This window comes from Schistocerca serialis, chromosome 10 (genome assembly GCF_023864345.2).
Source record: "Schistocerca serialis cubense isolate TAMUIC-IGC-003099 chromosome 10, iqSchSeri2.2, whole genome shotgun sequence".
Classification (NCBI taxonomy): domain Eukaryota; kingdom Metazoa; phylum Arthropoda; class Insecta; order Orthoptera; family Acrididae; genus Schistocerca; species Schistocerca serialis.
In genome coordinates this window covers 48,118,409-48,262,587 of record NC_064647.1, presented here as the reverse complement: position 1 = coordinate 48,262,587, position 144,179 = coordinate 48,118,409, and the positions used below count along the sequence as shown (strand labels likewise).

Genomic DNA, 144,179 nt, shown 5'->3' with positions numbered 1-144,179 from the left:
CAGATCCGGAGATCTTGCTGGCCAGGGTAGTTGACTTACACCTTCTAGAGCACGTTGGGTGGCACGGGATACATGCGGACGTGCATTGTCCTGTTGGAACAGCACGTTCCCTTGCCGGTCTAGGAATGGTAGAACGATGGGTTCGATGACGGTTTGGATGTACCGTGCACTATTCAGTGTCCCCTCGACGATCACCAGTGGTGTACGGCCAGTGTAGGAGATCGCTCCCCACACCATGATGCCGGGTGTTGGCCCTGTGTGCCTCGGTCGTATGCAGTCCTGATTGTGGCCCTCACCTGCACGGCGCCAAACACGCATACGACCATCATTGGCACCAAGGCAGAAGCGACTCTCATCGCTGAAGACGACACGTCTCCATTCGTCCCTCCATTCACGCCTGTCGCGACACCACTGGAGGCGGGCTGCACGATGTTGGGGCGTGAGCGGAAGACGGCCTAACGGTGTGCGGGACCGTAGCCCAGCTTCATGGAGACGGTTGCGAATGGTCCTCGCCGATACCCCAGGAGCAACAGTGTCCCTAATTTGCTGGGAAGTGGCGGTGCGGTCCCATACGGCACTGCGTAGGATCCTACGGTCTTGGCGTGCATCCGTGCGTCGCTGCGGTCCGGTCCCAGGTCGACGGGCACGTGCACCTTCCGCCGACCACTGGCGAAAACATCGATGTACTGTGGAGACCTCACGCCCCACGTGTTGAGCAATTCGGCGGTACGTCCATCCGGCCTCCCGCATGCTCACTATACGCCCTCGCTCAAAGTCCGTCAACTGCACATACGGTTCACATTCACGCTGTCGCGGCATGCTACCAGTGTTAAAGACTGCGATGGAGCTCCGTATGCCACGGCAAACTGGCTGACACTGACGGCGGCGGTGCACAAATGCTGCGCAGCTAGCGCCATTCGACGGCCAACACCGCGGTTCCTGGTGTGTCCGCTGTGCCGTGCGTGTGATCATTGCTTGTACAGCCCTCTCGCAGTGTCCGGAGCAAGTATGGTGGGTCTGACACACCGGTGTCAATGTGTTCTTTTTTCCATTTCCAGGAGTGTATTTTCTGCAAATCCTCATTGATTTGTTCACAACTTTCGTGTGATACTACTTTCCTGTAGACTACAGAATCATCGGCAAACAGTCTAAGGGCGCTGTCAATACCACCAACCGTAAATCGTAAAAAGCGGAGGTCCTATTACGCTGCCCTGGGGCACACCTGAAGTTACTCTTGTTTCTGCTGAAGTTACCCCGTTCAGGACGACATACTGCTCTCTGTCTGTTAGAAAACTTTCTCTCCAACCGCGTATGTCATTGGACAGACCGTAAGCGCGCATTTTTTGTAGCAAGCGACAGTGCGGAAGTGAGTCGAACGTCTTTCGAAAGTCGCGAAATATGACATCAACCTGGGAGCCGGTATCTAGAGACTGTTGTATATCATGCACAAAGAGGGCCAGTTGTGTCTCGCATGACCGGTTTCCTAAAATCGTGCTTGTTTCTGCAGATGAGCTTGAGTCTAGAAAGGTCATTATGTCAGAACACAAAATATGATTCATGATTCTACAACAAATCGATGTCAGTGAATATGGCCGGTAATTACGTGCATTCGATTTTCTCCCCTTTTTATAGATTGCTATGACCTGGGCCTTCTTCCAGTCCCGTGGAACTTTCCGCCGTTCCAGTGATCTCTGATAGATGACGGATAAGAATGGTGCTGTATTTGTAGCATAGTCAACATAAAATCTTACAGGGATACCGTCTGGGCCAGATGCCTTTCTGGCGTCTAAGGATCTTAACTGTTTTACAATCCCAGATACACTAAACACTATGTCAGACATCCTTTCGTTTGTTCGATAATTGAAAGGGGGAATGGTGCAGCAATCCTCTATCGTACACGAGTTTTTGAAACCTAGGTTTAGAATTTCGGCCTTCTGTTCATCATCATCGGTTACATTACCCGTACTGTCAGCAAGAGAAGGTATTGAACTATTTGTAGCGTTCATAGATTTTACGTACGAACAAAAATTTTTGGGGTTATTTTTAGAATCTGAAGATACAATATTGCTTTCAAATACGTTAAAAGAGTCTCTCATTTTCCTTCTGGTAGCTGCTTTCATTTCGCATAATTTCTGTTTGTCAGCGGGGCAGTGACTACATTCAAAACGACTGTGCAAAATTTTCTGCTTCCTCAGCAACTTCCTAATATTTGTTGTACCAAGTTGGATCCTTTCACTCCCCTTTTGCTAGGCACATACTTCCTAGCATGTGGTGAACAATACCTTTAAATTCCGACCAAAGATGCTCAATATCTTTGTCTCCCGCGGTGATTTTTTTTTTTTTTTTTTTTTTTTTTTGCAAATTCCACTGACATAGAAGCCACAACGACATTATGGTCGCTAATACCTTCTTCTTGATTAACTTCCTCAATAAGATCTGGTCTGTTTGTCGTCAAGATATCCAGTATGTTCCCATCTCGAGTTGGTTTTCTAACCAATTGCTCAAGATTGTACGTTGAGAGCGTTCCTAGAATAATTTCACACGACTCTTTGCTTCTGCCCCCTGTGATAAACGTGTAATTTTCCCAGTCAAATGGTTCAAATGGCTCTGAGCACTATGCGACTTAACTTCTGAGGTCATCAGTTGCCTAGAACTTAAAAATACTTAAACCTAACTAACCTAAGAACATCACACACGTCCATGCCCGAGGCAGGATTCGAAGCTGCGACCGTAGCAGCAGCGCGGTTCCGGACTGAGGCGCCTAAACACACGGATGCTGTATCTAGATCCACACTGGAGAGTGCACAAACATGACCTTTGAAGCCCAAAACATTAACACAAGAAACTGATATGAAAGCAATTGCAATAAGTAATGTTTATTCTGAGAACCCAGTTGACGAACTATGCAACAAAATTTAGGCCAACCGCACTAATGGAAGCAATAGAGGAGTAACAACTAACACAACACTTACCTTCACGAGCATTGTCTGTTCAGGCATAGAATCACAAAAAACTTCCAAGTTATTCGGAAACAGCAGTATTAAAATACCCTCTCCACAGACAACAAACATGGCGACCGCTTATCTCACGCAGAAAACACAAATACCCCACTAACGGAATGCAGTAGAATATATAAATAACAATCCAACAGTTGCCCTGTATTTTACATTGACAAAACAAGGAGAACTTCCCCTACACATTACATGCTTTGCATACACGTTACACGCTTTTAAACTGCACCACAAATCCATAATATCTAACTGCGTACACCTTAATGGACACAGAGTAAGTGACATCCACATTAACCAAAGTGTATTCCACACATAAAAAACATGGTAAAAACTGCATTACTAGCACAATTTGAAGTAATGTTGCACAAAGAAAAATATTCTGAATACACACTAACGAACAAATGCTGTGTAGCAGGAACAGCTTTATCAGAAGTTTCAAAAGTTCATTTTTTCTTAAATAAACAAATACTTCACAGCCACATTAGACAGATACACAAATATTAGTTTTGTAAATTATATCTATGTATGAAATTTCCTGGCAGATTAAAACTGTGTGCCAGACCGAGACTCGAATTCGGGACCTATGTATATATCTATGTATAATTATAACAGCTTTATATCCACTTTGAAACGCAGCATCTTTACAAATGGAATTCTTTGACTTGTACAGTATTTAAAAATCTACAAATGAGCTTTGTAGTGGAAACTATTTACATGTACATAAACAATCTACTCTTGTTGTTGTTGTTGTGGTCTTCAGTGCAGAGACTGGTTTGATGCAGTTCTTCGTGCTACTCTATCCTGTGCCACCCCCTTCACTTCCGAGGAACTACTGCAACCTTCATCCTTCTGAATCTGCTTAGCGTGGTCATCTCTTGGCCACCCTCCATGATTTTTACACTCCATGCTTCCCTCTAGTACTAAATTGGTTATCCCTTGATGCCTCAGAATGTGTCCTACCAACGATCCCTTCATCTAGTCAAGTTACGCCACAAATTCATCATCTCCCCAATTCTACTCAGTACCTCCTCATTAGTTACGTGATCTACCCATCTAATCTTCAGCATTCTGCTGTAGCACTACATTTCAAAAGCTTATATTCTCTTCTTGTCTAACTTATTTACCGCCCATATTTCACTTCCATACATGGCTACACTCCATAAAAATACTTTCAGAAACGACTTCCTGACACTTAAATCTACACTCGATGTTAATAAATTTCTCTTCTTTAGAAACGCATTCCTTGCCATTGCCAGTTTATATTTTACATCCTCTCTGCTTCAACCCTCATCAGTTATTTTGCTTTCCAAATAGCAGATCTTATTTACTACTTTAAGCGTATCACTTCCTAATCTAATTCGCTCAGCATCACCTGATTTAATTTGACTTCATTCAATTATCATTTTGCTTTTGCTGATATTCATCGTATATCCTCCTTTCAGGACACTGGCCATTCCATTCAACTGCTCTTCCAAGTCCTTTGCTGTCTCTGACGGAATTACAGTGTTGCTGGCAAGCCTCAAAGCTTTTCTTCCTTCTCCATGGATTTTAATTTCTACTCCATATTTCTTTTCTTTTGTTTCCTTTACTGCTTGCTCAATATACAGAGTGAACAACACTGGGAATAGGCTAAAACACTGTCTCACTCCCTTCCCGACCACTGCTTCTCTTTAATGCCCTTCGACTCGTTTAACTGACATCAGGTTTCTGTACAAATTGTAAATAGCCTTTCGCTCCATGTATTTGACTCCTGCCACCTTCAGAATTTGTAGGAGAGCTTTCTCTAAGTCTACAAATGCTAGAAATGTAAGTGTGTCTTTCCTTAATCCATCTTTTAAGATAAGTCGTAAGGTCTGTATTGCCTCACCTGTTCCAACGTCTCTACGGAATCCAAACTAATCTTCCCCAAGGTAGTCTTCTACCAGTTTTTCCATTCGTCTGTAAAAAATTCGTGTTAGTATTTTGCAGACGTGACTTATTAAAATGATAGTTCGGTAATTTCCACACCTGTCGACACTTGCTGTCTTTGGGATTGGAATTATTATATTCTTTTTAAAGTCTGAGGGTATTTCGCCTGTCTGATGCAGCTTGCTCACCAGATGATAGAGATTTGTCAGGACTTGCTTTCCCAAGGCTGTCCGTAGTTCTAATGGAATGATGTCTAATCCCGGGACCTTGTTTCGACTTAGGTTTTTCAGTGCTCTGTCAAACTCTTCACGCAGTATCATATCTCCCATTTCAACTTCCTCTACGTCCTCTTCCATTTTCATTATACTGTCCTCAAATACATCGCTCTTGTATAGACTCTCTATATACTCCTTCCACCTTTCTGCTTTCCCTTCTATGCTTAGAACTGGTTTACCATCTGAGCTCTTGATATTCATACAAGTGGTTTTCTTTTCTCCAAAGGTCTCTTTAATTTTCCTGTAGGCAGTATCTATCTTCCCCCTAGTGATATAGACCTCTACATTCTTACATTAGTCCTCTAGCCATCCCTTCTTAGCCATTTTGCACTTTCTGTCTATCTCATTTTTGAGACGTTTGTATTCCTTTTTGCTGCTTCATTTACTGCATTTTTATATTTTCTCCTTTCATCTATTAAATTCAATATCTCTTCTGTTACTCAAGTATTTCTACCTACCTTCGTCTTTTTACCTACTTGATCCTCTGCTGCCTACACTATTTCACCTCTCGAAACTACCCATCTCCGTAAATTACCACCTTTTTGCAGTTTCTTCAGTCTTAATCTACAGTTCATAACCAATAGATTGTGGTCACAGTCCACATATGCCCCTGGACATGTCTTACGACTTAAAACCTGGTACCTAAATCTCTGTCTTACCATTATATAATGTATCTGACCCCCCCTCCCCTTAAACCATGGACCTTGCCGTTGTGGGGAGCTTGCATGCCTGAACGACACAGATAGCCGTACTGTAGGTGCAACCACAATGGAGGGGTATCTCTTGAGAGGCCAGACAAACATGTGATTCCTGAAGAGGGGCAGCAGCCTTTTCAGTAGTTGCAGGGGCAACAGTCTGGATGATTGACTGATCTGGTCTCGTAGCACTAACCAAAACGGCCTTGCTGTTAACGGCTGAAAGCCGTAATTTTTCCCGAGAGCATGCCGCTTTACCGTGTGGTTAAATGATGATGGCGTCCTGTTGGGTAAAACATTCCGGAGGTAAAATAGTCCCCCATTCGGATCTCCAGGGGGGGACTACCCAGGAGGACGTCGTTATCAGGAGAAAGAAAACTGGCGTTCTACGGATCGGAGCGTGGAATGTCAGATCCCTTAATTGGGCAGGTAGGTTAGAAAATTTAAAAAAGGAAATGGGTAAGTTAAGGTTAGATATAGTGGGAATTAGTGAAGTTCAGTGGAAGGAGGAACAAGACTTTTGGTCATGCGAACACAGGGTTATAAATACAAAATCAAATAGGGGTAATGCAGGCGTAGGTTTAGTAATGAATAAAAAAATAGGAGTGCGGTTAAGCTACTACAAACAGAATAGTGAACGCCTTATTGTGGCCAAGATAGACACGTAGCCCACGCCTACTACAGTAGTACAAGTTTAGATACCAACTAGCTCTGCAGATGATGAAGAAATTGATGAAATGTATGATGAGATAAAAGAAATTATTCAGGTAGTGAGGGGAGACGAAAATTTAATAGTCATGGGTGACTGGAATTCGACAGTAGGAAGGAAGAGAAGGAAACATAGCAGGTGAAAATGGATTAGGGCTAAGAAATGAAAGAGGACGCCGCCTGGTAGAATTTTGCACAGAGCATAACTTAATCAAGAATCATGAAAGAAGGTTGTATACATGGAAGAACCCTGGTGATACTGGAAGGTTTCAGATAGATTATATAATGGTAAGACAGACATTTAGGAACCAGGTATTAAATTGTAAGACATTTCCAGGGGCAGATGTGGACTCTGACCACAATTATTGGTTATGAACTGTAGATTAAAAGTGAAGAAACTGCAAAAAAGCGGGAATTTAAGGAGATCGGACGTGGATAAACTGAAAGAACCAGAGGTTGTACAGAGTTTCAGGGAGAGCATACGGGAACGATTGACAGGAATGGGGGAAAGAAATACAGTAGAAGAAGAATGGGTAGCTTTGAGGTATGAAATAGTGAAGGCAGCAGAGAATCAAGTAGGTAAAAAGATGAGGACTAGTAGAAATCCTTGGGTAATAGAAGAGATACTGAATTTAATTGATGAAAGAAGAAAATATAAAAATGCAGTAGGTGAAGCAGGCAAAAATACAAACGTTTCAATAATGAGATCGACATGAAGTGCAAAATGGCTAATCAGGGATGACTAGAGGACAAATGTAAGGATCTCACGATGGGTAAGATAGATACTGCCTACAGGAAAATTAAAGAGACCTATGGAGGAAAGAGAAGCAGTTGCATGAATATAAAGAGCTCAGATGGAAATCCAGTTCTAAGCAAAGAGGGGAAAGAAGAAAGGTGGAAGGAGTATATAGAAGGTCTATACAAGGGCGATGCACTTGAGGACAATATTATGGAAATGGAAGAGGATGTAGATGAAGATGAAATGGGAGATATGATACTGCGTGAAGAGTTTGACAGAGCACTGAAAGACCTGAGTCGAAACAAGGCCCCGGGAGTAGTCAACATTCCATTAGAACTACTGACAGCCTTGGGGGAGCAAGTCCTGACAAAACTCTACCATCTGGTGAGCAAGATGTATGAGACATGGGAAATACCCTCAGACTTCAAGAAGAATATAATAATTCCAATCCCAATGCAAGCAGGTGTTGACAGGTGTGAAAATTACCGAACTATCAGATTAATAACTCACAGCTGCAAAATACTAACGCGAATTCTTTACAGACGATTGGAAAAACTGAGAGAAGCTAACCTCGGGGAAGAACAGTTTGGATTCTGTAGCAATGTTGGAACACGTGAGGCAATACTCACCCTACCACTTATCTTAGAACAATGATTAAGGCAAGGCAAACTTGCGTTTATAGCATTTGTAGACTTAGAGAAAGCTTTTGACAATGTTGACTGGAATACTCTCTTTCAAATTCTGAAGGTGGCAGGGGTAACATACAAGGAGCGAAAGGCTGTTTATAATTTGTACAGAAACCAAATGGCAGTTATAAGAGTCGAGGGACATGAAAGGGAAGCAGTGGTCGGGAAGAGAGTGAGTCAGGGTTGTAGCCTGTCCCCGATGTTATTCAATCTGTATATTGAGCAAGCAGTAAAGGAAACAAAAGAAAAATTCGGAGTAGGTATTAAAATCCATGGAGAAGAAATAAAAACTTTGAGGTTCGCCGATGACATTGTAATTCAGTCAGAGACAGCAAAGGACTTGGAAGAGCAGTTGAATGGAATGTATAGCGTCTTGAAATGAGGGTATAAGAGGAACATCAACAAAAGCAAAACGAGGATAATGGAATGTAGTCGAATTAAGTTGGGTGATGCTGAGGGAATTAGATTAGGAAATGAGACACTTAAAGTAGTAAAGGTCTTTTGCTATTTGGGGAGTAAAATAACTGATGATGGTCGAAGTAGAGAAAACATAAAATGTAGACTGGCATGCCAAGGAAAGCGGTTCTGAAGAAGAGAAATTTGTTAACATTGAATATTGAATTAAGTGTAAGGAAGTCGTTTCTGAAACTGATTGTATGGAGTGTAGCCATGTATGGAAGTGAAACATGGACGATAAATAGTTTAGACAAGAAGAGAATAGAAGTTTTTTAAATGTGGTGCTACAGAAGAATGCTGAAGATTAGATGGGTATATCACATAAATAATGAGAAGGTATTGAATTGGGGAGAAGAGGAGTTTGTGGCAGAACTTGAGTAGAAGAAGGGATCGGTTGGTAGGACATGTTTTGAGGCATCAAGGGATCACCAATTTAGTACTGGAGGGCAGCGTGGAGGGTAAAAATCGTAGAGGGAGACCAAGAGATGAATACACTAAGCAGATTCAGAAGGATGTAGGCTGCAGTAGGTAGTGGGAGATGACGCAGCTTGCACAGGATAGAGTAGCATGGAAAGCTGCATCAAACCAGTCTGAGGACTGCAGACCACAACAATAACAACAATGTACCTGAAACCTTCCAGTGCCGTAGCCGCCTAGAGAGCTGCTGGGACAACTGTGGGGCATTGTCACAAAGGTTCCCAAATTACTCCTCTTTCCCAATGAGCTGAAATTTGTGAGTGCTATCAAGCACAATGTTGTTTAGAGTGATGAGGCAACATACACATTAAATGATTCAATTAATCTTCACAACTGCACTTACTTGGCACCTGAGAATCGTCACCTTACAGTGGAACACATGTGAACCTACCGGGAGTTACATGTGGTGTGGGTTATCAGTATTTGGTTAGACTGGACCTTTCGTCTCTGAGCATGCAATGACTGCTGAAAATTAGCTGAACTTTCTATGTCATACCACGCATAGAAGACATGTTTCGGGGTGGGGAATAATTTTTCCCAGCGGAATGTGTAACATACCATGTGGTATTTTCTTTAAATATTTGAATCTTTTATTTTTTCTTAATTTTATAAATTTTTAAATTTCTTATTTTTTGTTCTTAAAAGTTTTATTCTTGCTTGTTTATTCATTTTTTCTTTGTATTATATGTAAGTTTTGTTAAACTCAATGTTCTTTTTGCAGTAATTTGATTTAATTATCAAGTGATTTTGGATTTAGGAATTGATTTAGTATCAGCATAATTCATGCCAGCAGCCGTGGTTATACGTTTCATACAAGTGAATATTATTGGTTAAAACAGTTGTTTATATTATTAGGGTTAAAATATAAATTCATAAGGTGAAATGTTAAAATTTATTTGTAGCTCTTTTTATGAATCTGTGAAATTTAAATAATAAACTAGGATTAGATACCCTATTATTTTAAATGTTAATTATATTTACCAGGGTACTATTAGCTAAGGTCTTTAAACCCAAAGAATTTGGCGGTATCTCATTCCATTCAGAGGAACCTACTCCATGATTGATAATACACGATTTACTCTACTTAATTTATTTTTTTGTATACCTCCATTATCAGAGAATCTTTTTAGAGTTATAATTCTCAAGATTTATAATTATAAAATATTTCAGGTCAAGGTGCAGCTTATAGTTAAGAGGAGGTGGGTTACAATAGATTTTTGTTTATAATGTATTTGATGGTGAAATACTGTTTATGAAGGTGGATTTGATAGTAATTTAATTTATTTAATTTAACTGATATTGGCTCTGGGTGTGTACACATCGCCCGTCGCTCTAATTATTGATTATTCTATTTTTATTATTTTAAGGTAGCTTCAATTTAGATGAGATAAGTCGTAACATAGTAGATGTACTGGAAAGTGTATCTAGGAAGAGGTTCATGATATAACTTATTAGTAAAGTGTTTCACTTACACTGAAAATTTTTCTGTGCAAATCAGGATATCTTGGTTATTTATTTTATTATATTTATTTTTTTTTATTTAATTATTTAATATAAATAATTTTGTTGAATTTTGTATTAGTATATTTTATAGAATTGATTTTTTAAATTATAGTTTATTGGTAATGTAAGTGTTTTATGAAATATTATTTTAAATTTTTTAAAGTAGATTTTATTTATTGTACCTTTTGTATCAGGGTTTATCAAGATTTTAGTATTTATCTTACTTGTCTAGATTTGGGTTGATTTATAAATAATTTATAGTTAATGTATCATAATTATTATTGAATTATTTATAGAAATGAGATGTTAATCGTTTCCTAAAATATCTAGTTTCTTAAGAAAAAATTTAATTTATTGAAGTTAATCGGTTTTATTTAATTTTTTAAGTATAAATATTAACTTATTTATTCTTTAAGGGATAAGCTTTGAAGTTAATAACCTATAATTTGTTTTATAAAAATATAATAGTAAGCTTTAAACCAGCTATCTTTAAGATTAAGTTTTAGTTCATTATTTTTTATTTTGATTTTATAAGTATATTAGGTTTTTTATTAAGATTATTAATTTAATATTTTTACTTTTTGTAATAATGATAGAATTAGTATATTTATGTGTATAAAATTTTTACCTTGTAAACTTATTATAAGGAACTGGGCAAAATTTATTTCCGTCTGTTTATCAAAAACGAGTCCTCTTGAAAATACCTTGAGGTCTGGCATGCTCACTGAGCCGATTTTTAAAGAGCCACAGTATTTTGACCGTGCAAAGGTAGCATAATCATTAGTCTCTTAATTAGTGGCTGGAATGAATGGCTTGATGAGAAATCAATTGTCTCTTAATAAATTTTTGAATTTAACTTTTGAGTCAAAAGTCTTTAATTCTTCTTTAGGTCGAGAAGACCCTATAGAGCTTAACATTTTACTTTTATATAATTTTTTTGTTTGTCTTTCTATATTTAATGATGATGTTTTGTTGGGGTGTCATGAAGAATAAATAAACTCTTCATTATTATATCATTCATTTATGTTTGTTGTTTTGATCCATAATTTATGATCATAAGATTAAGTTACCTTAGGGATAACAGCGTAATTGTTTTTGAGAGCTCATATCGACAAAGCAGATTGCAACGTCGACGGTGGATTAAGAAATATTTGGGTGCAGGAACCCAGTAATTAGGTCTGTTCGACCTTTAAATTCTTACATGATCTGAGTTCAGACCGGCGTAAGCCAGGTCGGTTTCTATCCTAAGATTATTAATCCATATTAGTACGAAAGGACCATATGGTTGAAATATTTTTTATTATATTGATTAATATTAATTAATTTACTACACTCCTGGAAATTGAAATAAGAACACCATGAATTCATTGTCCTAGGAAGGGGAAACTTTATTGACACATTCCTGGGGTCAGATACATCACATGATCACACTGACAGAACCACAGGCACATAGACACAGGCAACAGAGCATGCACAATGTCGGCACTAGTACAGTGTATATCCACCTTTCGCAGCAATGCAGGCTGCTATTCTCCCATGGAGACGATCGTAGAGATGCTGGATGTAGTCCTGTGGAACGGCTTGCCATGCCATTTCCACCTGGCGCCTCAGTTGGACCAGCGTTCGTGCTGGACGTGCAGACCACGTGAGACGACGCTTCATCCAGTCCCAAACATGCTCAATGGGGGACAGATCCAGAGATCTTGCTGGCCAGGGTAGTTGACTTACACCTTCTAGAGCACGTTGGGTGGCACGGGATACATGCGGACGTGCATTGTCCTGTTGGAACAGCACGTTCCCTTGCCGGTCTAGGAATGGTAGAACGATGGGTTCGATGACGGTTTGCATGTACCATGCACTATTCAGTGTCCCCTCGACGATCACCAGTGGTGTACGGCCAGTGTAGGAGATCGCTCCCCACACCATGATGCCGGGTGTTGGCCCTGTGTGCCTCGGTCGTATGCAGTCCTGATTGTGGCGCTCACCTGCACGGCACCAAACACGCATACGACCATCATTGGCACCAAGGCAGAAGCGACTCTCATCGCTGAAGACGAAACGTCTCCATTCGTCCCTCCATTCACGCCTGTCGCGACACCACTGGAGGCGGGCTGCACGATGTTGGGGCGTGAGCAGAAGACGGCCTAACGGTGTGCGGGACCGTAGCCCAGCTTCATGGAGACGGTTGCGAATGGTCCTCGCCGATACCCCAGGAGCAACAGTGTCCCTAATTTGCTGGGAAGTGGCGGTGCGGTCCCATACGGCACTGCGTAGGATCCTACGGTCTTGGCGTGCATCCGTGCGTCGCTGCGGTCCGGTCCCAGGTCGACGGGCACGTGCACCTTCCGCCGACCACTGGCGAAAACATCGATGTACTGTGGAGACCTCACGCCCCACGTGTTGAGCAATTCGGCGGAACGTCCACCCGGCCTCCCGCATGCCCACTATACGCCCTCGCCCAAAGTCCGTCAACTGCACATACGGTTCACGTCCACGCTGTCGCGGCATGCTACCAGTGTTAAAGACTGCGATGGAGCTCCGTATGCCACGGCAAACAGGCTGACACTGACGGCGGCGGTGCACAAATGCTGCGCAGCTAGCGCCATTCGACGGCCAACACCGCGGTTCCTGGTGTGTCCGCTGTGCCGTGCGTGTGATCATTGCTTGTACAGCCCTCTCGCAGTGTCCGGAGCAAGTATGGTGGGTCTGACACACCGGTGTCAATGTGTTCTTTTTTCCATTTCCAGGAGTGTATTTTGAGAGATTAATGTGTTGAATTTAGAATTCATTTATGTAGATTTTTTCTACAAATAGTATTCATACTTTATGATTTATTTATGTTTATTTTAAATTTTCTTTTATTAGTTATTTGTGTTTTAATTAGTGTTGCTTTTCTTACTTTATTGGAGCATAACGTTTTAGGTTATATTCAGATTCGTAGGGGTCCAAATAAGGTAGGATTTGTAGGAATCCCACAACCCTTTAGTGATGCTATTAAGTTGATTTGTAAGGAGCAGCCAATTCCTATTATATCTAATTATTTACTTTATTATTTTTCTCGTGTTTTTAATTTAATAATTTCTTTGGCTGTTTGAGTAATTTTCCCTTACTTAACTTATATATGTACTTTTTCTTATGGGTTTTTGTTTTTTTATGTTGCACTAGATTAGGTGTTTATACAGTTATGATTGCTGGTTGATCTTCTAATTCAAATTATTCTTTATTAGGTTCTCTTCGTTGTGTTGCTCAAACAATTTCATATGAAGTTAATTTTGCTTTAATGTTATTATCTTTAATTATTTTAATTGGTAGTTTTAACGTGCTTGATTTTATAAATTATCAGCTTTATTGTTGATTTGTTATTATTTCTTTTCCTTTAGCTTTAGCTTGATTTGCTTCTTGTTTAGCCGAAACTAATCATACTCCTTTTGACTTTGCCGAAGGCGAGTCTGAATTAGTTTCAGGTTTTAATATTGAATGTGGTGCAGGTGGTTTTACTTTAATTTTTTTAGCTGAGTATACTAGAATTGTTTTTATAAGAATACTATTAGCTTCAATTTTTTTAGGAGGTGATTTTTATTCTTTTATATTTTTTATTAAGCTTGCTATTATATTGAGTTTGGGGTACATTACCACGGTTCCATTATGATAAGCTAATATACTTAGCTTGAAAAAGTTTTTTACCTTTATCTTTAAATTTTTTTATTTTCTTTGTTGGTTTAAAGATTTTATTTATCTCATTTATTTAGTGAAATTTTTTAAAAAAAGGTAATAGAAGAGTTAAACTTCTAGTTTCATGTTTTCAAGACATATGCTTTTCCTAAGCTAATTAACTTATTATTCCTTAATTAGCTTATCTCATGCGTTTGCAACATGGACATTAATTAAGAAGTATGTAAAGTAGATAATTGTTAAGATTTGCCCTGTTATAATGTAAGGTTCTTCAACAGGTCGTTTACCAATTCATGTTAATAAGCATACAACAACTACTATGATTCAGAATAAAATCTGATTAATAGGATAGAATTGGATACCTGTGAACGGTGTTTTATTATAAAATGGTAAAATTTTTAAGATTGTAATTGATAAGAATAATGCAATAACACCTCCTAACTTAATAGGAATTGATCGTAGAATTGCATATGCAAATAAGAAATATCATTCTGGTTGAATATGAACCGGTGTTACTAATGGATTAGCAGGTACAAAATTATCTGTATCTCCTAGGAGGTAAGGATTAATTAAGCATAACGTAATTAATAATGATGTTATTAATACCAATGTAATAGAATCCTTGAAAGTAAAGTATGGGTGAAATGGAATTTTTTCAATATCTCCGTTTAGTCCTAAGGGGTTATTAGACCCTGTTTGGTGAAGAAAGAATAAGTGAATTGCAGCTATAGCTACAATAATAAATGGTAACACAAAATGGAATGTGAAAAATCGATTTAATGTTGCGTTATCAACGGCAAATCCCCCTCATACCCATTGAACTAAATCTGCTCCTAAATACGGAATTGCTGATAATAAATTAGTAATTACTGTTGCACCTCAAAATGATATTTGACCTCAAGGTAAATCATATGCTATAAATGCAGTTGCTATAACTAAGAATAGAATTACTGTACCAATTATTCAGGTGTGTATGTATATATAAGATCCATAGTAAATTCCTCGTCCTACATGCAAATAAATACCAATAAAAAATATAGATGCTCCATTTGCATGTAAAGTTCGAATAATTCAACCATTATTTACATCTCGGGAGATGTGTACTACACTACTAAATGCTATTTCAATATTTGATGTATAATGTATAGCTAAAAATAGTCCAGTTATTATTTGAATTAGCAAGCAGGAACCCAAAATTTCATCAAAATGAAATATTTGTTGGTGCAGGTAAATCAACTAAAGAGTTATTAATAATTTTAATTAAAGGATGTTTTAATTGTAAGGGTTTATTCATTAGTAAATTATCTTATTTTACGAATAGGCCCCTGTTTAATATTAGTGATTTTAACTACTGGTAATAGTTCTAAAAATAAATAAATTATTATTATTATTGTAATAATAAATGTTGGACTATTATATAATTTTTCCAAAGATATTGTTATTTCTTGATAATTAATTGAATTATCAATATTTATAGTTTCAGTGTTATTGAAAAAGTCTATAAATATTGTTATATCTAGGATAATTAATGTTGATATAATAAATACTTATATTGTTAAGGTAATAATTATGGTAATTGATTTAGGTTGAAAAATTTCGTTTGACGCAATTCTCGTAATATAAATAAATAGAACTAATATACCACCAAGAAACGTTAAAAATAAAATATATGATAATCAATATCTTTCCATTATTGTTCTTGTTATTAATCCAACTAAAAAAGTTTGTAGGATAATGAAAAGCATTATTGATATTTGGTGTCTTAATTCAATAAAATTAATATTCGTTACGTTTGATAGTGATATAATTATTATTTTAATCCTTTCAGGGGTTAGTTTATTTAAAATATCGGTTTTGGGTACCGAAGATGGAAGCTTTTCCACCTCTGAAGTTTTAAAAGTGGGGGCTAGACTTAATTTCGGTTTACAAGACCGGCGTTTTTTTAAACTATTGAAACTAATGTTTATATTCTCCGTTTTTACTTCTTTGTTGGTTTATTTTGCTGGTGTTTTGTAAGTAGGCTGTTTAGGTTTTTTTATTGGTAACGCCACCTCTGTATGAAAATCACTGGCTGTGCTGTGTGCAGTCTGTGTCTGCTTTGCATTGTTGTAATACTCGCCATTGTAGTGTTAGGCAGCTGGTTGTGAACAGCGCGTAGCGTTGCGCAGTTGGAGGTGACCCGCCAGCAGTGGTGGATGTGGGGAGAGAGATGGCGGAGTTTTGAAATTTGTCATGAACTGCTATTTTTATATATGATGATATCAAGGTAAATACATTGTTTGTTCTCTATTAATATCTTTCATTTGCTAACTATCCCTATCAGTAGTTAGTGCCTTCCATAGTTTGAATCTTTTATTTAGCTGGCAATAGTGGCGCTTGCTGTATTGCAGTAGCTTGAGCAGCGAAGATTTTTGTGAGGTAAGTGATTTGTGAAAGGTATAGTTTAATGTTAGTCAGGGCCATTCTTTTGTAGGGAATTTTGAAGGTCAGATTGCGTTGCGCTAACAAAATATTGTGTGTCAGTTTAAGCACAGTCATGTATAATTGTTCAAAGGGGAAGTTTCATATGTCGACCCTTAGCCGAGGATACCTCACTGGAATCTTCTGATTTTTTCTTGTAGTTTGTGTAATTATTGTAGATTTTGTTTATTGCTAGCGCGTAATTATAGAGAGAATTTCCATTGTAGTTGTAGTTTCTCATTGTTGTACAGTAAAACAGGTGTGGCATGCATGTAGATTGCACCAAGTATTTCACAGCTGCGCTTTAAATTAAGTAGACATTATATCCATTGCTATGTTATTTTATTTCTCTCTTCAAATTGTGCTTTTCTGTGTTATCGTGTGAAATATTGTGACAATTATGGCGTGTGAAAAACGTAATACTAGGCTCCAAAGTAAACTGAGAAATGACAGTGAAGACGAAAGCAGTGTGTTAGCGCCGCAGAGTAATGAATTAAGTAATGTTCAAAGCAGTAATTTGGTAATTGCGCATAGTGAGATGGAGCGGGTTGCAAATAATGGTGTACACAGTGGAACAATTAGTGAACAGGGAAGCATTATCGATCGATCGGTCGGCAACAGCTCGCCTCAGGAATCCGAAATGACAGGAAACAATCTCGCAAATACTGTAGATTCAGGTTTTGGGTCCTCACCGTTTTCTCAAATGAGTCAAGACACATTTTCTGCTTGTCAAAATGTGAATGTTGCCGGTGAAAATACACTGCCAAAATGCATAGAGAAACAGATTCCAGACACTAATACATTATTATTGCAATTAATGCAACAAATGGAACAAAATCAGAGACAAATGGGACAAAGGCTTCAAAAGTTAGACAAAATGGAACAACACCAGAGACAAACACAGCAACAGTTACACACAGTGGAACAAAATCTTAAAAAGTTAGACACAATGGAAAAAAATCTTCACACCACACTTGAACAAACACGTGAAGATTTAACTACTGAGTTACATAAAATAGATTCGAAATGTCAAAAAGTCTGTAATGACGTAAAAACACAAATTTGTGAGCATATTCAACCTATTTTTTCGCGTCATGAAAATGCATTACAGAATCACGAAGCAGCCATAAAAGAACTGCAAACTATTGTTCATGAAAATCATGAGACCCTGCAAGCTAAAATTGACTCAGTTGCATCTACCGATTCGGTTATGCAACTTGCAAAAACTCAGGAAAACTTAAAGGACACAGTAGATACTCTGAAAATTGGTTCAGAAAGACACATGGAGGAAATTAATTCATTATTGGAGAAAGTAGCCGAACTTTCTGATCAGTTCACTAATTTTTCTACAAAGGTAGATGATGATCTGAATGACACAAGACCCATAGCCTTCACTGACACAGAAGAGTATGAACAAATAAGAAAATTCAAACAAAATCAAAATCAAATCAATATACAGTACAAAAGAGAAATCTGGGAAGTACAAGATCAGTTGACGCAGGTGATACAAGAATTACATATTTCAGAGGACACTCGCGCTCCAACACGGGAAGAGGAACTTAGAAATACGGAAAAGCCACAAAATAATAACACAGGGCATTTCGGTAATTATGAAAGGAATTGGCAAGGTGGACCGAATTTTGAGATGGAACCGCCGACACGACGTAACAATGACCGATATGCTACTCGCCGACACGATGACTTTGACTATAAGCTGTTCATTACTACACGTAAATTCAAAACATTTAAGAATTCTGCCAACGACATTCATCCACAATCGTGGCTCCATCAATTCTCTCATTGTTTTCCTCCCAACTGGTCATTAGAACACAGATTAGAATTTATGTGTGGCTACTTGGAGAATGAACCAGCTGTAAGAATGCGATCGGTCATTCACGATTGCCACAGTGAAGGAGAGTTTTACCATGCCTTCCTCTCAGCATATTGGTCTCAAGCCACACAAGACCGAGTAAAACATGGCATCATAATGATGAAACATTTCGAACAATCTGAATTCTCCAGTCTTGTGAAATATTATGAAGACATGTTGCACAAGAATCAGTACCTGTCAAACCCATACAGCCCCTCAGAACTCATCCGCATTTGCTTAATCAAATTACCTGAACATTTACGACATATTATTTTAGCAGGACGTTGCAAAGAAGACATTGAGGCTTTTCAGGGACTGTTACAAGAACTGGAAATTGACACAGACAGTTGCGGGATGCGAAAACAGGAAAAGAATCACTACAGGTCACATCCGTCACAATTCCGTGATGACAGAAACAATAACTGGACGCGACAAGCCTATTCTTACAACGTAAATCGTGACCAAAACAGACACCACCCGTATGACAACCACTGGCAGAGTAATAGTTACAGAGAAAGATCGTATTTCCGTAGTAATGAATATGACAGAGATAACCATAGAAACAGACAATATGGTAACCAGAACTATTATTATGAAGGGAGACAGAATAATTTCAGACGCAACAGTTCAGTGCGCAGTTACGATTCAGGGAGAAATTCTCCACCACGTGACCGACAAGAAAGAAACTATGTAAACTACCGACAAAACGACAGACGTGAATTCCATCAGAACTGGCGAGCTTCAAACAGGGCAGGGCCTTCTCGTCAGAGTGAATTTGTAGAAGTTAGGTCTCCTAATCCCAATAATGGCGCGCGCCAACAAAGAGACAGACTCGCACAGCAGGCAGCCGTGTGCGCCCGCTGGCTCCGAGAAAAATAACATAAAACGCTAGCCTTGAGAAAAATTTTAGCATTCTTTACCGATGTATACAACATGATAATTGCTTTGAAGTTGAAAGTCTGTGCACTAGGAAGAGTAAAGGTTTACACCACATTTCACATGTAAAACCGTTTATTGAAAGATAATCTGCTTTTTAACTTTGTCTTTGCCATATAACTTTTCACTTTACATTACCAGTATGCTTTGTCAGACATAGAATCTGTTAACATGCAACAATGTTTGAAGTTAAATATCCAGTCAAGAACCAAGAGAACTTATTTAAACAGAAATTACGAATGCATTGCTATTGTGAACAGACGACACAGTGTAATTGTGTGTGTACATTCTTGCTTGTTAGTTGCACGATTAGAACATTTACCAGTACTACTAATGAGATTTTAATGCAACATTTTGGTTTACTTGAAAATACATTTGGGATTTAAAGTACTTTCTGTGAGATTAAAGATGACTTAGTATTTGGTTTCTTTGACAGCTACACGGTTATATTACGACACTACTAATGTGTGACATAATTTACATTGTTGCTTTTGCAGTGTATCTGTTTTATATCTGCACAGTTTTTCTGAATTCTTCTGGAAAGCAAAACATGTTTTATTAGTAACTTTTGTGGTATAGCTACAAGGAGACAGCCTTTTCCATAGCACAACAATACGTTACAGCACAGTACTTTCATCATCACAACAATAAGCGTAATAACTAAGATATCTCTACGCAAAGCATTTCACTTTTGTTTATCGTGAGGTAAGTACATTGGTTTCTGCAGAACTTAGCTTTCGGAGGAAAATAACTACGACACTTCCACAGAGATTATCTTACAACAAGATGCACATTTAGCGCTACAGGACACGCATTTCAGTGATTAATTTTGTACTTAAAACATTTATTTTTTAAGATTTTTGAATTACAAAGAAAGTTTTCTGTGATACATTTCAATCCATTGCTGTAATCTGTAACACCTGAGGGTATAATTACATTAATCCTCAGGGGGGTACATGCTTACTTTGTGTATCATGTGTTTGGCAAGCACAAGGAACCCTAGCTAATATGGTATTTGCTTATACAACTTTACACATCGGTACCATATTTCTCTGAAACATAAATTACACAGCTATCTGATCATTTAACTGAGAGATAAACTTTTTTTTACTACATCAGTGACACATGTTTACGCAATTACACGACCTGTGAAATTTTTATATGAGACTGTCACTGTAGCGGAAACTGCTGTCGCAAATATTTCCGTAAGAAAGTTAAGTGACCACCTGCACATGCGTCGTCGGCACACCGCTGTGTCAGACACCTGGGGAACAAGCCATTAGGGTGTGCCTTTCCGGAAGCACAGGTAGAAAAAAAAAAAGGGGGAGGCCATTATCCTCGCTATTGAAAGCATACTGTGGAGCTCTTAATTTATGATATTTACAGAAATGCCTAATGAAATGACGAGAAATATTTTTACATCTGCACACCTGATTATGACAAGCGTCTTTCTACGAGAGTTGAGAGAATTTCTACTAACTTATGAAATGTCACATGACTATTGAATGATATTTTTATGCTTTGGTTTGCGTAATTGCTTATTTCATTTGATGTCGGGTTTCCAGCTGTCTTGCAGCATTGGTTTCATAAAATAAAATTAAATGCATTTGCTAATGTGAACACTTTCTGTCAACAGATCTATTAAATAATTACTTTATGATCCACGTTCTTCGAAAAAGGAGCTCTTGGAATGGAAAGAACAATAAGAAGGGACTAATAACAGTAACTGCATATATAATTTTCTTTTCAAGTACTTGGTAATTTTTATGGTAGAGTAAGTTGTGGTGCACCACTTTAATTACATAGACATTAAGATGTGAATATACATTTCCCTTATCTGCATTGTTGTTTTTACTGTAATATTTTTTCTGCTTGAGCTATGTCATGTTTAGGTATAAGTTGCTGCCGTTTGCCGGGCATAGTGTTATTGAATTTGACTTTACATTATTCTGTTAAGCCAGTTTTACTAATGATTTATTTTTATTGTTTGCTGCACATTGCCTTAGATTAGTTGTAATATTACAATTGCTTTGCTAATTTCTTAATGCTGCTTGCTTCGCAAATCTGCGTTTTTTTTCATTGCTGTTTATATTAATTGTTTTATGTGATGCTGCATTGCCTCGTCCCTTAGTTTAGCATCTGAGCTCAGTAGATTTAAGTTAGCTTAAGAGGGGGTAGACTATATAAGAAACTAACTATGATGAATTGGAAGAAATGCATTGAGAAGATATAAGAAAATGGTTTGGCCAAAAAAAAAAAAAAAAGTAGTGTACAGTGGAGAAAAACTATTTTGAAAGAGGATGTGAACAGAATACAGAAAGCAGGCTTAGATAGTACTTTTGGGAATAATGATGAACAAAGGGAGATCTCCATGCAAAATACTGCAGTAAAACAAACCCTGTCCTTTCCTTTTGTGTCATCCCTCTATATGTTTGTGTACCCTTGTGTATTTGTGTTTTTCCTGTCTTTATGTGTTTAGCTGATGAGAGCTATGTTGTAGAATTTTTCTAATACTATGTTATTTGCTTTGTAAAGATGTTGAGACATTATTTATTCTGTTTTGTTGCTCATGTGTGAAGTTGATGTTTCAAAACTTATTCTGATCTTTTATGTATGTACTTATGTCATAATTCCTGTAACACTGATGTATGTTTATTTCTATTCTTTTGTAAAGCCTGTGTTACTGCAAATGTTATCTGTATTGTTATGTTCTTTAATGATGTATTTTGTACCTTTGTAATTGTATTTTCATGTTGTAAATTTATAATTGTATAGACACCAGTTCTTCAAATTAAGTTACATTTCTCTGCACACGTTTCTGTTGGTCATAGTATATGGACAATATGTGAGAAGTAGGGCTGTTAGTGTTTACGCGTGTGTTAATAATTCAGCAAGGGACTGGATAACAGCATTGCTGGTTCTAAGGACATTTCAAACAAATTTTTTGTGAATGGACAAGTGGTGGTTTATGGACTTGCTATATTCTCCACAAGACTCTTTGATGGTCATTGTGCACCTGCACAGTCACAACAGGTGGCTGTTGGCCATCTCTACCAGGACTACAGTGGGTCTGCATCTTTGATGGCCTACCAATTTCTACAAGGACTGCAGTGGGTCTGCACCTTTGATGACCCACCAATACCATTATTTCTACAAGGACTGCAGTAGGTCTGCACCTCTGGGGGCCCACCAATACCGTAATCTCTACCAAGACTACAGTGGGTCTGCTCTGTGATGACCTACCCACCAATACTCTTCAAAACTTCGACTGACTCTGCTGTGGGTTTGCTCTGTTGTGGACCAATACCTGTCTGCATCTCAAGGGTTAGCACTGTCTTTCCATTGGAAGGACAACACTACTTCTTCAAGATTGCATGGAAATCCACTAATTCCGTGTGCATTTTCTTTTACTGCTCAGACTTTCAGAAAAACACTGCAACGTTACTGTGATGAATGATCAGGACTGTCTTTATGGACTGTGAGAAAATTTTAGCTTTTGACAAACATTGTATCAATAAGTGTGTGCATTTGATATCTTTGTTATTGTAATTATGAAAATTTTTTTTTCAAATCTGTATTGGCCACTGCCCAATCCAATTTGTAAAATTTTTTGTGGGGTGCATGGGGGCAATGTAAGTAGGCTGTTTAGGTTTTTTTATTGGTAACGCCACCTCTGTATGAAAATCACTGGCTGTGCTGTGTGCAGTCTGTGTCTGCTTTGCATTGTTGTAATACTCGCCATTGTAGTGTTAGGCAGCTGGTTGTGAACAGCGCGTAGCGTTGCGCAGTTGGAGGTGAGCCGCCAGCAGTGGTGGATGTGGGGAGAGAGATGGCAGAGTTTTGAAATTTGTCATGAACTGCTATATTTATATATGATGATATCAAGGTAAATACATTGTTTGTTCTCTATTAATATCTTTCATTTGCTAACTATCCCTATCAGTAGTTAGTGCCTTCCATAGTTTGAATCTTTTATTTAGCTGGCATTAGTGGCGCTTGCTGTATTGCAGTAGCTTGAGCAGCGAAGATTTTTGTGAGGTAAGTGATTTGTGAAAGGTATAGTTTAATGTTAGTCAGGGAAATTCTTTTGTAGGGAATTTTGAAAGTCAGATTGCGTTGGGCTAACAAAATATTGTGTGTCAGTTTAAGCACAGTCATGTACAATTGTTCAAAGGGGAAGTTTCAGTTTATATTTTCTCTTCTAAACGTAAACATTTATTGATTGTTCTTCTGAGATTAGAGTGTATTGTTCTTTCTTTGTTTATATTAATTATTGTTTTTCTTATTGAGTTTGTTTATGATTCTATCTTTCCTGTTATTTTTTTAGTTTTTTCTGTTTGTGAAGGTGCTTTATGTCTATCTATTTTAGTTTCAATAATTCGATCTCATGGTAATGACTTTTTTTAATTCTTTTGGACTATCTTTATGTTAAAGTATCTATTTATAACTATTTTTTGATCCCTCTTTGTTTGCTGAAAAATTGTTGATGGTTGGTTCATTCTTTAATGTTTCTCTCGAGTTTTGTTTTCATAATTTGTGTCTATTCAAATGCAGATTTGAATTTAATTACATATTATTTTGGTATTGATTATTTTTCTTTTAGTTTGATTTTGTTGAGTTTTTGAATTTGTTCTTTAATAATTACTGCTAGAGGTTCAGTTTACTTAAGTTCTTATCATTCTAATTTTTTTGTCTTTATGGTTTTAATTTTAATGATTATGCTTTATTGTTCATTTGCTAGATTAAGTCTTCTTTCTTTTTATACTTTTTTTGAGGCTAGATTGGTTGCTACTTTACTTTTGATTTTGGGTTGGGGTTATCAAGCTGAACGTTTACAGGCTGGTGTTTATTTAATTTTTTATACTTTGGTTGCTAGATTGCCTTTATTACTGGTTTTATTTAAGATTTATGATTTTTCTAACACCTCATATTTTCCATTATTGGTTGATTTTCGTTCTTATTATTTTATATTTTATGTGTTTATAATTTTGGCTTTTTTAGTTAAGATGCCAATATTTTTGGTTCATTTATGGCTTCCTAAGGCTCATGTAGAGGCCCCTATTTCAGTTAGAATAATTCTTGCTGGTGTTTTATTGAAGTTAGGTGGTTATGGTATTTTTCGTGTTATAAAGGTTATTTCTTATTTGAGTTTAAAATTTAATTATTTTTGATTATCTTTAGGTTTGTCTGGTGGGGTTACTGTTAGATTTATTTGTTTTCGTCAGGTTGATTTAAAGTCATTAATTGTATATTCTTCTGTTGCTCATATAAGAATGGTTATTGGTGGATTGATAACTATAAATTGGTGAGGTTGTATAGGTTCTCTTTCCTTAATGGTTGGTCATGGTTTATGTTCTTCTGGATTGTTTTGTTTATCTAATATTATTTATGAACGTTTAGGTAGACAAAGATTGTTAATTAACAAGGGTATAATTAATTTAATACCTAGAATGGTTTTATGGTGATTCCTTTTGAGATCTTCAATATATAGCTGCTCTTCCCTCATTAAATTTGGTAGGTGAACTTAGATTATTAAATAGAATTATGTCTTGATCTTCTTTTAAATTTTTTGCTTTAACTTTTTTATCTTTTTTTAGAGCTGTGTATACTTTATATATATATTCTTATTCTCAGCAGGGTAATTATTATTCTGGGGTTTATATTTGTTCTCTTGGTTATTTTCGTGAATATCATCTTTTACTTTTACATTGATTGCCTTTAAATAGTCTTTGTTTAAAGGGTGCATATTTCTTTGTTTAATTTGCTTAAGTATTTTAATTAAAAATATTGTTTTGTGGAATCAATGATATAAAGTTTTTCATCTTAGGCCATGAGTTTATTTTCTATTGTTCTTTGAGTTTTTTTCTTTATTCTTTTCTAGAACTATAATTTTTATTTTAGGTATTTATTATTTAATAATTGATTATAGAGTTTTTGTTGAGTGGGAACTTTTTAATTTATATGGTTCTATGGTTGTTATAACTTTAATCCTGGATTGAATGTCTCTTATTTTTATATCTTTGATTATATATATTTCTTCTTTGGTTATTTATTATAGAGAGGATTATATATCAGGTGAAAAGAATATAAATCGTTTTATTATTATTGTTTTAATATTTATTCTTTCTATTGGGTTTTTAATTATTAGTCCTAATTTGATTAGAATTTTGTTAGGATAAGATGGTTTAGGTTTGGTTTCTTATTGTTTAGTTATTTGTTAACAAAATGTGAAACGTTATAGTGGTGGCATACTAACTGCACTTTCTAATCGTATTGGTGATGTTGCTATTTTAATTTCTATTGCTTGAATATTAAATTTTGGTGGTTGGAATTATATTTATTATTATGATTTTATTTCTAACTCTTTTGAAATAGAGCATATTACTATATTAATTGTTTTGGCAGCTATGACTAAGAGAGCTCAAATTCCCTTTTCTTCTTGATTTCCTGCTGCTATGGCTACCCCTGCTCCTGTTTCTGCTTTGGTTCATTGTTCTACTCTTGTTACTGCTGGAGTTTATTTATTAATTTGTTTCAGACCAATATTAGATACTTATAATTGTGGTTGATTTTTACTTTTGATTGGTTGTATAACTATATTTATGGCTGCATTGGAGGCTAACTTTGAATTTGATTTGAAGAAGATTATTGCTCTTTCTGCTTTAATACAACATGGTTTAATAATATGAATTTTAGCTATAGGTTATCCAAACCTTGCATTTTTTTCATTTATTAGCTCATGCTTTATTTAAGGCGTTATTATTTATGTGTGCAGGCTCAATAATTCATAATTTAAAGGATTCTCAGGATATTCGTTTTATGGGCTCAATTGTTAATTTTATACCTTTAACTTCTGTTTGTTTTAATGTTTCTAGTTTGTCTCTGTGTGGTATACCTTTCTTGGCAGGTTTTTATTCAAAGGACTTAATTCTTGAGATGGTTTGTTTAAGATGAATTAATTGTTTAATTTTTTCTTTATTTTTTCTACTGGTTTAACTGCTTCTTATTCTTTGCGTTTATTTAATTATTCAATATCTGGGGATAATAATTTTTATTCTAGATTTTCTTTTGATGATAAGGGTTATTATATTTCGTTTGGTATAATTGGTTTATTGTTTGTTGCTGTTTCTGGTATTAGTATTTGTGTTGGTTAATTTTTCCTATTCCTCATGTGATTGCTTTGCCCTATTATTTTAAGTTTTTAACTATTAGAGTAGTTGTTTTAGGTGCTTATTTGGATTACCTTATTTCTAAGTTTGATTTTTATATGACTTATTGTCTTTAGGTATGCTTTCTTTTGTTAGATTTGCTGGTTCTATATGGTTTATACCTTTTCTTTCAACTAAGTTTGTTAGATATATTCCTTTAAAGCTAGGTTATTATTCATCTAAATCATTTGATTATGGTTGTGGTGAATTATTTGGTGGGCAAGGTTTACATAGACAATTTATTTATTTAATTAGATATATTCAGGGTTGATATGACTGTAATTTTAAGATTTATCTTTTAACTCTTATTTTTTGAATATTTATTTTAGTGATATTATTTTTCGTTTACTTAAATAGCTTATAATTAGAGTGTGACACTGAAGATGTTAAGGAAGTATTTTTACTTTTAGGTATTTATAAATATAGATATATTATTTTTACAGTGAAAATGTAATGTTTTATTTAAACTATATAAATTTTAGAAATGTTAACGGAGTTTAACCGCTAATATCAAAAGTTAGCAGCTTTCATATTGGCTTTACATTTCCGTAATTGGAACTTTATAGTTCAATTATATTATTAACAGTGTACACCTCTTTTTGCCTTCAATTAATGAGAATAAGTGTATTTTATTTACCAATCTTCCAGGTTGAAACTGACTGCAATATTTCGCTTCTTATTCTATTTAAGGTTGATTGATTATATCAATATTTTTTGAATGCAACCCAAATGTTACAGTTAACTACAACCCTTTATTCTGCTCATTGTAAGGCTCCTTGATTTCATTCATGGTATAGTCCTCCTAATAGAACTAGAATGAAAAATATTGTTGATAATGTTCAGATTATAATGTATGAGGTTTTGAAAATAATTACAATTGGAAGAATTAGTGCTATTTCTACATCGAAAATTAAAAAAATTACTGCAATTAGGAAAAATCGTAGGGACAATGGTATTCGTGCTGATCTTTTTGAATCAAAACCACATTCAAATGGGGATCTTTTTTCTCGATCATTGATTAATTTCTTTGATAACGTTGTTGCAAGGATTATAAGAATTATTGGAATAATAAATCTAATAAAAACTCTTGTAGATAGAATTAGGATTATTTTTCTTGATTTATATCAAGCTTTCTGATTGGAAGTCAAATGTACTATTTATACTAGAAAAACAATTACCTACCTCATCAATAAATAGAGATGTATAAGAATAATCATACTACGTCTACGAAGTGCCAGTATCATGCTGCTGCTTCAAATCCAAAGTGGTGTCTTGGCGAGAATGGATTTATTGAGTGTCAAAGTAGACATGTTGTGAAGAAGATTGTTCCAATAATTATGTGGAGACCATGGAACCCTGTTGCAACAAAGAATGTTTTGATCCATAAACTGCGTCTGCAATAGTAAAAGGTGCTTCTCAATATTCGTATGCTTGAAGTATTGTGAGATATAGTCCTAATAATACTGTAAAAATAGTCCTTGTAATGCTTGAGTATAGTTAGATTCTATTAAACTATGATGTGCTTATGTTACGGTTACTCCTGAGGCTAAAAGAATAGCTGTATTAAGTAATGGAATTTGTATAGGATTAAAAGGTTGAATTCCTATTGGAGGTCATAATATTCCTAATTCAATTGTTGGTGTTAGTCTTCTTCTGAAGAAGGCTCAGAAGAAAGAAACGAAGAATAATACTTCTGATGCAATAAATAGGATTATTCCTCATCATAATCCAATTGATACAAACCCCGTATGTAGTTCTTGATATGTTCCTTCTCGAACTACATCTCGTCATCATTGAATTATAGTTAGTAAGGTAATTCCGAATCCAATTATAAATAAGTTGATGTTGAATAGGTGGAATCATTTTGGTAATCCTGATACTAGGACTATTCCTCTAATTGCTCCTGTTAGTGGTCAAGGTCTATAGTCTACTAAGTGGAATGGGTGATTTGAGTGAGTTGTTAACATAGGTTAGTATACATCTCTAGAATATAAAGTTCTTAGAATTGAGAAAACATACGCTTGAATTATTGCCACTGCTGATTCTAGAATTAATAGAAGTATTTGTCCAATAATTAGTAGTGAGATTAGGTTTATTGCTATAGATGGTCCTGTATTTCCTAGTAAGGTTAATAGTAAATGTCCTGCAGTTATATTTGCTGCTAGTCGTACTGCTAGTGTACCAGGTCGAATGACATTTCTAATTGTTTCAATTAATACTATAAATGATATTAATGCAGGTGGTGTTCCTTGTGGAACAAGATGTGTAAATATATGACTAGGACGATTAATTCATCCAAATAATATGAATCTCAATCATATAGGTAGGGCGATTGCAAATTTTAATGCTAAATGTCTTGTTCTAGTAAAGATGTAAGGAAAAGAATCCTAAGAAATTATTAAATAGTATTATAATAAAAATTGAGATAAAGATGAATGTTGTCCCATTATCCTGTTGTGCTTTTGTTCACATCCTCCGAATTTTTATTTTTTATTTCTTCTTTTTTTCATGGAGATATCTTCAATACGATCATTTACACGGAATGTGCACAGCAATTAAAGATTTCGAATATTGATTCAGGGCTTATGCAAATTACGTCTGTTATTTATTACATTCTCTGGTTCACTAGAATCCATTAGTGTGTCTAGGTTACCTAAAAACTGTGCGAATTACAAATACAAGTAATACGAAACATCCTTCTCATCATTCTTATGTAAACATACTCATAAGATAAAGTAGATAAAAAAATCAAGAAAAGGACTGTAGCAATTACACAGCTAATATTGAACATATGTTAGCAACTTTTGCATTCATTTAATTCCAGATTAAAAAAATGGTTCAAATGGCTCTGAGCAATATGGGACTTAACTTCTGAGGTCATCAGTCCCCTAGAACTTAGAACTACTTAAACCTAAATAACCTAAGGACATTACACACATCCATGTCCGAGGCAGGATTCGAACCTGCGACTGTAGTGGTCGCGCGGTTCCAGACTGTGCCTGGGGGCTTAATTATTAAATTTGAAAATCATTTTTATTTTTGGTAGCTGTATGTCCGATTACGCTGTGTCTCGTAAACGGTTGGCTCTGACTAGTTTTTTTACATAATCTGACTGCATAAAACAACAACAAAGAATGAAATGAAAACTTCCGTTAATACAATGAACCATGGACCTTGCCGTTGGTGTGGAGGCTTGCGTGCCTCAGCGATACAGATAGCCGTACCGTAGGTGCAACCACAACGGAGGGGTATCTGTTGAGAGGCCAGACAAACGTGTGGTTCCTGAAGAGGGGCAGCAGCATTTTCAGTAGTTGCAAGGACAACAGTCTGGATGATTGACTGATCTGGCCTTGTAATATTAACCAAAACGGCCTTGCTGTGCTGGTACTGCGAACGGCTGAAAGCAAGGGCAAACTACAGTCGTAATTTTTCCCGAGGGCATGCAGCTTTACTGTATGATTACATGATGATGGCGTCCTCTTGGGTAAAATATTCCGGAGGTAAAATAGTCCCCCATTCGGATCTCCGGGCGGGGACTACTCAAGAGGATGTCGTTATCAGGAGAAAGAAAACTGGCGTTCTACGGATCGGAGCGTGGAATGTCAGATCCCTTAATCGGGCAGGTAGGTTAGAAAATTTAAAAAGGGAAATGGATAGGTTGAAGTTAGATATAGTGGGAATTAGTGAAGTTCGGTGGCAGGAGGAACAAGACTTCTGGTCAGGTGACTACAGGGTTATAAATACAAAATCAAATAGGGGTAATGCAGGGGCAGGTTTAATAATGAATAGGAAAATAGGAATGCGAGTAAGCTACTACAAACAGCATAGTGAACGCATTATTGTGGCCAAGATAGATACGAAGCCCACACCTACTACAGTAGTACAAGTTTATATGCCAACTAGCTCTGCAGATGACGAAGAAGTTGAAGAAATGTATGATGAAATAAAAGAAATTATTCAGATTGTGAAGGGAGAAGAAAATTTAATAGTCATGGGTGACTGGAATTCGAGTGTAGGAAAAGGGAGAGAAGGAAACATAGTAGGTGAATATGGATTGGGGGACAGAAATGAAAGAGGAAGCCGCCTGGTAGAATTTTGCACAGAGCACAAATTAATCGCAGCTAACACTTGGTTTAAGAATCATGAAAGAAGGTTGTATACATGGAAGAACCCTGGAGATACTAAAAGGTATCAGATTACATAATGGTAAGACAGAGATTTCGGAACCAGGTTTTAAATTGTAAGACATTTCCAGGGGCAGATGTGGACTCTGACCACAATCTGTTGGTTATGACCTGTTGATTAAAACTGAAGAAACTGCAAAAAGGTGGGAATTTAAGGAGATGGGACCTGGATAAACTAAAAGAACCAGAGGTTGTACAGAGATTCAGGGAGAGCATAAGGGAGCAATTGACAGGAATGGGGGAAATAAATACAGTAGAAGAAGAATGGGTAGCTGTGAGGTATGAAGTAGTGAAGGCAGCAGTGGATCAAGTAGGTAAAAACACGAGGGCTAGTAGAAATCCTTTGGTAACAGAAGAAATATTGAATTTAATTGATGAAAGGAGAAAATATAAAAATGCAGTAAGTGAAACAGGCAAAAAGGAATACAAACGTCTCAAAAATGAGATCGACAGGAAGTGCAAAATGGCTAAGCAGGGATGGCTAGAGGACAAATGTAAGGATGTAGAGGCCTATCTCACTAGGGGTAAGATAGATACCGCCTACAGGAAAATTAATGAGACCTTTGGAGATCAGAGAACGACTTGTATGAATCTCAAGAGCTCGGATGGAAATCCAATTCTAAGCAAAGAAGGGAGTATATGGAGGGTCTATACAAGGGCGATGTACTTGAGGACAATATTATGGAAATGGAAGAGGATGTAGATGAAGATGAAATGGGAGATATGATACTGCATGAAGAGTTTGACAGAGCACTGAAAGACCTGAGTCGAAACAAGGCCCCCGGAGTAGACAATATTCCGTTGGAACTACTGACGGCCGTGGGAGAGCCAGTCCTGACAAAACTCTACCATCTGGTGAGCAAGATGTATGAAACAGGCGAAATACCCACAGACTTCAAGAAGAATATAATAATTCCAATCCCAAAGAAAGCAGGTGTTGACAGATGTGAAAATTACCGAACTATCAGCTTAATAAGTCACAGCTGCAAAATACTAACACGAATTCTTTACAGACGAATGGAAAAACTAGTAGAAGCCAACCTCAGGGAAGATCAATTTGGATTCCGTAGAAACACTGGAACACGTGAGGCAATACTGACCTTACGACTTATCTTAGAAGAAAGATTAAGGAAAGGCAAACCTACGTTTCTAGCATTTGTAGACTTAGAGAAAGCTTTTGACAATGTTGACTGGAATACTCTCTTTCAAATTCTAAAGGTGGCAGGGGTAAAATACAGGGAGCGAAAGGCTATTTACAATTTGAACAGAAACCAGATGGCAGTTATAAGAGTCGAGGGACATGAAAGGGAAGCAGTGGTTGGGAAGGGAGTAAGACAGGGTTGTAGCCTCTCCCCGATGTTGTTCAATCTGTATATTGAGCAAGCAGTAAAGGAAACAAAAGAAAAATTCGGAGTAGGTATTAAAATTCATGGAGTAGAAATAAAAACTTTGAGGTTCGCTGATGACATTGTAATTCTGTCAGAGACAGCAAAGGACTTGGAAGGGCAGTTGAATGGAATGGACAGTGTCTTGAAAGGAGGATATAAGATGAACATCAACAAAAGCAAAACGAGGATAATGGAATGTAGTCTAATTAAGGAGGGAATTAGATTAGGAAATGAGGCACTTAAAGTAGTAAAGGAGTTTTGCTATTTGGGGAGCAAAATAACTGATGATGGTCGAAGTAGAGAGGATATAAAATGTAGGCTGGCAATGGCAAGGAAAGCGTTTCTGAAGAAGAGAGATTTGTTAACATGCAGTATTGATTTAAGTGTCAGGAAGTCATTTCTGAAAGTATTCGTATGGAGTGTAGCCATGTATGGAAGTGAAACATGGACGATATATAGTTTGGACAAGAAGAGAATAGAAGCTTTCGAAATGTGGTGCTACAGAAGAATGCTGAAGATAAGGTGGGTAGATCACATAACTAATGAGGAGGTACTGAATAGGATTGGGGAGAAGAGAAGTTTGTGGCACAACTTGACTAGAAGAAGGGATCGGTTGGTAGGACATGTTTTGAGGCATCAAGGGATCACCAATTTAGTATTGGAGGGAAGCGTGGAGGGTAAAAATCGTAGAGGGAGACCAAGAGATGAATACACTAAGCAGATTCAGAAGGATGTAGGTTGCAGTAGGTACTGGGAGATGAAAAAGCTTGCACAGGATAGAGTAGCATGGAGAGCTGCATCAAACCAGTCTCAGGACTGAAGACCACAACAACAACAATACAATTAATTAATTAAGTCCCCAGCAACTATAAAACCTACGAAGCCAACAAAGCACAAGTGTAGCTGTTCTGTGTGTGGAAGTGTGATTCAACGTACACATCTGGCACGGTTCTTCTTCAATAAGACAAGAAATTTTAAATATCATTTATACTGAAGTAATTAAAAAATAGAAATACTATGATTGCGTAAGGAAAGCAGAATTACACTCTAATACAAGAACACAAGCCAGATGCTTTGTTGACTGAACCTGTAATGACGCATTATTTAAGACATTGAGATAATAAAAAGAAAAGGAAATTTTTTTTTCTTTTACCTTCATATATTGACGAAAAGCACACTAATCATTACAATATCTCCACACCGGCTCGCTACTACCACATCTCAACAAGAACTCCGTACTACGACCTCTCGACAAGACTCTTCACTACTACATCTCAGCAAGCACTCTCTACTACGAGTTCTCAACAAGCACTGCTCTCCGCTACTTCTCAATAATCACTGTCAGTGGAGGCGGCCGAACAAAACTCTCTGGCGCGATCTCTGGCGCTGTGGCTCAGTGTAGCCACCTTTCATATGCCCTTCCTCCACGGGCTAGAATTTGATGGTATTTTTGCCAGCATTGGTGGTGAAAATACCACCAAATTCGTCCACAAAAATACAGACAAAAATAAAAGATAATATTAATACGTAAATATCACATAATTAGATAAAATTTTGGCTTTGCACTGACCTTTCAATAACCTAATATATAAAATACAGTCGGCAATACAAATTCTTTCATACATGTGGCTTTACACAATAGTTTACACAATACACAAAAAATCAGTTTATACAAATGTTCACATAAAATACTTTTAATTATTCAAAAAAAAAGAACAAGTAGTTGATAGTTCCAGCAGCAGCACCCAGCAATGGTCAACAGGTGCAAATACCAACAAGTGACATCATTTTAGTAGAAGCAGTTCATCAGTGGCATCCAGCAATGTTGAACAGGTACAGACACCAACAAGTGACATTATGTCATTAGAAGCAGTCCATCAGTGGCACCCAGCAATGTTGAACAGGTGTAGACACCAACAAGTGACATTGTGTCAGTAGAAGCAGTCCATCAGTGGCACCCAGCAATGTTGAACAGGTGCAGACACCAACAAGTGACAATATGTCAGTAGAAACAGTCCATCAGTGGCACCCAGTAATGTTGAGCAGGTGCAGACACCAACAAGTGACATTATCTCAGTAGAAGCAGTCCATCAGTGGCACCCAGTAATGTTGAACAGGTACACACAGCAACAAGTCACATTTGTCAGCAGAAGCAGTTCCATTAGTGGCACCCAGCAATGTTGAACAGGTGCAGACACCAACAAGTGACATCATTTCAGTACAAGCAGTCCATCAGTAGCACCCAGCAATGTTGAGCAGGTCCAGAGAGCAGTCCATAATATTCACTATCACTGATCACACTGTTCATCAGAGTTTATAAGCAGAAATTAAACATGTCCCAGTGACACCAATCATGTAGAAAAAGTACAAGTAACAGTCCATAATATTCACTATCCTAATCACACAGTTCATCAGCAGAAATTAATCATTTCTAAGTGGCACCCATTATGTTGAAAAAGTGCAGGTAACAGTCCATAATATTCACCATCACTAATCACACAGTTCATCAGCAGAAATTAAACATTTCTAAGAGTCACACATCAATGTTGAACAAGTGCAGGTAACAGTTCATAATATTCACTATCACTAATCAGACAGTTCAGGCATGAACAATAGTTTGAATGCACATACAAATGCTTTTACAAAATTGTTCTCAATGCTCTTACACTAAACATACCAATTCTAATAAACACACAAATGATATCAGATAATTGTCATATTAACTATTACAAATACTCAAATATCAGTAAACCTATAATATTTATAGGTGTCAGTGCAAGCCACTACAAACAAATAAAATAATATTTAGGAGATAGGTGGGTAGGATTAGGAAAGGAAAACACACTCACTCTTCTTTCATCCACATTAAGTACTACTGTGTAATTGAATAGTATTAACTGTGTAAATGCAATTCTGTCAAAATTTGATGTTCATCATGTGTATCAAGTAGTAGTGGCAGCAATGTATAACAGTCAATAATAGTTAAGTCAATGTCTTAGTCACCATGTCAAGACCAATGTTTGCCAGCCAGATCAAAATGTACGGTTGCTGAACAACTGTCAGTGAGCCAAGATATGCAATTACTTCCTCTCTCAAAAAAAAAGTATATACTGCTTAGTGATTTAACAAAGTGTGTGTGTAGACAATCTTCCTTCTACTTGAGTGTTCTAGTCTGCCAACTTCATCTTCCTTGTTCCATATAGACCAACAAAAAAAAATATGCACCTTACTTACTTTACCTCTTATCCACCAGAACTCCAATAATCATCAGCATCACATAATCTCAATACTTCAATAATACCTCTTACGTCGATACATATAAATCTTATCATCAATATCATTTACCTTACCTCTTGTTCACAAAAACTCCAATAATCATCAACTTCATATAATCTCAATACCTCAATAATACCTCTTCAATACGTTGACACACATAAACCTTATTACCAATATCATTTCACTTTCATAACAACTCTTTCCTCTAGTCAGTCTCCTCGAACAAGTACAGATAAAATCCTAATGCAAACATCATCATCCCATACAATCCTAAGACACACTGTCAACACACAACCTCTGTGTAATCCATCTGACCCAAATCTTCTGTCCATCCTTATATAAAAGAAATGCATACATGACCTCTAACAGACTTTAGTTCGAATAACTCTCAGTAATTAAGTACGATGACGGAGTGTGAATGATCATAATATTTCACAGTGTGTACACCACTTCAAGAATTATGGCAAACAGAAGCAAACATGTGGAGTATTTCTTGTGTCAAGTGACACTTCCTATTTCAATTGCTCACGAAAAATGCAGTGTAATAACTGTCAATGGTCTAAACCTAGTAATGGTATGTCATGTCGTTAGCTTCCTTCCCATTAGCATAAATTTCTACAGCTTCCATAAAACCTCCAGCTCATGTGGCTTCTATAAAGTTTCTTGTACTAATGTCGTTTGTCGAATTATAGCAGTTCATTTTCTTATCTTTAAAAATATCAGGCACTGAGCGTAAGCAAAACATGCAATAGCGAGTAAATATACCAGTAGAGAACAGAATGTCAACAAGTGGATGCAGCACAATTCCTACAACGAGGCTCTGCCTAGCAAACAATCTATAATTAATACCATAGTGTAACCTAAACTCTATGTTCATACACAGTATATCAGCATTTCTATATACCAAATTAAAGAGTAGTTATGACAACAAACAGAAATGTATAAATATGCAATCCATGCGCATAGCAGCAAACATATATCTTACGTAATAAACAGGTCATTAGCATCATATCAGCATAAGCAAATTAAATGTTCATATGTCATCTTAATAAGTAAACATGAAGGCGCAAGCAAATAAATCACAAAGTATAACTTACGTACATAACCATATCAGCACAATTAATCAGGTGACAATTATAATTTAAATAAATAAGCACAGCAGGCACGTAAAAAAAATGTGACATCAGTGAAAAAGCATAGCAGCCAAGCGATGCATAATATACATAATTAACAACCCTGTTCATTAATCAATCATTGTCAAAATCAGTTAATGTACGCAAGACGTCGCTTCACACGTAAATTCATAGAACATGAAATTTAGCACAAAGTCTGAATCACGTAATCGCGAGCAGCAAATTACGTCTAAAGTACGTACCTAAGTGGAAATATGTTACCTGAAAAATAAACTCAATTAATAGTTACCTTTTTAGTTTATTAGTTTCTTCTTGGAAATTACATTCTTTCTGAAATTTTCTCGATAGCAAGTCCTCTTAACGTCGGAGACACACAGAATTTACCTGAAGTTCTTAAATATTTTATACAACCGTATCCTGAAAAATACTGAACGTTAATAACATAATTCATCAAGTCACTATAGCTTTATACTGAATTTAGTCGGAGAAATTAGACTGTGTATTTGTTTACGGCTGTCAGTGCACTCGCACTGAGCGCTCGATCAGCTGTAGGCGCGTGACGTAGGAAGCAATTGTTTGCGGTCAACGACCCTTGTGCGGCGCGCAGACTTGACTGTTGCTTTGAGTATATGCCGCCACCAAAACACAACGCGGTATCCTTGTATTCTCTGCATGTTTACGTAAACTGTTGGTTTCTCGAAAGTATGTCATTCCACAAAAATTTTAACGTTTGATATATGATGTATTCCCTTAGAGCGTCGTGATTTAAGAGTTTCTACTTCAACAGTGTTATCATGAATAATTTTGCGAACTCTATATGGACCGTTATAAAGCAGAAAAAATTTGCGACACAAGCCTTTTCCTTTGTGAGACAAACAATGAAACTTAATTAACACCTTTTGACCAACTGAAAAAGTTTTTAACGACCAGGACGCTTAGCTGATTTCTCTCTTCTAGCAGCCGCAGATGCAATATTTTGCAGAGCCATGTTCACAACTTCAGAATGCCGCAGTTTCCGTGAAGGCGGAAAAGGAACGATTTCAGAAATGCGATTTGTCGGTGCTTTGTTTTTTAATATCAGTATAGGCGTAAAGAAGTTGAGTCATTAGGAAGTTCATTCAGAATGTTTTGAAAAATGTGAAGATACTGATCCCACGTTCTGTGATTCTGGTGACAATAAAGTCGACACAATTTATTGATTTCCTTCATCCATCTCTCTGAAGCGTTAGATTGAGGGTGAAAAAGTGAAATGAAAATTGGTTTAATCTTACGACGCCGTAGAGTACGAAGCCAAATTTTAGAACGAAACTGTGATCCATTATCTGATATAACCTTATCAACATGACCAACTTCTTTAAGAAAATTGTTAATGAAAGCATTAGATACTGAACGAGCTGTTGCTTTGCGTAACGGTGTAAAACACACATATTTTGATGTCAACTCCACTGCTACGAAAATGTACGCAAAACCATTAGTAGAACGAACCATTGGACCGAACAAATCGACTGCAGCCATCTCCTTTAATTTCGCTGGAATGATAGGAAACAATGGTGCTCTATGAGAAATAGTTGGCGGCTTAGCCTTTTGACATAATTTGCATTTGGCAAGAACAGATCGATTACGTTTTTCCATATTACTGGAGTAGCAATTTTCCCGTAATTTATGAAAGCATTTTCTGGGACCAAAGTGTGCATAACTGAAATGCGTATACCAAATCAGCTTATTAACCCACTCATCAGGAATACAAACTAACCAAACAGAGTTGTCGACCGATTTTCGTTTAAAAAGAGTGTCATTGCGAACTAAATAATGCTGTCTAATCGCCACGCTTTCCTTTCTCCTCCACTTCTCCTTAATGCCCTTCCAGATTGGATCCTTATTTTGCTCCTTAGCGATGTCCTGGAGCGAAGACGAAATAAAGTTCTCAAACGCAACACCTTGAATATACATCAAACAATAATTGTTTTCCTTGCAGTCCTCTTCAGCACTTTGTTTCAAACCCATAGGTGCACGTGATAAAGCATCAGCAACAATATTTGAAGAACCCTGTATGTAAACAATACTAAAATCAAATTCCTGTAGGTACAACGCCCATCGTGACAGTCTGCCATGAGTTAATTTTGTCGTCATAAGAAATTCCAGAGCTCGATGATCGGTGTAAACCTTAGTATGTCTGCCATACAAAAATATGCGAAATTTTGTGAAAGCCCATACAACAGCCAAAGCTTCAAGTTCCGTAATCGAATAATTCTTTTCTGATTTAGAGAGAACACGACTTCCAAATGCAATAGTCTTCTGTACTACAACGCCGTTTTCTTCTATCTCTTGAAATAAATGTGCACCTAGGCCTTTGTATGATGAGTCCATCACCAAACAAAAATCTTTAGATAAGTCCGGATGTGAAAGAAGTGGAGCAGCAACTAAAGCATCACGAAGTTGTTCAAATTCTGATTGAGCTTCCTCATCCCAACGCCAATTAGGTTTCTTTCCAGATAGTTGACATAAACGAAGTGTGGCCAAATCGTCCAATTTAACAAAGCGTCTAAGAAAATTACAGACACCAAGGAAACTACGAACCTCACGTTTTGTGGTAGGAACAGCATAATTACGAATAGCGTCTAATTTTTCTGGATCAGGAAGAATACCTTCTGTAGAAATAATGTCACCGAGAAATTTCACCTGTGAATGTCCAAATTCAGTTTTTTCTAAGTTCACTGTAATGCCAACTCTTGCAAAAATACGTAATAATGAATCCAAAATTTTGTTATGCTCACTCCAAGAACGTTTAGCAATAAGAATGTCGTCAACATATGAAGTAATATTGTCACGAAGATAAACAGGTAAAATTTCGTTTAAGCTACGAATGAATGCTGCTGAAGATACAGTAAGTCCAAACGGTAATTTCCGAAACTGGTAACAGTTACCAAAGGTTAAAAAGGCAATGTATTTTCTACAATCAGGGTGGAGTTCTATTTGCCAAAAACTTGCGCGCATATCAATCGTGGATAAAACTTTAATTCCATGGAAATGTTGAAGAAGTTCATCTAAATTTTGTGGACGGTCAGTTTCAGGAATGATTATATTATTTATCTGTCTGGAATCCAGAACCAAACGAATTGACCCATCCTTTTTAAGAACGACGTGTAATGGGCTGGTATAAGGACTGACTGCTGGCTCAATAATGCCCTGATCTAACATGTATTGAAGTTCATTCTTAACCTTGTCTCAGTAAGCCAAAGGAATAGCGTACGTTTTCCCCCGAAATGGTGTGTGTTCTTTTACTTTAAATAAATATTGTAAGCCTTGTATAGTTCCTGTGTGATGACTAAATACTGTAGCATGTGAAGTCAAAATGTGGTACAGCTCTTCTCGTGCAACGTCATCTGGCACTTCAGCTTTCTTAACCTTTTCATTAATTAATTCCTCACTATTAATTATATCATCCATCGCGTCTCTGTATCTATTGTCATTGTCATGAATAAACACACTGTCGTCATAATGCTCAACGAGAACATCAGAAGTAAGAAACCTTAAACATTTTGCATCTGATTCAGATCTTGCTAAACACTCGAAAAATTTCAAACATATCGGCATTCCGGCAACAGTCAAATTCACACTTCCTTCTTTAAAGTTCAAAATTGCCTTATGTGCGTTAAGAAACTCCATACCTAATATAATTTGTGTGTTGAGTAATGGAACAATAATAAAATTAGCAGAAAATTCGTATCCTTGACAAATGAAATTTAAGTTGGTCTGTTGTTTGACTTCCAGACTTTTTCCAGAAATCGCTCCTCGAATTGTAGTTTTAGAAGTAGGTAACACAGGACAAGCAATAGTTCTTAGGCATATACGAAAAACTGATTCAATAATGACATTCAGTGGGCTCCCAGAATCTAAAACTGCAGTGAACTTATTCTTACCGACACATACTTCAATAACAGGATGTAAAAATGCGTCTACATTATTTTCCTTTTCGTCTAGCAAAATGTCTCTCATGTCTTCCAGACGTACGTAGTGTAAAGTCGTAGTGTCATTACTTTCTGAACCGTCTATATTGCTGCCAGAAGCCGAAGCTGCAAGTCATTGTCGATTGTTTGCGTCACGTCTTTGATTATTCGCGTCATTCCGCGGATCAATTTCTACGATTTGCACTTGTCTCTCTGAAGTTCTGTCACGTGGAGGATGCCAGTTAGGTCCTTCCTGCCTGTTAGATGCAAATTCTTGGTTGTGTCTATTATTAAAATTTCTGTTTACCTGTCTGTCTGCATAACTACTTCTTGTGTAATTTCGACTGTCACTTCTGAAATTATTGTTGTATCTACTACCCTGGTTATTTCTGAAGTAAGAATTTCTATTACTGTATGAATATTTTCTGTCTTGATGATACCGATTACTGTTTCCGTATGATTGATCATTCCGGTACGAATTACCGTTATTATCTGTGTAATTTCTGTTAGAACGTCTGTTATTGTCATAAGGCTGGTATCTATTGTCCTGTCTGTTACGTCTGTCATTCTCAAAATTACCCATATAACGCCCGTTCCGATCACTATCCCTTTTCTCTGAAAATCTATTGTAATTACTGTTACTGAAAAAATTACAGGGAGTCTTAAAAGTCTTAATGTCGTCTTTACATCTTCCAGCTAAAGCAATTTGTCTTATGGATTGTGGCAGCTTAGTTAAACAAATGCGAATTAGTTCAGACGGGCACTAAGGGTTGGACAGGAACTGATTCTTTCGAATCATGTCTTCAAAGTATTCTGCCGGCGTGCGGAACTCAGACTGTTTAAAATTACGCTGCATAATCAGACTATGTTTGACTCTGTCTTGCGTGTTTTCGGACCAATATGCCGATAAAAATGCATGATAAAAATCATTTAGATTATTACAGTCTCTAATAAGTGCACGCATGCGCGTCGCCGGTTCGTTTTCTAAATATCCATACATAAATTCCAGTTTGTGACTTAGTGGCCAATTTGGTGGAAGTGCGTACATAAATTGATCTAACCATGAACATGGATGTATGTCATTCTTAGAATTGCGAAAGATCTTAAATTTCCGAACAGTCAAAAAATGTTTATAGTCAAAGTTTTCGCCTCGTGGCGACAAAGACCTACCGCGTCTGTCCCAGTCCCAATGTCGATTATTGTCAAGTTCGCGCGCCTGGCGCTGTCTTGTTGCATCCCGTAAATGAAACAAATTATTTTCTTCAAACCCCTCTGCTATCTGTGATTCCAAATTTCTTTTCCTGTCTTTCCCTACAATTTCGCCTTCAATTTGCTTGACTTGATTTCGTAATGCCTCGACTTCCCTTTTAACGCGTTCATTAAATTTTCCCTGAGTTTCAACATGCTTATTTATGTTCCGGTACTCTTCGGTTTCTGCAAATGGTAATGGAGCTGTATCATCTGAATCTCTATCCCCATTTAAACTAAGACTTGTCAATTTATCTGAAATCTCCTCAACTCTTTCCGATAAGTCACCTATTTTTTCTTTCTGTTTATTTACGTCTTCCGTAAGTGTCGCGACTCGGGTTTCAGTATTGACACATTTGGTAGTTAACTGTTCATATTGTTGTGTTAGGTTATTTAATCTGTCATTTGGTACGGATTCCTCGATTCTCTCAAATATTTCCTCCTTATCGTGTGCACGTTGTAAATTTAACTCTGAAAATTTTTGTACTATCACGCGATCTCTTTCTTCCTGTTCTCTATCCTGTTCCTTTTGTCTAATCTCTACTGCAATTAATCTATTATTGTGAGCATTCAAAATCGGTTGTACTTCTTCTCTGATTTCTTTCTTTAATTCATCTTTCATATTTTTGAAACATGTCCCTATTCGTGAGTCTAACCGTGTTTCCATTGTTTCCATCTCTGTTTTAATTGTTCCTATTTGTGTTTTTAATTCAGATCCTAACTGTGATCCAAGTGAGTCTAACCGTGTTTTCATTTGTGAGTCTAACCGAGATCCCAAATTTAATATTGCACTCATCAACTGCTCTATATTAAATGGTTCAAGATTCTTTTCGCCCCTAACATTTCCCGCAAAACTAACTTCCTTCTGCATAGCCATAAAGCTATCCGTGTTCGATACTATTCCAGAATCTTCTATTGTCAATCTCGTATTCTGTGAATTTTCTGATTGAGAAAAATTTTGAAATGGTTCCGGACTATTTTCCCGACTTATTACATTGTTTTCCACTTCATTATTCATCACACTGTTCTCCTGTGTTGGCGAGTTCGCCATGTCAACAATTTCGTCATTCTGACTGTCCATCATTTTTGCCTTTTTCATCGATCGCGTAATCATTTACAAAACATACAAAACTCGTCACTGTACGAAAATTACACACAATGATTCTTTACCTCCAACAATACCATTTACACGAAATGTTTCCCTCAAACACGATTAACGAACAATTGAAATAATTGCACTAAATTGTCAAACCCGTAGACAAGACAACAAATTTAAATTTTGAAAAATACCATTAGAAGAATGCCAATTACCAAATCTACACATGCAATATAAACTACAAATTACTACAACAATACTACTGTCTACTATTTTTACAATCAGAAGATTCCAAGGGACGATCCGAAGCAGTTGTCGCCACGTGCATGGGGGCTTAATTATTAAATTTGAAAATCATTTTTATTTTTGGTAGCTGTATGTCCGATTACGCTGTGTCTCGTAAACGGTTGGCCCTGACTAGTTTTTGTACGCAATCTGACTGCATAGAACAACAACAAAGAATGAAATGAAAACTTCCGTTAATACAATTAATTAATTAAGTCCCCAGCAACTATAAAACCTACGAAGCCAACAAAGCACAAGTGTAGCTGTTCTGTGTGTGGAAGTGTGATTCAACGTACACATCTGGCACGGTTCTTCTTCAATAAGACAAGAAATTTTAAATATCATTTATACTGAAGAAATTAAAAAATAGAAATACTATGATTGCGTAAGGAAAGCAGAATTACACTCTAATACAAGAACACAAGCCAGATGCTTTGTTGACTGAACCTGTAATGACGCATTATTTAAGACATTGAGATAATAAAAAGAAAAGAAAAATTTTTTTTTTCTTTTACCTTCATATATTGACGAAAAGCACACTAATCATTACAATATCTCCACACCGGCTCGCTACTACCACATCTCAACAAGAACTCCGTACTACGACCTCTCGACAAGACTCTTCACTACGACATCTCAGCAAGCACTCTCTACTACGAGTTCTCAACAAGCACTGCTCTCCGCTACTTCTCAATAATCACTGTCAGTGGAGGCGGCCGAACAAAACTCTCTGGCGCGATCTCTGGCGCTGTGGCTCGTTGTAGCCACCTTTCAACTGTAGCGCCTAGAACTTCTCGGTCATACCGGCCGGTTAATTCCAGAGTAATTAGAATTCATAACTAAAACCTTGTTACTGGAATAAAATCCTATATTGAGGCAAACTAGTAGGAATAATTCAATAGAATTTATTGTTGTATCTTAAAGTCCTTTTTAAAACGAATCTCCCTGTACTGTTAATGTACTCAGAAATATGGATTTTTAATTGTAGCTTAATGAAATACAGCAAACAACAGAAGCTAACTTTAGTTTTATAATTGCGATCTTATAAAAGAGGTTCCTTGGAAGCTGTAGGAAGTCGTCTATGGAAGGTTTTGATGCGAGTATTTTCTGTGCCCAAAATTACTGAAAAATGTATGCAGACGTGTTAATCCAAATTACAAGTTGTAAAACGTGCCGAGATTCATCTAAATTTCGCATTCTGGAGATCGTTCCGTAATTTAACGACTATTCTGAGTGATTAATTGGAGATTGAAAGTGTGATTATTATTATGGTTTTTGCCAGACTTCAGTTCCCCGCACTGTGGCAACAGAACTGGACTGTGAACTGCGTTGTTTCCAAATTATACTTGCTGTGCACAGCGTGTTTGTTATGATGTGACTGTCTACTTGCAAGGACAGTGACTTGAGAAGTTGAATCAGTGCCTTTGTTAGTTATACCAAGTGTAGGAGTGTGAAACCGGAAGTTGCCTGTAGATGGTGCTGGCCGTTAGCATAGAGCCCGTGAGACCGCGTCTGCAGCGCCATCTGCTTCCTGTAACGGCTGACGACGAATGCCAACACACAGTAACCCAAGTTCCACACATCGGTATCTGCTTCAAACCCGTAAACATGACGAGTTTCTAGCATACGAACTACGATTTGCGGACAGCATTGGTTTTCTGTTGTCATTTGGAGGAAACTGCTGCTGAATCGCATCGAACGCTTGTCGAAGCTTTCGGTGAAGTGCTGTTGGGAAAACACAGTGTTTCGAGTCGTTCAAAAAATTCAGAAGTGGTGACTTCGACATGAGAAACGACGTGTGCGGGAAACCACCGAGGAAGTTCGAAGACTACAAATTGCCGGCCTTATGTGGTGAAGACGATACTCAGACTCAACTGGAACTCGCGGAACAATTGACTGTGACGCAGGAAGCTGTTTCACTTCCGTTGAAAGCTATGGCAAAGAAGACAGCAAGCAAATCGGAAGACTGCTTGTGAAATGCTCGCCAGATTCAAAAGAAACTCGTTTCTCCATCGAATAGTGACAGGTAATGCAAAATGGATATATTTTGAGAATCCTAAGCGTCGTAAATCATGGTTGAATCCAGGCAGACCTTCAACATCGACTGGAAGACAAAATCGCTTTGGGAAGAAGTCAATACTTTGTGATTTGGTGGCATCTGAAGGGTGTCATATGTTACGAGCTGCTAAAACCTGATGGAACCGTTAACAATGATTGGTATTAACAGCAAATGATCGATTTAAACCGAGTGTTACGTGAAAATCGACCGGAGTATGAAAAAGGCGAGACGAAGTCACGTTGCTCCACGACAACGCTCCGTCTCACACAGCAAAATGGCTCAGAGGAACAGTCGAGGCGTTCAGTTGGGAAATACTAGGGCGTGCGGCTTATTCTCCAGAGGTGGCTCCGTCCGATTATCATCTGTTTGCATCACTGGGATGCGCTGTCGCTGAACAACGCTTCAGTTCGTATGAAAATGTACGAAAATGGCTCGCAGAGTGATTGGCTTGAAAAAAAAAAAAAAGTGTTTTTTTGGCGTGGCATTCATAGCCTGCCGGAGAGGTGGGAGATATATATATAAATAACAATGGATATTATTTTGGATAAAATGAGTTTCAAACTATAGACGTGTAATTATTGCAACCAAATTCCGGTTTGATACTTCTGCACTTGGTATGTTCGCCACACATCAACTTTGGTGTCACTTCTGTAAAAGGTTAATGCACTGGAACAATCATATTATAAGAGATGTAGTATATTCTTAGCTGTTTATAAAGAATAATAAACGAGACTCGATCTGACCATAAACTGTAAGCGACTCGACATCAAAGTGCAGTTACAGTGTTTCAACCACAAACGTGGTATAGGCATCATTTGAAATAGCCTACTTTCGAGAATCACTTTTCAGCCAGATTTGCAGGAGGCGTAGAACTGGAGGCATATTAGCACAGGTGAATACGGTTACGTTACGTACGGAGCACCTCCCAACTCCGATGGCGACTTAAGGGCCTAACTTGACGAACGCGTGCCAGTCAGATCGTTAGGCGATGCCGAGCACCCTCCACGCTCACCACACTTCACCCTTGTGGAGTTTTTGTCTATGAGGACATGTGGTTACAGCACAGGACCAGCTACAGTCAATGAGATGAAAGCAGTCATTGAAAACGAATACGCCAAAATACCGATTGCGTTATCAGCTGCGTGTGGCTCACAGTGGCCAACAATTTGAACACTTTCGATAAATGGATGGTTTCTGCATTTGTTGACATCTTTCTGAATTTTGAAATTTTTCCGTGTTTTAATAAATGTTAGTGCTACAGTGATAAAAAGAGTCTCTTTTTTTGGAGACACACCGTATGTAAGGAAACTGGCCGAGTGCGAATAGGGCTGGTGCACTTAGGGTTCTGAACTACCTTAATCACGTATACACGCGTTCCGTCCAGTCGGGGATCCGAGCACCTCGACGATGTTTGCCTGTTATCGACACTGATACTGGCGAGACATGAGTCCCAGCGATTCCGAGAATTGCGACAATGTTCTAGTTTCAAGTTTGATGTTGGATAACAAATAACAACAGAAATAATTTTTGTCGTGTGATGTAATTATAAGGTAACAAGTCTCCGATTTGTCTCCTTCACTTGTACTGTGAAACTTTTCTTCTTGCCCAATTTCGTGATTTCTACGTCAATCGTAAGTGCCTATAGGATTTAACGAGTGAGTTTATTAGTTCTTGAGGGTATTTTTGGTCTGTCGTTGCAACTACAAAAATGCGTGATTTTTTCGTCAGAGGCGTTTCGTTTCATTGAGGTAAAGCATAATCAGTGGTGGTGATTTTTCGGCTGATTTATCGCTTACATCGGGAAATGCGGTATGCTAGCACATCGAAGTTTTTCTGTTTTTGGCGCCAATAATTTTCGTCCAGTTTTTAGATGCAGTGGTGTGCATAAAAGTGTGGTGTGAGAAACGCGTCTGATGAAAAAATGACGCATTTTTGTAGTTTCAGCGACAGACCAAAAATGGCCTCAAGAATTATAAAGCAACTGCGGACACTATGGACACACAAATGAAGAGTTTGTTAGTATCGAAATAGCTCAAAATGGCTCGGAGCACTATGGGACTTAACATCTGTGGTCATCAGTCCCCTAGAACTTAGAACTACTTAAACCTAACTAACCTAAGGACATCACACACATCCATGCCCGAGGCAGGATTCGAACCTGCGACCGTAGCAGTTGCGCGGTTCCGGACTGAGCGCCTAGAACCGCTAGACCACCGTGGCCGGCGGTATCGAAATATGTGACTTAAATGGCCGTATCTTTCGGTTATACTGACTTAGATGTCAGCGCCAGGTGACTGTCTACCTCGGTATGTGACGTAGATTTCAAAGCGATACGTCTACCCGTTCCCAGGAAAGGTGGGGTTAACTTAAGGACAGACAGATAGAAACGGCAGGGAAGATTTTATTTCGTGTGATGTAATAAAAAATTCACAATTTTCAGATTTTATCCTTTCGTTATAGCGTGAAACCTAGCTTCTTGCCAAATTTCACGGTTCTAGGTAAACGGGAATTATCCTGTAGGTTCTGGTGAGAGTTGACGAGAGCAAAGTACGTGACGTACTAAAGTCGTGGGATACGCGTATGCACATGCACGGATTCTGGTAGTACCACGCACAGAAGCTACAAAAGGGCGGTGCAGTGGCGGAGCAGTCACTTGTCGTCAGCTCATTCGTGGGAGAAAGTTCTGGACGCGGCTGACACTGCATTACGGGAATTAACGGACGTCCAACGCGGAATGGTAATTGAAACTAGACGCATGGGGCACTCCATTTCGGAAATCGTTACGGAGTGCAGTATCCCGGTATGGACAGTGTGAACAGTGTGCTGAGAATGCGACATTTCGAGCCCTGCCTCGCACCACTGACAAAGCAGCGCCCGACAGCCGTCAAGCGGCCGCCGGGAGCAGCGGTGTCTGCTGACAGACGAGCAGCACTGCGCAGAGTAACCGCAGAAGTTGATGTGAAACCTACGACTGACGCATCCGCCAGAACAGTGCGGCGAAAATGGTGTTAATAGGCTACGGCAGGAGACGGCCGACTCGTGTGCCTTTGCTGACAGCACGACACCTCCTGGGCTCGAGACCACATCGTTTGCACGCTGGACGTTATCCGGTCAGATGAGTGCCGGTTTCAGTTGGTGAGAGCTGATGGCAGGGTTCGAGTGTCGCACAGACCGACAAAGCCGTGGTCCTAAGCTGTGAACAATGCACTGTGCGAGTTGGTGGCGTCTCGGTAATGGTGTGGGCTGTGGGACTGCGTCCTACGGTCAACTGAACGGATCATTGACTGGAAGGTTATGTTCAGCTACTTGGAGACCATTTGCATTCATCCATTGACTCGGTGATCGCAAAGTGCCACGTCACTGGGCCACAATCGTTCCCTGATGGTTTCGAGAACATTCCGGACAAATCGAGCGAATGATTTGACCACCCAGATAGCCGGACGTGAAGCTCATCGAATATTTAGGGGACGTAATGGAGAGGTCAGTAGGTGCACGAGACCCTGCACCGGCAACACTCCCGCAGTTACGGGCGACTATAGAGGCAGCAGGGCTGAGCATTTCTGCAGCGCGCTTCCGACAACTTGGCGAGCCCGTGCTACATCGAGTTGGTGTTCTACGCCGGGCAAGAGGCGGTCCGACAACATATTAGGCGCTGTCTTAGCACTTTTGTCACCTCAGCGTAAACGTCCATATCTTTTCATTTTATTGACTTTGCTTCACTTTTTTACATCAACGAGGGACCGCAGACGTTAATATGTGACTTAGATGACAATACGTTATGTCTAGCCGTTCGTAAGAGGAAGGGTCGTGAACAGTCGGACACACAGGCAGACAGACAAGGAAGTTCTGGGGATGGAGTTACGGAGCCGTACAGAAGGCCTTATTTGAAGCCTCGAGACGTGAACCACGCGACTGGGGGGGAGGTGCGGGCGGCGGCGAGGCGCCAGCCACCATCACGCCGCCCAGGTAGCGGGGCGCGTGGAGCGCCGGCGGACCGCGGTCCAGCCGACGAGTGGTAACTGAGTGAGGCGGGGCGCGCCGCGGCCGCCGCCGACCTTCGGCCGCGCTGATAGCGGAGGGCAGCGCCGGATCTGCCGGCAGATGGCGGAGGATCAGCGCGCCGTGGCGGCCGCGTGACGTCGCCCAGACATATAAGCGGCCGCCGCGGGCGCGCGCCGGCAGTCACCAGCCAAGGAGCCGCAACAGCCATGGACTACTTGCTCAACAGGGTGAGTCGCGGGGCCGCAACGCGCAGCGCGAAGCCGAGTCACCGCTGTGGCGTGGCGTCTGCAAGGGAGAGGGAGAATGCTCGGTGGTCATCGGGCTCTCGGAATAACGTCTCTGCGTCGTAAATTGGAGGTCGCAGGTTGGCGTCCAGATTTGGTCGTTGGTGTCGCTTTGGAATGTGCCATTACTTCGTGTGTGTGTGTGTTCCCCCTAAATAAACGTACCGGACGAAAAGATTAGTCTGCCCCAGCAACCACGCTTACGCCAGTTAACACTGCCCCTCACCTAGGGGAGAGTTGCCATACCTGTACCACTTTTTAGATTTTATTTGTGGCTGTCTCCACTCGGACACGTCTTGCAGTGACTGTGTCTGGTTACACGATAAAGGAGCAAAAGAGATAGCAGACGTTTCTAATGTGTATAGGAACTGTATATGCGTCCTAATTTCCGTCTCTCCCGTGTTCCTGCCCACCCTCTACTCCCCTTCTGTTTGGGAGAATAAACATCGCATCTCACTGACAGTATTCCACCCATTACCGAGTCCATCAGCACGTGTATGAAATACACTAACAGACGACTTACAACGTGCAAATACACAAGGACCAGAAAGGAGAGGGGTTTGTGCAGTCCCTTTCACTGCTTTATTATTAATTCTCGCAGGGCCCGGCGTCCAATCGAGGCTCTTGATCCACTCGAACACAGTACCGAGAATGGTCAGCGTGACGGATTGTCAATCGTCTGGGCCCGGGTTCGATTCCCTGCTGAGTCGCGGAATTTTCTCCGCCCTGGGACTGGGTGTTGTGTCATCCCATCATCCTCATCAACTGCAGGTCGCCGAAGTGACGTCAAATTAAAAGACCGGCACCCGGCGAACGGCCTGCCCGACGGGGGCCCCTACCCTTACGATTAAATAAGTAAAATTTTGTCACTAGCTCTACCTCGCCACGTCTTGCTCTGGCTCAGTCTGGTTAAACTGAAAAGAGAGAACTCAGGGAGCTCGCGTATCTAATACGTGTGGAAACTGGACACACGCTGTGACCTCCTTCTGCCCTCTGCACGTTCCTCCCCCTCTCCCTTCGTCCATCCCCCCTTCCTCCTCTGTCTCTCTCCATCTTCTCCTGCTCCCCACTCCATCTTCTTCTGCCCCCCCCCTCCACCCCTCCTTTCAGTCCTGGATTTTATTTTATAAATTAAGATTCTGTACAAGTAGTCTATTGTTAACTAAATCTGTCAACAACAATTCGAGACTTTTGGTAATGGTGCTCCAGAAGATATAAAAAAAACAGCCCGTGACCCGCGTATTTGAATGCAACGTTGTGTCAACGTTTCAAAGCAATCAATGAAGATCTTCCTGAAACTTAAAATTTTGAACAAACGAACATTTACGTTTTTGTTTACATACATACAAAATCGTTTAAGCAAGTCCATCCTCAACTGCAGGACGTTGTTATTGGTATCTGATACAAAGAATGGCTTTGTATAAGCTACTTGTCACCGAACATCATCTCATCACATATATAAATATGATCTTCCGATTCGTTTCAACTCCGTTCAGGAACACTTTGTTCAAATGTGTGTGAATTCCTAAGGGACCAAACGGCTGACGTAATCGGTGCCTAGACTTACACAGTACTTAAACTTATGCTGAGAACAACACACATACACACACACACACACACACACACAGACACGAGGGAGGACTCGAATTTCCGGGGGGAGGGGCCGTGACATGGTGCCTCCGACCGCGCGGCCACTGCGGGCGGCAGGAACACTTCACAGCGCCCAAAAATTTTAAATACCCATTTGCATTTTTCTTTTCAGTATGCCCCTGAACTGTTGACTTAGATACATTTCATATGCGTGCACATTCATTTAATCCGTGGTCCCGATTGAGATATAGTGTTATAGGTAAATGCTCCACTTTCAATAACACCTTTCTGTGGCCATACCGTGAAAAAAAATTGTTTAATGTATAACTCATGATAACTAACGCATTAAAAAATTTCACCACATCCTTCTTTAACATTATCTCGGACTAATAATGCTAAACGCGTTTTTAAAGCTCACTATACAAACAAGTTTCTTAAATTATACCGGTACAATATCGCAAAGTTGCAGCAGTACATCATAGACAACATCGCCATTTTCTCTTTGTTAGTTCCCTCCGAAGAAATCACAACTACAGATTCGAGACTGTAAATTAACGTTATTTCACGTCTGTTGATCCACAAATGAAATCTTATAACAAGAAACGCGGCCTTTACGCGGCCTGTTGCTCAGTGTACAGAACTCATGACTGACACCGTGGCTCCAAGAAGCGTGTGGTTCACGCTGACTTCACTGGATGTCGGTGTACAGGAAACTGATGATCTGTTCATCGAAACTAGTTGTTCAATAAAGAAATTTTATCAGCAACTCTTGGCGGAAAATTATGGCGTTCTTCAAATATTTACGAACTGTGGGGGTGCCACCTACTTAAAGTATATTAAATCGTTCATCAACAAGTTCCGCAGCAGTTTTTGTTGCCGGCTGTCTGGATTTCAGTGTGTCAGACATAGCAGACGGGAAACTCGGGATTGTAAAGCTGAGGCCAGGTGGAGAGGCGCAGGCTGAAGTTGTGCGCCAGTAGAGTGGCGTAACCTGTACTCAGCCCCTGACGGCACACACCGAGTTGGCTGTAGAGCTTCTACGCGTGTGTCTACACTATTAATCAGCAGTTCACACTTACGCGTTTGTCAGAAAATGCGTAGAAACGTTCCGCTCTCGGGCAGCATGTGGTAAAAAAAGGAGCACGCAAGTCTTCCACTGCGAGCTCTGAAAATGTTCAAATGTGTGTGAAATCTTATGGGACTTAACTGCTAAGGTCATCGGTCCCTAAGCTTACACACTACTTAATCTAAATTATCGTAAGGACAAACACACACACACCCATGCCCGAGGGAGGACTCGAACCTCCGCCGGGACCAGTCGCACAGTCCAAGACTGCAGCGCCTCGGCTAATCCCGCGCGGCTGCGAGCTCTGATTTCACACATTACAATGGTCAGTTTATTACGATGATCATTTCTCCCCAGTTTTGTGGTGCTCAACAAAATGTTTTTTGCAATTGGAGGAGAAATTTGGTTATTGATATTCAGTAACAAAGATCTCGTCGCAACGAATAACTTCTTTATTTTATTGAGTACCATTCCAACTGCCTTATCATATACCTATTTTGTGATAACAGGAAATGACGTTCCTTTTTTTTTAACTTTTTCAATGTCCTCCGTTAGTCATATGTGATACGGATCCCATACCGCACAGCAAAACTCCAGAAGACTAATAAGTTTAGTGTAGGCAGTTTCTTTTATATATTTGTAGCATCCCCTAAGTATTCTGCCAATAATATTCAATCTTGTGTGTGTATTGTATTGTGTATTAAATCGGGAACCTAGAAACGATGGAGAGACTTCGTCTCGCCGTGGCCCTCAGTGGTTTACAACCCCACAACAGGCCAGAGCCGTCCACCCACCCCACCTCCGCCCCACACCGAACCCAGGGTTATTGTGCGGTTTTGCCCCCCGTGGACGTCTCATACCAGACGAGTGTAATCCCAAATGTTTGCGTGGTACAGTAACTTACGGTGTACGCGTACGTGGAGACAGTGTTTGCGGAGCAATCGCCGACATAGTGTAACTGAGGCGGAATAAGGGGAACCAGCCCGCATCGTCGAGGTAGATGGAAAGCAGCCTTAAAAACCATCCACAGGACCTCGACACTAATCCGCCGGGAGGATTCGTGCCGGGGACCGGCACGCCTTCCCGCTCGGGAAGCGGCGCGCTAGACCGCACGGGTAGCCGGGCTGGCTCTAACTCAGTCTTTAATTCGCATTCTCTACAAAGTATTACAAATGATGGTTCCAGTTTAAGTTGTTCATAACTGTAATCCCTAGGTATTTAGCTGACTCGACAGCCTTTAACTTTGTATCATTTGGCGTTTAGCCGACCACACATTTTTTATTGTTTAGGATCAGCTGCCACTTTTCACACTGTAAAGATATCTTGTCTAAGTCATTTTGTAATTCGTTTCAATCTTCTGATGAAAAGACGGTAAATGGTAGAATAATCTGGAAACAAACTAACGTGGCTGCTGATTCTCCTAAATCGTTTATATAGATTACAGAAAACAGTGGGCGCTTAACGTTTCATTGGGGATCCCCAACTAAAACTTCAGTTGCAGTAGAGGGCTTCCCATCAGGCACGATGAACTATGACTTCTCTGACAGCAAATGACGAAAACCCAGTCGCGCAACTGAGACGATACTCCATTGAGCCACAATTTTATTAGATACGGTTTGTAGAAGGTTGTCAGATCACTTCTCAAAATCTCGAAATATGCAATCAAGTTAAGATCCTCTGTCTATAGCTTGTTCGCGTGGTATGTGTTTAGCTATACAGGAGCACAATGCACTGCTGAATTACACACCAGCCCCAATGGAAAGCGGCTGCTGATGCTCTTATGATAACGCAGACCTTTTGGAGGACATTATTCCTGGTGCGAACTTTCGGTGTATCATTTGCCAATTGAGCCCGATAGGTAAAGGGTTTGTCAAATGTGACACACAAACACAATGGGTTCGGTTTTGTGTGGATTATGTGTTCCATAAGACTTCAATCAAATATAGATCTGCTGTTGACAGTAAGCCTGTCTGTTATTGATACGCATGCACGAACATTATGTTCTTGGCTCTTGTTTGCTACTACGATAGTACTGCCGCAACACTGAAACGCCATGTGTCAATGTCCTTTCATTTTCGTGTCTTGGTTACTAGTGAGTAGGTCATCTGTGTAAGCGAATTTCATACGTGACCGTGAAGAGTGAAAGCAATATATTGGTTTAAAATAATGGACGTTAGTACAGAGTTCTGGGAGTGGATTCGTTGAAGTTCCTTCTTTATTGATTTCCTTAGGAACGATAGCTTGGAAATATCAAACTATGAAGATGTCGTTCAGGAGCTGACCTATATTTCTAGAGGGTACGAGTAACTTTAGAAACAGTTCTTGTCGTGAAGCGCTATCGTAAGCAGCAGTTGAATCAAGAAATACTACTAATGTTTTCTGATCTTCTTGAAAGCCTGCTTCAGTGAGAATGGTGAGGTCAGACGTGAGTCTCAAAACTTTTGTTGAAGGAGGCGTTGAAAAAACATCTGCAAAGATCTGTAGTGTTTCTCTATCCCGTTACAGGTCGCGATACCGTTTGCAGAGAAGAGACAGAGTTATGAGAGCAAACTTTTTTTGGAGAAGACTTTCAAAAATATTCCAAAACATCCGTAGTATTTCTCGATTCAACTGTACCTTACGATACCGTTTGGAGACAGAGACAGTTTTCTGTGTCTGGGATAATTGCCTCAATAAAAGCTGTATGACTGAAGACTTGATCTCAGAACTTTCACTGAAGCAGGCTTGCAAGAAGGCTTGAAAACATCCGTGGTACTTGTTGATCCAACTACGGCTTATGACACTGTCTGCAGACAGGGACTGCTGCTGAAGTTAGTGAGGTCAGTGATTTGCTGCAGAACCGTAGCCCATGTCAGATCTCTTCCGTATAGCGTTTGAAATTTCTTCCACAGTAAGTCCTGCCTGGACGTGTGTACACTGAGGTGACCGAGAGTCACGGGACGCCCCCTCGTACCGTGCCGCAGCTCCTGTCGCCCGGCGCAGTGCAGCAGCTCGACGAGTCGCTGGAGAGCCCTGCCCTGCCCTGCTGTGCACAAGTACTGCACAAACACTTAGCCGCGCTGCCTCTGCAGCACTGCCGGTGCAGGATTCTGTGCTCGGACTGAAGTCTCGATTATGTCCCGTAAATGTTCGATGGCATTCATGTCGGCCGAACTGGGTGGCCAAATCATTCGCTCGAATTGTTCGGAATGTTGTTCAAACAAATCGCAAAGAATTGTGGCCCTGTGACATGGGAACGTGAAGTCCGTGAATGGCTGAAAGTGGCCTCCAAGTAACCGAACATAACAATTCCCAGTCAGTGATCGGTTCACTTCGGTCCATGTGAACACAGCCCACACCACTACGGAGCCACCACCAGCTTGCACAGTGCCTCGTCGACAACGTAGGTCCGTGGCTTCGCAGGTCCTGCGCCACGTTCGGACGCTGCCGTCAGCTCTTACCGACTGAAACCGGGTCTCACCTGACCAGGCCACGGTTTTCCAGTCGCCTAGGGCCCAACCGATACGACCACGAGCCCAGGACAGGCGCTGCAGGTGATGTGCTGCTAGCAGAGGCACTCGCTGCCACAGCCCATTAACGCCACATTTCGTCGCACTGTCGTAAGGGATACATTCGTCATACGTCCCACATTGATTCCTGCAGTGTTGCTTCGCTGTTAGCACTGGCAACTCTACGCAAACGCTGCTGCTCCCTGTCATTAAGTGGAGGGGGCCGGCCACTGCGTTGTCCGTAGTGAGAGATGGTGCCAGAAATTTGGTACTGTCGGCATACTCTTGATAATGTGGATCTCCGCATATTGAATTGCCTAACGATTTCCGAAATGGAGTTAAACACTATTAATGCCTGTCGTGAGGCCATAATCGCGTCGAAACCTGTTCACATGAATTACCTGAGTACAAAGGACAATTCCACCGACGCGCTGCCCTTTCGTACCCTGTGTACGTGACACTGCCGCCATCTGTATACGCGCGCATCGCTACCCCGTGACTTTGGTCAACTCACTGTACACAGACTCCGCCTTGTTTCTTCGTGCTCAACATGTGTCTCAAAATATTGCTTTGCTCGTCCTCCGACCAGATACGGGCTCTTTAGTCCTGCGCTGCATATAATGCAATAATTATCATTCTGGACATTTAATGTTCCAATTTGGTGGTCCCCGGTACGCTGTTGTTATCGTAGGCTCTCTTTCAAATGTTCAAATGTGTATGAAATCTTATGGGACTTAATTGCTAAGGTCATCAGGCCCTAAGCTTACACAGTACTTAATCTAAATTACCCTAAGGACAAACCCACGCCCGAGAGAGGACTCGAACCTCCGCCGGGACCAGCCGCACAGTCCATGACTGCAGCGCCCCTGACCGCTCGGCTAATCCCGCGAGGCGTAGGCTGCCTTTCAGATAAATCACAGTTTCTGCAGAAACGTACCTGCGTTAAAATCCTACCTTTATGTGTTAAAATGGTTTCGGCTTAAATGCGAGACACAGGGTGTTGCCCATTCTAAACGACTGTTTGTCCTGAAGCAAAATACAAGTACGTCAAGAAAATCTTGTTTAGGTACCAGGGAACATTAACCAGTATGACTGCCTTCCCCGTGAGTTTGTTCGTTACAAGCTTGTGAGCAGCAGTACGAATTTTTTAAACAGCACCATGCTCTCCTCAAGACCTGTTCAGAAAAGTATCACCGTGTATCAGTCACGTAAACTACACGTCATTAAAAACGTAGCACAAAACAGAATGAGATTTTCACTCAGCAGCGCAGTGTGCGATGATATGAAACTTGCCGGCAGATTAAAATTGTGTGCTGAACCGAGACTCGAACTCGAGACCTTTGCCTTTCGCGGGCAAATGCTCTCTCAAACGGTAGAGTACTTGCAAAGGTCCCGACTTCGAGTCTCGGTCCGGCACACAGTTTTAATCTGCCAACACATAACAGAGTTTGACTTTCCCGCACTGGTGCACAGCGCAAATAGCCGAGGTAACGTAACTCGTCAGCTTGCTGCAGCTGACAGCAAACAAAGTGAAACACAAGGAAAAGCCACACCGATCATTCAGTCAACTGTTTTCAGTTGAAGATCTGTGTGAGTGTCAAGTACCCCGACGAAGAGAAAGTACAAATTCTACTCGTATGTGAAGAATGTAAGTTTTCATTTTCCTTGCGTTTCTATTTTTTTACTGTCAGCTCCAGCAAGTCTACGAATTACGTTTCTGTGGATACCTACACCTTGTATTAGAAGAGGAAAGTTAAACTCAGTTCCCTGTTAGGTGTTTAATAGCGCCATGTTTACGTAAATGGTTCACTATGATACATTTTAGAACAGGTTTTGAGGAGAAGAAGTCGATTACCGAATAAAAAATATATACGGTACAATTTTTTAAAAATCAAATCTTCACAACGAACATAGTCGCAAAAAGGCAGCTATGCTGATAATGGCCTCCTGAACAGCATTTGCTTCACAGGTTTTCTTATCTTGCTCCTGGACAAAAATTTATTTGGGGTGCTCGAGGTAAATAGGACACCGTGTGTACATGATATCCCAAGAAAATATCGACAAATTTTAGGGGCAAGTTCCTTACACAGAAATAAGTTAAAAATGTGTAGTAAATATGAGCTGCGATATTATGAAACAGATCTCTTCTACTGCGAGGTATTTGCAAAATGTCTAGTAAACATGAGGTCCAAAATGCATACTTTAAGAGCTATGAGCACCTTTTCACCTTTCCTATTGAGAAACACATCTCTTCTACCAAAGAAGTCTTCATAGCTCTTAAGGTACGCGTTTTAGAGCCCGTGTGTACTAGACGTTTTTCCCTTGTTTTGATTCATACTACTGTGGTGTAACGAGTGTTATTCGTGAATATGATGTATGTTCCACTGGAGACGCTCATTCTGGCGAAAGATGTGTCTTTTACAAACATTGTACGTCGTATGGCAAATGTACTGTGCGCGCCCCGATCTCTGATGTGTGCAGTGGCGTAACACGGCAGAGCCAGACCCCGGCAGCACTTGCCGCATGCGGACGTTTATGCCTCGCTGACGACCCTTGAGGGCGTCACGAACATCTCGAGACAAATGAAGGCTGTAAATCATAGATATTACGTGTGGTCAGACGTATTGAATGATGTATCCGAAGTTATGTGTCATTGATAATTGGATCTGTACATAGCTGAAACAACACAGAAAATTATCGTTGAGGACGTGTTCATCATTTAATAGCTGGTAATAGTGAGAGACTCTCTCACGGCAGCAGCCTGCCTGGGGAGGAAGTCTAGGAGAATCAGTTCGCTCACGGAGTAGCCAGACCGCGAGAGCAAAACAAAAAGGAGAGCAGAAAAAGGTAACCGAAGCCGCATCAAACTGACAGAACCGCCACCCACGCAGTCTTCTCTGATCAGGTCAAGCCACCACACACAACATACACGAAATACCGCACTACCTCCTCCAGAAATACTAAAAGCAAACAGCTTGCAGTTAGAAGCGATGTGTTTCATAGTATCGAAGATGAACAAGTCTTCGTATCTCTTACGGTATGTAGTTTAGAGCCCTTGTGTAACAGATATTTTTTCTTGTTTTGGTATAAATAACCTTTCCCTAAAGTCAGTCGGCTTTTCTTTTTTGTTGGACATTTTGTATACCCCTGTCACAGAGGGAATGAAATTACAATAAATTACAATAAATGAAAGAAACAAAACGCTTTCTAATATTGCATACAGAAAATGAGAGCCCTGAACTTGTTTTGAAGACACGCTAGCTCACACAGCACATGTATGGCGTTCCGGTCTGGGACAAACGTGCACGCTTAACCATCGCCGGGTCGCTTGCTACGTGACGGCGTAACTTGTATAGCGCGAATAGGCAGATAGCAGAGTGACGTAAGGAGGCCTTGTTGCGATGTTGTGTCCACTATCGAGGGGCCTTGACACGAGCGAGTGCAGATTACGTAAAGTAGCCTCTCGTTTGTCCGGTTGTCAGAGGCCGACTGAGGAATCTGAACGACGTTCTGTGCGAACATTCAAAAAGTTATGTAGGTGGCGCAGCTCCGACTGCGAAACATTACCTAACCCATTCACGCTTTTTACAAGCTATAATCTGATTGTCCGTCCTCTGCCAACAAAAACAAACACGTGTAGGTGGTCTTTATAAGCCTGTGTCGCGGCGTACTTTAAATGTGGACAGACTGCGCAATAGGGCGCAATAAGGAGGCAGTATCCTCAGTATGCGAGAACAAAGTTAGTAAGGAACAGAACTGTAAGCAACCTTCATACCACCTGCCAAACGTCGTTAACACCTGAGAACTGTATTTATACTCGTATTTGTGGGTGTTCCTTACCATGTCTTTGAATTTTTTCTTATTTTGAAAATGAGAATACGCAGTAAATCATCAACAAACAACAAAAATGTTTTTCTTGGAGATGTGGACCGTTTATGCAACTAAATGAAAGGCTGTTTGTTCTCTGCCGTAAGCGTATCGCATGTGTATAATAGTTACATTATATAATGGTTCCAGATAAGCTTCTGTATTAGAGTTTTCTGTTATTCTCTTGTTAGGTGAGAAACAAATTTTCGCAGCGCTACTTTCATAAGCTTAAATTAGTGTTTGGTTCTACTTACGATTTTAGGCTTTGGTTATTTTCGCAGCGCTACTTTCATAAGATTAATTTACTGATTGGTTCTACTTACGATTTTAGGCTTTAGTTATTCCACATGTGCCGCTCTGAAGTTATTTGTCCGACTTTCAGCGTTTTCGAGCACATTCCAACCAAACATTTCGCTTTCTCTCTTTCACTGTGTGTTGGTTGTGTGTGTTTCATGTACACTCCTGGAAATTGAAATAAGAACACCGTGAATTCATTGTCCCAGGAAGGGGATACTTTATTGACACATTCCTGGGGTCAGATACATCACATGATCACACTGACAGAACCACAGGCACATAGACACAGGCAACAGAGCATGCACAATGTCGGCACTAGTACAGTGTATATCCACCTTTCGCAGCAATGCAGGCTGCTATTCTCCCATCGAGACGATCGTAGAGATGCTGGATGTAGTCCTGTGGAACGGCTTGCCATGCCATTTCCACCTGGCGCCTCCGTTGGACCAGCGTTCGTGCTGGACGTGCAGACCGCGTGAGACGACGCTTCATCCAGTCCCAAACATGCTCAATGGGGGACAGATCCTGAGATCTTGCTGGCTAGGGTAGTTGACTTACACCTTCTAGAGCACGTTGGGTGGCACGGGATACATGCGGACGTGCATTGTCCTGTTGGAACAGCAAGTTCCCTTACCGGTCTAGGAATGGTAGAACGATGGGTTCGATGACGGTTTGGATGTACCGTGCACTATTCAGTGTCCCCTCGACGATCACCAGTGGTGTACGGCCAGTGTAGGAGATCGCTCCCCACACCATGATGCCGGGTGTTGGCCCTGTGTGCCTCGGTCGTATGCAGTCCTGATTGTGGCGCTCACCTGCACGGCGCCAAACACGCATACGACCATCATTGGCAACAAGGCAGAAGCGACTCTCATCGCTGAAGACGACACGTCTCCATTCGTCCCTCCATTCACGCCTGTCGCGACACCACTGGAGGCGGGCTGCACGATGTTGGAGCGTGAGCGGAAGACGGCCTAACGGTGTGCGGGACCGTAGCCCAGCTTCATGGAGACGGTTGCGAATGGTCCTCGCCGATACCCCAGGAGCAACAGTGTCCCTAATTTGCTGGGAAGTGGCGGTGCGGTCCCCTACGGCACTGCGTAGGATCCTACGGTCTTGGCGTGCATCCGTGCGTCGCTGCGGTCCGGTCCCAGGTCGACGGGCACGTGCACCTTCCGCCGACCACTGGCGACAACATCGATGTACTGTGGAGACCTCACGCCCCACGTGTTGAGCAATTCGGCGGTACGTCCACCCGGCCTCCCGCATGCCCACTATACGCCCTCGCTCAAAGTCCGTCAACTGCACATACGCTTCACGTCCACGCTGTCGCGGCATGCTACCAGTGTTAAAGACTGCGATGGAGCTCCGTATGCCACGGCAAACTGGCTGACACTGACGGCGGCGGTGCACAAATGCTGCGCAGCTAGCGCCATTCGACGGCCAACACCGCGGTTCCTGGTGTGTCCGCTGTGCCGTGCGTGTGATCATTGCTTGTACAGCCCTCTCGCAGTGTCCGGAGCAAGTATGGTGGGTCTGACACACCGGTGTCAATGTGTTCTTTTTTCCATTTCCAGGAGTGTATATAGTGTTGACAAGTGTCTCCGTTTGTTTTTCGTTCGTCTTTTATTTGTGTTGTAGTGTTTGTGTATACTACCCAATCACGGTATCATTGTACTTGGTCTCCAATGGCCGTTATGGCAAACGCACGGCGACATGTCAATAAACGAAAACCATACCCCTTTTCTTTACTGTCGTATTCGGTGTGGAAGTAATAAAAGCTTGAAGAGCAAGTTGTCTGGTCGTTAAGACGGCAGGGCTCGTTCTGACCGGCTTGTGGTCGACTAATAGTCTGATATCGTTTGTTATGGCTATTCTGTGTCTGCTCTAACATGACCAGTGAGTTTTTACCTTTTTTGATTTGGTCATTTACCATTGCTCAATACAAGGACTCTTTCTATCTATGTATTTAGTTTCCTACTCTGTAGGCTTTTTTTAATCTTACGGATATGAGTGCTACATGTGAAACATTGAAGACATAATTAACCTTCAAAAATTGTCACTGAACATGATGTACTGGAGGCTGGACTTGTGTAAACACAATGTCGTAGCGTTTTCCAGTCTGTTGTGGATATTGCTATCCCGACCTGAAGTACGTCACTGAGTATTCTACACAGGGAAACTGGCACGGTCTTACGTCTCAAAATTTTGAACTAATTTAAAGAAACACATGCGTGGGTAAATACGCACTGAGATGACAGTAGTCATTGGACAGCTATGTGCACACATACAGATGGGGGTGGTATCGCGTACACAAGGTGTAAAAAGGGCAGATGATTCGTGTGAAAATGTTCCCGACGTGATTATGGCCGCAAGACGTAAATTAACAAACTTCGAACGCGAAATCGTAGTTGGAGCTAGACGCATGGGACATTCCATTTCGGAAATCGTTAGGGAATTCAATATTTCACAATGCACAGTGCCTGGAGTCTGCCGAGAATACCACATTTCAGGCGTTACCTCTCACCACGGACAACGCAGCTGCCGACGGCCTTCACTTAACGATAGAGAGCAGCGGCGTTTGCGTAGAGTTGTCAGGGCTAGCAGGCAAGCGACCCTACGTGAAATAACCGTAGAAACCAATGTTAGTCGTACTACTAACGTATCCGGCGAAATTTGTCGTTAGTGGGCCATGGGCTACGGACTATCGGTTGAAACCTGGGCGACTCGAAAAACGTGATGTTCAGATGAGTTCGAGTTCAGTCAGTAGGGTTCGAGTGTGACGCAGACCACTCGAAGGCAAGGACCCATGTTGTCAGCAAGACACTGTGCAAGCTGGTGGTGGCTGCACAATCGCGCGGGCTGCGTTTGCACGGATTGGTCTGCGTGCTCTGGTGCGACTAACTGGAAATGGCTGTGTTCGGCTACTTGGGGACCATTTACAGCCATTCACGTTCACAAACAACGATGGAATTTTTATGGATGACAATGCACCATGTCATTTCTACAGCTGTTTGCGACTGGTTTGAAGAACAATCTGGACAATTCGACCACCGTGAATCCCATCGAACATTTATGGGACATAATTGGGAGGTCAGTTCGTGCACAAAATCCTGCACCGGCGACACCTCCGCAGTTACGATCGGCTGGAGCGACCGCGTCACTCTGGTGACTTCAGTGTAAGTGTCCTTCATATTCCCAACGACAGCCCGCATGAATATCTGTGAAGGGAGTCGGGGAGGAAGCAGACAGTATCCGGACAGAGGAGCAGCAAGTCATAGTTACGTCTGGTGGTGTTAAGTGACAAGGAATGTATAAGGCTTGAGTTTGGTTTTTCGTATTTACGTCAAAAGTACAGACAATTGAACCCAGAAACCCATTGAGATTTATGTTTTCCGTCATTTCCCAAAATCGTTCCACTGCGTGGTCTTGGGCGCCTTGACACGGTTCGCGCGGCTCCCCCTCGAAGGTTCGAGTCCACCCTCGGGCATGGATGAGTGTCTTGTCCTTAGCGTAAGTTAAGTTAAGTTAGATTAAGTAGTGTGTAAGCCTAGGAACCGATGATCTCAGCAGTTTGGTCCCATAGGAATTTACCACCACCACCAAGATCCGAGTTTTCGCTCAGCCTCTAATGACTTCGCTGTCGCCGGGATGTCGAAAAGTAACCCTCCTTCGTTCTTTCTTTTGAACAATTATGACAAGTATTACTATCATTACAAACCGTCAACTTTTTATCTGTGTGGGACTCCCTCCTTACAAACGCGGATTAGTAACGACGCCCAACGGAGGAAGTGAGAAACAGTAAGTAACGGTTAATCTCAAATTTATGAGCGACGTGGCGTCGAAGCATCGGGCGAGCGCTTTCCGCACGAGCAGGTGTCGGCTGAGAGAGAGAGAGAGAGAGAGAGAGAGAGAGAGAGAGAGAGAGAGAGAGAGAGACATTCCAGCAAGGGACACGAAATTTACGTCTGTAGCTGCCATAATCTTTACTCGAGATCGGAAGTCGCCCAACTTCCACTTACAACATTACACATCATGAGTACGTAGGTGTAATAACGAGAAGCGATAAGCGAGCATTAAGAAAGGCGAGTAGAAGGTAGATTTGTTCGCAGGTGTAATCAGCCCGTACGCTTTTCAGCTGACGTGAGACTCTGAACAGCTACCGTCCGCCTACAAGGGAATTGCGTGACGCTGAACTCTCAGAATCGCACGGAAATGTTATCAGAATATACATCGCTCATCACAAGAACTGTGGTATGAGCCAATTGCATGCAAAAGTGAGCGTCCTACCGTAAAAGCCGTTTCCATGGTCACCTGTGTCAGGTCTAAGAGAGGACCAAAATCACGCATATCTTATTGTCATGTCTTATTGCTGTACTTCCTCATGCTTAAAACAGTTACGCTTCTCCGCAGTATTCTGCGTTCAAAGTGCAGGTCTGGGATTTCAATGCAGCGGTTAAAACAGAGCGGAACAGAGTAATTTGCACATCTGAGCCGGCCGGAGTGGCCGAGCGGTTCTAGGCGCTTCTGTCTGGAACGGCGCGACAGCTACGGTCGCAGGTTCGAATCCTGCCTCGGGCATGGGTGTGTGTGACGTCCTTAGGTTAGTTAGGTTTAAGTAGTTCTAAGTTCAAGGGGACTGATGATCTCAGATGTTAAGTCCCATAGAGCTCAGAGCCATTTGAACCACTTTCTTTTTCTTTTTTATTTTGCATATCTGACTGAAGCCACGTTTTCATATGCATAATCATTTCTCCATTCAAATAGTCCAATATCAAACCTCGCATTAATTACATTTTGAAACGATGGTATTTTCTTTTGGTATATCAGTGTCATACCTTGCCTTTTGCCACTCGTAGCGTCTGTTTAAAAATCCGAAGTTACAGTTTTTCTTCATCTTGGATACGTTTCCGACCTCGCCTCGACATTATCACCGGGAAAATTGTGGTGTACACCTGATGGTGTGACAGACGAGTGGCTGACTTAAGAAGTGGCCCGTTTTCTCTGAGGGCTACAAACCAGATGATGCCTTGTTTTACAACATGACTCCAGGTAAAACATTGAAATTTAAGGGTGAACGGTACTGGGTGGAAAAATATCTAAGATAAGAATCACAGTTATGGTTGCTGCAAATATTTATGACACGATCATGCGAAGAAAAGCTTTTTCTAATCGAAAAATCGAGAAAACCTAACTTATTAAAAAGTTTCACTCTGTACCTGTCATTTATGAAAACAATGCAAGATCCTGGATGACCTGACATTTCTGAAAAGTGGTTGCCGATCTGGGACTCTCAGCTGGAATAAAAGACAAACCATTATCCTCGTCGATGATACCCCGGCTCATGCAGTAGTCGAGAATCTGCAGCGGATAAATCATGTGTTTTACCTCCAAACGACACTCTTATTCAACAACATACGGACCAGTGGGTTGTAAAATCTCCGAAAATGCAGTACAGCAGACTTCACGTGATGAACATGTTGCGAAAAATGGAATGAGGTAAAGAAACAGTTTTAATGTTCTTCGTGCAATTTTAGTAATATCGGAAGCATGGGAAAGTGTCACTCAAAAGATAATTGCCAGTTGCTTCAAACATGCACAGTGAAGGCGACACGTTTCAGCAACAGGTGATGGTGAAGATGCAGATGACATTCCTCTGGCGGAATTAGTCCAAGAACTTTGTCCATCATTGTCAACTTGCGAAATAGAGGACTTGGCCCAGGTAAACAACAATCCTACAGCGTACGCCTCAAGAAGTGAAGAAGAAATTGTAGATTATTCCACCCCTGACACATGACTGACTAGCTTGAAAATGCACAATTTTGATATTTTTGTTGTTAGGCGTGTTGGATATTTTCAATGTGTTTGGTATGGTACAGCACATTTGTACAACATTTTAAAGAGAAACATACGAGATAGTGTAGGTCTTTGTGTAAGTTATGTACAGAATACAGTCTTTTAATCTTTGTGTTGTTGATTAATTTATGTCATTCAGTAACTGGAAGGAAGTTGTGTCATTTATGACTATTATACCATACAGTACTTGAAGTAAGTTTTAACCATGCTCAATTTCATCTCATTTATTATCCCGGACTTTGTCCGACATTATCGTACAATTTTCATTGTTCCTGCTTCTTTCCTCACTCATTAAAGATTTTTACATTTGCTGGCTTGTTTTTGCTATACGTATTGCATAAACACGAGAAAAATTCCACTTCCATCCCTCTCCATAAATACTGTAAAATATACCTCATTTATGCTACTTTTTGAAGTCTTAACTGTATGGTAGCGTAAAATTTACAGGTACGAAGATCGATAGATCCGTGCAACTTTGTTTATCCGTCTGTAACTGGAGTCACCCTAAACAATCACTGCCCACATCAGTACAGTGCGATATTCGGCTTAGCGATGTGTAATGACAGGGACAGTAAAGCACGGAGAATAACCGGTGTGCTCCGGCAGCGAGAGCACGGCCGTCAAGCAGCCGCACACAAGCGCTGCCCACTCGCTGCGGCAGATCTCGGTTTATTTCTTTTTTGTTTACATGCCTCATTACAATATTTTCAATACTGCATGTATGTATTTGTGTGTGTGTGTGTGTGTGTGTGTGTGTGTGTGTGTGTGTGTGTGTGTGTAGAGGTGTGTGTGTGTGTGGAGTGTAAGCTGGATGATGATGATGATGAGAGAAGAGAGAGTGTGAAAGCCGACTCCTCTGGAAGAGCGCCAAGGGGGCTGCTAAGCTGAACGTCCCCATCCGACGGACAGATCGCCACCAGCAGTGTAACGTGGCCCGCTGCAGAGAGGTTTGGTTATGAAACCACGACACTGGCGCAAAGCCTGATGGTCAGGAACTTTACGCCACCACCTCTGCCCCCCTTGACGCCCAAGTACTGGCACTGGCAAATTTTCCCCCCACCAAAGCTCTAGTTTATTCTTCCTGTTTTGCTGTCGCCGTTAATACATACCACTAAGTCGGATGTTGCACTAATTTCGGACCGCTTCATCAAATGGAGACCTAAAATTTCAGTTTAAAAATAATTTGGATTTTAAAAGGAAACAAACCGACGCTTTCAGATGGCTCTGAGCACTATGGGACTTAACAACTGAGGTCATCAGTCCCCTAGAACTAAGAACTACTTAAACCTAACTGACCTAAGTACATCACACACATCCGTGCCCGAGGCCGGATTCGAACCTGCTACCGCAGTGGTCGCGCGGTTCCAGACTGAAGCACCTAGAACCGCTCGGCCACAACGGCCGGCAAACCGACGCTTTGAGTCGACACTAGGCGTCGCATAGAAGACGTGATGAACGGTATTTGTTTAGCCTGACTCAAGTTACACAGTGGGAAAAACACAACATTGCAAGTAAATTCCAAAACACCAGAGAAATTGCGGCTGGCGACTCTTAGGACTGACGTCCGTTATACATACGTACACATTGCAGGAAGACACACAAATGCGAGGCATCCTGTCGCAGTGTTTTATAGAAAGCATCCACTATTCTGGATAGCTTAGCGAAACGCCGTCTTGCTACAGGACAAGGAATGAGACAAAAAAAGCACAGAAACCACAACAGAAACCTAAACGAGAATAGGTGCAGTACATAGAGAGGACGAAGAATATTTAACTGAAACGAATCAAGATATTAAGGGTTGTGTTCCGGTCAGTGTAGTCGCCGCACTGAATTCTCGCGATGAAAACGGCGCGATCTCTGGAAAGGAATCACCGTAATAGCCGCGAGTTTTCTAACGAGAAACCGGACGGTCTTAACCCAGTGCTGCTATCGGAGCGGTAGCAGACAACGCTTGCGTCCCCAAAATGGCAACTGCCACAATCCTAGTAGGTACCTGCGATGCCGAGATCAGCAACGGAACGAGGACAGGGAGGGGATCGGCGTCCTGTCTGTAGCTTCGGACGCCGCACCGCCAACAAACAGTTCCCCGTAGCGAGACAGACGGGGTGGGGTGGCCGTGGAGCCGTGTTCTGTTGCCTCGGCCCGCCGGGGCAGCTCCTACCTTTGACGCTGGTCTTGGGACACCTGTTGGGGCGCTAATGCTCGGGAACGAGCAATGAGTGGTGAGGAACTTCTAAGGAAAATTCGCCATATTGTGTATTTTCTGTTGGTTGGTTGGTTGGTTTGGGGAAGGAGACCAGACAGCGTGGTCATCGGTCTCATCGGATTAGGGAAGGATGGGGAAGGAAGTCGGCCGTGCCCTTTCAGAGGAACCATCCCGGCATTTGCCTGGAGCGATTTAGGGAAGTCACGGAAAACCTAAATCAGGATGGCCGGACGCGGGATTGAACCGTCGTCCTCCCGAATGCGAGTCCAGTGTTGTATTTTCTGTATGGAAAAAATGGAGAACGTATGAATGATGGGCTCCATGTGGTTCCCAAGTCGTGCAGCGACCGTAAACCATAAAATGACCAAATATGCAGCAACCGGTCGCAAAACTGGTTGCTGCATATTTGGTAATTAAATGGAGAACGAACAGATTACTTCGCCCCTTCCATTTGATCGTCCTCCATCTAGGCAATCCGTCGGTGGTACTCGTTAGCTGGAGAAAATCAGTCTAAATGGAAAAAAAGATCGATTAAGCTTTGTGAGTTTTTAACTAATGATCCAGCCAGTCTGAGATTATCATCAGTAAAACTCGCAATTCTGTCTGCATACCGAATCTGTAGTTGTAAGTGAGAAGTTAATTTCATTGGGTTCTGCTTCCATGCGACGGGGTCTGGCCAAGACAGCCGTAGCGGCCGTCACGAGAGCTACAGTATCTGCGCTTAGGGGAAATCTCTGCGTAACAGAACTACAGTCTACTTGGTGTGGCGCTGAAACTGTCTCCGGTCCGCGCGCTAGGCGACTCCGACAGCGCTGAACGTCGCTCTTACCACTGCGGCGAGGCTTCTTCAAGAGAAGAGACGAAAACTGTCGACGAGGGGCCATCGCATGTGACCACTGATACAGCGTACAATCTCCACCTACTACTATTTTTTAGCTCTGCATTCTGGCTACAAATGCATTTTACACTCTTAACAAGAAATTTCAAATCGTGAAAAATGCAAAAAAATACCTCGCAGATTACTTACAAGTCAATCGGTAGTCGATCTGAAAATCTTGCCGAGTGTGTTTCAACAGCAGAGAAAGCAACACGTGACATAACAGGTGTAAGCGCTCGCGCCCGCGCGCACACACACACACACACACACACACACACACACACACACACGCACATACAGACACACACACACACACACACACACACACACACACACAGACACACACACACACACACACACACACGCACGCACACACAAACGAGGCTAACTTATCGCCCTCGGAGAAGTATGTGATAACATTCATCGTACAGATAAGGAGGCGTTCACGGCCTCGTACCTCCACGGCCAGTTAAAAACAAACGTACATGGAAAAAAGAATGTAATTTAACAAGAGATCTTTTACATTCCAAACAGCAACCTAAAACCGTACAGTTGTCAGATATATACACATATACCTTTACGCTGCAAACCACTTTACGATGTGTGGCGGAGGGTATTTTGTGTATCACTTCGCTTCCACTCTTTCTCGTTCCAGTCGCGAATGGTACGCGGGAAGAACGATTCTTAGTAAGTGTCTGTCAGCGCCGGAATCTCTCTGATTTTATCTTCACGGTGTTTTCGCGACCAGGCAGTGTATTCATTCATCGTTCTACGTACGTACGCTCTCGGAATCTTAACAGCAAGCCACGTCGTGATGCAGAACGTCTCTCTCGTAGATTCTGCCGCCAGAGTTGGGTGAGCATCCCGTTAACTACATGAATTTGCTCTTCTTGGGTTCTTTTCCATTTCCTCTTTCAGTCCTACCTCAACGGATTCCAGATGGACGAGCAACACTCAAGTGTTGTAAGCCACCTCCTTTGTGCGCGGAGTAAACTCCCTGAAAATGGTTCCAGTGAATCTGTCTGGAGTCTGCAGTTATTTTTACGTTGTCGTTCGACTTGAAATCGCTCCGCGCGCAAACTACAAGGTATTTAATGTCTGTGAGTGCTTCCAGTGACTGTTCTGTAATCGTGTGATCATACAGTAATGGGCCTTACCGTCTACGGTTTCCCAGCGTTGCAGCAGCATCATCCATCGAGAAGCTTCGCGAAACTTGGACGTTATCACATAGTCATCACATGAACATTTTTAAAAGTGGTGCTTCTGTAACACTCGTTTGGGGTATGCCTCGAGCTACTTCTATTATTATCTCCGTTAAGAATGACATGCTGTGTTCGAAGAAATTTTCAACCCATTCTCAAAATTGGTCCACTATTCCGTACGCTGGAATGCCTTTTGAAAGCCGAGGGACACGGAAAGGACGTTTTGTTTGCTGACGATCAAAATGTATGGAACGAAAGGCAAATTGTTCTTCGCAGCGTCTTACCTACGTGTGAACCGTGAATTTATTTTCAAAATCTTTTCTTAAAGAATTTACTTTATTCACTAGCGATTCATCAAGAACATTAACACATTTAATCACACTAGGTGAGCGTGGAAGTAGTTTCCAGGGAGTAACTGATGAAAATGAAATTATCTTTAAAAAATGGGAATTTTATTCATAAAAGCCTTTCCAAAAACAGATTTAAAATTTCTAAGCAGAAAAGCACCCTCGAAAAATCAAGTTACAGTTTTATTTAGATGCAGAAAGAACAATATTAACAGTAGGCGCCTTCGGGCTGAGAACCTTGTCGCTCCCTTTCAACACGGCCGCAGTCACGACCGCTCACAACATCCTCTGAAAGACTACACTGGTGCAAATCTGCAACACACCAGATTACTTTAAACTAAAAATTTTACAACTCACACAAACACATTAACTATACACCCCGTTAAGAGCGATGGAAATGGTACAAACACTCACACTAAGAAATTATTTGCCACCGAAAGTTCAATTTGTTTTTAAAAGGACTCTTACGGTGGAAGGGTGGCCACTTTATAAAAATGACTATTTAAATAAAACCCATGATATTCAGACTTACATAAAATGTACAACATGCCCTAGATTACACATATACCGCCTCGTAAGATGATAGGCAAGATAAAAACATATTTCAGGAATTAGGCCTTTACACCTTAATTCTATAAATTCGTTAACACCGAATCCGAGAAACATGACAGAGGCAGCTATTAACGTATGGCAGATTGACAGGGGGATTACTGAACAGCCCGAACCGCAGATTGCTCTAACCCTCCCCAACTCCACAAGGGAAAAACGGACCACCCAATTCACAAATGACCACCTTCCGGCGGGTGGGCAAACCTTACACGCGCCGACTCTCAAGGCGGACAAGTCATCTCGTGTCTCAGTGCGCGACCGACCAACCGACCGATCCAACCGCCAATGACCGTTGCCCGAGCAACTCGAGCAGACTGGCGGCCTAACGCGCAGACTCAGATGTAGGGACTCAGCCCCGACCGGGCGACCACTAGCTGAGTTCTGTTACTGGCGGAGTGGCAAGACTCTCATTTTCTGGCTTAAAGTTTGATCCAAATGACAGACATACTCGCACTCCGACGACAGACAGACACTAACTCCCGCACAAATGCGAACGAGAGACAGACCAGCAACTGGTGACGAGAGACTGACCTAGCCTCATTCCGACTGACCGACTGCCGAACTGATAGCGCCCTTTTTATGCACGAGAACAGGCAACCTTTCCCCTTTCCCACCAGAGGGAGACACCAAAGCTGCGATTGCCACAGCGGCGCCACCGCCAGAAACGGAGGGCGACTGCTTAACACAACGCGCTGCGGCGCGCTCTTCAAACATTTTTTTTTTTTTTTTTTACCACGGCTCAACGTGATTTAATTCATTTCCCGGAAGTGTTTCCCCCTTCTTAAAAATTGGACCTCCACATATACATTTTTTTCGGACTCTCTGAGCAGCATAGTGACTTCTGCGCTCTGTTGTGTTCTAGAGCCGCTTTAACTGCAAAGAACGCAACTGTTAGTTGTATGTGGTTATCATCATCTGTGTTGTAATTCACAAGATTGGTTTTAAGCAGCTCCTCACACTCAAATAACCTGTGCAAACCTCTTCCCTTCTGCATAAATACTTCAACCTATGTCCATTTGGAACTGCTTACTGTAGTCGAACCTTGAACCTCGCCATTCCTGTACAATTTTTATCCTTAACTCTTCCCTACACTACCAAAAATCTGTTCCACGAATCTCAGGATCTGTCATACCGACCTCCCGCTTCTTTTAGTCAGTTGATGCCAAAGATGTTTGCGACACGGTTCACGACCTCTTGGAACCGCGAGACCGCTACGGTCGCAGGTTCGAATCCTGCCTCGGGCATGGATGTGTGTGATGTCCTTAGGTTAGTTAGGTTTAACTAGTTCTAAGTTGTAGGGGACTAATGACCTCAGCAGTTGAGTCCTATAGTGCTCAGAGCCATCTGAACCTTTTTTTTTTTTTTTTCACGGACAAGGAGAAGTTCGTTTGCTCGGAACACGCTGAAGTCTTTTCTTCAATTCCCTGAGGGCAGCACAACAGACTTTAGAGTAGACCGTTGCACCGTCGGGGAGGCCATCAAGCAGAGTAGCCCCTTCAGAGCCCCAGAAGAACGTCGCCAGGATTTTACCGGCTGAAGATGCGGCTTTGAACTTTTTCTTCGCACGAGAGGTGGTGTGGCGCCACTCCTTCCGTTTCCAGTTCGAAGTGATGGGTCCATGCTTCGTCGCCCGTGGCGATATTCGACAACAACTTTTCACGAGATTAGCCTCGTAACGCGCAAGCACTTCCGCACAGACGGTTCTTCGTTGCTCTTGATGGTCTTCTGCTGGGCGGCGAGGAACCCGGCGGCCACACACCTCTGAGTACCCTTCTCTCTGTCTGACTGCCATCCGCCGCTCAGCTCGAGTGAGAGTGTCCGTACGTTCCAGGAGTCACAGCTGTGTGGGACGTGCGACCGATCGGCACGCGGGAAGTGGAACAGGTTTGTGCGAGCTTGCGGCAGTGACACACGCCTCGCCCAACGACTAATCGTGCTTTTGTTCACTACCAGATCTCCGTAGACATTCTGCAAGCGCTCATAAATTGCTGCGATACGCTGGTTGTTCACCAAAATAACCTCAATGACATTTCTGTGGTTGGAACGCACCTGCGTTACAGACGCCAATTTGAAGGCTACGTGTAGCGCTACCACCTATCGGAACTTTATGAAACTATAGAGGCAAAGCGCGAATATTCCATGATCTCCGCACTTTGTGAACTGACACTGACCGAGAAGAAAATGTGTTCCCGTACTTATTGACCTCTCCTCGTACGTGTATGAAATGATCTGATTTTCAAAAGTTATTCTGTAGCATTCCACTGATTAACCTTTTTTTCCTTTTTTTCTCTGTACTGTTTATTGTCGACTATTCACTTGTATATACTGCAGTCAAATACTTTCAGAAAATACTTCTCAACGCTAAAATTTATACTTGTCTTAAAACATGTTCTTTTCAGAAAGTGTTTTTTTGCGTATCAGTTGGTATGTTTATTTTCTCAACACTTGGGCGATCGCCCATTATTTTGCTGCAAAAATAGTATAGTCGATGTACTAATTTCAACACCTCGTTTCGTCGCCAATTCACTTAGTGTTGCCTACACTCTATTATCCTTGATTTACCTTTCGTTGAGTTCATCATACAAACTCTTTTCTAGATACTGTCCATAAAACTCAACTGATATTTCAAGTCCTTTGCTGTCTTTGACAGAATTTCAACGTCTTCGGCAAATCTCAAAATTTTTATTTCTTGTTCCTGAACTTTCCATTCCCAATTTTGTTCTTTGTTCTTTGTTTCCTTTACTACCTGCTTCGTGTACAGATTGATAACAAGGGGTGCAACCTACAACCCTGTCTCGCTCCCTTCTCAACTACTGCTTCCTTTTCGTGCAGTTCGACTGTTAATGGCTGAAGTCCGGTTTCTGTACAACTTGCAGATAACCTTTCGCTCCCTGCATCTTATCGCTGATAACTTCAGATTTCATAAGAGTATGTTTCAGTTGACGTCGTCAAACACATTTTCTAAACGTATAAATGCTAGAAACCTAGTTTTGCCTTCCCGCAGATAGGCGTCTGTCAGCCGTTACATTCTTAAATAGATAATATTTGTTATGGTTCTGTACGAAGTTTTTAACTGCTTTTCTTCATTGGCACATTGTTCATACAGCCAATCATCGTATGCACGAAGCCTCATGCTCACTGGGTATTTTAGTATACATTTAGCTAATGATCATTTCCAAAAAATGAAAATAAGGCTAACTGATTAAAACTTGACACCATTAGAAACAACACGTAAAGTAACAGTGTCATTAGTTTAAGAAAGGGTAAAGAAAGCATTGCATCACACTAAATATCTACACTTTAGGTGAGCAGTATCTCAAGATCTTATACTTACGTGGTTTAACGACAAATTTATTAACACTCCACTGTCATGTGGACACCAAGATTGCAGCCGATGTGGAACGGCGAACCTCCACCTTAAGCAAGGCTCGGATAAAAATTTTTATTTGTGTACAGTAACTGGTCCGCCAGAGTAGTAAATGGGTCATGTCTCCTCCTTCATTGCACAAATCGGATACCGGAATTTTCTTCAACTGGATTGAGAACAGTTTGGTTGGAAATTTTCCATGATTTAAATCCTTGCGCGTAATTGTTGTTTTGCATCGTCTGTTTCTTTTCCAATTATTAAACTACGAGGACGTAGGTAAAGCTATTTCAGGTGGCAGACGACTGCAAGTCATTCCTTTTTTAGATCCTGATCCAATCTATTTGTACCTTCCAACCGTTTCTCGCGTTTTCGTTGGTTATTTGGCCCTGCTTTAAAATTTCGAGAAAAAACTATTTTCGGAGTTTTTTTTCCGCATAAATAATATGGATTTCGAAAGTAATGAGGTGTTTGTATAAGTATATTTATTTAATAAAATATGAAACGTTTTTCACAAGCATTTAAGTCCTAGCGCATAGAAAATAACTCTATTTTTCCCTGTACGTTCGTCAATGGAAACGTATCTGTGTATGTTTTATAAGCGTGAGCTGACAAAGATTGCACTCTCTGGAAAGCAGAAAGCGAGTACATTGCCACCGGCTCTTCACATTTATCGCGAAACCTAAAGTATTCGTAACAGCCGATGACGAAATACGACGCTACGAATATAGGTGCTGTAAATTAGTTGTAGCCAACGAATGAGTGACAGAAACATCGTCAGTTAAAATGTATTAGTTATTACATAAATTGAAGGTGGAAGGGAGAGAAAGGGGGGGGGGGGGGGAAGAACTGATGATATTAGCTGCATCGTGACTTTAATGCGGATTCGGCTGCGACGAGTGAAGGCGTGGGGCGGGCTAGGAGTCGAACCCCGGGTCTGCTGCTCGCTCGGCTCTGCGCCGCCAGGACACGGACCACCTCGGCGCGCTGCCTGGCCCACCCACACTCATCCCCAAAGCAACCTACGCGCAGGTCGAACGATATTGTGCATCTTTACTGAAGATTGCGGATGTGCAGGAAAACACAGCCTCGTGCAGGGTGAACAGGAATAGAACCGCCAAACCGTAGGGACGGATTCCTGACTGGAAACTGAGGAGAAAAGGTGCTACGAGCACGCGTCCGGAAGTGGACGGTGCGCGTGCAACGACAACAAATCGTCCCGGAACACAGTACGGGGCTGCACAGCATCAACGTCACAACACAAGTTCAAAGCTGCCTCCGTGGGGTGCAGTGCACGCGTGCACACGTCGCTTCGTGGATTGCCGCACTCTTTCGGGCGTTCCGGAGTCTCAGGTGTAGTGAATACGCTGTTGAAGGGTCCGCACAACACATTTTAAATGCCTCAGAGGTAAAAATCCAGACAGTTTAAGCCCGGTGATATAGCAGGGCTTCCGCGCCCTCTCCATCGTCCGGGGAAGATGATGTTGAGGTGTCGGCGAGCTGTAGTATGGAAGTGGGGTGGTGTTTCGTGACGCAGAAACTGTACAGAGCTGCGTCGCGCCCGTGTCACAAGAGATGTTCAAAGTGGCCACCACGGGATTCCAGAAATTTCCTCCGCAAAGGCGTTGTGGAAAAGAACCGGCGCAAGTACGTCGTTGCCACGTGCCCTTGCCGACACGGAGGATTGTCTGTAGCCCACAGCTGACGATTATGCAGATTGATGATGCCAGTTGGGTAAAGAGGAATGATGACATAAATCTCATAATTGTGATGGTCTGGAGCAAAAACCATCTACAACATCCTTCTTGTAGAGGCAAATCCGCTGCTGATAATCCTTGCACTCGTTGCACGTGATAGAGGTAGCAGCGTGTGTCACGCGGGATACACATGATCGTACTTTGGCTTGCGCCGTGTCGGCGGCGCACCTGCCTGTAGCTTGTACCAGGATTCGTCTTCAATATCCTGCAGAAACCGGTCCTCCAAATCTGGTGTACGCACAGTCCCTGCACGTTCGTCTTTCTGAAAGGACCTATGACAATAAAACTCCCAGAAAGGGCTTGAAATGTTGTGTAATGTGGTTAGTGTCTGCGGGAGTACTTTTTTTGCTACAGCACACAACGAGCACACGCCACGTGGTCAGAGGAACTTTCATTCGTCAGCGCCATCTACCGTGGCGGCGATGCATTTCCGGACTCGTGCTCGTAGGACCTGTTTTCCTGGATTTCCAGTCAGCTATGCCTCCCTGCAGCTTGTCAGTTTTATTAATGTCCACCCTTTATTAGTTGAAAGAAGCTGCAATGTTCCCACCTCGGCTGTGGCTTACATGCATTTGCTTTATTGAAACTCGTACGACTGCCAGTTTCCGGCTTGCACGCCATTTCCGTATACCTTTGGTGCAAACATGTAATGTTATACGATTATTTAACAGCGAGTAAAAGAGTTCTGAGAATACTCTTAAGTAATCAGCTAGTATTACCACATTTTGGCATCAAGAGCACATGAAAATGGCCTGTAAGTCTGAAAATGGGCAATTGTCCGAGTTTCACTAAAGTAAATACGTATAAGCAATAGCCGAGATGGAAACTTTTCAATGTCTTCCTTGTAAAAGAATACGTAGATATTTTATGACTACACTACCAGTGACTCACAATCGCACTCGGTCTATTCGTACGTACATGTGGGTGTAAGAATTTGTGGGGATGCGAAATGGAAAGATACCACAGCCTCATCGTCAGCAGGGGGGCCGATCTGTAGTATTATGAACGCTGAAGAGATTTTCAACTGCCAAGATTCGTAGATATTACGGTTTTCAGCAATTCTCTATTGCCATCTTCGGATCTGTGATTAAATCATCTCCCGGCTACAGTAGGTACACAACATGTAAAAGGCATTGGCGAAGCTGTCGTTTGCACTCTCAGGTCATTTATCCGACGCGATTATGGCCGCACGATGGGAATTGACAGGCAAGGCTTCAGGGAATCCCATATTCCGAGATCCACAGTGTCAATAGTGTGCCAGGAATACCACACTTCGAGCATTACCTCTCACCACGGGCAACGCAGTAGCCGATACCTTGTACTTGGCGACCGAGAGCAAGGCCGTCTGCATAGAGTTGTCAGTGCTGACAGACAAACAACACTGTGTGAAATAACTTCAGAAATCAATGTGGGCCGTACGGCGAACGAATCCGTTAGGACAGTGTGGCGAAATGTGGCGTCAGTCGGCTATGGCAGCAGAGGACCGATTCGAGTGCCTTCGCCCTGACAGACGACTCTGCCTGCAGCGCCTGCCCTGAGCTCGTGACCCTGTCGACTGGACCCGGACTGCAGAAGAACCGTGGCCTGATCGAATGTAGCGCAGCCTCCAAGAGGCCACGGACCTAAACTGTCAACAAGGCACTGTGCAAGCAGTAGGCGGCTCCATAAGGCTGTGGGCTGCGTTCGCATGGAATGGACTGGGTCTTCTGGTCCAATTGACATGCTCACTGACTGACAGTGGTTATGTTCGGCTAACTGGAGGCCATCGGTGTTCCAAAAGACCGATGTGCCGTGTCAACACTTTTGCAACTGTGGACGGTCACAGAAGCAGCATGGCTCGGTATCTCTACAGAGGACTTCCAGCGACCTGTTGAGTGCGTGCTCCATCGAGTTGCTGCAGTGGATGTCCGGCACGATATTAGGACTCAACCCATGACTTTTCTCGCCTCAGTGTATATGTGTAATTTATTTTAGTCTAACATCAGCATTCTTATGCATAACGTGCAGATACGAAAATGACAGCAACGTATTTCTGAAACCGATCAATTCAAAATGAATATTTAAATAATGTCTTGGCTTGAAGTACTCGTATTTCTTCAGATATTACAAACAGGGACCTGTTGATTCTTATATGGAATGAAATGGAGTCCCGTTTACATTTCTCGAGTAATGCGCGGTGCTCAAGTTGAATCTATGGTATAGTGTCTGTCGAACATGAAACTTTGAACCTTCCTCTATCCAGTAACATGCGCAGTGTGTTTCCGTCTTTTATACTTTGTCTGTAATAAATAACTGAAATCTGTTCTTTCTTTTTGAACCACCACATACCTGTGCACGTAAGTAACAGGCCTTTTCAAAGTATAATTAGTCACACTCAAGAGAGATCTGAGCTGGTTACTGACACCCGGTATCCGTGCCGATACGAGTGCAAGTGTTGTGACGTTTGTTTACTTTTCTTTTTATTCGCGCAGGTTCGCGGCCACCAGAGGGTGCCGTCGGGCTCCCAGGAGTTCAAGGAGATGACCAAGAAGGACGCGCTAGTCCACTTCCAGAGCGAGCTGGAGAGGCTGCTGGAAACGGCTCCAGAGGCGCGGCGCTCCAGCTTCCGCAAGCAGTTCGATGGCTTCGAGAAACTGTTCGAGCGTTTCCTCAGCGAGGACGGACCCTCCATAGACTGGGAGAAGATCCAGAAGCTGCCGCAGGACGCTGTAAGTAGTCGTCGCCCTCCCCCGACAATCTCCCCACAAGAAGTAACGTACTATAAAGCACGCCCCCTCACCCCATGTCCATCAGACAATTTGCCATTTGCCTGGCTCTTAGTAGGAACTTAACAGTTAAATCTAAATTTATTGATAGTGGAAGAAGTTCCTCTCAAAAGGACGCAGCCAACATTCCTTGCCTGTCCCAGCGTCTGCTCCATGTCTATTTACCTCTCAGTTTGGGGGATACTAGATCTCGGAGTTCCCTGATGCCAATAAAATGTGGCACTTTGCAGGTACGGGACTACAGCACGCTGTCGCAGCCGTCTGCTGACGTCATCCACGAGATGCTGGGCAAGCTGGTGGTGGTGAAGCTGAACGGAGGCCTGGGCACCTCCATGGGCTGCAGGGGGCCCAAGTCCGTCATCGCCGTCCGAAACGACCTCACCTTCCTGGACCTCACCGTCCAGCAGATAGAGGTGAGTCGCACACTCCGTGTCCTCGTGGGCTCCCAGGGTCTCCACGTCTTTCTTCACTCCATCCATCCAGTCGTATTCTGTCACCTGAGAGGTCTACTCACTTGTGGTAGGCTTCACCATCCTTTCTTCCCTTGTCAGTACAGTCCCATCCATTCAGTTGCTCTGCCCTTTATCACGGTGTCTGGATTTCTGTGTTTTTCCTTCTCGAAATTCCATTTTCTGTCACCGACTGATCCAAAGATTTTTCTTGTTTTCGAAGATCAAAATTCTGTACTCCATCTTCTTTCTTGCTGAGCTTCGTGTTTCAGCGCCATACATTAATATCGGTCACACCGCTGATGCAGTCATTTTTGGAAGGACCTCACACCAAAAGTTTTCAATAACTAAGGAATAGCTTCTGTGATTGATTGTGTGAGTATATGGAATGTACAGTGGTTAAAGAACGGAATGAAATGGATATTTTGCCATTAATCAGTTGTTAAGTTTTGCAATCCCTTTGAAGAAAAAATCCAAAATCTTGGAAAAAGGTTCTTTTCCTAAGGAAGTAATTCATACACATAGTTATGTTTTTAGTACTGTTTTAAACTGTTTTCGTGTACTCATACATTTTCACAGTATTGTAACGCCAATCAAAGTACATAAAAAATTGTTTCATTGATCTTCCTCACAAGGGAACCTCCCCATCGTACCCCCCTCAGATTTAGTTATAAGTTGGCACAGTGGATAGGCCTTGAAAAACTGAACACAGATCAATCGAGAAAACAGGAAGAAGTTGTGTGGAACTATGAAAAATAAGCAAAATATACAAACTGAGTAGTCCATGTGCAAGATAGGCAACATCAAGACTAGTCTGAGCTCAGTAGCACCGTGGTCCGGTGGTTAGCGTGAGTAGCTGCGGAATGAGAGGTCCTTGGTTCAAGTCTTCCCTCGAGTGAAAGTTTAATTTTTTATTTTCAGTTTATGTGACAAACTCCTATGTTTTCATCACTTTTTTGGGAGTGTTTATCACATCCACAAGAAAACCTAAATCGGGCAAGGTAGAATAATCTTTTTACCCATTCGCCACATGTACAAGTTAGATGGGTCGACAACATATTCCTGTCATGTGACGCACATGCCGTCACCAGTGTCGTATAGAATATATCAGACGTGTTTTCCTGTGGAGGAATCGGTTGACCTATGACCTTGCGATCAAATGTTTTCGGTTCCCATTTTAGAGGCACGTCCTTTCATCTACTAATCGCACGGTTTTGTGGTGCGGTCGCAAAACACAGACACTAAACTTATTGCAGTGAACAGAGTCGTCAATCAACGAACGGACAGATCATAACTTTGCGAAAATAAAGATAGTAAACTTTTCACTTGAAGGAAGACTTGAACCAAGGACCTCCCGTTCCGTAGCTGCTCACGCTAACCACGGGACCACGGCGCTACTGAGCTTACATTGTTCTTGATGTTACCTATCTTGTGCATCGACTACTCAGTTTGTATATTTTGCAAATTTTTTCATAGTTCCACACAACTTCCTGTTTTCTGGATTGATCTGTGTTCAGTTTTTCAAGGCCTATCCACTGTGCCAACTTATAACTAAATCTGAGGGGGGTGCGATGGGGAGGTTCCCTTGTCACCAGCAGCAGTGTTACGTATAGGCCATTTTGTCAAACACGTCAGAGTAATACCTAAATTCGTGCGGAATATAATCAGGTAAACGTTGAATGTCGTGCATTTTGTTCCTGCAATTAGCCACCGGTCCAGTGTAAGACTTTTTAAAATGAGGAACAACAGACACTTCCTGAAATACAAGGTCGAATGTACTCTGTAATCCTCCTATGTATCCAAAAGCCACAACACCTAAATGTAATTTACTATGTTCAGAATGCATAAAGCAACATGTATGAAACTAGACCTTCTGGTGTTTTGGAACATGTCTGCCTTGTGATTCGTTCGACCCGTTCCTATAGCATGTTTGCTATCACCTAGAGAACCTTTACACATCTTCAATTTCTTTTAGCATTATGGTCAACTTGCAAGTTCTGAAAGCACTTGCAATCATTTCGTAATACACTATGTGATCAAAACATTCCGGACACCGCCAAAAAATACGTTTTTCATATTAGGTGCATTGTGCTGCCACCTACTGCCAGGTACTCCATATCTGCGACCTCAGTAGTCGTTATACATCGTGAGAGATCAGAATGGGTCGTCTCGCGGAACTCACAGACTTCGAACGTGGACAGGTGATTGGGTGTCACTTGTGTCATACGTCTGTACGCGAGATTTCCACACTCCTAAACATCCCTAGGTCCACTGTTTCCAATGTGATAGTGAAGCGGAAACGTGAAGGTACACGAACAGCACAAAAAATTTACACTCCGACGTCGTCTGTTGACTGACAGAGACCGCCGACAGTTGAAAAGGGTCGTAATGTGTAATAGGCAGACATCTATCCAGACCATCACACAGGAGTTCCGAGCTGTATCAGGATCCACTGCAAGTACTATGACAGTTAGGCGAGAGGTGAGAAAACTTGGACTTCATAGTCGAGCGGTTGCTCATAAGCCGCACATCACGCCGGGAAATGTCAAACCACGCCTCGCTTGGTACGGAGCGTAAACATTGGACGATTGAACAGTGGAAGAACGTTGTCTGGAGTGAAGAATCACGGTACACAATGTGGCGATCCGATGGCAGGGTGTGGGTACGGCGAATGGCCGATGAACGTCATCTCCTAGCGTGTGTAGTGCCAACAGTAAGATTCGGAGTTGATGGTGTTATGGAGTGGTAGTGTTTGCCATGGAGGGGGCTTTCAGCCCTTGTTGTTTTCCGTAGCACTATCACAGCACAGGCCTACATTGATGTTTTAAGCACCTTCTTGCTTCCCACTGTTGAAGAGCAATTCGGGGATGGCGACTGCATCTTTCAACACGATAGAGCACGTTTTCGTAATGCACGGCCTGTAACGGAGTGGTTACATGACAATAGCATCCGTGTAATGGACTGGCCTGCACAGAGTCCTGATCTGAATCCTACAGAACACCTTCGGGATGTTTTGGAACGCCGACTTCGTGCCAGGCCTCATCGACCGAAATCGATACCTCTCCTCAGTGCAGCACTCCGTGAAGAATGGACTGTCATTTCGCAAGAAACCTTCCAGCCCCTGACTGAACATGCCTGCGAGAGTGGAAGTTGTCATCAAGGCTGAGAGTAGGCCATCACCATATTGAATTCCAGCATTATCCGATGGAGGGCGACAGGAACTCGCAAGTCATTTTCGGCCAGGTGTCGGGAATATTTTTGATCACATAGCGTGTTATTTCACCATACACACGCTATCAGCTCTTCTGGTTACCCGTTTCACCACAGAAAATTTCCTGTCATATACATTACACTAATGTCTAGGACTGAGAAAAAACTTTCCATTCTACCAAAATGTTTAGCGTCCACAGAAGATGCACACATTCGAGTTACATAGTACTTCTTATTTTGGCCAACGAATCACACGGAAAACAAACATAGCTCTCTGACACTTCCTGGTACATATTCTCTTACATTGCAGTAGGAATTAGCACACTTAATTTTCTCCTTTCCTCTCAGTGCCTTCATGATATACATGTCTTACACACTCATTGTTCTTGGTGGGCCTGCCGGAGTGGCCCAGCGGTTCTAGGCGCTTCAGTCCGGAACCGCGCTGCTGCTACGGTCGCAGGTTCGAATCCTGCCTCGGGCATGGATGTGTGTTATGTCCTTAGATTTAAGTAGTTCTAAGTTCTACGGGACTGGTGACCTCAAATGTTGAGTCCCATAGTGCTCAGAGCCATTTGAACCATTTGTACAAACTCTAGGGATTGATCGATGAGAGGTGTAATGAACGTGTGTCCGGAAATGCATGGTTTCCATGCTGGAGATCATTTATTGAATCATACGTTGTTACAGAAACTGCGGTCCAATATGTGCTGTACCATGCGGCCACAGTTATGCATGGTTTCCTCGTAGAGGGTGGTACTGTTCCTGATACATCGTGCCGTAGCGCCCTCTCCTGCCATAGAAATTGGTAATGTTGTGTCCGATCCACTTCTCTTGCTGACTCACCTTGCAGTGCATGTGATACAGCGTTGTACACAATGGTCCCATATTCGAATCGAGGGGTTGCCGATATGGTGTTTACCTTACAGACGGAAACGGGCGTGGGCAGCAAGGTTGTATCAGGAGACCTAACTATCCCCGCCGACAGCGACCGCAGTATTCAGTGTTTGCAACAGTGTTTCGCCGTTTGTCTGAGACAGGGTCGTTTGAGGAAGCAGGAAATCATGAAGGACTTACCCGAAGTGTTCGGACAGCGGACTCTGGAGGAAAATGTGATTAACACTGTGGAAGGTGACCGCCGTGTCAGTACCAGCCAGTTGGCCCGCCAGTAAAGGGTAAGCCATACGAACCGTTTGAAGCATTCTCGAAGGCAATGGTTACTACCCGTATCTCTTACAGTGGGTGGAGGGCTTACTAGCGACAGACTTTCCTCAGTGGCAGCAGTTCCGTCACTGGTTTCTTCACCAGGCAACCACGATTCCGGGATTTGTGACTTGCATCTTACTCACAGGCGAGACCAGCTTTACACGGAGTGGTACCTCCAACATCCATAACAGTCGTCTGTGGGATACCATGCAGAACCTCACAGGGTGTGGTGACAGCGAATCATCAGCATCGGTGCAGCCGGAATGTGTGGGCCGGGTAATTAGCGGCCGTATTTTGGGACCAGTCGCCTAACAGGCCGGAACCATCGGCGTTTCTGGCGGGTGACTTTTCCACTCCTGCTGGAAGAAGTGCCATTGATGATTCGGAAGGTGATGTGGCTGCTACATGGCGGTGCTCCAGCCCACTTCGCCTTTGACGTCCGGACGCACCTCAGTCGTGTCTTCCCTGGTCGATGGTCGATGGATCGGACGAGGGGGTCCAGCTGCACGGGCCGCTCGTTCACCGGGCCTCAACCCGTGCGCCCACGCATGCGTTGAGCCACATGGACACCGTTTTCAGCACACACTGTAACTGCGGCTGCGTAGTTCAGCGCGTGTCAGACAACAGCCTCTGTAACAAAGTATGATCGAATAAATGGTCTGTAGCATGGAAACCACGCATTTCCGGACATAAGTTCGTTAGACTTTTGTTGTTCCGTATCCTGTCATCGATCAACCCCTAGAGTTTGGACAAGGTGAAAAAAATCACCCAGCATAAATAATTAAGTTTTTACGAAACCGACAGTGCGCGAGTTCTACTCCCACCTGGCCAATTTTTTATATTGTATGTACACTAACGTTTTTTTCTTTTTTAATTTGCTGGGCACGAGCTGAGAGTGGCCTCTTTCTTGTCTTCGCAGCACCTCAACAAGAGGTACAAGGCGAACGTGCCGCTGGTGCTGATGGACTCGTTCAACACGGACGAGGACACGCAGAAGGTGATCCGCAAGTACCGGGGGCTGCAGGTCGAGATCCACACGTTCAACCAGAGCTGCTACCCGCGCGTCAACCGCGAGTCGCTGCTGCCCATCGCCAAGACGTGCCACGTGGACGCCGACATCGACGCGTAAGCCCCGCCAGCCGCCTCTGCCCGCTCGCCGTGTGCGACCAGCTGTTTGTTGCCCGCCATCTCACTCACTGCGTTTCCTCCGTTGCAGGTGGTACCCGCCCGGTCACGGAGACTTCTACGAAAGCTTCCAGAGTTCTGGTCTCCTGCGGAAATTCATCGACCAGGTACTGTGCTCCATTCGCTATTCTGTCTGTCCCAAATATAATTTAAGCATTTCAACAACACAAATCGCATAGTGAATTTTCACACTACAGCTGACTGTGGGCTCATCTCCGACTTTTATGGCAGAATAAAACTCTGTGTGGGACGCGAAGATAGGACAAGTCGGCAAGTTCTCTACTATTTGAGCTACGAAACTCACGACATATACGAGCGGCGTTCAGTAAGTAGTACAACACTTTCTTCCGAAAGAAAGTTGGTTTCATTCGGGATTCCAATACAGCCCCACACTTTTTGGCCACAAAACCGCATTTTTCAACATAATCTCCGTTCAAAGCGACGGCCTTACTCAACCTTACTGGAGGAGCCTTTGTTCCCACACGGCAACACTCCACTGGTCGACGCTGGAGCCAACTTGTTGCTGCGTCAGTAAGCTCCGCGTCACCCACGTACTGCTTCCCGCGGAGTGCATCGTAAACATAGCCAAAGAGATGGGGGTCGGAACGTGCGAGATCTGGGCTGTAGGGTGGATGAGGAAGAACAGTCCAATGAAGTTTTTGGTGCTTCTCTCGGAAGCGCAGCACTGCGAACGGAGACAGGCAATTGAACGGCGAGGTGTCTGTGGTCTGCCAATGACCTCGAATGATGGCGTCCGCACGTTCCAACATTGCAGGAGCCAGCGCTGTGTGCGACGACCTCGTTGTGATCATGAGAGTCGACTCGCCGTAAGACTCACCGTGCTCTTGTTCACTGCCAGGTCTCCGTAGGCACACGGCGAGCGGTATGAACATCTGCGATGCTCTGGTTTTCAGCAAAAAGAAACGCAGTGACGGCTCTCTGCTTGGAACGCACCCCCGCTACAGACGCCGTTTTGATGGCTACGTATAGCGCCGCCATATGTCGGAGCTTCATGAAAATATAGAGGCTGACACAGGAGTAGCCCACGGCGTCCCGAAACAAATTTCTCATTCTTCCGAGCGAAACTGGCCGACGAAAAATGTGTTGCATCGCTTACTGAACGACCGTCGTATTCTCCACGTAATGCTGTGAGATCGAATCGTGACTCGTGCTTGGGTAGCTTCTGGTACAGCACTTGCCGCGAAAGGCAAAGGTCCCAGCTTCGCATCCCCGTCCGCACACAGTTTTAATCTCCCAGGAAAGTTTCAACACATAATTCGTTTAATAATCCTGTTACAACCGCCTTGTCCACAGTTATTTACAACACACAGTCATGAGTTTATTTATGAAGGACAAAATCATGCGTATGTCCATTACTCAGGTTTTGAAAGTAACGAATCCTTAGCACAGCACGTTGCATGACCATCTGCAACAGTTCTACTCTGAAAATCACATTTAAGTGGCTGGCAGAGGGCAGTTCTTATCAAAGTTCGCTGGGTACCATGTTAGTGCTGTCTTCGATGATAGCGGGTGCCCGCGATTTATCGCTGTAGACACTAGTCTTTAGGGAAATCCAGAACAAAAAATTAGGGGTCGAGAGATTCGGCTATCTCGGCAGGCAACTAGTGTTTCTGTTATGAGAATGAGCCGACCAGGAAACATCTGTTGAACAAGTGCCGTGGTGGAGCAAGCAGGAAGTGCAGTCTTCCCGAAGCCACAGTTAATTGGTTCCCACAGCCAATCATTGCCTCAGACAACTTTTTAACGTGGAACACGGACAGTGGCAGTCGTTCTTCTGTATTTTCAAAAAGAAACGGGGCAAACACACGGTGCGGCATTACCGCACACCACACTGTAACACGTTGCTCGTGGAGGGGCTTTCTGTCGATGATTGCTAGCTGTTCTGCGACCCAAATACGGCAGTTCTGTTTATTGATAAAGTCACTGACGTCAAAATGAATTTCTTGCGGAAACTGGGTTGTTCTGAGGATAAGAGAAATTCATTTACAAACTGCATTCTTTTTGACAAGTCAGTAAACAATATTTGTTGGCAAATCTCAATTTTTAGGGATAAATGTGCGCAAGTCAGCTGTTAAAATTCTGTATAACGAGGATTTGGGTGTGCCAAGTTCTTAGGACACACCACCAAGTCACTGATGTGTTGGCGTTGTCGATATTCGCACCGTCCCGCAAGGATTGTGGGCGTTCACAGCTGAGTCTGTTGGCAACATTACCAATGCCGTGGAGCTGCTACACGCAGCTTTCTGTGACGTGTTTTTATGGTGCAGTACAAACGTTAAATTTTCTATTGTATGCCAGTTTGGCTTGTACAACGCTTAGTCCACGTCTGAAGTGGGCTACTGTTTAACTCCAGCAGCGCATTCTTTATGACTCCACCTATTTATGATCAGTCTCTAAGGTCAGAGTAACAAGCTGCAAAACCTTCTACTGGGACAGACGATTACAAACGCGCGGACGGTCACACTTCGAAGTCGAGACGTAATAATTCTTTTTATTAACATCAGTCCTTTGACTGGTTTGATGCTGTCTTCAGTCTTTCCTTTCCTTCTGCTACCCTTCTTGATATCCACGTAACTAATACATCCAATATTTTCTGTAAACCAAGTACTTACGCTTCCAAGGCATGCGTATCCAGGCATTGCAGCGACTACAGCCGTTGTGAAATACGTAAAATGCTTTTTTCAGTTGCGAATAGAAGCAACTACAGCTGTATAAGGGAAATACGTCAATGAAAGTTTGTGCCCGACCGGAACTCGACGCCCGCTTTGTCGCCTTGTGCGGCTATCGCCTTACCCGCCTCGGCCAGACGCGCACCTCCGCGTGTCTCCGTTCCTGCGTCACAGCCTGTACTCGCACACACACGCTGTGTCACTCGTACATACGGCAGGATCTTTTAGTAAGTCGCCGCCTGGTATCGCCAGATAAATACACCACTGCAGTGCCTATGGTAACAAGGACGGTGCAACGTGCCTTCGGATACGCACGCTTGTTGCGGTGGCCCTGTCTAATGTTAAGCTGTCTCTATACAGCGTTTTCGTGGACTCACTTGTTGAAGAATGCTGGTTCTGCTTTCGTGCAGCGCCGATGTCTTCTGCTAGCACCGGACGCTTCTCCGAAGATTTCACTGCTAGGAAGGGGAGATTTTCACTCTCTCGCTCTCTCACTCTCTTCTTATTTAAAAATACGCTACTCGTGGAATATCATTCAATGCACCAGAACATATTTATTTCCACTTTGTACAAAAAAAAAACAACTAAACTTTATGACGTAAACCCACACAGCACCGGGCACCCAAGACCAGTTAATTACACACTTTTGAACACAATTAATACATAAGCTTTTATCGTGGTTGGCTATCCACGTGCTCTCAACAGCATTTCAACGTCTACTAAAACAGTCATTATCTCGAGTCACTCCATTTGTTTTTCAACAATACAAAGCTACGTTACTCTTTGCAGCCGGCCACGGAGCTTCCGGGCCGTATGCGTTTATTCTTGGCAGGTCGCGCTGAACATTTGCCAGCGCCGACGAACTATGTCTCTTCCAGTTTCGCCAGCACAAACAATAAATGGGTGCAGTATCCCATGCTCATCCTTACGCCCTGCTTTAAAGTAACACGTGTTCGAAACGGCTGGAACACAAGTGTCTCCAGACTTTCGTAAAATTCTGGGGGCACTACAAGCTGACGGTTATTCGTATTCGCAACTGCGAATACATTTTACATGCTTCTGTCAGTTATTACACCGCGTCATTGTGAAATGCTAAAGACGTCATAGAGACGACTACTGATGGACATAATCTTGTGCACTACTCGACTGTATTAATGCGACACACGCACACGAAAACGTTATACGAGTATGTCTGTACTGGCTAGTTTGTGTCGTGAAAGTCGAGGTTTGTGATAAATGGTAATAGCGCGGATAACAAATATGTTTGTACTATGTTTTGGGACATGTCTTCGTTCTTAAAACATGTTTGTAGCGGTTCTCTTCAGGGCGACTAGACTGATCCTCTGACTTACACATACCACCTTAGTTAGGTTGCCGGGTGACGACCGAGTCAGTTTTCTGAACGTTATCGGCCAATTCGTAGTAAAGTTTTGGATGGCTGCAGGCAGGCAGTCGCCTGTGTTGCTAAGCAGTAGGCTGCCACCAGCTCGTAGCCAGGGCAGTGGTTTCCTGTCGCAGGACGTCGACACCGTCCTGTGCCCGTTTGCTCTCACGCTGCCCAACCCGTGTCTCGTGGAGCTGCTGGCTGGCCAACACAAGCGACGCCACGGATCACCGGCAGACAAGCCTTCGGCCGCTTGTAGCCACCCTCCCCGTTCGTACTGTTAGGGTCTTCAATCATTCCGGTGGCGTCTCTTGTTTAAATTGAAGAAAATAGATACCAACAGCCATAATTTTATTTAATAATATTATTTAGCTGCCAGTTTCGGAGGCTCACTGGCATCGTCTTTAAGCCCCTAAACACACAGCTATTACAGAGACCATAATATCCAATTGGTTTCTGTAGATTTCCTCTAGGTGCTCGTTGACCTTTCATACCTCTAACGAAAAATTCTTAAATAAAATTACGGCTGTTGGCATCTATTTTCTTCCAGTCTCCGACCAGTCGCAGTCCCATTCCACTTGCAAAAGATGGAGTTACACTACCGCTGCATCCAAAGACGTTGAGCAGGCTCACGCACTTATGGAAAACTGCTGGTTCGGCAGCATCGCTGACGGTGTTTGGCTACTGCCGATTTCCTGTGCTGCTACAGTCATACGTAGTCCTGTGATACAGGGATGCTAATGTGTTGAGGCCCACGAAGCTTTCTGTAGATGCTCTCTGCTCTCAAGGCGTTTACCAATTTCGACCAAAGTGCGGCCAAGTCCGTGGTGGCGAAACCGCAAAACTGTTTGGCGTACGTGAGTCAGACCCGTCTGGGCCAACACAGCAAATCAGCTGCACCCAAACATCGGCTGACACGCGGCTGAATATGAGAGAAATCACTGTGCTAGCACGGTAGCCGTGGATACAACTGTGGAGAAAAGTGGGCTACGAAATAATTAAACGTTCCAGCAGCATGAACAGGGAAGATGGGAACAAGTTACGTATGGCATGGCTGCCAGCGATCCGAGTCGGGTTCGTAGCACGTGTTCGCCAACCAGCAGGTCCACGTGACCCAAGGCCAAGAGTATAAACAAGCAGCCACAAGAGAACCACCGTGCAGCACCGACGTCTCACTGTAGGGAAACGTTACCCCTTAGTACAAGCTGTTGCCTACCAGTTACCCGACACAGGGACGTAGGCGGTAGACTACCGTACCGCCAGCCATCAACAGCAATCTTTACTATGAACAGGCCAAGGCATACCAGAATGTGACGTCGGTGGCCACTTGACAACAGAAATAAGGCAGTATATAGGAGAAGTACCGCTAAAGAGAAGTGGGCTATAGAGTAATGCAACAGCTGTGGTTGATGGGAAGCTAGATAGGAGAGGAAATGATTAGCAAACACGTAAATACAGTAAACATAAGTTTTACTTAATGTGTACTTTACTTCAAGCGTTGCGAAGAAAGCACGAACAGCAACGTAGTCCACCTACCACAGAGAGCGTCGCGCCAGTGTGAGGCTCCTGCGTGAGCGAACAGTCGAAAGCTGACTAAGAGTAAAGACTGTCGAAGACCGTGGCTGAGCTGTGAAGCAGCAAACATCGCCCGTAGGTGGAACTGGTGAAGGCGTGGCGCGTCGGGCGTGCATCATTGGGTCCGCAAGGTCCCCACGAGACTGCTGTCAGCGTCCATTGGAAACGTGCACTTCCGTTCCTAACTGTGAGACGCCGTTGAGGGTGGTATCAATCTGTGATGCCACCAAAAGACCTTCACAAGAAACCAGCAGTTAGTCGCCCTGCAGATGACCGCCTTAAAGACGGTCGAAACGTCGGTATGTTCTTTGTGTTTCAGATGAGATCTAATACACAAAATGATTTCGTTCCAGTCTTCTGTAGACTGTTTCGTGTATTCTGCTCTTTGACGCTACTAGAAGAATTTTTCGCTTCTATCTTACGGTCGGTAGGAGCGGAAGTGCATTGTCCGTTGGCACAGCTAATAATGTTGTGGAAAGAGATTTTGTGTGTGCCGATGATAGTCGCAGAATTTGAAGTTCTGCTAGTTCGTAGTTTCAGTGTATTGTGGACGGTTTTTTCGGTGGTCAGTAGTCAAGGTTACCGGGTTAGTTTTACTTCGAGAGTTACGCCGAGGTACTTGAGCGCTGCGTTAGGGTAGGTTTGAGCTTTGTGAATTGTGAGCGGAATAATACAATGGTGTTTGTGTTTTTGCAAGATGGTTGGAAAGGCATCGCAGGTTACGGCAGAAGGTGAATTTTTTGAGATGAAGTTCATTATTTGTTTTTGGTTTCCTTTTTTTGCGTTCGTACATGATCAGACTGCCTCTGATACACGACATGTTACAAATTATACCGAGTAACTCTTATTTTAGTAAACAAAAGACATATTTAATCAAACATACATACACCCACGGCTCACATTCCAAGCATAGACTAGTCCAATTAGGTTATAAATGTGTTAATTAAATTCCGGCGATTATGCCAAATAAAAGTAAGTCTGTCATGAAAGGGAGTTTAATTATATGCTATCTGATACGAGTTCCCTATCAGCAGATAACATAAATCTTGTCTGCAGATCTCGTGCTCCTTTCGGCAGCATCAGATGACGACGCTAAAACAGCAGCTAGTGATAAGATAAGGAACGGTGGGAAGACCACAAGCAAGTGAAAGACCAGCAGTAATTAATAGAATAACTATGTATTGAATTTTTAGAAACGCATTTAAATGCGAGGTATACTTTTTACAACAGGGGACGACATCAATCCACACTTCTGCACTATTCGTCAGATAGCAGTTCCACTGTGGGGAATACCAGCAACAAAGGGCAAAACAGTTGCACAAGAAATAAAGATCGTCTAGAGCTTAGAGAGTCCTAACTAGCAGAATGTGAGAAGCCATCAGAGGTAACGAACATGAGATATACTGATTGATCACGAATATAAAGGACGGTAAACACAGCGGTTCTTACCCCCATCAGCATCAGTGTGCGACTTGTGCAGGCACTGCTATGTGCTGCGTAGGCAGGCCTTGTCTCCTATGAATGTGATGGCAACTGACTACCACGAACGCCAGTGGAAAAGATGCAGGTAGCAGCTGTGTAGACAGACCTTGCTTCCTATGAATATAATGCTCTACTGTCTTGGTGGGTGAGGGTTATCGACCTTGGTTTGCATCTGCAGTTCATTTTTCTCCTGTACGCCGAAAACCATTACAGATTTTAGACGGTCCCAGGAGAGAAATATACAGTGGATGGAAACCAATTTTTGAAGCGATCATCCACCGAGGCAACAGTGCATAATGTTCATAGGATATGAGGCCTGTCTGCGCAGCAGCCAGCTCCATCTTCTCCACTGGCGACCGTGGCAATCACTGGCGATCACAAAACAATAAACAACACTGCGAGACATTCTTCCTTCGGCCCGTCAGCGTACAAAGTCACGTTTGCTGACGAAGGGTTGCCTACTGGCAGGAGCCAGCGCCTATAACTTCAACGCTCTGTAGCGTCATCGGATGACGTTTGCGGACAAGGGTTTCTATTCTCGATTTGTTCCTCAAGACACTCCCTACAATCTCTCAACGTTTGTCACAAAATTTATGGAAGACCCCGTATACTATTGACTTCCTTTTCAAGAGTAATATTTATATCTTATAGTTACACTTAAGCGCCAAAGAAACTGGTATAGCATCCGTAAACAGGCAGAAACGACGCTGAAGTCGGTAACGTCTATGTAGGACAAGTGTCTGGCGCAGCTGTTAGATCAGTTACTGGTAGGTTATCATATTTGAATGTGGTATTATAGTCGAGCAATGGGACAGTTTCTAAGAGGTACCGATGAAGTGGGGATTTTCTCGAATGACCATTTCTCGAGTGTACCGTGAATATCAGGAATCAGGTAAAATATCAAATCTCTGAGATCACTGCGGTCGGAAAAAGATCCTGGAAGGATGGGACCAACGACGATTGAAGAGAATCGTTCATCATGACGGAATTGCAACCCTTCCGCAAATTGTTGCAGATTTCAGTGCTGGGTTATCAACAAGTGTCAGCGTGCGAAACATTCACCAAAACATCATCGGTATGGGCTTTTTGAGCTGAAAGCCCACTCGTGTACCCTTGATGACTGCACGACACAAAGCTATACGCCTCGCCTGTGCCTGTCAACACCGCCATCGGACTGTTGATGACTGGAAACATGTTGCCTGGTCAGTACGGTCTCGTTTCAAACTATGTCGAGCGGATGGACGTGTATGGGTATGGAGACAACCTCATGAATCCATGGACCCTGTGTGCCAGCAGGACATTGTTCAAGCTGGTGGCGGCTCTTTAATGGTGTGGGGCATGTGCAGTTGGAGTGATATGGGACCCCTGATACGTCTAGATACCACTCTGGCAGGGTGACAGATACGTACGCATCCTGTCTGATCAGCTATATCCATTTATGTCCGTTGTGTATTCTGACGAGCAATTCCAGCAGGACAATGCAACACTCCACAAGTCTGGAATTGCTATAGAGTGACTTCAGGAACATTCTGAGTTCAAACACTTCCGGTGGCCACCAAACTCCCCAGATATGAACATTATTGAGCATATCTGGGATACTTTGCAACATTCTGTTCAGAAGAGATCTCCACCCCCTCGTACTCTTACGGATTTATGGACAGTCCTGAAGGATTCATGGTGTCATTTCCCTCCAGCACTACTTCAGATGTTGGTCAAGTCCACGCCACGTCGTGTTGTGGCACTTCTGCGTGCTCGCGGAGACTCTACACGATATCAGGCAGGTGTACCAGTTTGTTTGGCTCTTCATTGTGTAAGGGGCGAGGAAAAAGTTTCAATTCGAGGGAGCACTGTCAATAATAGGTACGGCAGTCATGTGAAATGTCCAAGAACAATGAGGCAACCATCCCAGCAATGTATCAGGTTGAAGATAGCCATTTGGTAAAACGCTGTGTCGTGCTGCCTGAAGATGTCTGTCACTGCCGCTGCACATCGTCGTCCGACAGGAATAGTTGACCGTTCAAGGCCTTTCTTAAAGGACAAAAGCCATTATTGTGCGATGGGGAGAGATCAGGACTATACGGGGGGGAGGGAAGGGAGGGGGGGGGGGGTTGCTCGATTGTCTCCAAATTGAGTTGGTAGAACTTCTGCGTGACACCACTACCTACACGGGACATGCGCTACAGCATAAGCTTGTAGCAGCGTTCCACAACTGTGGTTGTCGATGGTCGTGGTGCGCCATATACGTGTTTCATTCTCCGATGGATGGCTGCCTGTTTTTGTCCTTCGGCAGTCAAGAAGAGAATAACATCCGTTGGTCCTGTTTCGCCGCATTTGGCAATAACGTAGCCGTAGTTTACCGCACGCACGTAGGTAAGACAGGAACGCCAAACTAATCGCTGGCCTCCATTCGACGTGTCGCATTCCACCCATTCCTTCACAAAGGGCTGCTGCGCCTCTTCAAACCGTCACCAGGCCTGGCTGCTGGCTTTCCACTCCGGTATCCTCCCTCACGCCATTTTTCATCGCAACCACAGCACCTGACACTAAACTGGCTGTCTCCGTATTTATTTGCTCCAGTCCATTACAAGGTGAAATTTCAAATATTTATGTATGTTTCATCTTGTATGACGTTAACAAAAATGTTGAATAAATACGTCACGTCAATTTTATAGTGGACACATGTTCATCCTAGGTTCACTGTATGGTGTACCCTTGGGAATGTCTAAATCTGTTATTGTATTCGTGTAAACTGTCATGAAAAAGTGATGCTACGAAACTGTTGCAGTTCGGTGAAATGGAGATGATGTTGCGGGTCATTGCGATGGACCGCAAGGAAAGTGGTGTCGTCACGTTATTTGAGTTCATACATTCCGTACTTCAGTAATGGCAGCATTAATTGTGCTTCAGGGGCGAGAGTATTGCTTCATTTCGAACATCGACAACCTGGGAGCGACGGTGGACCTGAACATCCTCAACCTGCTGCTGCACCCTACCGACAAGACGCCGGAGTTCGTGATGGAGGTCACCGACAAGACGAAGGCGGACGTCAAGGTGAGAGCGCCTGATCGCCGCACAGTAAAGCTTCACAACAGAACTACCAAAATATAGCATTCTGCGTTTCTTTCCTTGCATTCTTCTTTTTCTTGTACATCCGTGTTACGAGAGGTGTAGACTAGGCAACCCCCCTCCCCCGCTGCCCCCGCCCACTTTCTCCTGTCCTGAGTTTCTGTATTCCGCTTAATAAGCTGCTAACTTCGTCCATCTTTAATGTCACGTATCATTTCAAGCCCTTTGCCTCACCTCTCTCTGTCCCTCACTCTATGCAGCAATCTTTCCTTTGCTAACGTTTCGGGCAAAAAATTAATTGTAGTTATGAAAAAAATGTTTTAACTAAATTTAATTGTGTAATTTGAGAGTAAATTTATTTTTCCAAAATGACTTCTTTCAGGTGATGTCCATTTTTGACAAAAATTTCTCCAGTCTGTTTCAAGGGCACATCATCAACTTGATCTCATATTTTAAGCAGAGAAAAGCACGCTTGCAAGATATCGGCCTCAGTAGTCAATCCCGCGTTAAAATTTTGGCCCTAATTCTGAAGTACAGCTTTTGAACTTGGGCGCGCCACGGATATCCGTCACTCGCTCCGCCCCTCTGCATCCGCCTAGTGCCCTAGCGCCAAGTACTGCACAGCTGAGTGGCTAACGACGAGGTGTTTGTGAATTACTGTTTCTCACATTGTTACATACTCCGTTGTGTCAAAGAGCGCGGTTTCTAAGCTGTAGCTTTGCACACCTTTACGATGCGATTCGCAAATGCAGTGTAAAAGAATGAAACGAATTAGCGTGTCCCTAAAGAATTGCGCAGAGTTATTTATTAACATCGGTCTTGCTCGTTATTTACTTTGGATTTTAAAGCTAGCATTGTTAAAGTGAGGTACATTTGCAGGAGTGCACCCTTCCAAAATCATTAACTTCATTTCATAATAATTCTTCAGTCGCTTAGGTTTATTCATTTTTTATGTTGAGGCATGTGTATAGATGTCGAAAATATTGTTGAAATAACATACAATGTATGTATATCTGTTAGGCTGACATGTTACGTACTCCTATTGGCTACTATTTTTCGCGTAGAATAATGCGTTTTCGAACAAGGTTTCTGTGGTGTCACCGCCAGACACCACACTTGCTAGGTGGTAGCCTTTAAATCGCCCGCGGTCCGCTAGTATACGTCGGACCAGCGTGTCGCCACTATCAGTGATTGCAGACCGAGCGCCACCACGCGGCAGGTCTAGAGAGACTTCCTAGCACTCGCCCCAGTTGTACAGCAGAGTTTGCCAGAGATGGATCACTGACAATTACGCTCTCATTTGCCGAGACGATAGTTAGCATAGCCTTCAGCTACGTCATTTGCTACGACCTAGCAAGGCGCCATTACCAGTTAATACTGAAATTATAAAACATGCACCATCAAGAGCGATGTTCTCCAATTATGGATTAAAGTTAAGTATTACATCAACTACGTACTTCATTTGCTACTATTAATTCCTTTACCTTGTTCCAGACCTCACGCCACTCTGCGTGAGCTTAAAAGCGTGCATTTCGGCCTCCTTTAGCAACACGGTGTTGGCACTTCTGCCAACACTTCAGTTTCAAATTTAATTTTGGGCGGAAGTGTCCACCTGGCGCCTTCTAATGCCTCGTCTTCAATATACAGGGTGATTCAAAAAGAATACCACAACTTTAAAAATGTGTGTTTAATGAAAGAAACATAATATAACCTTCTGTTATACATCATTACAAAGAGTATTTAAAAAGGTTTTTTTTCACTCAAAAACATGTTCAGAGATGTTCAATATGGTCCCCTCCAGACACACGAGCAATATCAACCCGATACTCCAACTCGTTCCACACTCTCTGTAGCATATCAGGCGTAACAGTTTGGATAGCTGCTGTTATTTCTCGTTTCAAATCGTCAATGGTGGCTGGGAGAGGTGGCCGAAACACCATATCCTTAACATACCCCCATAAGAAAAAATCGCAGGGGGTAAGATCAGGGCTTCTTGGAGGCCAGTGATGACGTGCTCTGTCACGGGCTGCCTGGCGGCCGATCCATCGCCTCGGGTAGTTGACGTTCAGGTAGTTACGGACAGATAAGTGCCAATGTGGTGGCGCTCCATCCTGCTGAAATATGAATTGTTGTGCTTCTTGTTCGAGCTGAGGGAACAGCCAATTCTCTAACATCTCCAGATACTGTAGTCCAGTTACAGTAGCACCTTCGAAGAAAAAGGGACCAAAACCTTTATTGGCTGAAATGGCGAACAAATGTACAACTAAATGAAACTTCATAGCTCCCTTAATTCGCCGACAGATAGTGCTTAGCTCTGCCTTTTGTCGTTGCAGAGTTTTAAATTCCTAAAGTTGTGGTATTCTTTTTGAATCACCCTGTATTTCGAATAGGAGGGCCCCGGTTATCACTCCACTGTACGCTACTTGGCGCCGTGGCCAGTAAGGGAACACAGTGGGACGGAGCAAGTGGCAAGCAACCGATGCGCACAAAATTTCCTTGATAAGTCACTGCAGGAGGAGGGGGAGATTGGTGTTAAAGGTCCCGTCGACAACGAGGGAGCATGAGCGACAACCCGGATTAGGGAAGAATGGAGAAAGAAAATGGCCATGCCCTTTCGAAGTAATCTTCCCTGCATGTGCCTTAAGCGATTTAGAAAAATCACGGAAAACATAAATCAGGATGGCCGGGTGCGGGTTTGAACCGTCGCCGTTCCGAACGCGAGTCCAGTGTTGTAACCACTGCGCCACCTCGCTCGATTAGTGCCCTTACATTTTACACCAAAGCATCTTCAGGTCTTCAAGGGGATGGTCCAAGCGCCTTTTCCCTACCAATGAAACAGACGTGCATATCCCTGTTGACTTCTCATTTGCACTGTGTGCACCTTTCGATGTAGGGTGGGACCCTCATCCACTACGAGGACAAGCTGCGCCTGCTTGAGATCGCCCAGGTGCCCAAGGAGCACGTGGAGGACTTCAAGTCGGTCAAGACGTTCAAGTACTTCAACACCAACAACCTGTGGGTCAAGCTCGACGGTAAGTTGCTGCACGAGTCTTGCAGTTTTTATAAGGAATATAAATCCGCCTTAGAAAAAGCCACGATTACTTTGTTTCTCTTAACAATTCATTAACTTGTGATAAAGGTGCTTCATAGTGTTCCCGAGGTCAAGGGGTAACCAGAACGTTATGGGTCCCGGTTTGGCATCTCACCACTGCTTAAAATTTGAATAAAAATTATCGGCAACGGCAGGCGAAGACTTCCGTTCTGCCAACGGTCTTGTAAAAGAGGGAGGAGGGGCGGACGGAGGAACAGGGCACTCTTTTGCCCTTGAGGTGGGAAGCGGCCCCTAAAAGAAGGAAGAACCACCAATGATCAGCGGAATGAGGACGCAGAACGCAATGTGAACCCCTGCGTTAGAGACACATAACGTGTGTCCATAGACAGGCGGCTTGTAATTGAAAAAGTGTCATCATGTCTCTCCACTGACAAAATATTCCCGACTAGTCCCTCATTCCGATTTTCGGGAGGGGTCTGCCAAGTGGGGGGTGACCATGAGAGAAAGAGTGAATAACCGACCAAAGAGTAACGTTCTAGGTGTCGGGGCGTGGAATGTCAGAAGTTTGAAAGTGATAGGAAAGCAAGAAAATCTGAGACGGGAAATGCTAAGACTCAGTCTAGATATAGCGGGTGTGAGTGAAGTGAAACGGAAAGAAGATAACGATTTCTGTTCAATGAGTATATCGCAATACCAACAGCAGCAGAAAATCTTATGACGGGAGTAGGATTGTTATGAATAGGAAGTTAGAAAAGAAAGTGAGTTACTGTGAGCAGTTCAGTGATAAGGTTGTTCTTATTAGAATCGACAGTAAACCAACACTGGCAGCGATAGTTCAGGAATACATGCCGATGTTGCAGACAGGAGATTAAGAGTTGGAGAAAGTATATGAGGAATCGAAAAGGACGATGAAAATCTAACACTCATTGGGGATAGGAAGGCGGATGTGGGGGAAGAAATAGAACTAAGTTTTATGGAACAATATGGGCTTCGAACTAGAAATGAGAGTGGAGAAGACTAATTGAGTTCTGCAATAGATTTCAGATGCTAACACTGAATACTTTGCTCCAGAATCACAAGAGGAAAAGGTATACTTGGGAAAGGTCGGGAGATACGGGAAGATTCTAGTTATATTACAACATTGATCAGGCAGTGACTCTGAAATCAGATATGGCGTACCCAACTTCAAATATAGACTCAGATCACAATTTAGCAGTGACGAAGAGTAGGATGAAGTTTAAGAGACTAGTCAGGAAAAAAAAGTTCGAAAGAGCTGGGATACGAAAGTACAATGTAATGAAGAGATACACTTAAACTTCTCTGAGGATATAGATACCGCAATAATGAATAGCTCAACAGGCAGCTAAGCTAAAGAGGAATGGACATATCCTGAAAGGACAATCGCCGATGTTGGAAAGCAAAACATAGTTACAAGGAATGTAACTGCGAAGAAACCATGGGTAACAGAACAAATACTTCAGTTAATCGACGGAAGAAGGAAGCACAAAAGTGTTCAGGAAAGTTCGGGAGTACAGAAATACAAGATAGGAAATAAACGGAAAGAGCGGGGAAGCTAAGAAGAAAAGGCTGCAGGAAAAATGTGAAGAAATCGAAATGGTAGTGCGGACTGGCCTAGCACACAATAGTCAAAACAACTGAAACGTGGGCCTTTGGGAAAGCGGGAAAAGATGTGGACGGGGCTAATCAGTTAGCGTTGGTTGTACACTAAACACATACACTATTTAAGGAAATAATTTTAAAAACAATCATTTAAAGGAAATTGACTAACACAAGCTACACTGACGGCTGAAGGCCTTATTAAGGAAGAATTCAAATTATTTGTCGGCTGAAGGCCACAAGCAATAGGAATAATTTAAACAAAACATTATTTTTAAACATTCGACACAATCAGACCGAATAAGAAGGGAGTGATCCACTGACAGTGCTCCAAGGATCGACCTGAGAAAAGTGCCTACAGCTGCGTAAGCGGTGAGACAGGCAACCAAGAGCTATGCTCACATAACGGGATGGCAACTCAGACTAGGGACAGCTTAAACGCCGACCAACACACTCGCAAAATCCACCTACGATGAGACAGCCAAAAGCACGATAGACTAACAGTTATCATCGTCAAATGGCAAGTATTTAATTACACAAATTGGCTCCACCAAATCCTAGTATGCAAACAGGGTTAAGACCAAACTGCCTATTCAAAAACTGATTAGATGCACACGGAACCGCAAAAGACAATTCCACAAACAACTCAGACAATGGTAAAACAGTCACTATACAGCAACAAGGCGAATTGGAAGTAGACATGAACGCTAAGAACACAGAAACGGTGGAAAGACCAGACACACGTCGTCCACTGAGACGACCGACCGAACGACCAACAGTCGGTGGTTGCCAATCAAGCCAGGAAAGGGAAACGTCGGAGAATAAAACCGCCAACTCACAGCTTGATGGCACGAGGTCACTTCGACGGACACACACACAAAGTGAAACTTGCACTACTCGAGTATAACGATCCATTCAAGTTAAACTCGCTGAATCCGGACCACTATATGGTCGTGCACTCTCGCGACCACATCCTTCCATCGGGCGGTGCACGTGTGTCGCCAGCTCCCTCGGCGAGGGCTGGCGCTGTCGCACCTCACTGCTGCTCCGTCCCGACTGAACTCCCACGGAAATACTCGAGGTCGCTCCAGAGACAGTACCATAGTACCCGCTATCGATAAACGCCGCTGCTGCCACTCACGGACAGACAAAGCGAGCAAACGTAGTGGCGCCAGTGAACGGACGAAGAAAACGAGAGGTCACAATCCGAATACACGACGCCAACCTACCAACGGCACAAACACGAGCCAAAGCACGGCTCAACGACCTTCGATGAGGTTGAGAGCAAGGGTGGTATCAATAAGAGTGTAAGGGGAATTCCACAGTTAAATGCAGCGGAAGGAGTGGAAAGGTGGACAGACTACAAATATGGCCTGTATGACGGGGATAACTTGTCCGATGACGTCATAGAAGAGATAGAGCATGCAGTATTAGAATCGGAACTTAAAACAGCTTTGCACGACTTAAGATCAAATAAGGCAGAAGGGATAGATAACATACCATCGAAACTTGTAAAATCATTGGGGAAGTGGCAACAAAACGACTATTCACGTTGGTGTGTTGAATGTACGAGTCTAGCGACATACCATCTGACTTTGGAAAAAACATCATCCACACAATTCCGAAGACGGCAAGAGCTGACAAGTGCGAGAATTATCGCACAATCAGCTTAACAGCTCATGCATCCAAGTTGCTGACAAGAATAACATACGGGAGAATGGAAAAGAAAATTAAGGATGTATTAGATGACCAGTTTGGCTTCAGAAAAGGTAAAGGCACCAGAGGGACGTTCTGAGTTTGCGCTTGATAATAGAAGCAAGACTAAAAAAAATCAACACACATACAAGGCATTTTTCAAGCTGGAAAAACATTAGGCAGTGTAAAATTGTGCAAGATATTCGAAATTCTCATAAAAATAGGGGTAAGCTATAGGTAAAGATGTACTATACGTACAACAACCAAGAGGGAACCGTAAGACTACAAGAACAAGAAGGAAATGCTCGGATTAAAAAGGGTGTAAGACAGGGACGTACTCTTTCGCCCTCTGTTCAGTCTATTCATCGAAGAAGCAATGACGGAAATAAAAGAGAGGCTCAAGACTGGAATTGAAAGTTAGGGTCAAAGGATATCAATGATAAGATTCGCTGATGACATTGCTATCCTAAGTGAAAGTAAAGAAGGATTACATGATCTGCTGAATTGAACAGAATATGGATTGAGAGTAAATCGAAGAAAGACGAAAGTAAAGGCAAGTAGCGGAAATGGGAACAACGAGAAACTTAACATCAGGCTTAGTGATCACGAAGTAGACATAGGCAGCAAAACAGCCCATGATCGATGGAACCAAGAGGATACAAAAAGCAGTCTAGCACTGGCAAAAAGGGCATTCTTGGCCAAGAGAAGAATAACATTATCAAACGTAGACCTTAATTTGGGAAAGTTTGGAGCACAGCATTACATTGCAGTCACACATGGACTGTGGGAAAAATGGAACAGAAGAGAATCGAAGTATTTGGGATGTGCTGTTACAGAATAATATTGAAAATTAGGTGGACTGATAAGGTCAGGAATGAGGAGGAGGGATATCTGGAATACACTGACAAAAGATGGGACAGAATGATTGGATACCTTTTAAGACGTCAAGGAATGACTTTGACGTTACGAGGAAGTTGTAGACGGTAAAAACTGTAGAAGAAGACAGAGATTGGAATACACGCACAAATTACTGTGAACATAGGTTGCAGTTCATTTCAGATGGTTGTCCTTTGAAAGTCCTCAAAGCTTTTTATATGAAAAGGTTAAATCAATTCAGACTCACGTGTACATAATATCAGTTTCATACCTCTTACAGTTCCTTCCAGCGTATTACTTTTCTGCTAGTAACATTTATTTCCCCGCTAACGCTGTCTTTTACTTATGCACGCAGCCATCGAACGTGTCCTGGACGAGCAGACGCTCAAGATGGAAATAATCGTGAACAACAAGTCGCTGGACGGAGGGCTGAACGTTGTGCAGCTGGAGACGGCCGTGGGGGCCGCCATGAAGTGCTTTGATGGTGGTCTGGGTGAGTACAGAGCGCATTTCGAAGCGGGATCTCGCGACCACTACTCTTTACTCAGGAACTACTGCACTGTGTCTTGTTACGACTTCGTAAACTCCCTTCTGTCAGGTGGGCGACGCTTGCAGCAGAATACGGAACTCCAGTTACACATTTCGCGCACAGGTGAAAGACAGACAGTCTGTTTACTCGCTTATTGAGCCAGAAGCAAGAAACCGATTTACACTTTCACTGACATAAACTGGCGTTTTGCTGAAGCACATAGTGTGCAGTGTCCCTCAGGGTTCTGTACTTTCACTTCCTCTTCCCTTAATACGCCCATACCTGCATACCGGTGAATTACGACTAAGTATGCCATATACATTTGAACTGTGAATTTACTTTCAAAACCTTTTGTTAAAAATTTACTTTATTTACTAGCGATTCATCAAGAACATTACCACAGTTAATCAAACTATGTGAGCGTGGAAGTAGTTGCCATTGGGTAACTGGTGAAAACAAATAAAATTTCTTTCAACAAATGGAAATTTTATGCCTAAAAATCCTTTTTTTAAAAAATGTTTAAAAATTATAATCAGAAAGCACCCTCTCAACATCAAGTTACAATTTATTCAGAGGCAGAAATAACAAATTTTGACAGTATGAGCTTTTGGGGCTGAGAACCTTGCCGCTCCCTTTTGACACCTCTGAAAGACTACACTGGTGCAAATCTGCAACACACCACATTATCTTAAACTAAAATTTTTAACAACTCACACAAGCACATAAACTATGCACCCCGTAGGAGGGATGTAAATGGTACAAAACACTAACATTAAAAAAATTAACTTGCCACCGAAGGTGCAATTTGTTTTTAAAAGAAAAACTCTTACGGTGGAAGGGTGGCAACTTTATATACTAAAATGACCATTTAAATTAAAAAAACCATGAAACGCAGTCTTCCATAAAATATACAAACATGCTCTACATTACACATGTACCGCCTCTCAATATGATAGGTAACATAAAAGTATATTTCAGGAATTCGGTCTTTACACTTCAAGCAATAAATTCGTTAACACCGAATCCGACAAACATGACAGAGGCAGCTACTAACGTATGACACACCGACAGACAGACAGACACTAACTGCCTAACGAATGCGAACGGGAGACAGACGAGTAAGCCGGGGACGAGAGACTGATCAAGGAAACAAGTAGAATTTAACAAGTAAATGAAACAACATATCACGAATCACTCTGCCAGCCGCTTCAACGGACGCAGGAAGGCGCGCCGATCTCCCGTCTCACGGCGTCGCATCTCGCACCGGCCAGACCGATGTCGTGGTTTCGCTCCTGTTGCTCTCGTGTCGGCCGGGAAGCCACTACGCCCCCCTATACGGCGCGGTCCACTGGACTGACGTGGCGACCTCACATGCGCCGACGCTCGAGACGGACAAGTCATCTTGTGCCTCAGTGCGCGACCGACCAACCGATCGGTCCAACCGCCAATGCCCATTGCCCGAACAAACTCGTGCAGACTGGCGGCCTAACACATACTAGCACTCCGGACGACAGACAGACACTGACTGCCCCACACTGACCCAGCTGACCAACTAACCAGACTCACTCAGACTGCACTGACTCAGACTGACCCCCTGACGGGCTCATAGCGCCCCTTAAATGCACGTAAACAGGCAGCCCTTCCCCTTTCCCACCAGAGGGCGACACCAAAGCTGCGACTGCCACAGCGGCGCCACCGCCAGAAACGGAGGGCGACTGCTTCACACTACGCGCTGCGGCGCGCTCTTCAAAACAGCAATTTTTACCACAGCTCAACATTCAAGATGTTTGTTCACTTATTTTACCAGAGTAATCGATGCAAATTCTGAATATAATAAAGAAAATATTATTGCGATTTTCCGTCCGAAGCCTGGTTTGATGCTGCACTTCATGCTAGTCTATACTCTGTAGGCCTCTTCATCGTTTCACAACTCCTGCAACCTACATCCACTGACTTGCAGGAAACAGAAACCAGCAGCCGTAAATTTGTGCAATAATCTGCTTATGCGTAATAAAAGTATTCCATTAATTTACGGCCGTTGGGTGCCTGTTTTCTGCAAGTCGTCTACCAGCCGCAGCCCCATTCGTCCATTCACAGAAGATGTAATTACAGAAATTGCATCCACTGAAACTGTTTATCGCAGTCAGATCTTAGCCTCTCTCTACAATATTTAACCTCCACACTTCTCTTCATCATCAAATTAATTAGTCTGTGATGTCTTAAGATGTGTCCTATGAACTGAACCCTTCTTTTTGTCAACTTGCACCACAAATTTCTTTTCCTCTAGCTTCGATTTAGCACCTACTCATTAGTTATTCGACCAACCCATCTAATTTTTTTCAACATCCTTCTGCTGCACCGCATTTCAAAAGCTCTTTTTGCCTGTACCGTTTATCGTCTTTGTCTCAGATCCGTGCGAGGCTGCACTCGAGACAAATACTTTTAGAGAAGTCTTCCTAAAACTTTAATCTATTTTAGATGTTAAAATATTCCTATTTCTTATGAACATGTGTTCTTGCTGTTGTAAGTATGAATTTTATCGTCCTTAATTCTTCTCTAATGAGATATTCGGATTTGGTCCTGAAATAGTAAACCCCAACTTCTGGTTACTGTGTGTCATTTTCTTACCTAATTTCCTCATCTTTTCCTCATTTAATTCGACTACGTTTGAATACACATGTTTTACTTTTGTTGATCTTAATCTTATAACCTCATCTGAAGACAGTATCCACCCCGTTTTCAGCTGTACTCCCAGACAGTTGGTAGTCTCTGACTGAATTATAATATCATCAGAAAATTTCAAAGTTTTTCTTTGTTGTCCGTGAACTTCATTTCTCTTTCCAAATTTCTCTTTGGTCTCATTTTCTACTTGTTCAATTTACCTTTCCATAATCGTGATCATTTTAGAATAGTCCTAGGAAAATGAAGCACATTTATATAAATAAAGTTCAGTTCTCTTTCTAAATTTTTCTATGGCCTCATTTGCTAGCTTGTTCAATGTATCTTTTCATATCACGATAATTTTACAATGATCCTGAGGAATATACGGTACATGTAAATGAATAAAATTAATTCAGTTTCCTAATGATCTAGCATTAATTACTTGGTTTACAGCTAAAACCAGTCACTTCCAAGTAAAGCTTGAAAGCCTGGTCTCTTTTCAACTTTAACGTAATAATTCATGAGAGACCATGACGGGTTTTATGCTCTGAAATGTTACCCCTTTATATTAAATCTGGCCCACATTTACGTAAACGATGTCTCACTGAGATCATTGAAGTTTCGGAGTGGCAAGACCTTAAGTAAAGTACAACGGAATAAAAGCTAGGCTTAAGCAGACTTAACCAAGACAAACCTGAAACTAGAATTCTCACTGTAGACCACACATGTCTATTGACTGTATATGAAGATAAATTGTCTGTCGTAGATACAATCTGTGGAATGCAAATGGTTTTGCCTTCTGTGCCCTACGCTATCTACTAATCTGAAAAACCGCGAGCCTATGTGGTAGCAGAAATTATTTCGATTACTCCATCACCACTGATTCGGGTCTCGAACTTCCACAGCGATCTGTGTGGAGGAAATTCTTACCTAATATATTTGTAATCACTATTTAAGGCAGGCCCTTCTCCACAGCTTTCAATACAAATAAAATGAATGGGGTATCTTTCGAGAACATTGTCCTTGTGTGAACATTTGTGGAGGTGTGGAGCACGCCGAAATATTCATTAAACAAAGACCAGGGAGGAAGATTCTTAATTCCTAAGATCCCAACTACATTAAAACGTAATATACAGTAAGGCAATGAAAAGCGACACACCACGAAGGAATTATCTGAATGGGAAGGAAAGTGGTGGATGTGACGTACATGTACAGACAAACAAAGATTACAATTTCAGAAAAAAATGGTTTTATTACTCAAGAAAAGAAGCTTCACAACTTGACCAGGTTCATAATGCGTTGGTCCACTTCTAGCCCTTATGCAAGCAGTTGCTCGGTTTGCCATTGATTGGCAGAGTCGTTGGATGACCTGCTAAGGAACATCGTGCCAGACTCTGTCTAACTGGTGAGTTGTGTCGTCAGGATCCCAAGCTGGACAAGAGTTGGAAAATCTCGCCGTGTGCGAGAAATGCCGCCCCAGACCGTCACACCTCGTTGTCTTCGCTGGCCGTCCGGGTCCACTTCAAAGCAGGCCTCCTCACTAAAGCCAGTCGCAATCCAGTCAATGAGATTCCAGGTCGAAGACGTGTCTGGAGACGCTCCAGATAGCGGTGGAATACCAGCTTAATTGTCGCCGACCGTACGACCTGACAACCAGGAGTGACCAGTAGATATAAGGAACACAAAGAGTCTCATTTTTTATAAAGTATATTAATCATGCGACCAGTTTCGACACTTCATTACTATCGTCTTCAGACTCCTATGCAAACTTGGTGATATCCAACCCTCGGCGTATTAGGACACGTACCACCTGTATTCACTATTTACACAATGTGTGTGCACTCTAGCCGTCTAACAACAACTGTCAGGCAGTAGCACGGTAGAGAACTCACGTTGATGTCTCAGCCACCAAATTCGCCTGATACGGACTCCGTGGCACACATATTGGGCGCCGTCTGCTCACCCAGAAACAACTGACTCGTAATTTAGCTATGTGCAGACCACTGGTGCACATACCTCCGACAATTTAGCAGAGACTTGACGAATTCGCTGCTTTATTGCGATCCAAAGGTAGACCATCACGCTATGTTTTCGTTGATATGTAGCCTTTTTATAAGCAAGTCGTGAAGGTTATATATCATTTTGAAAAAAAATGAACACTTTATCAGTAAACCGTGCCATTTTGTTTTGGTTCCTATGGGAGCATCCCACATTTCATATCCATTCTCGATTCAAACACGTAATCCGTAAAGAAAGCCAAGGTTTTGATGGGCTGAACACTGAACAAACACCGGTAAAGGTAACCAGGAAGTCAATGCCCAAAGCAGGGTTAGTATTCAAATACACTACTGCCCATTAAAATTGATACACCACGAAGATGACGTGCTACAGAAGCGAAATTTAACCGTCAGGAAGAAGATGCTGTGATATGCATATGATTAGCTTTTCAGAGCATTCACACAAGTTTGGCGCCGGTGGCGACACCTACAACGTGCTGACATGAAGAAAGTTTCCAACCGATTTCTCATACACAAACAGCAGTTGACCGGCGTTGCCTGGTGAAACGTTGTTGTGATGCCTCGTGTAAGGAGGAGAAATGCGTACCATCACGTTTCCGACTTTGATATAGATCGGATTGTAGCCTATCACCATTGCGGTTTATCTTAACGCGACATTGCTGCTCGCATTGGTCGAGATCCAATGACTGTTAGCAGAATATGGAATCGCAGGGTTCAGGAGGGTAATACGGAACGCCATGCTGGATCCCAACGGTCTCGTATCACTAGCAGTCGAGATGACAGGCATCTTATCCGCATGGCTGTAACGGATCGTGCAGCCACGTCTCGATCCCTGAGTCAACAGATGGGGATGTTTGCAAGAGAACAACCATCTGCACGAACAGTTCGACGACGTTTGCAGCAGCATGGACTATCAGCTCGGAGACCATGGCTGCTGTTACCCTTGACACTGCATCACAGACAGGAGCGCCTGCGATGGTGTACGCACATTGGAAGCGTGTATTCGCCACCGCCATACTGGTGTACAACCCGGCGTGATGGTATGGGGTGCCATTGGCTATACGTCTCGGTCACCTCTTGTTCGCATGGACGGCACTTTGAACAGTGGACGTTACATTTCAGATGTGTTACGACCCGTGGCTCTACCCTTCATTCGAACCCTACGAAACCCTACATTTCAGCAGGATAATGCACGACCGCATGTTACAGGTCCTGTACAGGCGTTTCTGGGTACAGAAAATGTTCGACTGCTGCCCTGGCCAGCACATTCTCCAGATCTCTCAGCAACTGAAAACGTCTGGTCAATGGTGGCCGGGCAACTGGCTCGTCACAATACGCCATTCACTACTTTTGATGAACTGTGGTATCGTGTTGAAGCTGCATGGGCAGCTGTACCTGTACACGCCATCCAAGGTCTGTTTCATTCAATGCCCAGGTGTATCAAGGCCGTTATTACGGCCAGAGGTGGTTGTTCTGGGTACTGATTTCTCAGAATCTATGCACCCAAATTGCGTGAAAATGTAATCACATGTGAGTTCTAGTGTAATATATTTGTCCAATGAATACCCGTTTATCATCGGCATTTGTTCTTGGTGTAGCAATTTTAATGGCCAGTATCGTAGAAACTAGACGTAATTGTTCAATAAGTAAGACAACACGTTCTTTTCTCTGCCAGTTTCTGTTGAGCAACGAGGGATTTGGTGTGGCAGATCGTCGAATGTTCCTACTCCAGCCTCCTTGGAGGTGCGTTTCAAGCAGAGAGCTGTCATTGCTTTTGGCGGAAAACCAGAGCATCGCAGATGTTCATAGACACTTTCAGAATGTCTACGGAACCATGCGAGTGAACAAAAGCACAGCGAGTCGTTGGCGAGGCACGTGTCATCATCGCAACAGGTCACGCAAACAATTCCAATCTCCCACTTGCCGGCTGGTAACACACAGCTGTGGCTCCTACAGTGTTGGAACGTGTGGACAGTCGCATTCGACATAATCGACAGATGGAAATCAGATACCTCGCTGCTCAACAGGACGTCTCTGTTGGTATTGCTGATACACTCGTCCCCCAGTTGGGGTGAAATGAGCTGGTCGCACGGCATTAATAGCCATGAGTCCCCATCTGGAAAAGTTCGGCCGCTGAGCTGCAAGTCCTTGCGTTCGATACCACACTGGGCGACTTGCGAGTCGATGATAACGAAATGATGAACGGCCTACACAACACCTAGTTCCCGAGCAGGCAAAATCTCCGACACACGCGGGAATCGAACCCGGGCCAGCTGCACGGCAGCCAGACGCGCCGAGCACTCAGCTGAAGAGGCAGGCAGCAGCTGCGGCGCTCAGAGGTGTGTGCCCGCTGGTTTCCTCGCTGCCTAACACGAGACCGTAAACAACAACTATGGACCACCTGTGCAGAACTGCGCGTGCGTTATGTGTCTGATCGGGACAATGTTTTGCCGAACGTCGTCAGAGGAAATGAAACACAGGTTCATAACTTCGAACCGGAAACAAAAGGGCAATCCACGGAGCGGCGCCACACCATCTCCCCTTCAAGGCCACAGCCTCAGCCGGTAAAGTCACAGTGGCGGTCTCCCGGAACTCTGGAGGGGTCATTGTCCTTGACGTCCTCCCGTATGATGCAACAATCACTTCCGAAGTGTGTTTTCCTGCAATCACAAAATTGAAGAAATGAGTTTTGATTGTTTTTAGACAGAAAAATACAAACGAACTTTTCCTTCTCCACGATAATGCAAGGCCATACAAAAGTCTGTACACCTGACAAGTGCTTCCTTATCCAGGCCAAAAGGCCGGATCTCGCACCTTCCGAGTTTCATCTGTCTGACCCGATAAACGACGCACTCCACAGGAAGCAGTACGTGGGTGACAGGAGGTTATTGTTGCAGCGAGACATTGGCTCCGATATTCACCTGTAGAGTGGTGGCGTAAGGGCATCGCAGTCAAATGTGATTGTGTTGAAGACTAGGGCTTTGTAGCCAAAAGGGTAGGGAATAATTGGTGCATTAGACTCCTGAGTAAAACCAACCTGCTTTCAGAAAAAAAATGTTGCATTACCTATTGAACGCCGCTCACAGTAACTCATACGGCGTACCACACAAGAGTCACTCACAGCTGCTTGTGTAACCCTGGTGCTGTGAGCAGCCGGACCCATATGACACGCCTCTCACACGTCTGATGGCGCTTGTCTGTCACATGCTGTAGCGCCTCCAAGCTGCTATCAATACTGGCCACCGACGGAAGTAATCAAACTCTGGTATTGTGCTGTTTCAGTGTGTAGCACAACTGCAGAAACATCCCCGCAAACAAACAAACCAAAGAATTACCCAACTTCATTTTGTCTGAGTGATGATTAAAACTTTATGACTATCCCTCTTATACACTTGTGTCCAAAATTAAAGAAACAAAAGGAAAATTTGCATGGTTGCCTTTATTTTGCGACAAAACAGTATAAACAGGTGATAGTAAAGTAGAAACACTGTACAGAATACAGAACGCAAGCAACTGCAAGATGAATAACGGTAGATAAAAATGTCCTTCGTTTCTTCCACCTTAACGGATTTGTACACATATTTCGACAACTGGTTAGTGTGCTCAGTATGGGTGTGAGCGCCTCTAGCTGCAACACAGGCCTCTCGGCGACGGGGCCTGCTGTGAATGACCTCGCCAGTCTCGTGTTGAGGCACTGGCGCCCATTCTTCCAGCAGCGCTGCTCCCAAGCCTTGGAAACTGGTCACGTGGATGCTGACGTGGTGCAACCCGTGCCCCTAGTGCATCCCAGACATGCTCTATGGCATTCAAATCGGGAGAGCGAGCAGGCCACGTCGTGCGTGCAGTATCTTCCGTTTCCAAGACAACATGAACCACCTGTGCTCTATGAGATCGAGCATTACCGTCAATCAATACGACGTCTAGGCACGCAGCACCTGGCAACAACCGCAGATGAGGCCCAACCTCTCGTAACGATACCTAACAGCAGCTGAACCTTGTCGATTCACCTGTACAGTTTCATGAAGAGGGCCTCGATTGGTCAGTATAATCTCTGCCCGTACCATCAGGGATCCTCCTCGACCTCTGTCTCTTTCCACAGTTTCTGGGCTCACAAATCGTGTTCTACGTTCCCTGCAGATGCGACTCCATCGACAATCACTCCACAGACTAAATGGGGATTCATCTGTGAAAGCGACATTGGCCCACTGTTCGACCGTCGAGGTGGGTTTTTGATGACTCCACTTTAGATGTGCCCTTCCGTGACGACGCCACTCAGGCAGACATACGGCACATCTCCAACAGTTATTGTAGGAACCCTTCCGAACCCTTCTGCACACCGTCTGCCTCGATATAACACGTGCAGTACATGTCGCGAGCTCACATGCCACATGCCATGGCGGTACTCTCTTGTCATTATACCCAAACAACGATCCTCTCTTTTGAAGTCACACGTGGTCGGCCCTGCCTTGGTCTTTGGAATACGGTTTCGGTCTCTATAAACTGTCGCCACATCCGAGAAACAACAGAACGATTCACATTAAGCCATCGGGGCTCATCCGTTTGCGCCTGCCCTGCTTCCTTTCTTTCTATGGCTCTGCACCACAGAGAGTCTGTTAGGAATCTTCTCTGGGCCATACTGCACCGCCTGTGACAGTGTACACAACTATTATCGATGTGGGGCTGCCTGGCAAACACTACCCTGTTTGACAGGTGCCCTGACGTCATCGTTAGCACGGTTGCCCATTGACCGGAGTCCATCTTCCGCGCAGAATACGATCCTACGGATATCTATTGACAGTTTGTATGACTATATCGTGGAGTAGACACAGGACGGGGAAATAGCTTTAATTTTGAACACCAGTGTATTTAGGATGCTGTCTCGGTGGCCGTGCGGTTCTAGGCGCTGCAGTCCGGAACCGCGCTGCTATTACGGTCGCAGGTTCGAATCCTGCCTCGGGCATTGATGGGTGTGATGTCCTTAGGTTATTTAGGTTTAAGTAGTTCTAAGTTCTAGGGTACTGATGACCTAAGACGTTAAGTCCCATAGTGCTCAGAACCATTTTTTTTTTTTTTTTTTTTTGCCTCGATATTGTTACGAGGGCAGTTCAATAAGTAATGCAACACATTTTTTTCTGAAACAGGGGTTGTTTTATTCAGCATTGAAATACACCAGGTTATTCCCCAATCTTTTAGCTACACAACACTATTTTTCAACGTAATCTCCATTCAATGCTACGGCCTTACGCCACCTTGAAATGAGGGCCTGTATGCCTGCACGGTACCATTCCACTGATCGATGTCGGAGCCAACGTCGTACTGCATCAATAACTTCTTGATCATCCGCGTAGTGCCTCCCACGGATTGCGTCCTTCATTGGGCCAAACATATGGAAATCCGACGGTGCGAGATCGGGGTTGTAGGGTGCATGAGGAAGAACAGTCCACTGAAGTTTTGTGAGCTCCTCTCGGGTGCGAAGACTTGTGTGAGGTCTTGCGTTGTCATGAAGAAGGAGAAGTTCGTTCAGATTTTTGTGCCAACGAACACGCTGAAGTCGTTTCTTCAATTTCTGAAGAGTAGCACAATACACTTCAGAGTTGATCGTTTGACCATGGGGAAGGACATCGAACAGAATAACGCCTTCAGCGTCCCAGAAGACTGTAACCATGACTTTACCGGCTGAGGGTATGGCTTTAAACTTTTTCTTGGTAGGGGAGTGGGTGTGGCGACACTCCATTGATTGCCGTTTTGTTTCAGGTTCGAAATGATGAACCCATGTTTCATCGCCTGTAACAATCTTTGACAAGAAATTGTCACCCTCAGCCACATGACGAGCAAGCAATTCCGCACAGATGGTTCTCCTTTGCTCTTTATGATGTTCGGTTAGACAACGAGGGACCCAGCGGGAACAAACCTTTGAATATCCCAACTGGTGAACAATTGTGACAGCACTACCAACAGAGATGTCAAGTTGAGCACTGAGTTGTTTGATGGTGATCCGTCGATCATCTCGAACGAGTGTGTTGGCACGCTCCGCCATTGCAGGAGTCACAGCTGTGCACGGCCGGCCCGCACGCGGGAGATCAGACAGTCTTGCTTGACCTTGTGGCGATGATGACACACGCTTTGTCCAACGACTCACCGTGCTTTTGTCCACTGCCAGATCACCGTAGACATTCTGCAAGCGCCTATGAATATCTGAGATGCCCTGGTTTTCCGCCAAAAGAAACTCGATCACTGCCCGTTGTTTGCAACGCACATCCGTTACAGACGCCATTTTAACAGCTCCGTACAGCGCTGCCACGTGTCGGACGTCAGTGAAACTATACGAGACGAAGCGGGAATGTTTGAAAATATTCCACAAGAAATTTCCGGTTTTTTCAACCAAAATTGGCCGAGAAAAAAATGTGTTGCATTGCTTATTGAACTGCCCTCGTATTTTGATAACTGTTTGTGACGTCCCGGTGTGCAGCTCCCTCGCACGCAGCTGGTGACTGTCGTTGTGGTGGACGTTGCAGGCATCAACGTCCCTCGGAGCCGGTTCCTGCCGGTCAAGAAGACGTCCGACCTGCTGCTGGTGATGAGCAACCTGTACTCGCTGAGCAGCGGCTCGCTGGTGATGAGCCTGCAGCGCATGTTCCCCACCACGCCGCTCATCAAGCTGGGCGACAAGCACTTCGGAAAGGTACGTGCGGCGTTCAGCCGGCGGTGCAGCCTCTCCCTAACCTTACGGCGATTTCCTTCGTGGGGGTGACCTTGTAAAACCCGGTTTATGCCAGAGTCGACACAAGGAAACAAGCAAAACGAACAAAACTTCTCTCTGATACAAAAGGTAGGCGAGTGCGAACAAACTCCTTCCGGTCGTGTTAGCTTTCCATTCACAATTGCTCGCTTGTGTTCCTCTGGTTGTCAGTCTCTTAGCGAAGCATCAAAGGATTTTTGTGTTCTCTCTGCTTCGGCGCAAGCAGTACAGACAGCTTTCATGTGCTGCCTCGTCTACTTACATGGTCTGGAGAGCAGGTAATGTAGTGTATAATAACACACAGCGTGATTCAGCTGCCCCTATCGCTGGGTTTTATGCAACCTACTACGCCTTCAAATACCATCTGCGAGATTTTCATATTCTCTCGCTCACTACACGCAAACTACTCGTCCTACAGAAAAAAATGAACAGGATTTTTACAGGAAATTCAATGAAGTTAAATTTTGTATTGGGATGCGTTTTCGCTGGAGGCTTTAGTTTTCGAATAATTCGAGAGAAATGTAGAAAAAAAGACAAACGCGTCTTTCTTGAATAATTCGAAAACTGTGTTCTCTGGTGAAAACGTCTCCCAGTATAAAATTTAATTACATTAAATTAATGTAGAATTAATAGTTTGCACGTAACGAACGAGACAATATTTGAAGGCATTGTGGGCTGCCCACAACCCAGCAATAGGGGCAGCTGAATCACATTGTATACTGCCCAAAGAAATTAAAGGGCCGCTTCTTTGAAACCCCTTCATTTCCTTCCACTGCGACGCATATGTTAGAAATTTAGCTCGAAAATGCCGACAAGCTTCCTCTGTAAAGGTGCAGAAGCGTGGCGCGCTGCGACGTAATACTCGGGGTCAGCGACGCTTCGTAGAGCAAGGTACTCACATGTATTTTTGTACTTTCAACATTGCAGCACAGTCAGAAATCGTGATAATCTAATATATATGAAACTATCAGCCTCGATTGCGGTAATGAAACCAACCTTCGCCTAGGTTTCAGCCCAAATAATTGAGCCTTCTTAAGATCATATACCTGAATCTCTAATTGCCCACTTAGTTTCACGTGAGCTCCCGAGGCCCACCACACGGCGTCCATGGAGACGAGGCGCACACCAGAGCTTAGGTCTTGGTGTACACTTAGTACTTATGTGACTACGCCTGTTCAGGCTGTTTTAGTTTTATTTCTAGACCATGCCCTCTTAGACAAATTATAAATTCAGGTATATCTTCTAAAGAAGGCTCAATTATTTGGACTGAAACCTAGGTGAAGGTTGGTTCCATTACCGCAATCGAAGCTGATAGTTTCTTATATATTGACACGTACACAAAAAGGCCAGAGGTCAGAAGTTCACGCGAGGTGTAAGGTGGTCTAATGGTGTCACATTAGCACCAAATTTCCCCAAAATTATGTCCAGTGGCACCGTGCAAGTGTCACAGCATGAAAAGGGCGTCATACCTTGCGTAACCCCCATGTGACCCATTCCTTGGAGCATGTGCGACGGAGTTCAGAACCGGGACCCCCTACGTCGAAATCACGTGAGTTTCTTATGGGTGGCGGAGGAAAGCATATCGGACACACTGCTCTTTACAACTGACACAAAAAGATCTCAAGAGGTGTCTAAAAGCGCATGAATGGAGTCATCCCTTTCCTTTGGGCATTCACGCATTTTGCTGTCGAATACGACAGTTCGCAGTGCGATGATCTTGACAACTTTTGACATTGTTGACACCTCCCAGACGATTCAACCCTCCCGAAGGACATCATGGAGCTGCAAGCGCAATCAACGTGATTGGGGTTAGATACCTCTTTAGAGTGTAGAGTGACTCCCAGTTTTGCTCTAGTGTACAGGGTGAAACCTCTAGAAGCCAGTCAGAACCATTCGACCAAATGTGAACGCAATCCGAAGCAGAAAAGGATATTCATGCTTTTTATCGTTGCTTTTTCGCGCCCTCCAGTGGCGTATGCAAGAAGAGGAGGGAGAAAGGGTTGGGGCTACGCCATTGACACGTTCAGCTGGTAAAACACTTAACCACGTGAATAAACCGGCAGAGGGCCCCTCTAAATCCCCCTCTCACACTCAGTGCCACCCACGCAGCTACGTGAGGCACTTCTGAAATGTGTCTGTGCGGACACAGTCGTCCACCGATCTCTACGTGTCGGCGGAATAGACAACCTTTCGACAACCCTCCGAGTCACAGCCAGCTATCAGGCGCTACTGCAAACTGTTATGCGTAATTCGATTAGTTTGTGTCAACAGGATTTCGCTCCTTTGAAAATGGCGTACTGTTAAAAAGCGTGAAGATGAAATAAATTAAATAATTACTTGTGGTCATGTGCAGAGTTTTAATATAGGTTCATCTTCTGTCTTCTAAACTTCGTAGTAGTTCTCCTGCATACTCTGCGGAATGAGCATTTTTTGAAGAAAGTATATTGTGGAGACATGGTTTAGCCACAGCCTGGCGAATTTTTTTCTACAGTATATTTTCACTCGCCAGTGGCGTGTGCACGGATTTGTAACTTCCTGGCAGATCAGATATGTGTGCATATGTGAACTTAAATCTGGGACCTTTGTCTTTTATGCGACAACGCTGTGACTGAGATATTCTAGCACAACTCGTGACTCACCTTCACAGTCTCCCTTTCGAAAGTACATCTCCTGCCTTCCAGACTTCACAGAAGCTCTGCTACATACCTTGTCGGAGTAGTACTTCCGGAAAGAAGGGCATTTGGGAGACATGACTTAGCTACAGTCTAGAGGATTGTTTACAAAATGAATTTCCACTCCGCAGCTGAGTGTTCGATTATTTGTAACTTTTTGGCACATTTAAAGATCGCTTATGAGTCCTTTCTTCTAGGAGTATTAGTCCAACAAAGTATTCAGAAGAACATCTGTCAAGTTTGGAAGGTAGGGGAAGGGGTACTGGCAGAACTGAACCTGTGAAGATGAGTCTTGACTCGTCCTTGGACAGCTCAGTCATTGGAGCACTTGCCTGTGATAGGCAGAGATCCCAGTCTGACACACAGTGTTAATCTGCCAGGAAGTCTGAAAGCGGTGCACACTCCGCTGCAGTGCGAAAATAATAAGTAGAATAACGGAATATTTAGAATAATGAAATAATTAGAAATTTTGGCCATAGTTCAAGTCGCTTGGATTTCATAGACTAACTGTTTCACTAGCCACATTTCAGTGGTATATCTCATCTGACACTCCCTTCGATGTTTCAGGTGAAAGAGTTCCTCTCAAGGTTCGCCACCATACCGGACCTCATCGAGTTGGACCACTTGACAGTGTCTGGCGACGTAACGTTCGGAAGAGGCGTATCGCTCAAGGTAGAGTATGGCAGCGTTATCAGGATTCAGTTGTGACATATGTACCTGTTACATACACCAAGAGAACTGAAACGTAGCTTCAGAACATAACCAAAAATTGAAAGGGGACGGTTACCATATTTAGAGCTCACGTACGACAGTGCTGAGCTTCCTGAAAGGAAAGGAGAGAAATCGTGGGTGGACTGTATCGCCGCGGAGCAACTGCACTAGTATCCGTGCGCCAACATTCCGTGACTGACGTACGTATTCTGCATCGCACCTGCCTCGTGTCTTGGATGATGTCGCACCGCCAGGACCTGCTGGCGACTACAAAAGTACACCGACGGTAGTGCACAGTGGTGCCTGCGTTACACAAGCAAGGGGGGGATTGAGTCAGTGACTAAATCTCGGAAGACCGAGGATGCTCGCGGATATGATGGGGTGTCTAGCAGGGTACTAAAGCAACGTGCCGCATACGTTAGCTCTGTACTTAGCCACACTTGTAATTTTTCCTTTAGGAATGCTCATTTACCTAGCCTATTAAGTTACTCATTAGTCAAACCGCTATACAGAAAAGAAGAAAAGGGGAGTCTAGACGATTTTAGACGTAATTCTATGCTATTGGTTCTTCACAAAATCATTGAAAAGGCTGTATACAAAAGATTGAAATTCTGTGAAACATTCTCGAGCGCAACAGAAGATTATTTAGGTCGGCAACCGGGTTCGCCGTATACTTTAGACCGCCCTCCGGCCGTGAGCCCCGTGTCCCAGCTGTTACGTGTGTCGCTCCGCACACCGCCGCCTGTGGGAATTACGGCCACAAGATGGTCTAAATTATACATCGAAGCCGGCTGCCAACCAAAATAAACCTCTGTTGCGATCGAGAATGTTTCATTGGATTTTAACGTTTTATACCGATTGCTGTTGACGCTTCATTAATAGAGTGCTTTCTAAAATTTTATATCTATAGCCATAAGGGTAACTGATCGCTTTAGTTCGCACAGTTTGCTGTCAAATGTATAGCTTTAGATATGCTTCAGCAACTGAAAACGCTAACCAGAAAATATTACAGCAATAGTTGGACCATTGTCGAATAAGAGATGCAGCTCACAACTTGTTCCTCTCATACTTTAAGAACAGACAGTAAAACATCATTCTGCACAGTAAAGAGAAAGAGTAGGAGGTGGCGACCGTTTGGAGCGGAGTTAACAGGGGAAGAAGGGGGGGGGGGGGTTGGAGGATGCCTCAGTAGTCAGCTCATGGCATTATCTTGGTATCTTGGTAGTGAAGGATACTACGTGGGACATGGCTAATGTCTCAAATACTGCAGTCCAAGACATAACTTCGTGGCTTGAAGAAAGTAAATTCATGCTAAATCACAATAAGACTCAGTTTTTACAGTTTCTGAGACATAATTCATCTAAAACTGAGATTTCGATTACACAGAACTGGCGTATGATTAGCGAGTCTGAACATACCAACTCTTCCTGGTGGTGGCTGCCATGGAAAGCCCACGTTCAGGATCTTGCTCAAAAACTGTATGCTGCTATATTTACCACTGTAACAGTCATTTTAGTAAGTCACTAGTCGAACAACAAAATCACTCTACTTTGTTACTTTCATTCGCTTATGACGCATGGGATTATACAGTATTATGGATTAATTCTTCCCCCAAACAAAATGTATTTTCGGCCACGAAAGGGGCAGTGCGGGTACTATATGCTGTACGTTTGCGAATCTCCTTTCGATCCGCTTTCTTGACTGTGATAATTCGAACACTGACCTCTCTTTATATAATTATCTTTTTTTTTTACAGCGAAATGAACACCGTTAGCTGCTTACAGGCGTTGACATACGCCAACGGGGACAGATGAAATGTGTGCCCCGACTGGGACTCGAACCCGGGATCTCCTGCTTACATGGCAGACGCTCTATCCACCTGAGCCACCGAGGACACAGAGGATAGCGTGACTGCACGCCTTCCGCGAGACCCACATTCTCAGCGTATTGTCCCGCACTACATTCGTAGTGCCCCCGCCCATTATACTCATTACTCGCGGCGCGTTGCCGATTCCCGTAAGAGTTCGGGCACTGTTTGTGCATTCGCACAGAAGAAGAAGATGGTCAAGTGGCCGGTGAGCCTTAGCTATATACATATACTAAGATGGTATCTGTTCTTTCTGACATGTCCGAAAGAAAGCTACCATCGGTGACCAAGCAGCTCGTTAGAATGAAATTACAATGAAATGAACATCATTAGCTGCTTACAGGCGTTGACATACATCTGTCCTCTGTGTCCTCGGTGGCTCAGGTGGATAGAGCGTCTGCCATGCAAGCAGGAGATCCCGGGGTCGAGTCCCGGTCGGGGCACATATTTCATCTGTCCCCGTTGACGTATGTCAACGCCTGTAAGCAGCTAACGGTGTTCATTTCATTGTAATTTCATTCTAACGAGCTGCATGGTCACCGATGGTATCTGTTCTTTCGGACATCTTAGTATATATATCTTTTTTTTATTAATGGTATGGCCTTATTCCGAAGAACTAGCAACTTTGAAGCGGTTAATACCGGGCAGAAATCGAATCTGTATTTGGATCACACCTCCTTGAGTCTTGTGCAGAATAACGTCCAGTATCCTGCTGCATCCAGTTTCAACAGGCTGCCACGAGAAGTATAAAATCTTAGCAATAATCCTCGCACTTTAAGTCTCTATTGAAGAACTTCTTCGTGGATCAATCCTGTTATGTCGGGGAGCTCCTGGAAAGAAACTGACCAAATTCCTGCGCTTTATTATTGATTATGCTAATGTATGCTGAGCAGATTGTCGTCTGCATAGCAGAGGCCCTGCAGAGGGTCGGTCTGCGTGCCACTGGCTGGCGTCCTCTTCACAGCCCCCCTATGCCCTCTCCTTTCCGACTGGCGTGCGGAGCAGGTACGGCCAATTTTCGGGAAATACTTCCCACGCGTAGAGGAAGAAAATATACTGTACGGACATATGTCCGGAAACGCTTTGTTTTTTTTTTTGTTTTTTGGTTTTTTGTTACTTTGAAAAGAACAACTGTACATTGTCGAATGAATCATTATCAGACGTGTACCAGTGCAGAAAAATCAGCTGCTGCTAGTGCCTGCACACGTAGTACGTGGTTTTTATGTAGCACTCTCTACTGACGTGCTGAACGTTGCTCGTTTCATCTGATTGTCCCACGCCATCACTAGGGCTGTCCTCGAATGCTCCAAGAAGTTTCCCCATCCAGCTGAGGTGTCCTCGTACATCTACAAGTCCCCCAGTTTCGAGTAGAAGGCTTCAGCACCCCAAACTGCCCGAGGCGACCCTCAGTTTCATCACACGCCCTCGTGCCCCTCTGGTAATCGCCCGCGATACAAACACCGGCAGCCACGGTCATCGCCATCCGCCGTTTCGTTCAGCAAACGGGCGTCTGTCAGTTCCGCATTTGAGTACACTTCCGTCGCAGCGAACAACGAACTGAATCTGCGATTGACGGTAAGCTGTTGATGCTATTTGCTAGGTTCTACTAGAGCAAAGAAGTTCATTGCATGCCGCACGTGGAATGAAAACAGATGCGTGTCAACATTACCTTCCTTCAATTGAAACAACGGGCATTGGAGATGAACCTAAGAATTACAACTTACTGTATGTTCTAACCAAACGTATCCAAGAGGGTATTTCATGTAAGAAAGCATTTGATGCAATGATGGTACGATCTCTTTCTGTGTTTTTCCCGTGATTAATGTGATTATGAAGGCAAGTACAAAATAATCTCTAAGACGGAAATAAAGCGTTTCCCGACCGATTTTAGTATAACACATTTTGTTATACTTCGTGAAGGTTTGACCGTGCCCTTTCGTTACACCCTGTATATTTTCTCTTTATTATTTTAACCTTAAGTCACCTCTTAGACACGGTAATTTTGATGTTAAAAGTAACGTAGTTGTAATTAGTACCGTAGGCTGTAGTACTTTACAACTGTCTGGTTAAGAACCACGTGAAGCCATAGTTGCGGTTCTGAAGTACAGCTTGGGGAGAATAAAACCGGCTCGGAAAATAGACTCTAAGAGAAAAAAACGACACACCAGGAAGGAATGACCCGAATGGGACCGACATTGGTAGACGTGGTGTATATGTACACTGAAACATGTGACTACACTTTCAGAACTACTGGATGTTTTACTCAAGTGAGATAACTTGGCAAACTGAGCAAGTCAGTGACGCGCCGGAACACCTCTGGCCCTTATGCACTGGCATAAGACTTAATAGACTTGTGGAATGTCCTCGTGAGGGATATAGCGCCAGATTCCGGCCAGTTGGCGGGACAGATCGTCAGAGTCACCAGCTCGTTGGGCGGCCCTACTCACAGTGCTCCAAAAGTTCTCAGCTAGGGAGAGAGCCGGCGGCCGAGGTAGGGTTTCGCAGGCACGAAGACAAACGGTATAAGCTCTCGCCGTGTGCAGCGGGGCATTATCTTGCTGAAATGTAAGGTTACGATAGCTTGCCGTGAAGGGTAAGAAAACCTGATGTAGAGTGTCGTCGACGTAACGGTGTGCTGCAAGCGTGCCACGGGCGACAACCGAAGGCTCGTACTGTGCAGATGAACGGCACCCCGGACCACCGCTGCCGGCTGCTGCGTCGTATGGCGGGCGACGCCCACCGCCGTCCGGGACGCCTGCACACGCGCCTTCGCTGCTCGTAGCGGCTGCACTCGGAGTGGAACTCACCACTGAAGACAAGTCAGTGAGATTCAAGGCGTGTCTGCAGAAGCCGCCATACTGTCGACCACCGTACGGCCCGACAGCGGGCAGCGGTGGTCTGGGTCGCGGCTTACCTTCATCGCGCAACCCCTTCGAGTGCCCTTATAGCGCAGCAGTACGTCGACGCCCCTCTACGTCCTGCTTTGCTGCTTTTCTTGCCGAGCCATCCTGGGCTTTATTTCAGCGAGACAATTCGCGCCCACACTCGACGACAGTTTTCACTGCTCGTCTTCGTACTTGTGAGACGGCAGACACCTCGGCCGGTAAGGTCGCAGCGTATCTCCCCGACTGAGAACGTTCGTATCGTTACGAGGAGGGCCCTCCAGCCGGCTCCGGATTTGGACAGTCTAACCCGCCAATTGGACAGAATGTGCCACGACATCCCTCAGGTGGACATCCGACAACTTTATCGATCAGTGCCGAGCAGAATAGCTGCTTGCGTAAAGGTCAGAGGTGCACCAACTTGTAAATGACTTGCTTAATTTGTGAAGCTCTTTATCATAAACTGTAATCATTTGTTTCTCTGTACATGTACACTGCTGGCCATTAAAATTGCTACACCAAGAAGAAATGCAGATGATAAACGGGTATTCATTGGACAAATATATTACACTAGAACTCCCGTGTGCTGACATTTTCACGCAATTTGGGTGCATAGATCCTGAGAAATCAGTACCCAGAACAACCACCTCTGGCCGTAATAACGGCCTTGATACGCCTGGGCATTGAATGAAACAGAGCTTGGATGTCGTGTACAGGTACAGCTGCCCATGCAGCTTCAACGCGATACCACAGTTCATCAAAAGTAGTGAATGGCGTATTGTGACGAGCCAGTTGCTCGGCCACCGTTGACCAGACGTTTTCAGTTGCTGAGAGATCTGGAGAATGTGCTGGCCAGGGCACCAGTCGAACATTTTCTGTATCCAGAAATGCCCGTACAGGACTTGCAACATGCGGTCGTGCATTATCCTTCTGAAATGTAGGGTTTCGCAGGGATCGAATGAAGCGTAGAGCCACGAGTCGTAACACATCTGAAATGTAACGTCCACTGTTCAAAGTGCCGTCAATGCGAACAAGAGGTGACCGAGACGTGTAACCAATGGCACCCCATACCATCACGCCGGGTGATACGCCAGTATGGCGATGACGAATACACGCTTCCAATGTGCGTTCACCGCGATGTCGCCAAACATGGATGCGACCATCATGATGCTGTAGACAGAACCTGGATTCATCCGAAAAAATGACTTTTGCCATTCGTGCACCCAGGTTCGTAGTTGAGTACACCATCGCAGGCGCTCCTGTGATCCAGCGTCAAGGGTAACCGCAGCCATGGTCTCCGAGCTGATAGTCCATGCTGCTGCAAACGTAGTCGAACTGTTCGTGCAGATGGTTTTTGTCTTGCAAACGTCCCCATCTGTTGACTCAGGGATCGAGACGTGGCTGCACGATCCGTTACAGCCATGTGGATAAGATGCCTGTCATCTCGACTGCTAGTGATACGAGGCCGCTGGGATCCAGCACGGCGTTCCATATTACCCTCCTGAACCCACCGATTCCATATTCTGCTAACAGTCATTGGATCTCGACCAACGTGAGCAGCAATGTCGCCATACGATGAACCGCAATCGCGATAGGCTACAGTCCGAGCTTTATCAAAGTCGGAAATGTGATGGTACGCATTTCTCCTCCTTACACGAGGCATCATAACAACGTTTCACCAGGCAACGCCGGTCAACTGCTGTTTGTACATGAGAAATCGGTTGGAAACTTTCCTCATGTCAGCACGTTGTAGGTGTCGCCACCGGCGACAACCTTGTGTGAATGCTCTGAAAAGCTAATCATTTGCATATCACAGCATCTTCTTCCTGTCGGTTAAATTTCGCGTCTGTAGCACGTCATCTTCGTGGTGTAGCAATTTTAATGGCCAGTAGTGTAGATCTACCGATTTTTGTCCCACTGGGATAAATCTTTCGTGGTGGATCGTTCTTTTTGTCTTCGAATTTTTTAATAAGACTGACACGTAATTGACCCTTATTAATGAACAGCAGCTAGACCGTCACAGGAAATGCTGGAAACCCTGATTTCGGCCCACCAGTTGTCTGCTGTCACATGTCTGCGCATGGGCACCTCTCACTTTTTATGTCCCAAGTATATCGCTGTGGCACTGCGTCTGAGTGGATGAAAGGAGCAGACGCGTTTAGTCACCAGCTGAATGCGACGCAAAATGGGGATCACGATAAAACATATATATTTAAGACATGTCAAGTTCTGCACTCAGTCCCCCATAGTAGTTCGATTCAACTCTCATTAGTTCTCGAGAAAATCGACTTTGAAATCTTCCAAGTGTGTTTAATAGGCAAAAGCAAAACTCACTCGGTTGAGCGGCCATGTTCCTCTGGGGCAAAATGCTCGCCTGCCCTGTGGGTTGATACGGTTGGATTTCCAGCTGTGATAAATTTTTAAACCAAGCTGCGTGTTCTACGACCAGTGCCGTGAGCCGTAAAACACGAAGATTAAAAATATATTTGCATGTTTTTTTTAGTTTAAACAATAAAAGGAAATGTCCGGACTGTCTGACTCACTGACTCATCATAGTCGAGACCAAACCAACAACGATAGAAACTTGAAATTTCGATAGGATGTCCACCTTATACTTTAGACGTCATTAAGGAAGGGATTTTTCAGTATTCCGTTCCTAAGGGAGTGAAACATCGGATGAAAGACGCTGGGAAAATATGTCTCTGTTAAGGCAATTTTGAAGCTAGGACCACGAAAACTGGTATTTGTTTTCTCGATAGGAGATAATAAAAATACGTATTTCGACATTTTTGGAAATTAATCCTGTGACGAATGAAACGGCGGACAAAAGGCTTTTTGAATACATGTGGCTGTTAAGGCAATTTTGCAGCTAGAACTACGAACACTGGGTATTTTGAAAGCACGTCGCTATTAAGACAATTTTGAAGCTAGAACTACGAATACTGGTATTTGGTTTCTTATTCAGAAATTAAAAAAATGTATCCGTTTCAGCATTTTTGGAAATTCAACCACTAAAGGAATAAAATAGTGGGTGAAAGTTTTTTTAAATTAACGCATTATTAAAGAAATACTAAACCATTTTTAAACCTAAATCTATGACAATTTGTATTTGGCTCCTCTGTTAGGATCAGACGAATACATGTTTCACTGTTTTTGGAAGTTCAACCTCTAAGGGGGTAAAATAAGTAATGAAAAAAGAAAATATTTTGATACATTAAAAAAAATTGAAGTTAATTCTACGAAAATTTGTATTTCGCTTCTCGGTTAGATGCATAGAAACATGCGCTAGGGGAGGAAACTTTCTATGGAAATATCACCATAAGAACGTGAAAGTCATGATTAACAAAAATCATGGACTCCGGCTACCAGAATCGCTTTTCCATCGGAAGTACAACCAGAAACACAATGTTTTTATGCCGTTAATTAGCGTGAAAGGTTTAAAAGGTGTTGCGGTTTGTGGACAAAAAGAAATTCGATTAGACAAAAACAAAAAATCTGTGCAGACCATGCAGTCTATGCGAGCAAAGCAGCGGGCGCGAAACTAGTCTCTTATTTTTTAAAAATCAGTACTTAACAAATTATGATTGCAATGATAACTGGCTATTCAGTTCGCTGCATGTAGTTTGAAATAAGATGCAAATTTTCCATAAAAGAGAAAATTATAGGCTTGTTAATAACCACATATTTGATGAATTTTATATTTAAATGACTAAGTTATTCGAACTGAATGAGAGAAAAAGGAGAAAAAGCGATGACCGAAACGCGGAGCCCGCTGCCAGTTCGAGCGCTGCCGGTTTTTCTTCCATCTTTAGGTATTTTACGATTCATGTAAATGCTCGCTGAACCTTCAGCTTTGTAAAAAAAAATTTTTCATCGGATGGAAAATGAAAGTAAGCCACCTAGCTGGCAGCCACACTGTCTGTCGATAAAACTGCTGTGGGGCGCTGATATTTGAGTTCCGAACTTCACGTACCAGAAATGGGAAAAATTATAAAAATCGGATTAGCGTGTGGTCTTCTTGTTAGTGACAAAATGGCGCGTGACGCAGTTATTCTGTTACGTTCACTGACAATAATCAAAACCTGCCTCAGCCTTATTGTGCATATTCTCCGTCCGATTCATTTATGCCACACTGTATTGTGCGGGAATGGGTAGCGCGCTAATTAGCAGGTAGCTAGGACGTTACTCGCGTGTTCCGCGTGTGGTAACAGCAATATCCCGGTATCATATTAGTTTATTATAGTAAAACACTTGGTTGGTAAAAAGCTGACTACACACCCATCATATACACGAGTATCTGCTGCATTAATCTTAAGCTACCTGCAATTCTTTTCTAGCTATCTGGATCTGTGTCCTGTCTGTGAAACAGTTACCCGCCTGACGGACGACTCTGTGTGTTGCAGGGCACAGTGATAATCATCGCCAACCACGGGGACAGGATCGACATCCCATCCGGCTCCGTACTGGAAAACAAGATCATTTCTGGAAATATGAGAATACTGGACCATTAAAGTGTCTCATCTAGTCGATGAAAGAATTTTGGGTTTACGAGATGTGTAACCAGGCGAGGAATTTAAGCGGTGTTCTGTCCAGGACAAATCATCTGTCATCCCGAATTTGTCCGGGAATTCCCAGAGTGATTACCGGTGAAAAAAATGGCGCGTTGTGGAATATGCAGGGTATGTGGTCAAGAGTACCTGATTATATTGTTCTTCGTATGTGACGTTAAAACTCTAGTACCAAGTGGAAAAGAATTTATGGTGCGAATGTGAAACATTCTGACAAGGCTGTGTCTGTTTCCAGACAATGTTTATTGTAAAGTATCGGGATAATGAAACATGTAAACAAGTACATACAGAATGTGCAATTATAAGTGGTATTTAGATGTTTATAATCTAACGAAAGCAGAATAAAGAAAACAATTATTTTGTACTCAGATTTATAACCACAAAAGTGCCCATTCAGTGTTCCAATGACACAGATACCTTCTTTCATTTAACACACATCTAAAATTGGAAATCGCAGGGGGAGAGATCGCGACTTTCCAGCGCAACTTCTTCAGCATACTCCAAACGAGAGGGGCGCCACCTCCTTTGACTGCGAGGGCCCGCTGTGGAACTCGGCGCCACAGTTGACGCGCGTCGGTACGTGCTCTGCAGACACTGAAAGGCTCCATCGAGTCCAAACGCCCAGGGGCCTAGACGGACAGCATCGTTCAGTTGCACTTGGAGGATAAAGCCAGCCCAACAAGGCTGTATAGACTAGGCTGCAGAAGTTTCGTCCTTACACATTCCCCACAAAACTGCAATACCTCCCAATGCGATTTCCATGTTTTTGGAGCCCCTAAGGAAGAGCATTCGTGGTCGTCGATTTGCTTCGAAGAGGTGCACGCCTGAATGGTTCCGTAGGTAAGCGCTAACATGTTTCCATGGCAGTCCTGTATCGCAGTCGGATAAATGTACTAACAGCTGTAGCAGCTACTTTTTAAATAATAAAGAGTTTACTTATGTTTTGTCTGCATCTGTCTCTGTTACATTTCACTGTCCCTTCATTATATATCGTGACGCAGGAAACGTTGAGAGTAGAAAAGTGGCTTTTGTGGGCGTAAATCCTGAACAACATTTAAATATATTTATTAACTAATTCCAACAACTGCAAGCCCGTACAAAAAAAGGACGCAAAAGAGGAAATCAGTGTTCAGCTTAGTAAAAATTTAATATCTAACACAATAAAACGCACGATAAAATAGCTTGCCCCTTTGTATCTCGCTAACTTCTACAAATACGATGGCCAGAAGTACGAAGACGTGATGAAAAGTAATGCCGCCGAATTTTTTATTCTGTTCTCAATATCGGTTGAGGTATTTCTTGCCATTTACGTTATTCTGTCGACTTTCTTGCTTTCCTGACGCAAGTTGTAGCCCTCTGCCTGTGGAAGGCTCCAAATTTTGCAGCGTATCATCGAGCTGTATAAAGTAACTGTGTCGGTGGGTGAGAAATAGCGTGCTGTAATCGAGTTTCTGACCGCAGAAAACAGGCCTCCAGTTGAAATCCACAGCGTTGTGACAGCTGTGTACGGCTGTGCGCGACGGTGGGTTGTTCGTGCTCGTAGTGAAGGGCGCGCTGGTGCTGAATCTCAGCGTGTGTGACGAAGGCCGGAGGGCAGGGCAGCCGGCGGGGTACACCGGGACCCTGCGTGGAGCCCTTCTTTCAGCAGACAATGGCAGACGACACGGGAGCGCTGCGAAACCTGCACCAGTGCGAGGCCCTGGGTCTGCCGACTTTGGTGGTGATGCAGCGCGGCAAACAGAGGTGGCGTTGTGGCTCCGTCAAGTTAAACGAACTGGTCTCTCGTTGTGGGCAGTGTGTTCGTGGCCGTGATCTCTAGGTTGAGACATAAATATGTGTACGAGTGCAGGACGCTAATAAATTTTGTTTTGTTTAAAAAACTTCGAGAATTTTCACATACAAAGTTAGAGGGCGTTACTTTTTAGCACCCCCTCGTGTTACACTCAAAATAATAACACAACTGTAAAACAAGAACAAGGAAATACCCAAAAACCAGTCTTAGCTCAGAATACCAAAAACTAAAATATATCCAACCAAAAGCCTTAACTAACGCTAAGGATGTAATTAATCAACTAGAAAGCGAAATCAGCAACAGAGTACGTTCCGCTGGCCACAATAAATGGCAACAAGAAAACATCGACTACCAGCAACAAGGAGAGATTAACATTATACAATGAAATAAAATTTTCCAGCTTTAATACGGTATGATCTGCGGTGGCCTCACTGTAGTTGAAGACTGTGACCTTTTGCTAGCTTAATTTGGTCAACCCGGGCACACTCGCCTGCACAACAAGGCCACACCCACCACTACGTTCTCCACCCGTCGCAGCCGGAGGCCCGCCACCGCCCGCTGCTTGGGACCGGAACGCCGCCCCTCCGAGTCGCTCGCCTGCCGACTGCCCGGCCACGTGCAGCCGCCACCCGCCTCCTGGTCACCTTCGCGCTGCCACCGATCCACCGAGGCTCGCCCTGAAACACACGGCAAGCCGCCTGTCCTCCGTCTACACTGGGCTGTTGTCACCGACTAATGCACGGGGCCAGCACACCCTTCCACACACTAACAGCGCTCGAGAAGAGTGAAGATTTAAATCTTCCCGTGCCAACTCTGATTCGTCTTCTTTTATAGCGGCGATCATTTCTCCGTGTCAACAAAATATTATAGCGGTTGGATTCCATTGGAAGCCGTGTACTCAACGGCAGCCGCGGTAGTAACAATCTGAATTCATCTATTATCACAAATCGATTCCAATCACATGTCACTGTCTTCAGTACTAAAATAACACGAGGTATAAAATCAGAATGAAAACCGTATTACATGTTGTTGTTGCGGTCTTCAGTCCTGAGACTGGTTTGATGCAGCTCTCCATGCTACTCTATCCTGTGCAAGCCTCTTCATCTCCCAGTACCTACTGCAACCTACATCCTTCTGAATCTGCTTAGTGTATTCATCTCATGGTCTCCCTCTACGATTTTTACCCTCTACGCTGCTCTCCAATACTAAATTGGTGATCCCTTGATGCCTCAGAACATGTCCTACCAACCGATCCCTTCTTCTGGTCAAGTTGCGCCACAAATTTCTCTTCTCCCCAATCCTATTCAGTACCTCCTCATTAGTTATGTGATCTACCCATCTAATCTTTAGCATTCTTCTGTAGCACCACACTTCGAAAGCTTCTATTCTCTTCTTGTCTAAACTATTTATCGTCCACGTTTCACTTCCATACATGCCTACGCTCCATACAAATACCTTCAGAAATGACTTCCTGACACTTAAATCTATACTCGATGTTAACAAATTTCTCTTCTTCAGAAACGCTTTCCTTGCCATTGCCACTCTACATTTGATATCCTCTCTACTTCGACCATTATCAGTTATTTTGCTCCCGAAATAGCAAAACTCCTTTACTACTTAGGTGTCTCATTTCCTAATGTAATTCCCTCAGCATCACCCGAGTTAATTTGACTACATTCCATTATCCTCGTTTTGCTTTTGTTGATGTTCAACTTATACCCTCCTTTCAAGACACTGTCCATTCCGTTCAACTGCTCTTCCAGGTCCTTTGCTGTCTCTGACAGAATTACAATGTCATCGGCGAACCTTAAAGTTTTTATTTTTTCTCCATGGATTTTAATACATACTCCGAATTTTTCTTTTGTTTCCTTCACTGCTTGCTCAATATACAGATTGAATAACATCGGGGATAGGCTACAACCCTGTCTCACTCCCTTCCCAACCACTGCTTCCCTTTCATGCCCCTCGACTCTTATAACTGTCATCTGGTTTCTGTACAAATTGTAAATACCCTTTCGCTGCCTGTATTTTAGCCCTGCCACCTTCAGAATTTGAAAGAGAGTATTCCAGTCAACATTGTCAAAAGCTTTCTCTAAGTCTACAAATGCTAGAAACGTAGGTTTGCCTTTTCTTAATCTAGCTTCTAGGATAAGTCGTAGGGTCAGTATTGGCTCAGGTGTTCCAACATTTCTACGGAATGCAAACTGATCTTCCCCGAGGTCGGCTTCTACCAGTTTTTCCATTCTTCTGTAAAGAATTCGCGTTAGTATTTTGCAGCTGTGACTTATTAAACTGATTGTTCGATAATTTTCACATCTGTCAGCACATGCTTTCTTTGGGATTGGAATTATTATATTCTTCTTGAAGTCTGAGGGTATTTCGCCTGTCTCATACATCTTGCTCACCAGATGGTAGAGTTTTGTCAGGACTGGCTCTCCCAAACCGTATTACATAAGGTAGGCGTAAGTCACATCGAGCAGCGTACATTAAAATTACGACGGATAGCGTACACCAGATATTAAAGTCTTGTAGATTAAAAATGCATTCTTTCTAAAGCAAGAAATCAAGAACATAAAGGAAATAAAAATTCAGCATTAAGATAAATTATGCCCACTGACGTATTCGTTAAACCATCAACAGTCATAACAAAGATTACTCGACTGTAGTTTAATTAATAACTGAAGAAGTCCAACAAGTGTAACACTTTGCACACCACCCTTTTATGTTCATATTTGTTTTTACTTCACTTGTAAGAAATGACGAGATCACGCAGAGAATGCCGCGAAATATTTCCCAGGCCAACGATCCCTGCTCCGGCCTGCACCCTTATGAAGATTGTTGCTGGATCCTACGCACCAACGTCCGTCTGTCCCGTGAAGCATAAAACGTGATTCATCTGAAGAGGCCACCTCTCCAGACTCGGCGGACGTCCAGTTGTAGTATTCGGGTGCAAATTCCGGTCTTCCTCGGCGACGGAGAGCAGTCGGCACCGGTGCGTGTACCGGGCGCCTGCTGAGAACGCCCCTCACGCAGCAACGTTCGCAGAACGGCCGTCGGTAGCCCTCGGTTCATCTGTCGCACACCTACGAGACTGCGCTCATCTGCGCAACCCTGCGTGTGGTGCACGACACTTGCCCCGATGCCAGTTTTCGGCAGTGCCATTTCGCCATGCGCGGTAAGCTGTTACCACGGCAGCACACGGACAGTTTCCAAACTTAGACGTTTCGGATTTGCTTCCATCCTTCGCCAAAAGCTATTGATTGTGCCCTTTCAGACGTCAGATAAACCGCTCCGTTTCTGCATTACAATAACGATTGCAATGATGCCCGCGTTCTCCCGACACGCTTTATACATCTTCCACCGCTAGTGCTGCCACCTGCCGTCTGCACATTGCAGTCGAACGTAGCTGCTGGTCACATCAACGTGATTGAACTGCACCACTTTGCAATTTACAAGTACTTCTCGGAGGGTTCGTAGAACCAACTTCACACTATTTGTCTACCGTTCCACTCTCGAAAAGTGTGCAGAAAAAACCTAGACGTAAACCTTTCCATGCTAACTCTCTTACAACAGTGTAGAGGATATTCAGAAGGAATTACGGGAAAGAATCGTCGTATAAAGAGAGCACTGTGTTTTGGTATCGCCGCCCACTTCACCTTCCCCCGTCTCGACACCCTCTTCTAAGTTCCCTTTACGGGGTGACAGCAACGTATCTTGTTTAACAACATCTGCTCTCCATTAACAAGAACCTCCTCGTGCATACCCTCACGACCCACCACATCGATGCCTTCCTTCTGAACGAAACTTTTCTCCAGCCCAAACATACTGTACACACATCGCTCTACCTGCTTCACCACTCCGATAATCCCCTACCGATAGCACATCGTGGGGTAGCCATTGGCCACCACTGCCAGATCCCTGTTCGGCTCCAACCCCTCCTTCCCGACCCCGCAGAACATCTGATCCTCAGTCTCTTCTTTCCGGTCTTACCGTTACCTGCGCTACCATCTACGTCCACCCCTCTGCCCCTATTCCCTTCGACTTCCTTTCCCACATCGATCGTACCTTCTCCTCCTACGTGACTGCTGCCGACCTCAACATCCGTAGTCGTTCCACCGCCAGCTATGGCGGTGGCATCAGTTCCTCACTACCCTCCAAGGTGACCTCCTTCCCATTCCCCAACACACCTGCCCCGAATCCAGTACCACTCCCGATGTTGTCCTGCACTCACCCAACCTCCTCGGCCGCATCATGGTGGACGTCCTCGACCCTATAGGCAGTGACCATCTCCCTGCCCTCCTCACCAAATCAGACGGTCGTCCCCCTCCCCCCCCCCCCAGACCCTCGCATCGACCCTCCCCTGAAACATGTACATGACTATTCCTGCACCAACTGGGATGCCTACCAGGATACCCTCACTACCTGGATCGACAACCACCCCCTCACCTACCACCACCCTTATGACACCCATGTCGCCTCCTTTCTCCAGCAGACCTTGTCTGAGGCCGTGGAGTCACACATCCCTACCGTCACCTTCCACCCACACCTCCCCACCTTATACCCACAGGCCGTCCTCCTCCTTCATGAATCCCGCCGTCTGTACCGTGCTATTCGTCACACACAGGACTAGGACGCAATACAACACAACCGGCAACTCTAACGACACATACAAAAAAACTTGCTCGCGACGAAGAAACGCTGGAACTCACGACAGACATGCTCCTGCCTTAATGCTGCCCTGCCTATTAACTCATCTAAGTACTGGTCAGTCTTCCGCTGCCTTGCCAGGTCCAACCCCCCCCCCCCCGTCTACTACCCTCCTCTCCTTCATGATGACCACCCCTTTTCTGATAGCCTTAGTAAGGCCAACCATTTTGCTTCCTACCTTTCCAATACCTTTACCATCCCTGACGATCCCCAGTTCGATTACTCCCTCTTCCCTGATGTCCATGATCGAACTATCGAACTGATACCTCTGCCCCTCCACTCGCTCCTGGCTTCCAGTACTTGGACAACATTGCACACACTGAATTCAACATCCCAATCACCACTCAAGATATCATAGCTACACTACGCACGAAATGCACCATTGCTCCTGGTCACAACTGTGTTACCTACCATCACCTCTGAAAAGCTCCCGCCTCCATCCTCTCCACCCTGGTCAGACTGTATAATGTGGTCTTGTCCACCAGCTTCTACCCCGACCTGTGGAAGACCTCCCAGATCCTGATGTTCCTTAAACCCGACAAACCGCCATTCGCTGTCTCCTCCTACTGTCCCATCAGCCTTACCTCGGTCTTCAACAAGGTCCTGGAATCCATCCTCACCCGACGCATCCTCCAGCACCTCCACAAGCACCGCCTCCTTCCCTCTACCCAATGTGGCTTTCGGCCATCCTTCTCTTCCAATGACCTTCTCCTTCACCTCACTCACCTCCTCTCTGAACAGTTAAATTCCCGTCACTCTGCCATCTACCTCTCTCTCGACCTTGAGCATGCCTACGACTGTGTATGGCATTCCGGTCTCCTCTCCAACCTCCAAACCTTCGCCCTTCCTGTTAACTACGTCCGTCTGCTCGCCTCCTTCCTTTCTCACCATCCTTCCTATGTCACCATCCATAGCACGGGTTCCTACCACCCCTCTGCCAGTGTGTCCCAAGGTTCTGTCCTCTCCCCTCTTCTCTACCTTCTTTACACAGCAGACATGCCACTGCCTTCAGCCCCCTTACACCTTCTCCAATACACCAATAACGCTGCCTTCTTTGCCCTCGCCCCTACCCTGCAATGCTCCCACCACCTTCTCCAATCCCTTCTTGACCAGTTCACCACTTGACTGCTCTAGGTCAATCCTTCCAAAACCCAGATGCTCAGTGTAGGCAAAATCACCCTTTCATTCCGCGTCCTTGATTTTTATCTCACCATCTATGGCCGTCCTATTAACCTCACCCCCACCCTCAAGTACCTTGGCATCACCTTTGACCGTCGCCTTTCCTGGATACCCCATCTCCAGATGATCCAAGCCAAGGCATGCTCCTGACTCTGCCTCCTCAAGCTCCTCTCTGGCTGCACATGGGGTCTGGACCCCTCCACAATCCTCCACACCTATAAATCCCTCATCCGCCCCATTCTCTGTTATGCCCATCCCGCCTGTATCTCCACCCCTCCTACGTTCTACAAGTCCCTTCAAATCCTGGAACACCACACGCTTCGCCTTGCCTTCGTATCTGCCTCCCTTCCCTCAGGCGGATCCTCTATGACTTAATTCCTTTCCCACACCTCCCCCTCTTCCTTGAACAGATACGGATCCTTTACACCTCCTGTAAACTTGATCCCCCTCACCCGCTTGTCCCTCCCATCCTTTCCCACCCCTGTCTGTTGCCACACCTGTACACATACATTCCACCCGCTCTCCATCTCACCACACTTCATACCCTTGCCCGAGGTGGCTTCCGCCAATTCCTCCTCCCTGATAATGCCCTCGTCCCCTCCATCTACCCCTCCTACCAGCTTTGATCCTCCCCTTCCTCCTCCTGTGTTTGTCCTCCAGGGCACCCTCTTTCTCTTCTCTCCCTCCCTTCAATCTTGCATATCGATGAAAGGAGCACTTTAGGATGAACATTTCATCTCGAAGCTGATATTGAGCGACGAAGTAACCCATCATTTATCCGTAAAGGTTAATCGCCGTAATGGGTGTAGAGCACTGAAAATCGTCATCAAACTGTGGCTCATGAACTAGATTCTCTGGAGATTAATGTATTCTGTGCAGTGTCGCAGGCCAAGTTCTGTGGGTGGTTTTTCTTCTGTTCGAAAACTGTAACGGGTACATCTCATCTTGATGAGTTGTATTTGTGGTCGTTTCAGCTGATTCTGGGAATTTCGCCTTCCAACAATACAGGAGCATCGATGTTCGTCGCTACCTCAACGACGAACTTCCGCATTGCTGGACTGGGCGCAGTGAGGTTCTGTGCTCGTGCCATCCTAGGTCGCCTAAGCTAATGAATGCCTCTTGACTCTTTCTTCTGGGGGTGTAAAGTAGGCTGTTTAGGTTTTTATGTTGGTGACGCCACGTATCACTCTATATGAAAATCACTGACTGCTGTGTGAAGGCTGTGGTTGGTTTGCATTGTTGGAGTATATGCTATTGTAGTGTTGGGCAGTTGGCTGTTAACAGCGCGTAGCGTTGCGCAGTTGGAGGTGAGCCGCCAGCAGTGGTGGATGTGGGGAGAGAGATGGCGGAGTTTTGAGAGCGGATGATCAGGACGAGTGTCCATCAGAGGCAGTAAATTTGTAAGGCTGGATGTCATGAACTGCTATATATACACTCCTGGAAATTGAAATAAGAACACCGTGAATTCATTGTCCCAGGAAGGGGAAACTTTATTGACACATTCCTGGGGTCAGATACATCACATGATCACACTGACAGAACCACAGGCACATAGACACAGGCAACAGAGCATGCACAATGTCGGCAGTAGTACAGTGTATATCCACCTTTCGCAGCAATGCAGGCTGCTATTCTCCCATGGAGACGATCGTAGAGATGCTGGATGTAGTCCTGTGGAACGGCTTGCCATGCCATTTCCACCTGGCGCCTCAGTTGGACCAGCGTTCGTGCTGGACGTGCAGACCACGTGAGACGACGCTTCATCCAGCCCCAAACATGCTCAATGGGGGACAGATCCGGAGATCTTGCTGGCCAGGGTAGTTGACTTACACCTTCTAGAGCACGTTGGGTGGCACGGGATACATGCGGACGTGCATTGTCCTGTTGGAACAGCAAGTTCCCTTGCCGGTCTAGGAATGGTAGAACGATGGGTTCGATGACGGTTTGGATGTACCGTGCACTATTCAGTGTCCCCTCGACGATCACCAGTGGTGTACGGCCAGTGCAGGAGATCGCTCGCCACACCATGATGCCGGGTGTTGGCCCTGTGTGCCTCGGTCGTATGCAGTCCTGATTGTGGCGCTCACCTGCACGGCGCCAAACACGCATACGACCATCATTGGCACCAAGGCAGAAGCGACTCTCATCGCTGAAGACGACACGTCTCCATTCGTCCCTCCATTCACGCCTGTCGCGACACCACTGGAGGCGGGCTGCACGATGTTGGGGCGTGAGTGGAAGACGGCCTAACGGTGTGCGGGACCGTAGCCCAGCTTCATGGAGACGGTTGCGAATGGTCCTCGCCGATACCCCAGGAGCAACAGTGTCCCTAATTTGCTGGGAAGTGGCGGTGCGGTCCCCTACGGCACTGCGTAGGATCCTACGGTCTTGGCGTGCATCCGTGCGTCGCTGCGGTCCGGTCCCAGGTCGACGGGCACGTGCACCTTCCGCCGACCACTGGCGACAACATCGATGTACTGTGGAGACCTCACGCCCCACGTGTTGAGCAATTCGGCGGTACGTCCACCCGGCCTCCCGCATGCCCACTATACGCCCTCGCTCTAAGTCCGTCAACTGCACATACGGTTCACGTCCACGCTGTCGCGGCATGCTACCAGTGTTAAAGACTGCGATGGAGCTCCGTATGCCACGGCAAACTGGCTGACACTGACGGCGGCGGTGCACAAATGCTGCGCAGCTAGCGCCATTCGACGGCCAACACCGCGGTTCCTGGTGTGTCCGCTGTGCCGTGCGTGTGATCATTGCTTGTACAGCCCTCTCGCAGTGTCCGGAGCAAGTATGGTGGGTCTGACACACCGGTGTCAATGTGTTCTTTTTTCCATTTCCAGGAGTGTATTATGACTTTTGAACACTATTAAGGTAAATACATTGTTTGTTCTCTATCAGAATCTTTCATTTGCTAACTATGCCTATCAGTGGTAAGTGCTTTCAGTACTTTGAATCTTTTATTTACTGAAAGTAGTGGCGCTCGCTGTATTGCAGTAGTTCCAGTAACGAAGATTTTTGTGAGGTAAGTGATTTGCGAAAGGTATAGGTTAATGTTAGTCGGGGCCATTCTTTTCTAAGGATTATTGAAAGTCAGATTGCGTTGCGCTAAACATATTGTGTATCAGTTTAATGTTGATCAGAATAGGTAAAGAGCGAAATGTCTGAGTACGTTCAGTTCTGCTCAGCTGTTTGAAAATCAAATAATATAAGAGGTTTATCAGCACAGTAATTCATTAATTTTTCTAAGGGGACGTTTCATATGTCGACCCTTAGCCGAGGATACCGCACTGGAATCTTCTGATTTTTTCTTGTAGTTTGTGTAATTAGTGTAGCTATTGCTTAATGCTAGTGCGTAATTACAGAGAGAATTTCCTTTGTAGTTGTAGTTGTTCATTGTTGTACAGTAAAACAGTTGTGGCTTGCATGTAGATTTGCACCAAGTATTTCGCAGCTGCGCTTGCAATTAACGAGATATTATTTTCAATACTATGTTAATGTGTTTTCTTATTTTGCTCTTCAAATTGTGCTTTTCTGTACAATCGTGTGAAATACTGTGACAATAATGGCGTGTAAAAAACGTAATACTAGGCTCCAAAGTAAATTGAGAAATGGTAGTGACGACGAACTTAGCTTATCAGCGCCACCGGGTAATGAATTAACAGACATTCAAAGTAGTGATTTGGTAATTGTGCATAGGGAAATGGACCACGCGGCAAATAATGATGTAGACAGTAAAACAGTTAGTGAACAGGGAAGCATTATCGATCGATCGGTCGGCAACAGCTCGCCTCAGGAATCCGAAATGACAGGACACAATCTCGCAAATACTGTAGATTCAGGTTTTGGGTCCTCACCGTTTTCTCATATAAGTCAAGACACATTTTCTGCTTATCATAATGTGAATGTTGCCGGTGTAAATTCACTGCAGAAAAGCACTGAGGAACATGTTTCAGACACCAGTGCATTGTTATTACAATTAATACAACAAATGGGACAAAATCTTCAAAAGTTAGACACAATGGAACAAAATCTTGAAAAGTTAGACACCACGCTTGAACAACCACGTGAAGATTTAGCTACTGAGTTACATAACATCGAATCTAAATGTCAAAAAGTCTGTAATGACGTAAAAACACAAATTTGTGAGCATTATCAACCTATTTTTTTGCGGCATGAAAATGCATTACAGAATCATGAAGCAGCCATAAAAGAACTGCAAACTATTGTTCATGAAAATCACGAGACCTTGTTGGCTAAAATTGACTCAGTTGCATCTACCGATTCGGTTACGCTACTTGCGAAAACTCAGGAAAACTTAAAGGACACAGTAGATACTCTGAAAATCGGTTCAGAAAGACTCATGGAGGAAATTAGTTCATTATCAGAGAAAGTAGTCGAACTTTCGAGTCAGCTAAATAATTTATCTACGAAGGTAGATGATAATCTGAACGACACAAGACCGGTAGTCTTTAATGACACAGAAGAGTACGAACAAATTAGGAAATTCAAACAAAATCAGAATAAAATTAATACGCAACACCAAAGAGAAATCCGGGAGGTACAAATCAGTTGACACAGGTAATACAAGAATTACATATTTTAGAGGACACTCGCGCTCCAATACCGGAAGAGGGACTTAGAAATACGGAACAGCCACAATATAATAAGACAGGTCACTTCGGAAATTATGAAAGAAATTGGCAAGGTACACAGAATTTTGAGATGGAACCGCCGAAACGACGTAACAATGACCGACATGCGACTAGCCGACATGATGATTTTGACTATAAACTGTTTATTATTACACGTAAATTCAACCTTTCCAGCAACGACATTCATCCACAAGCGTGGCTTCATCAGTTCTCTCATTGTTTTCCTCCCAACTGGTCATTAGAGCACAGATTAGAATTTATGTGTGGCTATTTAGAGAATGAACCAGCTATAAGAATGCGATCGGTCATTTACGATTGTCACAGTGAAGGAGAATTTTATCATGCCTTCCTCTCAGCGTATTGGTCTCAAGCTACACAAGACCGAGTAAAACATAGCATAATAATGATGAAACATTTCGAACAATCTGAATTTTCCAGTCTTGTCAAATATTTTGAAGACATGTTGCATAAGAATCAGTACCTGTCACACCCATACAGCCCCTCAGAACTCATCCGCATTTGCTTAATCAAATTGCCTGAACATTACGACATATTACTTTGGCAGGACGTTACAAAGACAGCATTGAAGCTTTTCAGGGACTGTTACAAGAATTGGAAATTGTCACTGACAATTGCGGGACGCGAAAACGGGAACACAACAATTACAGGTCACATCCGTCACAATTCCGCAATGACCGAAATAATATCTGGACACGACAAGGCTATTCTTACAATGGAAATCATGACCAAAACAGACACTACCCGTATGACAACCGTTGGCAAAGTAGTAATAATTTCAGAGAAAGATTGCATTTCCATAGTAATGAATGTGACAGAGACAACCATAGAAACAGATAATATGGGAACCAAAACAATTATTATCAAGGGAGACAGAATAACTTCAGACACAACGGTCCTCCGCACTGTTACGACTCAGGGAGAAGTTCTCCACCACCTGACCGACAAGAAATTATTTACAGAAATTACCGACATGACAACAGACGTTGTAATCATAACGACATACCTGAATTTCATCAGAACTGGCGAGATTCAAACAGGGCAGGGCCTTCTCGTCAAGGTGAATTTGTAGAAGTTAGGTCTCCTAATCCTAATAACGACGCGCGCCAACAAAGAGACAGACAATGACTCACACCGCAGGCAGCCGCGTGCGCCGCTGGCTCAGAGAAAAATAACACAGACGCTAACCTTGAGAAAAATTCCAGTATTCTTTACCGACGTATACCGCATGATAACTGCGTTCAAGTTGAAACTCTGAGTACTATGAAGACTAATGGATTGTACCACATTTCACATGTAAAACCGTTTATTGGGAGATAATCTGCTTTTTAACTTAGTCTTTGATATAAAATGTGCTTTGTCACACTTAGAAACTGTTAACTTACAACAATCTTTTGAAGTTAACTATCCAGTCTAGAACCTAGGGAACTTATTTAGGCAAGTAATTACAAATGCATTGTTATAGTGAACAGACGTACAGTATTATTGTGTGCACAATCTTGCTTGTTAGTTGCACGATCACGTAACGACTATAAGGCTTACATACTTAGAAGACATACTGCTAATGAGATTTTAATGCAACATTTTGGTTTACTTGAAAACACATTCTGTATTTAAAGTACTTTCTGAGAGATACCAGATGATACAGTGGTTAGTTTATGTGACAGCTACACGATTATATCACGACGCTACTAATGAGTGACAATTTACATTCTTGCTTTTGCGGTGTATCTATTTTATATCTGCACAGTTTTTCTGTATTATTCTGGGAAGTAAAACATGTTTTAGTAGTAATTTTTGTGGTATACCTACAATGAGACACCCTTTTCCGTAGCACAACAACACTTTACAGTGCAGTACTTTCTTCATCATGGCAATAAGCGTAATAACTACGATATCTATACGCAAAGCATTTCACTTTTGTTTATGATGAGGTGAATACATTGACTTCAGCAGAACTTTGCTTACAGAGGACGATAACTACGACACTTCCACAGAGATTATCTTACAGCAAGACGCACATTTAGCTCTACAGGACACACATTTGGTGATTAATTTTGTACTTAAAACATTTATTTTTAAAGATTATTGAATTACAAAGATACAAAGAAAGTTTTCCGTGATACATTTCATTCCATTGCTGTAATCTGTAACACCTGAGGGTATAATTACATTAATTCTCAGGGGATACACGCTTACTTTGTGTACCATGTGTTTGGCAAGCACAAGGAGCCCTAGCTAATATGGTATTTGCTTATACAACTTTACACATCGGTACCATATTTCTCTAACACAGAATTACATAGCTATGTGATTATTTAACAGTGAAACAAACATTTTTTTACTACATCAGTGACAGATTGTAACACTGCGCTAATGCACACGATACTCTTTAAAGCCTGTACTATAGTAAGTTGACGTGCTTCACCTTATAAAAAAAGGATTTTGGTATATATGTTGACCGCGTGTACCTGAATGGAGGAAAAATCAGACTTTCACCCACTCAGTAACAACAATGATACATCAAGCAAGTCTGAAGTGCAACTACACGTTAGGACGGACAAGAAACAACACAGCAGATGCTACCAAATTGTTAATAATACGGTCGCCAGCCTAATTAGGCACTAACTGAGTTTCTTCCCAGTACAACCTGATGTACGTTCATACAAAACAACACGTAATGACACTGCCTAATATGGTAAATTTTAGAACCCGAAAATCTACTGAACTAATAGTTTCACTTTCTGTACTAATATGAACAAGCCATAAATACACAACAATACACTATAATGTTTACTACAAACTTCGTACTGTCTACTGATCTGATTAAAATCGGGCATAGGTTACCCTAGAATTAGTACTTTCGAAATGTACATACAATGTCAATTTTGGAAAAGGTAAAACACTAATAAATTTTGGTTTTGTATTGACTTTAGCTTTGCTGGTCAAATCAGTTCAGTACACTTCAGAACTTAAATGAATAGAAAAGAAAAAGGGGGGGACCCTGAAACTGTTATGATCACTGTACTGAAATTTTTGATTATCGAAATCGTTAAGCACTCAAGATTTCCAATATATGAGTTACTACTCTTTTTGTCTTATTTCTTGCTCATTTAACTATCATTATTTTTGTCTCAGATTAACTAAACTTCATTACTAAACATAGTCATAGTCGCAAGTGTCATTTTGTCACGGAGCAGTCGCGAGAGTCGTATGCCCACGTTATGGTACGCGACGTCATTGTTCGTTTGGCCACTGATAGGGAGGTCCGGCAACGGGCCCTGCAGTTAGAAGACCCTTCCCTCGAGGAAGTCCTGGCCATTGCTCAATCGTATGAAGTCTCTCACGCAACAGGTCAACAGCTGGAAGCGTGGTGCGACGTCTCGGAGGTTCAGGGCGGCGCGGCCGCGTCCACTGTGTCCGGGGTCGACGACGTGCGAGCGGTACAGTCCGGCCGTTACGGCCGCTCCCGCACGGCGCGTAAACAGAGTTCCGGCCGCCGGCCCCTGTTGCCGTCCTGTGCGTCGTGCTATATACATCATGATCGGTCAGAGTGCCCCCAGCGTTGAGCCGTTTGTCGCAAATGTAATAAAAAAGGTCACATTGCTAAAGTTTGCCGCTCAGCCTCAAAATAATCGAAGGAAGCAGGTACAGCGGACATGGACGTTGACATTCAGGAAGTTTCATCGGGCCAGACTCCCGACGCATCGGCACGCAAACTCTTTATCGAGGTGTCGGTTCGGTCGCGCCGGTTACAACTGCAAGTAGATACGGGCGCGGCAGTTTCGTTGTTGAATGCACAAACTTATTCCGGCCTTGGATCGCCCCCGTTGGCGCCAGTTTACCGGCGTCTACGCGGTTATGGTAAACAGTTCATTCCCCTGTTGGGTCAATTCACTACCGACGTGACTTACAAATCAGTCACTCGGGCTATTACTTTTATTGTTGTCAGTGATGCGAGCTCCGCTACCCTTTTTGGCCTGGATGCCTTTCAAGCTTTCGGTTTTTCTATTGCGGACACCATACAGTTGGTCTCCGAAGACGTTCCCTATCAATCATTGGAATCTTTGATCTCAGACTTTCCAGTTATTTTTGAGGAGGGCCTGGGGCGTGTTTCAGATTTTGAAGCTCACTTAACGTTGAAGGCGTCGGCTCGCCCGCGTTTTCTACGCGCGAGGCAGATCCCCTTGGCTCTCCGCCCTCAGGTAAAGCAAGAGCTAGACCGGCTGACAGCCCTAGGGGTCGTTCTTCCCATTTCTTTCAGTGAGTGGGCTTCGCCCCTCGTTATTGTAAGGAAGCCCACGGGAAAATTACGTCGTTGTGGCGATTTCAAGGCCACCATTAATTCACAATTGGTGGTGGACACCTATCCTTTGCCTCGTGCTGATGAATTGTTCTCCGCTGTGGCGGGAGGCCAATATTTTTCGAAAATCGATCTGTCGGAGGCTTATCATCAGATACCACTTGATGAGGACTCCAAACGGCTGGCGGTCGTCACCACCCCATTTGGCCTTTACCAACACTAGCGGTTGGCCTTTGGAATATCCAGTGCCCCGGCGATATTCCAGCGTTATCTTGAGCTGTCACGTCGACAATCCCTCATTGTATTAATTACCTGGATGACATAATTGTCACAGGCCACAGCACGAAGGAACACTTGCACAACCTTCGCACCCTCTTTCTCAAATTCAGGTCTGTGGGCTTGCGTTGCAACCTGCATAAGTCAACCTTCTTCCAACCGTCCATTGAGTATGTGGGCTACACCATATCTCGGCACGGCATCCAGCCACCAGGAAGTTTGGTCCAAGATATCGTCAACCTTCCTCGGCCCGCTTCGCTGAAAGAGTTACAAGCTTTTTTAGGCAAGATAGCCTATTACCACCGGTTCATTCCC

General features: G+C 43.3%; 1 protein-coding gene across 1 annotated transcript; it reads left to right on the top strand.

Moving 5' to 3' along the window:
- The first annotated feature begins 49,324 nt into the window (after positions 1–49,324).
- Positions 49,325–127,292, top strand: LOC126424876 (UTP--glucose-1-phosphate uridylyltransferase-like). Its single transcript, XM_050087705.1, has 11 exons — positions 49,325–49,449; positions 78,504–78,740; positions 79,028–79,210; positions 84,579–84,784; positions 84,876–84,951; positions 94,883–95,026; positions 97,935–98,073; positions 102,637–102,774; positions 114,005–114,171; positions 117,468–117,572; positions 126,764–127,292. Exons 1-11 carry the CDS (start codon positions 49,429–49,431, stop codon positions 126,869–126,871), a joined length of 1,524 nt encoding a protein of 507 aa, XP_049943662.1. The 5' UTR covers positions 49,325–49,428; the 3' UTR covers positions 126,872–127,292.
- Positions 127,293–144,179: the final 16,887 nt, after the last annotated feature.

What these genes read in the sequence shown, in the direction of transcription:
- LOC126424876 (XM_050087705.1), top strand. Translation starts at nt 49,429, where the DNA reads ATGGACTACTTGCTCAACAGG. An exon ending in TCACCGTCCAGCAGATAGAG is followed by an intron (nt 79,211 to 84,578) that starts GTGAGTCGCACA and finishes TTGTCTTCGCAG; the next exon opens with CACCTCAACAAGAGGTACAA. An exon ending in GTGCTTTGATGGTGGTCTGG is followed by an intron (nt 102,775 to 114,004) that starts GTGAGTACAGAG and finishes TGGACGTTGCAG; the next exon opens with GCATCAACGTCCCTCGGAGC.